Below are 143,877 nucleotides of genomic sequence, written 5' to 3'. Positions count from 1 at the left end.
ATTCCCTTCTTGGAACTTTTCTTCTCTTGGCTTCCTTGATATCTCTTTTTTTCCCCATCTCTGTGCTGCTCTTTCCCACTCTCCTTCTCAGGTTTCTTTCCCTCTGCCCTTCCCTTAAATGGTGGGCTCCTAGAGTCCTGTCCTAGCCTCCTCTTTTTCTCTCCCCACTCATCCCAAGAATCTTATCCATGCCTATTGTTTCAATTAATAACTAAGTGCAGAAAAGTTCCATGTATAGTTCTTAGTCCAACTCATTCTGAGCTCCTGACCCACATAATCAATTATGTAGAATGCATTTCTACTTAGATGCCTCACAAGTCCCTTATAACATATATACCTTGGTAACTTCCACTCAGCCTCCTTCTAGGTGAATGGCATCCTCTGCAAGCTGCCCAAGCCGGGAACACCTTCCTCCTTTTCTCTCTTGTTAACCCACACCCAGAATGCTTCAACAACCTCCTAACTGACCTTCTCCTCCTTGGCATCCTTCCAATCCAGGGTGATACCCTGGAAGAGAAGACCACAGTTATACTGGCCATTAGGTCCTAAATATTTGCCATAGGTTAGGTTTGAAATTAGGCTTCGAGCTTTCTGCAACTAAGGCAAAAATGAAGGAAAAGTAATCTTCATCTTTTTTTAATGCTTGTTCTAATGCTAACACATTTCTCTAAAAGACATTTTTCAGGAGGAGATTTATATAGGAGGCAAAAAGCAATGAAACGGACAATGTCCTCCACAACATTCCTGTGATATATCCTACAGTTTCATTCAGCAAGTATTTATGCAATACTTGCTATAAGCCAGGCACCGTGCTCACGACTGCAGATAAAGCAGCAAATGTGGTTGTTTCTTATCTAATCTCACGATTAAAACCAAGTTTTGGCATCATATTAAAAGCGACTCTCTGTACACAATTTGGTGGGAGGAGGCTGGTTTCCCAAGATATCCCTCCATGATGGCAAAACCAGGGACAAAAACAGTAGTTCAGTTCGTCCACCTCCTCTCTCCTCTCCTGGGATTTCTAGCCTTTCCTTTAAACTGCCGTTTATCCACACTCCCAGCACCACCACACACCACTTACTCAATATTTACAGGACTCCCCAGTGGTTGTCTCCTATGTGCCGACAAACAGTACTCTCAACTACCACATGGAATCTGTCATTTTCCAACTTACCTGCTCTGGCTTCCTGCAGAGATCTGCTGCTGAGACATCACCAGCACTGTTACCCCACTACACATACATGTCCTATCCAGACAAGCCGCTGCTGTTGCTCATACAGGTCAGAGGTGCTGCTCGTAATGCTTGACAAATTTATGCTGAGGCTGCCAGAGTGCAGGGTGCAGACCTGGGTTGCCTGTCAATTCCTGCCGAAGGTACTGGCACCCGGATGCCAGTGTTACATCACCTTGAAGCTGCTCTGGTGTGCTAAAACTCCCAGGGCTCAGGGCCCTTCTGCACAAAAGTTGTACCATGTTTCTGCCAAACTGTTGAAAACAGCTCTCTCTAACCACTGGGATTACATTTCATCACATGGGCTCTGAAGCACTGTTGTCTGAAACTCTTGACGCCTTATTTAGGCTACAGAAAAACAGTTTTCAGTTTGTAATCACATCAGTATGCACAGTAAGACTCTAAAGAGTGAGTCTGTCCATGGGCTAGGCTAGTGGGAAAGCTGTGACAATGTGCAGTGTTCCAAAATGATCCTTTCCCCACAGTAGGGCATTCATAACATTCTATCTCGGTGAACAAGTTTAGACCCCGGGCAAGAGTTGTACTCCATAATTATGTTTTATGTTGTCTTCAAGTTTGGTCCAGTTTGATCCAGGACTAGAATTTAGAAGGTTTTAAGAACTCATTAGAGGACATACATTCAGACTCTTTTCACAAATGTCCCTCCTCTCAACCTGACCTTTGCCTTCAGATAGGCATGGCTGGTTCCATTGTGCCCTGTTTGTTGCAAAGATCTGGAATGCAGGCTTCAAGCAAGCCTACACGCAAGAGAAACCAGACCAACAGGCACCTATGGGTTGTTTAGTCACTAGACACCCACAGGCAAGACCTGGATTATTCCACAAGAAATACTGTGGATATGAGTGAACACATCAATGAGCTTAAAGTTCTACATGTTTGCGACAGTTTAGGCCTCTTTAAACTTAGAAGGGGTGTAGTAAGTGAAGATTAAATATAAAATGCCTAGTGCTGCCCTTCGCAAATAATCATCACTCGGTAAACTGGTGTTGGGGCTCTTAGCTTCAGCGACCTTCCAGGACTTCAAGAAAATCTACACACCTTAAATTACTCCCCTTTGCCACCCAGTTCTACCCCAGTCTTCACTTGTCCTACCCTATGGGCCAGGGAAACTGGCGGATTCACTCCTACTACATTGGCCACCAGTCCTTGACTTGCCCTGCTGGTGCTAAGAAGCGAGGTCCACTGTCCCGGGCTACGAAACACCTCTAAAGGGAGCGGGGGCGGAGGGGGGGGGGCGGTGGAGGCGGTGTCCGCCGCGCGCAGCCTTGAGGGAGTTGTAGTTCTCAGAACTCAGACTCTCCAAACAGGCGTCACCGCGGCACTCGTTTTCCCATGCTCCCATGCGCGGATCCTCTTGGGACGAGTCCTTGGGTGGGGGAAGAGGTGTGTGGGAGCTTGCGGACAAAAAAGTGGAGCGTAGTCGTCTGTGTTCGTGGAGTCTGCGGCCGAGGAACTCAGGGCTGGTTCCCGTCCCTTCGGAGCCCTGAAGGCCAAACTTGGATTCCAAGTTTAAGGTTCCCCAGAAGGTGAAAGATTCGGAGCTGAGCTTCCCCCTGCCGGGTCTGCGGCGGGAGCGGCCAACCCCGACCCGCGTTAAAACTCCCAGGGAGTCCTCGCTTTTCCCACCGCCGCTTCTCCCACCACTCTCCCACTTGGGGGTCTCCCTTAGGGCCGGGAGTCGCTGCAGTCGCTGGATGTGCGCTCCGGCGGGTTCCCGGGAACTCGGGGGCGGCCGCTGAGCCCCGGCGCGAGAGCAAAGTTTGTATTCGCCTTCTGCAGCCTCACGCCCGGGGGCTTCCACCATGATCGGCGGTGTGTTCAGCGTGCGCATGTGGGCGCCGGTGGGCTTCCTGACCTCGCTGGCTTACTGCGTTCACCAGCGGCGGACGGCCCGCGCCGAGCCGCGCAGGGCGGAGAACCAGCATCCCGTCGACCGGAGTCAGCTGGAGTTGAAAATGGTGCAGGTCGTGTTCCGACACGGGGCTCGGAGCCCTCTCAAGCCGCTCCCGCAGGAGGAGCAGGTGAGAGGTTGGCCTGGGCAGGGGTTGGTGGGGGCAAGGACCTCGTGGTCGACCCGGGCAGACCAGACGACCTGAACACTCATCTTTGGAGATTTACCTTCACTGAGCTGGATTCTGGCAGGGTCCAGACCAAGGGAAAACTGCAGTAGCCAGTTCCGCCCTCAGCTCTTGAGCAGAAGCGTTGCTGGCCTGGTACTGCTAGCCCTCTTACCTCTTAGGACCCTCCATGTGTAAGGCAGCCCTGGAACTTCCATTTGTGGCTTTGATGGCTATGGTGTAGCACAGCTGGTGACACTTAGGTGCTTATTAAAGCGCCCAGGGATCTTGTTAAAATGAGGATTCCAGTTCAGCAGGTGTGAGGTAGGCCTGAGATTCTGTATTTTAACAGATACTGGGGTGAACTTGAGAACGAAGGTGTAGTGCGTTTCTGTGTGACTGTTTTGAAGGTTGTCAAGAATTGCAGGAGCCTTTATGGCAGGAACCAATGTAACTGGGAGCAGGGGTCACAGTGGGTAACAGAGCTCAGCACCTTTGGAAACAAATTTTTACAGCCGCTTTCTCTTAGGGTTTGCTGGAGACCATTTGAGATCCCTTGAAGGCTGCTTTTTTTTTTTTGTAGTAAGTGCTATATCTGGGAGCTCTCCTTTTCTATTTTGGGTTTCTAAAACTCTTATGGAAGGGATTTCAGGTAGGTAAGCATTTTTAATTGGCTAGTCTTGTGGCTATAATGTCTTAAAATCTACCTGATTTGGTCAGGATAATTATGATTAAAACACAAATAATTAGTTTTTTTCAAGTGATTAACCTTCCTGGCTTTGATTTTTGGGGAGAAGCAGTGAAGGTCTCTGACCTTTGATACCAGGCAGGCCTGTAATTGAAGAATTCTGGCTTCCCAGTGATGATAAAGAGGCAACCTAAAATCCTCAGGCCCCTTGACTGTAACACTTAACTGTGGAGTGCTTTTGCATTATTAGTCCTCCAGGTTAATGTTGGAGCAAGTTCAGCAGACGTCTAAACCTGTTATTTGGCATACTTTTCATGATCATAATTGGTTTCCAGAAACCCTTAGGATTGTGTTCTCACACTGTACAATGGAAAATCCAGCTTTTAAAGCTGGTCAGACATGAACTCAAACTTGTAAAGGTCTTACCACATAAATAAATAAATTTTGGCAGGCAGTTAATTCCATTATCAGATTTCTAAGTTAGTCTTTCTGAATGGCTCTACCACTTTCTAGTATTGGAGTATCTAGTATCCACTTTTTGGTATTGGAGTTTCTTTTTTCCTCTTCTTCCTTCCCCCACCCCTCTTCCTTCCTTTCTTTTTGATGCTTTTTCAATCCCTTACTCTGCCTTTTTGTATTGGGTCACTAAATTTTCCTGATGATTTTTGTACATAGCTTGTCTCATTTGCACTCTCTTCTCCATTTATTCTTGTTACAGAAACTGGAAAATAATATAGAGGTAAAAGACTCATGTTAAAAAACAAAGTTATCAGTGGTAGCAGGACAATAAAAGTCTGAATGTCTAGGCTTAGACCTAGTATATATATACTCCCTTAAGGGGCTGAGAAAGATTTAGATTCTTACAGGACTTTATCCTGAGCCGGTATATGTGTGATGGGTACCTTCTGCCATTATGTTGGAAGGGGCAGTTTGTAGCTAAGATAGAATGCCATCTTCATTCATCTTCTGTCTGTGTAGCCACAAAATAAGAAGCATCTGAGCCCATGGCCTTGCTTTGCAGTTAGGGAAGGCACATTACCTCTCCTGCCTGTTCACATTCTCAGACTTCAGGCAAATGCATTAGACATCTTTGATTATCTCCTAAAAGTTGTATGCATAAAAGCCGGGGGTGGAACCAAGCCTCTTTCAATTTGGGCTGTGAGCAGGTGTCATCAGCTTCCTGTAATTTGTTTCTGGATGTTTTCTCTCCGATTTTCTTTTCAAGATCCAGTTTGGTAGAGGTTGTTACTGGGATTTTCTAATCTGCTTCTGCTATTAACTGTAGTTAGAAGGACTACCTGGCAACAATTCTGAAACTACAACTGCCTTTGGTAGATGTCTCCAGACTTGTGACTGGTTTATAGATGAACAAAAGTGACAAGTCACTTCATTCAGTTATCTCGCAAATCTTCAGAAAGTAGCATTGTCTAAAATTAGGTTTTTTAAAAGTTTTTAAAATTTATTCATTTGAGAGAGAGAGAAAGAGCACAAAGAGAGGGGAGGATCAGAGGGAAAGAGAGAAGCAGACTCCCGCCTGAACAGAGCACCCGACACAGGACTCAATCCCAGGACCCTGGGATCATGACTTGAGCCGAAGACAGATGCTTCACTGGTGTCTGGTGTTAGCCAGACAGGTGTCCCTAAAATTAGATGTCTTATTGAGTTGTTTTCTTTGGCTTCAGTGGCAGTTGACTTGTCTTCCTCTAGCAGTGCTTGGGAAATAAAGCTCTGGAACTTGATTGGCTCTTTTTTCTGATTATTAGGTTAGATCCAAGTACACATTGACAAGATAAATGAGGCCCTACTTTCAGAGTTCCCTCAGCTCACCTCTAGGCAAGATGGCCTCCAACTTAGGCAGGTTCCTCAGTTTTTTATAAAACAAAGTTCAGGGCGCCTGGGTGGCTCAGTGGGTTAAGCCGCTGCCTTCGGCTCAGGTCATGATCTCAGGGTCCTGGGATCGAGTCCCGCATCGGGCTCTCTGCTCAGCAGGGAGTCTGCTTCCCTTCCTCTCTCTCTGCCTGCCTCTCCGTCTACTTGTGATTTCTCTCTGTCAAATAAATAAATAAAATCTTTAAAAAAAAAAAAAAAAAAAAAAAAAGAAACAAAGTTCAACTTAGCTCAACTCTACTATTGATAAAGGAACTTGGGTTCCTATTTACTTGATAATGTAGGCAAGGTGGAAAGTATATTGACAGTCTTACTGTTACTTAATACTTACCCGAAGCTCAGCTAAGAAGCAGTATTCAGGAAGCAGTGCGTGAAGGATATGCCAGTGGGTCCATTCATTATTCTAGAATAGTGTTCTTAACTTGTTCTTGGCAGGACATTGGATTCAACTGGGGAGCTTTAAAACGCTAAGGCCCAGGTCTCCCTCCTAGAGATTTAATTGGCCCAGAGCATGCAGACATGGCAACAGCCTCTCTGGTGAATCTTTAGAATTATCTGGACTAGGTAGCATTAAAAGAGCTGAGGCCCCACCCCAGGAGATCCAGATGTGATGAGCTCAGGATGGGGCTCAGGCATTAGTTTCTTTTTAAAATCTTTTTTCATGATGCCAGTGTGCAGCCAAGGTTTAAAACCATTGCTTTATTCTAAAATCTACACCCAGAAGGGTTTTGCTTAGTTTTATGTAGGTTTTTTTCTTTTACCTTTGGAATGTGGCATATCAATCCCAGTATAGTATTGTCTTCACAGAAATGTGCTTTGGTGAGATCCCATCATTCTGTGTTGAGGAAACTGAGAAACAATCCCACAGAACTCATTGCTGTGATACTTCATTATATTACTCTATCCTCCCAAGGACCCTTGGGAGGAATTTGTCTGTTAGCATTAGAAATGGTGTGCTTCTCCCGAATAGTTGTCTTGCTTTTATCTTTAGGCTTGTCTAGCTGATCGAATTTCTGCTTTACATAAAAGCCAGAAGGCTTAGTGCTGAATCTTTGGCCCACCTACAATTAAGCATAAGGATCTTTATAGTCTATGTTTTGGAGATACATTATTCTTATGTCCAATTTTTTTGTCCCTATACTTGTTTGCTTTTGTCTTTCTCGCTCACCCTGAATTGGTTGTTTTACTATATTTTAGGTCTTGCTATCATCTACTTTATGTTCTTTTAAAAATGGGGCATAAATAAGTAAGTAAAATTATAAAGTTAGCCTTTGCCACTAACTTGGAAGCTGAAGAGCCAGAACAAGAGTGAGAGTGTGTATATGGGGTAGACACCATGTATAGAACTGGTGTATCATCTGTTAAAATTTTGAAAACATGTACCGCAGATTTGACATGACCTAGATTTCCAGGAGTTATCTCCTGGGAAACAGCAAAGATCCTCTGTTGACTGATGTCCTTAACAAGAGGAGATTTTTCTCTCTCTCTTTTCTTTCTTTCTTTTTTTTTTTTTTTTTTTAAGATTTATTTATTTATTTGAGAGAGGGTATGAACAGGAAGAGGGGCAAAGGGAGAGGGAGAAAGAATCTCAAGCAGATTCCCTGCTGAGTGAGGAGCCAGATTCTGAGACCATGACCTGAGCCGAAGTCAAGATTCAGATGCTTAACCAGCTGAGCCACCCAGGCGCCCCAGGAGATTTCACAGTGAGGCTGACTAGGCCCTGTGGACTTGGTGTGAGGACCTGGACTAAACATTGGACTTACAAGATTGGATAATTCAGCATTGGCTGTAAAAGAGATATGCTGAAGGAGAGTAAAAAGAGATTCCAATTATGGGAATACGCTAGAAGCCCTGGGAACATAAAGGAGGTACCTCAAACTTAAAATGTCCAAAACTGGACTCAGCATGTCACCTGTCTTCTTTTTTTTTTTTTTTAATTAATTAATTTTTTATTTTTTATAAACATATATTTTTATCCCCAGGGGTACAGGTCTGTGAATCACCAGGTTTACACACTTCACAGCACTCACCAAGGCACATACCCTCCCCAATGTCCATAATCCCACCCCCTTCTCCCAAACCCCCTCCCCCTAGCAACCCTCAGTTTCTTTTGTGAGATTAAGAGTCACTTATGGTTTGTCTCCCTCCTATTCCCATCTTGTTTCATTTATTCTTCTCCTACCCACTTAAGCCCCCATGTTGCATCACCACTTCCTCATATCAGGGAGATCATATGATAGTTGTCTTTCTCTGCTTGACTTATTTTGCTAAGCATGATAGGCTCTAGTTCCATCCATGTTGTCGCAAATGGCAAGATTTCATTTCTTTTGATGGCTGCATAGTATTCCATTGTGTATATATACCACATCTTCTTGATCCATTCATCTGTTGATGGACATCTAGGTTCTTTCCATAGTTTGGCTATTGTGTCACCTGTCTTCTGAGTTGGTCTTAGTTTTTAGTCATGGAGGATGTCTTGTCACCTTAGACACCCAGGCTTAAAATCAAAGGAAGTTTTTTCTTTATTCTTTCTCATTCACCTACCAACATAGGCCCCAGATAAAATTTGATGGATTCACTTGCCAGGTTTGACTCACATGTCTTGCATCTACCCCTTCTATTCCTACTGCCCTAGATGAGGCCTTAGGCCCTCATCAGCTCCATTGCAGACATCTTGAAATTGGCTTCTGCATCAGTCTTCCCATTCCAGTAATGATCTAGGCTGTTGGTTTTCAAACTGTTCTTTGGAGCCTGTAATCTAGAGAGATGCCTAGTGGCTGGGGCTCTGTACTCCCACTCCTACTTCAACTGGAGGAACTCCATTTTTTGGCTTTTTATATGGAAAACTAAAGTCAAATTCTATTTGGTATTTGCTAATGAAAAAATCTGAAGGGGCACCTGGGTGGCTCAGTGGGTTAAGCCGCTGCCTTCGGCTCCGGTCATGGTCTCCGGGTCCTGGGATCGAGTCCCACATCGGGTTCTCTGCTCAGCAGGGTGCCTTCTTCCTCCTCTCTCTCTCTCTGCCTGCCTCTCTGCCTACTTGTGATCTCTCTCTGTCAAATAAATAAATAAAATCTTAAAAAAAAAAAAAATCTGAAAACTGCTCCCAGGTTGAGGCAAACCAAACCACTTCTTTCCTATATGCATTCTTCACCATCTCTGTTTTGCTCAAACTTCTACTGATTTTGGAATTCTGAATACCACCCTCTCCTTACCTACCTCTCATTCTCAAGTCCACATCTTTGCTTGTCTAAATCCTCTTTACTTCAAAGGCCATTCTTTCGTGAAACTTCTTGAATTCCCAGCCAGGAGAGAAGGTCTTTCTTGTCTTTGAGCTACTAGTGGTCTTCATCTGGTTTCTTGTAGGACATAGTTTATTTTAGTGCTATCATTTATATTCATAGCTCGCTGTCTCTACCGACCTAAAAACCCAGAAAAGGCAGGGTCCTGTTATCTCCGTCTTTGTGTCTTCCACAAGGTCGGGAGTTGTTAATTTTACCTACTGTGTGCCAAGCCCTTTGCTAGGCTTTCAAAATGCAGGAGTAATAGACAACCTCATCTCCGTTCTCAGAGCAGGACTACTGAACAGGACAGACTAGTAGTAAAGGAACTCTTCTAATCCAGTTTGGTAAAGGCTACCAAAAAGGGCCACTGAGGCTGCATTGAGAGCGTGGGACATGGTCACAGCTTCTGGCAGCATTGAAGCCATCTTGTGGAATGAGCAGAAATCTTTCCAGACGAAAGGAAAAGGAAAATTTCACGTAGAAGAAACATGCGGTTGAAAGGCCAGGAAGGGTGAGGATTGGTGAATTGGAGACAAAGTTATATGGTTAGAGACTAAGTCTGTAGGACTGGGAAGAAATGGTGAGGAGACAGAGGGAGGGGCAGAGGCCCTTGTGAGCCCTTAATGGGTTTATGCAGGGAAGTTATAGGATCAGAACTTTGAAAGGAGCCACGAGTAAAAGACAGTGGGAAGAAAGAAGGTCTGTGTTCTGAACACCCAATCTTCTGATATCAGTTGCTGTAACACCTGGCTGCAGGTGGGAGTGAGACAGTGCCTTTTGAAAGAATGGAGGGCTTCCTGAAAGGAACCTGGGATTCCCAGTGGTGTTCTTCTGGGCTGTTTCTGGGAGGGGCCAAGATAAATATGATGATCCATGACAGAGTTAAGTTTTCAGATGTTAGTTTTAAAACAAAACAAAGTGGTGGGGAATAGAGTTAAATATTATTCTTGTGATTTTAAGCGCTGTAGTAATTCAGATGAGAAGACAACATGCTAAAAGCTGGAGTAGTCCGTGATGGAAAGTAAGACTTGAGCTATCATTGGACCTTGAAGAGAAGCTGGATGGGCAGTAGGGACAGGAATCTGTCCAAGCAAGGGAAGCAAGCTAAAAGAAGATGCAGAGGAAGCAATGAGTATGGTCTGGTTTGGAGAGGAGAGAGGCATAGTGACAGTACAGCTGGGGACAGGGGCTGGGCCAAGGTATAGAAGTTGTGGAAGGCCAAGTGGCCAGGTGTTTATATCTCTTGAAACATTGGGAAAAAGCTATTGATATGATGGAAGTGGCTTAACAAGATTCATGGAGGGGGGTAGATAATCTGTGTAATTAGGTTTTACACTCTGACAAAAAAGAAGGACCTTTGGGAGTGACTTATTTCTAGCCAGTGATCAACAGAGTCTAGTGCATGGCTGGTAAAGCAGTAGGGGAGAGCTGGAAGTTTGAGTTTTGGGGCCTAGCAGAATTATGGCATCATTGTGAGTGACGTAGTATGTTGAGAAGAGGAGCTGGTATATGGGAAGAAGAAAAGACTTTTGTTTTTAAATTGAAGTCATCACATCTGACTCAATGAATGTAAGAGTTTCATGGAGCTCTGAGACCTGTGGCTACTGGTGATGTTTGGAAGCCATTATAGTACAGTGGAGCAGGAGCCGCATTGCAAGGAGAAAAGGAAGATGGTGAAGAAGTGAAGGTTTCTTGGGGGCAACTACTTGTTTGAGAAATTGGATGAAAGGAAGGGAAATAGGTGGTAGTTAGAAGGGACATTGAGTAGAGCCTTTAAGGGTGGGGAGCCGTAGAAGCCTGCATGGGGTTGATTCCTAAAAAATTCTTACAAGTATATGCTCACTGAGATTATATTATGCTCATTCATTTGTTTGTTCATTCATTCACCGAGTGTTTGCATACCAGGCATTCTGGCCATTTCTCCCCTTTACTGCAGTCTGGGCTTCGTGCCAGAACAACATCTTAACAGTGAGTACTAGTGGAGCAATAACAGGACTTGAGCGAGGTTCGGCTGGAATAATCAATTACAGTCTTTTCCTCCCTTAATTGGAGCTAAAGTTTCTTTCCTTCCCATGGGAAAGTTGTGGGTGATTCCAGCTATGTCTTCCAGGTGGTGCTGGGTATTACTGAGTTTCAAGAGCCTTTTAAACAATGTGTTGTTTTTTGTGGTCACAGCAGGCAGAGTGGAATCTCCAGCTACTAGAGGTCCCACCCCAAACTCAGTTTGATTACACCGTCACCAATCTCACTGGTGGCCCAAAACCACATTGTCCTTTCGACTCTCAATACCGTGAGACCAAACTGAAGGTGAGCAGTGCTTCCCTCCTCTGGGAAGCCCACTATAAAGTTTCCATGGTTCTCTCTGGGCTGAGTTTAGCAGGCTGTGAGGTATTTTCGTTCTTCTTTATGTCTCTGCCCCACATTAGGGGGGCATGTTTGCTGGACAGCTGACCAACGTGGGCATGCAGCAGATGTTTGCCCTAGGAGAGAGGCTGAGGAAGAACTATGTGGAGGACATCCCCTTTCTTTCGCCAACTTTCAATCCAATGGAGGTCTTGTGAGTTACTCAAAAAAGGGGTGTTGCACCCAGTTTAAGGTCTTAAGCATGAGGAAACCCATACTGACCCCCCAGATGGTTCCTGTTCTCACCCAACATAGTTTGGGGCAGTTACCTTGTATAATAGGATCCTGTGAACATGTGGTTGATGGAGGTGACATTCATTGGCTTTTGGGTCCCTTGGGGCAGCCATCCCACAGAGAGATAAAGGATTATTCCCAGCCCCATAGCTCCCCCTATGTGATCGTAAAGCCTCCTAGGTGCTCTGTAGGATAGGGTAGTATATATACTTGAATCTTCCTTTTATGAATGTCTCTGCCTTTTTTTTTTCTTCCAGCGTTCGTTCCACTAATATATATCGAAATCTGGAGTCTACCCGGTGTTTGCTGGCTGGACTTTTCCAGTGTCAGAAAGAAGGTTCGAGTTTGGAGTCTAGAAGTCAGCCCCTATCCCAGAGGACCTTTCTTCTTGCTTCCAAAGCCCTCCCCACCCTCTTCCTTGGTGCTGTTCCTTTGATTACTGTCCTGCACATGTGGCTTCCATGCTGTACCTACTGTAGTGGGCTGTCCCTTGTCTGGCCTTCCACTGCCCTTGCCATCTGTCCTCCACACCTACAGTGATGTGTCAGCCACTCTGATGTGCCCGTGGCTCCTGACTTCTCCTCTTAGGCTTCTCCACAGGCTGCATGAGGCAGCCCTAGCCAGGTCTTGTGAACAGTGTTGGGGCTTTTTGCTTAGGTAAGACGCTACTGAAAAGGAAGGCAGGCAGGAGGGATACTTAGCTGGGACCCAAGCCTGCTGCTATTGCTCTGGTCTTGGTTATAATCCACAGCCGGACCCAGATGGTATTAACAGTATTCTGTTCAGTCTCGCCTCACTGAGAAGGTCTAGTGAGTTGGAGTTTTGACGTGTTCAACCCGTGAATGATCACAGCTAATAGTACTCAACCTTTCACCACTGAGGACCACATTTATTATTTTCCCTCATGGATCTCATGTCTTGAGGCCCTTTGACTAGCAAATGGAACTGCATTTTGTCATTTGTACTTGATTCAGATTTACATTTAATTGCCGGTCTGAGTTTCGTATCAACATGACCTCACCGATATTAAAATACTAAAATGGTGCCATAAGGCAAAGGTTCTTGCTTCACTTCTTTAGCAGTATCTCAAATAGATATAAAATTTCCGTCGGCTTTTAGGAAAATAAACTATGTAAAATAATAGAAACCTCCAGGCCAGAAGAGGCTGGCCTTACCCAACTCTGGGTTGCGTACAGCTGCCAATTCCGGCAGCAGTTGGATGCCGAACATAGACAGCATGTGTCTGCCGAACATAGACAACAGAGAGCAGAGTGTGCTGCCCTTACTTCCTAGAGGCTGCTGGACTTCTGAAAACTCTTCGCTTGCCCATCTTCTAAAAGGCAAATGTCCTCTCCTCAGAAACAGCGGAAGTATGATTGGAGTAGCAAAGCTGTTTCTTAGAGGCAGCCTGATTTACCAGCAGGCCTCAGACTGAGACTGCCCCAAATTCCCAACAGGGAGGGAAGTGATAGCCTCACTAGCCACTGGACCCAAACATCCTGGGACTCTAATTTGACCGTGTATCAAACCTTTTTTTTAATTGCTTTGTGTATACTAACCTGTTTAATTCTTTTTAATAACCCTATGAGGTAGGTAATATTATTCCTAATTTACAGATAAGAGAATTAAGGCACAGAGAGGCTAAATGACTTTCCCAGGGCCACAAAGCTGGTAAATGGTGGAATAGGGATTCAAACTCTGGCAGTCTGGTTCCAGAATCCATACTCTTCACCTTTATGCTGTGCTGTTCAGAGGACACACATATTTGGAGAGGGCCTCTGGTCATTTGCTCAACAAAGTGTGTCTGAATTTTGATATTATGGTAAAGTTACCATATGCTACTGGAGTTTTAACTATCAACAGTTGAGAACAACAACTCTTTGGGGTTTAGATTCACCACCCCACATACTGACTTCAGTGAGTTCCAGAGAGCTGCTCATAGAAGTTCTTTCTTTTGCCATCAGAGATCAGGCTTGATTTGAGTGGAAAGGAAAGCTACCACAGGCCCTTGCCATATCTGGCACAGAGCAAAGCATGGGAAGGTGTTAGAGCACCTTGATGGGAGGGGATAAAGATACTTGTAAGCTCTGAGCAGCAGCAAGCTACTGGAAGGTATACAGTTGACCTTTGAACAACATGGATTCAAACTGCATGAGTCTACTTACACACAATTTTATTTTTTTATTTTTTGATAAATACAGTACAGAACTACAAATGTATTTTCTCTTCTTAGGTTTTTCTTAATCACACTTTCTTCTCTCTAGCTTACTTGATTGGAAGAACACAATGTATAATACATCTACAAACGATGGGTTAATCACCTATTTATGTTATCAGTAAGGCTTTCAGTCAACAGTAGGCTGTTAGTAGTTAAGTTTTTGGGGAATCAGAAGTTATATGTGGATTTTCAACTGTTGGAGGGGGAGATCAGTGACCCCAACCCTCAGTTGTTCAAGGGTCAACTGTATAAGAAACTTTGTTTGTAGCCTAATGTGTGTCTCTTGACAGTTCATCTAGAAACCTGGCTTTCCTTTTGGGCAAGGCTCTGAGGCTGACAGGTCTTGTGACCTTATGGTCACCTTTCTTACATTATCATGTGCTGAGTCATCGTATTGGTCTAGAGGATTGGACTTTGAAAAGCAGGAAAGTCACCTAGTTCTGATAGAGTTGGGGATAGCCTGTTCTTTGTTAGAATGCCTGAAGGCAGGAATCTTTGGGAACGGGTCAGGAAAGTGCCAGTCCGATCCAGGTCTGGGCCTGCTCTAGTCTATATGTGGCCCAGTAGGAGGGGCTAGAACAGGCTGCTTCTTGCTTTCTGTCTTTCTCAGACCACAGGAGAGCTCCTGTTGGCAAGGCCAGGGCATGTTGAAGTTAGTAACCTGGATGGTCTGCCTCCTCTAGCAGAGAGGAGAAGACAGGGGTGGGGATGCTGGGTGAACAAGCTAAAGCCTCTTCCTGCTTGCGCTCCCACCTTCCCTCCAGGACCCATCATCATCCATGCTGATGAGGCAAGCTCAGAAGTCTTGTACCCCAACTACCAAAACTGCTGGAGCCTGCGGGAAAGAACCAGGTAACTGCCCTGGCACCTTGCTCACCAGTTGGGGACAGACAGCCTTTTATTCTCGCTGGCAGCCTGTGCCTGAACTCAGGCCCTGCCGAGGCTTACCAGGTTGGTGGATAAGGGTGGGAAGGATTGCTTTACATTAAGGCTTGACCTTGCTGTCCGGGAAAGGAAGAAGCTCCTGTTCACAGTGACAAGCTCATAGTGAAGGTGCAGCAAGCTCTCTCCAGCCACATCCCGGGCCTGAGAGATGGTATGTACAGCCTGAGCCCGGTGTGCCTTAGAAACCATTGTCCTTGTGACCATCATGGGCTCAGAGAGGGCAGATGAAAACACCAACAGGTTAAGTAAAAGGTGATTAAGTCAGTGGTTGGACTACAAATCCATATTGGCAAGCAGAAGACACAGATTTCCCTTCTCTTACTAATTTGCTGCCTTGCAGAAGAGATTGGTTTGGACTGATGACACTTTTCAGTGTTAAGATATTTCTGGGCCACCCGAAGTATGTGTTCCACAGAAGAGAGAGAAGCTTGTTTGCAAGCGGACCTAGGCTGCTGTTGTATTGTTTTTGGTGGAATGGAAGAAGATGCTAGAGTGGAATCTGGAAATTCAGGCTTTTATTCTGGCCCTAGTCTCTGCTATCTTACTTTCTTTCTTTTTTTTAATTTCTTTTCAGCGTAACAGGATTCATTGTTTTTGCACCACAGCTGTCTTACTTTCATAGGTTATGTGAACTCCTAGAGCCCCAGTTGACTCGTATAAAATGGGAATACCAACTAACTCCAATGTTTTGTTATTGAGGAATGAATGAGATCCCAATTGATGAATGAGATACGCTTTGTAAACTGTGTATTACTCTACAATATACAGGATTACTTTTTATTTTTTTGCAGAGGACGGAGGCAGGCTGCTTCTTTGCAGCCAGGAATCTCAGAGGATTTGCAAAAGGTGAAGGAAGGAATGTGCATCACCAGTAATGATGGAGTAGACTTCCTCAGCCTCTTTGACAATATGGCTGCTGAGCAGGTTGGATAACTGTTCTCCTCCAGCCCCTGGGGGTGGGGGTGGGGGTCAGGGATAGGCACCTAGGCAGGCTGGCTTCTGAGTTAGAACTGGGTAGAGGGGAGTGGGTGGAGGCTGCTGTGGTAGGACTTATAAGTGGAATGGCTGTCGGAACTGAGGGCTAGGCCACAATCAGGGAGGAGTCCTCATTTGGTTAGGCGCATGGATATTTAACTCTAAATCAGAATTTCTTAAGGCATGTTCTCCAGAATACCGGTGATGTAAGTGTGAATATTTTGGGCAGGCAGGGGTGGGGTGGGTGACGGGTAGCGGGGGTTGCCTGAAAGTTTTGGAATCCGTATTATATCACTTTTTGGAGAGTCTATATGCACTGAAGCATATTAAAGAATCTAAGCAGTAAAGAAAGCTGGTCAGTCTTTAAATCTATTTCCCCCAAACTTACTTAGCCTAGAATCTTTTTTCATCTAATAAATATTGAAGACCACACGATGTGAAAGTCTTCTGCAGATTCAAAAGCCAGACTCCCAAAGGTGCAGTGTAGCCTGGATCCTCCTTCCCTCTCTTGTCAGGATGACAGTGTGCCCTGAAGGCAGAAGGGTCCTGTGCTTGTGGGTAAAATAGGAATACGGTTATAAGATGAGGGGGTTTATATAAAGTATTTACGTGGCATACTTTGTAGAAAACCATTTTGGGGAAAATGAAAGTCGTGTAGAAATTTATGAATTCCTTACTCTATATTTTATTATATTTTATGGTTTTAAAAAAAACAGATGTTTTAAATAGGTGGGGAGCCATCAGAAGGGGAGGAAAAACAGCTCTTTTTCTCCCCCTTGAGCCTTCAGATCTCTAGGAATTGCTTCAGAAGGGCCTTGGGACGTAGCTTTTGGAACTGTTAAGTCCCTCCCCAGGAGAAGATGGGCCCCCGAAGGTTGTGTGAAAGACAAGCAGCTGCCAAGCGCAGTGAGCGAGAAGTGTTTCTTTGTAAAACTGTCCCCGTGGTCCTTTCAGGTGCACAACCTCCTGAGCTGCCCCACGCTGCAGAGATTTGCACGGATGATTGAGCAGAGAGCAGTGGACACAGTCTTGTACGTTATGCAGAGGGAAGACAGGTGAGCAGCCTCGTCAGCCGCCCGCATCAAATCATGCTTGTCCAGGCCTCTCAGCCTGTGGGCATGGGGTGGGGGCGGGGGGCGTCCCCTGGCCTGCTCACACCTGCCAGCTGGGTCTCTACCTGTGCTGAGGTAGAAATCACTATGTTCTGCTGGCCTGCTGAATGGATACAGCACTAAGTCCTTAGCCTTTGGAGCAGGGACTGGTGCCATGGGGCTTCTGTTCGCTGTTATACAGAACCAGGAGCCACCACTCGGCTGAGTTTCTCTTAAATCACTGACTTCCTCCCCTTTAGCTTTACCTTTCAAAGGGCTTGGGTCGGGAGAGCTGATGGAAGACTACTGACTGCTCACTTTGTTCATCAGTCTACAGCTTACAAGGCATTTCCCTGATCTCGCTCCGAGGGAAATGTCATTATCCCTGACCACAGCTGAGTCTGCCTTTATAGACGAAGAGACGGCCTGGGTGATGCGGGCTTTCTCACCTAGGCTTGGCTAGCATGTGGCAGAGCTGGGACACAGACCAGATCTTCTGGCAGTCCTGTGTTTTTTATGTTGTTGGGACTTAGGGCTTTGTTTTCGGAAGATCCGTTTCTTGTCTCCCAGAGGGGAGTTCCTCTCTTATCAAATGAAACAAAAGAAAACACGTTCTTTGATTGGTTAAGAAACATTTGGCTTGCACTTAGAATAGGTAAGTTGATAGAGGAGGCTATGGGAAAAAGAGGATCAGTCCGGGGGAGAAAAAAAGGATCAGTCCTGGGGAGGAAAAAGCAGCTAACATGTCAAGAATTTTCAGGGCCTGGTACCATAAGAGTAAGATTAACCTCTGGCTGCTTCTCTCCTGCTCAGTGTCAGTGTGTCCAGAAGGCTCCTGCCATGCCACCCAGCTTGCGACTACTCACTGTGATTTTTGCTCCCTTCCTTCATCTGTTCTTGAAGTAGCCCCACCAGACAGACCTAAATTGTCACACACAGTCCTCCCCTACACACACACACACACAGAGCGTAGGTACTTTAAGCTTCTCAATCCACGCATTATCTGTTGCAACTATTCATCCCTGTCCATGTGGCACAGAAGCAGCCATAGACGACATACAAACAGCTGGGCACAGCTATATTCCAGTAACACTTTATTTATAAAACAGGCAAGTGGCTTGGATTTGGACAATGGCCATAGTTTTTCTCCCCCGTGTAAAGCATTTTAAATAAGATCTGATTCTTCTTTCCATTTCGGTTAGCCCTGATTTCGCAAAACTGATGTTTCTTTAGGGACGAATTAGAAGGCCTCACAGTGCCATCCCAACTTGGCCTGGCCTACGTACATTCTTCTGGAAAGTATATGTTGCATGTGCTTTGGTTGCCTACTCCTCATCCACTGCTTCAGCGTTCCTTGACTTAGAAAGGTTATCCTTTATTTCCAGTCATCATGAAAGAAGGATTGGTCTAAGCCGGTCATGGTGACCCCACTCCCTTTGGTCCATGACTGGGCTCTGGGAATTCTGGAAGAAGTGTTTTCCTCATCTTTGATCAAAGGGGAGAGGCACCAAAGCCAAGCCTTTTGGATGCTCGCCAGCACAGCTCCCTGCTTTAACACTGGGATGACAGGCGTGGAGTTGCGGTAACTGCCTTGTGATCCTAAGGTGGCAAAGAGGAGGGTGAAAGTGGCGAAGCCACAGCACCTGCCCTGCAAGTGAGCACTGCCACTGAGCTCTGTGTCACACCACATAGATAAGACGGGTCCCTGCCATCCAAACTCCAGAGAAGAGGGGCTGGTCCCTGGGAAGCAGAGTTCAGGATGCTCTTCCTTCTGATTGCTTGTCTAAGGGCTTTCTGTAATTCTTGGAATAATTAATTAATTAATTAATTAATTATTGAAATAGCCTGTCCTTCCCAGCTTTGTTCTTTTATTCCTGGAGGCCTAGTTCTTCATGACTAATCCCGGGTACCAGTCCATTACAGCCGTGTTTGTACCAGGTCTGTGCCCTGGTGCTTTTGTTGTTGGAAGTCTCTGTGTGCACAGAACCCTCAAACTGAAGGTGCCATTTCTCCCTGCCTGTTGCTGTCCCTCATGCACTTCTTGTCATCTTCTCAGCTCTTTCTGATTGGGCTTCTGAGGTCCTGTATGCCAGTGCCCACTGGCAGCTCCAATGTTGTTTACTTGCCATAGGGAAAGCCTTCAGATGGCCGTAGGCCCACTCCTTCATATTCTGGAGAGCAACCTGCTGAAAGTTGTGGACCCTGCCACTCCAGCAGACAAAACCAGGTACTACCACAGCAACTCCACTTTGTGCAGCTGAGGCCAGGAGGGGCCTCTGGCTGTGGGGAGGGAATTCTGGTTTTAGGGAGGGCAAGAACCAGGGTGACAGTGCAATTGTTAAAGAGGCCAGGAGTCCCAGAGATATTCACAACATTGTTACCTTTCTTTCTGTGGCACCCATCCTACCATGGTTTGAAATTTTTATGTTAACAGGAAAAAGCCTGTATTTGTTTTTTTTCTTTTCTTTTCTTTTTTTTTTAACTAACTGAACATATGTGAAAGAGTAGCTGATTATGATGTCACATGGACACACATAATAGATGGTTTTGTTCGAACACCTTCATTGAGTGTAGAGAAGGGTATGATGTCCACCTGGCATTTTAAATGTTGGAAGTAACTTCTGAACGTCCAGCGCCACTTTTGTAGTGCCTGGAACCCCAGTTAGGGGCACAGATTTGCAGTGTTATGTGTCCTGGGCCCTGACGGAGCAGAGCATGGTCCACGGATGAGAAAGAGAGATTGTATGATAGCTAGAAACTCACGAGCCTGAGAACAGGAGAGGCCGGTGAGGTGCAATAGGAACATTCAGGAACTTTGGGCCAGATTTATTTATTTTTTGGCCAGATTTATAATAGCAGATTGTACCCATGCCCTTCATTATCTCTCTCAGCACCTAACCGGTCCTTGTCGCCTTGCCCCCCTTGCCTTGTATCTGTAGAATACTAGTGCTACTCTTCTAGTTTAGGAGTGAACACATAAAATCCTTGATCTTTCCAAAGAGAGAGATACAGGGGATGGGCAGATAAGATTAAAATGGCTCCATTTTTACTGATGAAAGCCATTTGGAGACTATGTTGAAGGCCATACAGGCTTCTTAATATTCCTTTGAAATGAACTTAATTCCCCCAAACTACAAGCTTCCCAACAAGGAGGAGAGCGTGCTCTACTAAACTCATCACATGGCTGAGCATAGGAAGAACATTTGCCACAGGCAGGCAGATCCCGAGGAGGGAAGGGAGAGGTAGGGCCAAGCCATACCTGGGGAAGAACGAGTGGGTGGGTGGACAAGCAGATGGGCAGGAAGGGACCAGGAGAGCTACTCCAGTGGGGATCCCTCCTCATAAAAACATGGGAGTGAGAATAATGTCTCCCCCCCACCATCTCTTTCAAAGAAATTTTATACCAGGCTCACTGACTTCTAGATGTCACCTGATTTCCGGGTCAAGTGTTTCTTACTCAGGAGGCAGGCAGTGTCCTGGCCTCCAGAGTCCTGAGGTAAAGGACTGTGGACTGTCTTCTCCTTGCAGAAAGCTGTACCTCTACGCGGCTCATGATATGACCCTCATGCCTCTCTTAATCACCCTGGGGATTTTTGACCACAAGTGGCCCCCATTTGCTGTTGATCTGACCATGGAACTCTACCAGCATAGGCAATCTAAGGAGTGGTTTGTGCAGCTCTATTACCGCGGAGAGGTAAGTCCTGTGAGGTGCAACTGGGTGGTAGCTAGGCACCCTCCCTCCAACCTATCCATCTGCTTTAGCACCAAATCCCCCTCCTCGGGCTCAGGGGAATCTCCTTGGTACAGTCAGCTCTGTAGATCCAATGGAATGACTCACAACCATGACCAGGGATACGGCAGAACTGGAACTGTGGTGTCAGGTTGAGATTTGGGCCTTATGGCATGTCTGCTACAGACTGCTTCTAGAAAAGGGACTCCCCTCCTCTTCCCCTGAGTCTCTCTGTCAGGATGTAACACCCTGACTGGGAGGCCTGTTTTGAAAGTGAATGATGGTGTCTTTGAGAGGCAGTGTGCATTGTTGGTTGTGGGGGCTTTGGCTGCACTGCAGGCTGCTATCTAGGGCACATGCTAGAGCACCCCCCAGAGATTAGACCTTTCGCTCTCCCAGCTTACGGGTGTAATGTGACTGTGTCTCCCCAGTCAGCTCTGCAAGCAGTTCTTGAGTAACAATAAGCAGGGCATGGTGTTCCTACTCTGGAAGCTGACCAGGTGGTGGGGCCTTCTCAGCTGCTCTGTGTGTGCATACGCACTCCATTGGGTCAAACCTTTCAGACCTCTGGGCACAGGGGAAGATAGTGGGCTGGGGTCCTTAGGGGCCTGGCTGAGTTTTGTCTCTTCCACAGGAGCAGGTGCCAAAAGGTTGCCCTGACCGGCTCTGTCCTCTGGACAAGTTCTTAAACACCATTTCAGTTTATACCTTGAGCCCAGAAAAATACCACACACTCTGTTCTAAAGTCCAGGTGATGGAACTTGGAAATGGAAAGTGACTGATTTCTACAAACAGGATGTTAGTTTTTCAATAAATGCCTTTACACACTGCTTCTGGCTGTCATGTTTGGGGAAGACAGGAACAAGGGTTAATGTATTTTAACAAGGGTTGTATTTCCTTGCTGTGGTTATACCAAGGTCTCTTCTTGAGAGGAAGAGAGGTGCTGAGACCAAAGGGACATTTCCTATTTTGTGGCTTGATTTCCATGCCCGGAAGCCTCTGCTGTGCTGCAGGCTGGGGCCATCAGGACCTTGCAGAATTGTGTTGCTTCTGGGACTTAAGTTCTTTTTTTCCTGTCTTCATTTCACAAACATATGTTGAGCACCTACTAAGTAGTGGACATTATAAAAATGAAAAGGTTCTGCCAAGCTGTTTGAGCCTTGTGGGAGAGGCAGATAAGTCAGTGATGACAATGCAGTTGCAGTATGTTTTATTCTGTGATAAGGTGCATCAGGGGCTATTTGGGTACAGAGATTACCCCTCAGCCCCAGCCGGCAGGAGCCAGTGTGAGGTAGGGGGGAGCAGTTTAGAAAGGCTTCTAGGGGTGCGCCTGGGTGGCTCAGTTGGTTGGGCGACTGCCTTCGGCTCGGATTATGATCCTGGAGTCCTGGGATCGAGTCCCACATCAGACTCCCTGCTCGGCAGGGAGTCTGCTTCTCCTGCTGACCTCTCTCCTCTCATGCTCTCTCTCTCTCCCAAATAAATAAATAAAATCATTAAAAAAAAAAAGTCTTCTAGGGAAATTCCATCCTGATCTGAGTAGGAAAGGTGAGTAGGAGTTAACCAGGTAAGCAAGGATAGGGTGTTGTGTGTAGGTAGAAGGTGAGCTTGAAGGTTAGGGGGCATTGCTGGTCAGTGAGATGAGCTCTGCAGTGAGGACCCAGCTGGAAGATACGGCAGACATTTGGCTTCTCATGGCTGTCTGGAGTGAGGATGAGGCCTCCGCGGTGGTGGGCTGGAACCACTCTCAAAATAAGTACTCCACACATTTCACTGGGCCTCCTAAGGTTCCTGATGAGCCCCGCTATTTCCTGATCCTTATCAGTTTTGTCATTCTTCCCCAGAAGCTCTTTCAGACTTGCTCTGATCTCAGATCACCAGTCTCTTAGGGAAAAGAGCAATCAAAAAACCTTTCCACTTCCAACTATCTTCATGTTGATGACTCCCAGACCTTCTTCTCTAGCTGATGTTTTCTCATCTGAGCTTCATGACCTTATGACCACTTGAATGTCCCAGAGACACAAAATTTTCCACATCAGAATCAAACCCCTCTTTCCTCTCAGACCTGCTCCTTCAATCTGAATGAGAGACATCTCCACCATCTGCTCAGTTGCTAAACCAGAAACCCATCCTTGTATTTTTCTTCTCACATTTTCCTGTGTCTAATCAGTTAAGTTCTAGAAGTCTCTCCTGTTTACTGTTTCAGTCTCCGCATCTTTCCATCTTTGAGCACTGTTGTCCTCTCCCCCATCCTCACTCTAATTACTATTGTTTCTTATTTCACTAAGAAAGTGAAAGCAATCAGAAGATTCCGTATCTCCTCACTCCTGACTACCAAATCTCTTAACCCATAAGACCCTCCTTCCTGTTACTAAGAATGAACCATTCCTACTCCCACCTAAGACCAACCTTCAGCTTTGCACTGACTCCTACAATTATCTTTTTTCTGCAGTTACTTTAATCTTCCTACCCTAATTATTCCCATTAGCATACATATATACAGTAAAAATCTCTTATCTTAACACTTTTTCCCACATCTTTGAACTCTTTGCTACTTTCTTTCCCCTTCACAGCAAAACTTACCAGAAGAGTCGTTTATACTTGCCATCTTTGATTCCCTTCCCTTTCTCTTTAGAACCAGCTGTGATTAAGTATTCACCCTACCACTCCATGGAAACAGCTTTTGTCAACATCATCAGCGACCTCTGAGTGCTAAATCCAATAGCCAATTTCCAGTCTTACTCAGCTTCTCATCAGCAGTCATGGAGTATTTTCTTCATTTGGCTTCCATGACAAATACTTTCGTGGTTTTCTTCCAAATTCTCAACTTCTTAATTTTTGCTGAATCTGCCTTTTCCTTATCTCTGAATGTAGGAGTATCTCAGGGCTCAGTCCTTGGATCTTTTCTCTACCTTTTCTTCTGTACTGTTGTCTCAAGCAGTTCCATAGTTCATTTTTTTAAAGGGTCTGATTCTTTTTATTTGTTCATTTTTTTTTAATTTTTTTTATATGAGAATTTTGAGTTAGTGAGCATGCGGCGCACTATTGGTTTCTAGAGTAGAATTCAGGGATTTATCACTTACATACAATACTCGGTGCTCATCACGGTACCCTTTCTTAATGCCCATCACCCTTTTAGCCCATCCCCCACCCACCTCCCTTCATCAACCCTGTTCTCTATATTGTTAAGAGTATCTTATAGTTTCTTTCCCTTCTCTTTTTTTTCCTCTGTGTTCATGTTTTCTTTCTTGAATTTTATGTATGCGTGATCACATGTATTTGTCATTGTCTGAATGACTTACTTCACTTAGTATAATACTTTCTAGCGCTATCCATGTCATTGCAAATGACAAGATTTCATTTTTTTTTGATAGCGGGTAATATTCTATTGTATATACATACCACATCTTCTTTATCCTTTCAACAGTGAACAGTTGGGCTCTCTCTATAGTTTGGCTATTGTTAATAATGCTGCTATAAAGATTGGGGTTGCATGTACCCCTTCGAATCTGTATTTATGTCCTTTGGGTAAATTCCTAGTAGTGCAATTGCTGGGTGGTAGAGTAGTTCTATTTTTAACTCTTTGAGGAACCTCCATACTGTTCTCTAGGATGGCTGCACCAGTTTGCGTTCCCACCAACAGTGCATGAGGGTTCCCCTTTGTATCCTTGCCAACCCCTGTTGTTTTCTGTGTTGTTAATTTTAGCCATTGTGACAGGTTTGAGGTGGTATCTCGTGGTTTTGATTTGTATTTCCCTTATGATGAGTGATTTTGAGCATCTCTTTATGTGTCTGTTAGCTATCTGAATGTCTTTGGAAAGGTGTCTATTCATATTGTCTGACCATTTCTTAATGGGTTACTTGTTTTTTGGGTGTTGTTTGATAAGTTCTTTATAGATTTGGGATACTAACCCTTTATCAGATATGTCACTTGCAAGGCTGTAGGCAGCCTTTTAGTTTTGTTGATTGTTTCCTTCACTGTGTATAAGCTTTTTCTTTAAAAAAAAAAAAAAAATTATTTGTGTAGAAGTTTTTTATCTTGATGAAGTCCCAACAGTTCATTTTGCCTTGCCTCCGATGACGTGTCTAGTTAGAATTGCTATGGCTGAGGTCAGAGAGGTTTCTGTCTGTGTTTTCTTCTAAGATTTTAACAGTTTCCTGTCTCACATTTCGGTCTTTATTCATTTTTTATTCATTTTTATGTATGGTGTGTAAGAAGGTGGTCCAGTTTTATTTTGCTGCATGTTGCAGATACTGCCTTTTTTCCCCTCGGGTATTTTTTCAAGTTGTTCCATAGTTTAAAATATTTTTACACAATAGCTCCTAAATTTTTACCTTCCGTCTGGACTTTTCTCTTGAATTCTAGTCTTATTTCAACTGTCTACTCAACATCTCTACATGGGTAGTTAAGATAATTTCATTTTAAACTTGCCACTGTCCACAATAACCTCTTAATTCTCCTGCCTCTACAAACCTACTTTGTCCCACAGGCTTCCCCAGCTAGGTAAATGGGACTGTCTTTCATACAGTTGCTTGGGCTAAGAACTTGGGAATTACCCTTGCCTTGAGACTTCCATTGCTACTTAGTCTCAGTGTCATCTCTCTCCTTTTCAAAGTCTCACTATTTCTGCCCTTCCCTTCTTCCCCAACTTATTCTCAGCATAGGTACTTCTAAAGTGCTGTCAGATCATGTCACTCTCCTGCTCAGAAAGAGCCAGTTGTCAAGGCCTTATGATATCCTCTTCTAGGTCTTCTGTCCTCCAGCTGCACTAGCTGTTCTTGTATGCCACATAGCCATGCGTTCTGTCCTCACCTCAGCTCAGGACTTTTGCACAAGCTGTTCCTTCTCCTTGGAATGCTCTCCTAGACCTTAGCTTTCTCTCTTCATTCATAGCTCAGCTCAGTGCCATCTCAGAGAGGCCCTCCCATATTATCCTATCCTATCCTATCCCATACAATCCTTACATATTATCCTATGTAAAATATTCCAGACCCTTGTCTTCCCTCTACCTGCAGCCTTAGTTATACTCTGTCACCTTGTGTTGCAGGCTGAATTATGTCCTCTCAAAACTGATATGTTAAAGTCCTAACTCCCAGTACCTCAATGTGACTATGTGTGGAGATAGGGCTTTTAAAGAGGTAATTAAGGTAAGAAGAAATCATATGTGTGGGCCCCAATCCAATGACTTAGGAGAATCCTCATGAGGGAAAATTAGGACACCGACACAGAGGGAAGACCACGAGAAGACACAGGGAGAAGGTGGCTTTCCATAAGCAAAGGAGAGAGGCCTCAGAAGAGACCCACTCTGTTGACACCATAATCTCACATGTTTAGCCTTCAGAACTGTGAGGAAATACATTTCTGTGGTTTAAGCCACCTGATCTGTAGTATTTTGTTATGGCAGCCCTAATCAACCAATACGCCTTGTTCTGTTGGTTTTTTTCCTCTGATGGTATTTATCAGTACTTGATATTACACATCTATGTATTTATCTTCATGACTAGAATGCAAGCTCCTTAAAAGACAGACTTCACCTTGTAAAGATGTGCCTGCAGCATCAATAGTGCCTAGCACATGCTAGCACTCAAACATTTGTGGAATAAATGAATAATCCCCTCTTTCACGACTATCCTGGGGCCCATAATCATCCTCCTGGGTTACTTGGTGGCTTCCTAATAAGTCATATCCTTTCTTGCCTTTTGTTTCTCTGTTAGACCTGGCCCCTGCTTACCTCTCCAACCTCATCCCTCACACCCTGGCCAGACTGAACTGTTTTAGGAAAAGCCAGTCCCGCTCCTCTGTCTGGCCTCTGGTGCATATTGTTCCATTCCTCCAACCCCTGACACACTGCCTTTGCCTATCTAATCCCTGCTCATCTAGATGCTTCTCGTTTTTCTGCTGGTCTCTCAGTAGAGAGCTGTCTGTCTGGTTTATTCTTGTGTTCCTAGAGCCAAGTATAAGACATGGTACAAAGTGGGCTTCCGAAAAGATTTATTGAATGGTTTCTGAGCTCCCTTTGCCTGGCCCAAAGGTGGCTTGTGTGCACTCTTCCCCACTTACCACCAGGGGGAAGCATGGAGTAAAGGAAAACATGCAGGCTTCTGCTGGGTTCCAATTCTGGCACTACTTTGTGCAGAAACCCCGACAGGGTTTTCTGAGCCTGTTTTTCCTCTCATGTAAAATGGAGATGATTATACCTATTAATTAGGGGTGTTGTGAGAAATAATCGAGTAAATGTAAGGGACTTCAAAGAGTCTTTTGTGCCCTTTTGCTATCTCTGCCGAGTAGATGGAGCTGTGACAGGTTTCCTCACCTGGTGGGGAACTTACGGAAAGCACTTTCCAGCTTTCTTCTCTGCAGACTGCCTCCTCTCTTACCCCTCACCAGGGCGAGTGTGCCTGTGTGTACAGCGGAACCTTGGCTCCCTTGGGCTCACCAGTAATGTGGCTGTGGGCAAGCCACTTAACTTCTCTGAACTTCTGTTTTCCCAGCTTTTACACAGGGATGTTAATATTTGTCTACTTGACAATCTGTCCTGAGGATGGGTCTGAAAAGTGCTTCATTGGCTTTGGCCTTGACTCCTTTCTCGTAATGTTTTTAAAATGAGTACTGTGCTATTAAGATTAAAAGGATTTGTAGAGTGGGTCTCTCCTGGGATGGCCAAAGTTAGGGGCTCCCAAGATAGAGTAAAGTGGTCACTCTTCTCCCACATACCGGGGCTTGCTTGGGTAGATTTACTTCAGCGGGAATTTACCTGACAGATCCTCCCGAGGGCCACATGCATTCTCTTACTTACAAAGCTCTTGGCTCTGGCAGGCACTGGAATGAAATAACTGTCTTTAGACAAGGCCAGTCACTGTTATGTATGAGTCCCCTTTAATAGTTTCATGTAGATGGTTCAAACGACAGCTAGGTGTTCAAAACTCTGAAGGGCCCACCTACAGAGAAGAAGGAAGAGAAAGAGTCCTCGTACCGCCCTACCCCTAGTCCTCAGAGCACCAGGACCTAGCATGCTGACCTGTTTGTATTTATTATAAGCAGCTCAGGTCTTTGCAAGTGGTACCTGACACTCCTCCTCAGCTGGAATCCTCCAGGGCGCTGCCCATCTATCTGTAGAGGAGGCTGGGAGGAGTTAAGAGCAACTATTTTGTTCACTGTATGCCAGGGAAGTATCATTCTTCAACCCTGGCACTAAAGCTGTGGTTCCCTGGGTACCCTGGGGCTGCTAGAGAAAGTGGGAGTCCCTCTGCCTGGCTGGGGAGTACTTCAGGAAGAGGGCTGTGTGCTCTGTTCAGACCCTGCCCTCTAGTGGCCCAGGGGACTGGCCTCACAGTCCTGACCCTCCCAGTCCATCCTGCCAGCCTCTAGGAACCTGGTTCCTGTCTATGGGTTGGTGGAAAGAGAACTAAAATGCACTATTCTCAATAAACAGCGGGTCTTCCCAGGACTCCTTTTTTCTACCTGGCTTTTGAAATATGAGCTTCCAGCTTCCAACTTTGAATCTGCATCTTCATGTGTTTGGGCCTTAAAGAAACTAGAATTCATGGCTCACTATATGCCTGGAGGTTTATGTCACAATGTGTGGTGCTGAGATGTTTAGAGAAGGCAGGCATGTGCTTTGAAATCAAAGGGACGACCTAGGTGAGCCAGGAAAGGACAAATGCCCTGAGGCTGGGGCCAGTGCTGGTGGGGCTGTTTATACCGGCTGGGAAAGCAGGACATTTTTCTCTGAAGCAGGCTTTCCGCAGAGGAAAATCTGGATTTGAGAGAGATTAAAAGTCTCAAAGGTAAAGGAGAGATGTAAGGAAATGGCTTGCACTGAATCACGGCAAAGGACAGTATTCATCAGAGAATTAATTTGGAAGGAAATAGAGTGTGAAATAGCAGCAAGGCTTTCAAGTCTGGGCACTGTGGCCTTAGAAACCCAGTCGGTGCTTCAGAGGCTTGCCAAGGTCCAGTCTGGGAGCTAGCTCCAGAGAAACAGCCGGGGGATGTCCAGAGACCACAAATTGCTGAGCTTGGAAGGAACTGATTGAGTGTGTAATTAAGGGGAGGGTTGTATAACACTTGGGTAAGTAGAACTTGATGGGGTCAAACCAACAGGGCTTCTGGGAGATGAGAGAGCAGTCCCTGGGGCTGTTAGTAACTCAAGCCAGATGCATAAAGTTAGATATGGCTTATCTGGGCCTTGTGGAGATGAGGATGGAAGAGCTCAGGGAGGAGAAAGGTTGAGTGAGTGCTCCCTAAGCCAGAGTGTCCCCAGATGCTCTAAGACCTTAGTGGTTCTGTTCTGGGAGTGAGGTAACATTAGAGAGCAATGGGAAAAATCCCTGGAAACTGAAAGAGCCGAGAGGCTGTGACTCGGCCAAGGTCTTATAGCATGGAGGAGCTGTACGGGATTTTGAGTCCCGATTGTGCATCCAGAGTGTGTCTTGTGGTGCCACGGTGATGGTGACAGCTGGAAGGGACCTCCTCAGAGTATGAAGAGGGAGTCCTGTACCAGGCAGTAGGGAAAGGGTATCATTCACAGTACATTTGTGGTTACGATGGGTATGTGTAGGTTGGATACTGAAACAAGATGTATTCATAACTGGTTGAATTCCTAAAGCCCAGATCTTTAGTATTACCTAATCTACAAGGTCCTACATGACAGGACCCCTGTCCACCCCTCCCACCTCATCCCCTGCCTCTTGTTACCCCCTCAGATCTTGAGACATTGACTCCTGCTTGTCATTCAGACTTTACCTTAAATGTGAGTGTCTGTCATGTGGATATTTCCTTAGTGTTTATGTATATGTTTAATTTAGCGTTTACTTTTGTAGAGACACAACAGAAGCCTGATAGTTCACACACAGGCTCTGCAACCAGACTGCTTAGGTTGATGTTCCATCTTTTGGGATCTGTGTGATCTTGAGCAAGTGGCTTAACTCCTCTGTGTCTCAGTATACTTAATTTAGAAAATGGGAATAATAGTTTTACCTCACAAGAATTTGTGAAGAGCAAACATGTACATGTTTTGAACAAAGGCTGGCACATAGTTAATGTCAGCTATTACTATTTTTTGTTTTTGTTTTTCATATCCTGTGTTTCTCCCTCTGTAATCAGCAAGAACCTTGTCTGGTTTGTTCACTGCTGGACATTTCTCCAGCGTGTAGATCATGACTTGGCACATAGTAGAGTCTCAGTACCTATTTATTGAATGTATTTGCTGAATTAATAAAGTAACTAATTCAGTAGTCGTGTTTCAGGGAAGTGTTTTGTGTTGTATGGTAGACCTCTCCCCATTTGGATGTTTTTCAGTAGTTTGAGGAAAAATACAACAGAATAACCAGAGAGTACAGGCTGGATATACTTACTAAAGACATAAAACCAGGAGGCATAGCTTATTAAGTGACTAAATGAATGAGTGAATAAATGATACGTCTATTCAATATGTCCATGCTAGTATTTTTTTTTTTTTAATCCTGGTCAAATATGAGACAAAACTTACTGGGAATAAATACAAAGTTCTTGATCTCAAAATCAGTTGCCCACAACTGGATAAGGGTTGTTGTGAGCAATTCGTTCAGTGTGAATCAACAGTATGATGTGTTCCTCAATTCTAAATGTGCTGTGGTACCTGAAATGAAGGAGGTGATGGTCCTGTTCCATTCTGCAACAGCTCAGAGAACTCTGCTCAGATCTGGGAGCCAGACTTGTGATCAGAACTAAACGTGCCAGCTGGAGAAGGACCATCAAGGGGGAGGGATCAAAGGGGCTGAGACCATATCAGATATTTTATTTATGTGGGCTCTGAGGACTGCACTCAGACCAGTATGTAGGCTACGGGGACGTAGAGACTTTAGGTCAATATAAGGAAAATCTGTGAAAGAATCTGAGCTGGCCATGGATTTGGGCTTCCCTCAGAAGATTCCTGTCGTGGAAGGATTTTGAGCTTACACTGGCATTTAGCTAGAGTATTGTAAAGGTTCAGACACTATCCGGGGGTCTGGAATTAATGGCTTTTAAAATCTCTCCCCACCCTGAGAATCTACGGCTCTGTGATTCCATAGCATCTTTCATTCCCTGTGAACAGTCAGAGGCAGGCCTCATTTTTCTTTTCATGTGGTCAGGGATGAGGTTTGGTCCTCTAATTTAATGATTCCGAACTTTAAAGAAGGAAGAGGGAAGTGCCTGGGAATCTGGTGACCTCACTATAACCCTTTAAAGTCCACCATGTTGGGCCATAAAGTCCACCACGCTTGAAGGCGCCAGGGAGTAGTAGCAGCTCTTGAAAACAGCTTCTTGGGGCTGCTACCATCATCCCATTTTACAATTCCATTCTGGTGCAGTTTTCTCTAAGGTTTTCTTGTGCTACCTTTCAATGCTCAGGAGAGAAGTGAGAGGGCTCCCTGAGTCTCCCTTCTGAAAGAACGAACAGTTTCCAGCTGCAGCTAGAACCTTCTTACTGCCCAGTCAGCACATCTGTGAAGCTTTGGAATTTACTCTCTAGAACAGCCATTTCAGATCTCTGCATTGCAAGCCATCGGGTAAATCTCAAAAATGCTCTGATAACTCAGGTTGTACTGGGTGTATGCACATATGTTATCTGATATCGGTCTCACAGAAACTCTGTGACACTGAAATGTAAAGCAGCTGGCTTTACATCTCTTTACAGAGAGATCAAAGTCAATGATCCAGCAAGAGGCAGAGGCAGGACTCAATCCACCTTTGACCTTCGGGTCAGCTTTTCTTCCCAGGTCCTCACATCTGTCCTCTGGGATGTTGCTTTCCCTTTGCTTTGTCTCCTTCAGCGTATGTGGTACTTCCTTCCTTTTGGTATCTTCCTTTCTCCAAAGCTACCTCCACCTGTGCTCTGGTTCTTTACCTGCTTCTTATTATCTTGCTGCCAAGGATGGCATGAGTTCTCTTGTATCCTCAATCCCTCCCATTCAGTTGGTTTCTTTCTTCTGGTCCTAAAATAATACTATTTCCATTATTTCAAACTTTGTTTTCCTTTTAACTGTCATCCTTTCTCTTGCCGAGTACTGTCAGACCTACTGAGTGAGTTTAATTCAGTGTCTCCTTGTCTTTTTCATACCCGGATCCTTTCCCCTGGCAATCTGCCTTCTATTTCTTTACCAAAAATGGCCCCCAGGAGACCAAAGAGCCATTGATCAATTTTGAGAACCATTGTTAGTGTCCTCACCATCCTTGATTTCTCAGTAGCATTTGACCCTGTGGACCACCTCCTATTTCTTGAAAGCCATTCTCCCACCCCCTCAGGATTTGTGTAACTCTATACTTCTGTAACTACCCCAGTGACTGATTCTTTATCTGGACAACCAGTTACCCAACAGTTACATGAGAGAGGTGGGCTAGGGTCATTTCTAAGGTTTCTTCGCATGCTATGAATTTCAGTTTCTTTTGTTGGAACTTCTTCCACCCCTTCGGACTGTGCCAGTCCTTCATGACTTAGTTCCATCTCTCCACTTAGTTCTCTCTTCTCTCACTTCCATGGAGAGGTAATCCATACTTGTCTGCAGGTAGAGGAATTCACATTTCCATAGCTATTCCAAAACTCTCACTCCCCTGCCCTTATGTCCAGCTCTCTGCACATAGATGCTACATCATCCCTTCATAGTTAGCACTTCCTCAGCTCCGATGAGCACTGGCTTCCCAACTTCCCCAGTGTTTTCCCCATTATACCAGAGGCTTGGATGAGGTGCAGCAGAGGAAAAGGGCCTCTGAGCTACATTCTGAGAATATAAGAAGAAAGAAACAGGCCCAGTGTCTGGGGAAAAGGACTTAAGAGCAACAAAATGAAACCATTTAAGTCTAGATCCTTCTCTCTTCCCTAATAAGTCTTTCCTAAGAAGGGAACCAGTCTTCAAGTCAAAAAAGACCAAACACTGTTGAGATGGCTGAAAACCTTAGACAGATGAGCATATAGCTCCTGGTTGCTGTTCATGAGGTCAGATCTTCATGTACACATACATAACGCCTTGAGGTAGAGAAAGAAGCTCTACATGTTACTTCAGAGAATAGTGTAGAAGTTAAGATGTTTTGGGATTTTTAGTGTCAGAGAGCCAAAATACAAAGGCATATGTGGTCCTAGTGTTTTAAAAACCATAAAATGAGAGACTCCAAATTCTGAATACCAAGAGCTCTTTTTCCCAGTAGCATCTAGAGTGGACTCTTAAATAAGTAAAGTCTGTGAGCACTTAGGAAGGAAAGCTGTAGCCAGCATTAGGAATCAACAGTTAGTGAAACTATCTCTTTTCTGTTTAGGTTAATAGACCAATGGATCAAATATTCCCAAGAAATTTGATAAAAGTCATTCCAGTTAGTTTATGTTTCTCAGTCTTCATGTTGGCAAATTCTTTTCCTTTAGTCGTATCATGCCTTTCTTTGTAATCACTTGTTCAGTGTCTGACTTCTTTAGTAGACTATGAACTGGTGAGGACAGGATGCAACCATGCCTGACCAGTTTGCTGCTATACCCATAATTCCTGGCTTTGTACATTCTGACAAAAAATAAATAAAAGAATTAATTACTTAATACGTAGATGTAAAATGTGAACCGGGTGATAATAAACATATAAATGATTGCAAAAGTGCATTTCAAAATTGATAAATTATTGAATTGATGTCAATCTAAAGATTAGCTCTAACTATAAAACTCTTAGACAAAAACATGAAGAAAAGCTTAATGGAGAGGAGGGAAGATAGCATAAGAATAGGTGACTTGTATTTCATCTGGTCCCTTGAATTCAGCTAGTTATCTATCAAATAATTCTGAACACCTGTGAATTCAACCTGAGATCTAAGAAAAGAATTGCTTCGATTCTACAAATAGAAAAGCGACCCATTTTTTTGCTGGGTAGGAAGTATGGAGGCATGGATCTGAGGGGATATATAGGAAGATAAACCACAGGGGGAGGGAGCCTCCATAAGCCTGCTACTGGAAAGTGATAGAGGAGTGGAGCACAAAATCAGAACTTTTAAAAGTCTGCTCCAATGAGGGACCTCCCTGCTTGAAAGGTGCTCAGATGGTGAGGTGGACCAGAATCCTAGGTGGGACAGTGTGGGTTCAGGATCTCCAGGATCACAGAAAGAACAGGGGTGCCTAAGTGCAGCAGAGTCCCCAAATATTGGAGTGGGGAAACTGGCTATAATCCGTGAGCCTGGGAATGGGCTCTTGCCAGAAACTGAATCCCAGAATGATTGGGTGACGGGGGGGGGGGGGGGGGGTGGGCAGCAAGCAGCAGAGCTGCAATGACTCCCCTCCTTCCCTTCAGAGGATCCACACGGGTGCAAACTGCAGGAGTCTGCAGAGTTTGGCTCACACAAAAGTGATTGAGAGAAAAACAACTACTGGGTCATGAGGGGAGGCTTTGAGAGATCAGTGCTACCATAAAGCAAAACAATATTAAAATAATTGGGGTCCCAGAGGAAAAGGAAAGAGAGAGAGAGAGGGATGAAGGTATATTTGAGCAAATCATAGCTGAGAACTTCCCTAATCTGGGGAAGGGGACAAGCATTCAAGTCCAGGAGGCACAGAGAACCCTCCCTCAAAATCAATAAAAATATTGCACATGGAACATTTTCCATAATCGATCACATACTGTGTCACAAATCAGGTCTCAACTCATACCAAAAGATAGGGATTATTCCCTGCATATTTTGAGACCACAGTGCTTTGAAATTTGAATTCAGTCACAAGAGGAAATTTGGAAGGAACTCAAATACTTGGAGGTTAAAGAGCATCCTGCTAAAGAATGAATGGGTCGGGGTGCCTGGGTGGCTCAGTGCGTTAAGCCTCTGCCTTTGGCTCCGGTCATGATCTCAAGGTCCTGGGATTGAGCCCTGCATTGGGCTCTCTGCTCAGCACGGAGCCTGCTTCCCCCCTCTCTCTTCCTGCCTCTCTGCCTACTTGTGATCTCTCTCAAAAAAAAAAAAAAAAAACCTTAAAAAAAACTTAAAAAAAGAATGGATGGGTCAACCAGGAAATTAAGGAATTTTAAAAATTCATAGAAACAAATGAAAACAACTCTTCAAAACCTTTGGGATGCAGCAAAAGCAGCCCTGAGAGGGAAATATGTAACAAGCCTTTCAAGAAACAAGAAAGGTCTCAAATACACAACTGAACCTTACACCTATAGGAGCTGGAGAAACAACAGGAAATAAAGTGTAAAGTGTAAACCAAGCAGGAGTTGGGAAATAAAAGATCAGGGCAGAAATCAATTAAATAGAAACCAAAAGAACAGTAGAACAGATCAATGAAATTAAGAGCTAGTTCTTTGAAAGAATTAGATAACCCACTAGCTAGACTTATCAAAAAGAAAAGAGGATCCACATTAATAAAATTATGAATGAAAGAGGAGAGATCATGACCAACACCAAGGAAATACAATTATAACAGAATATTATCAGCAAGTATATGCCAACAAGTTAGGTAGAAATGGAAATGGGTGCATTCCTAGAAATATGAAGAACATATTCATATTTCTATATATATATTCTACTTCAGGAAGAAGTAGAAAACCTGAACAGACCCATAACCAGCAAGGAAATTGAAGCAGTCATCAAAAATCTCCCAACAAACAAGAGCCCAGGGCCAGATGGCTTCCCAGGGGAATTCTACCAAACATTTAAAGAACTAATATCTATACTTCTGAAGTTGTTTCAAAAAAATAGAAATGGAACGAAGACTTCCAAACTCATTCTGTGAAGCCAGCATTACCTTGGCCCAAAAGCAAAGACCCCACCAAAAAGGAGAATTACAGACCAACCAATATTTCTGATGAACATGGATGTGAAAATTCTCCCCAAGATACTAGCCAGTGGGATCCAACAGTACATTAAAAAGATTATTCACCATGACTAAGTGGGATTTATCCCTGGGCTGCAAGGGTGGTTCAATATTCACAAATCATTCAACATGATATGTCACATAAAAGGACAAGACCCATATGATCCTCTCAATTGATGCAGAAAATGCATTTGACAAAATATAGCATCCTTTCTTGATTAAAACTCTGCTCAGCATAGGGATAGAGGGAATATACCTCAATATCATAAAAGCCAAGTATGAAAAGCCCACAGCGACTATTATTCCCCTTTTAAAAAATATTTTATTTATCTGACGGAGCACAAGCAGGGGGAGCAGGAGAGGGAGAAGCAGGCTTCTGCTGAGGCTCCCAATGCAGGGCTCAATCCCAGGACTTTGGGATAATGACCAGAACCAAAGGCAGTACTTAACCAACTGAGACATCATTGACCCCCAGATATTTTCAGAAAACTGAGAGCTTTTTCCTTAAGGTCAGTAACATGACAGGCATGCTCACTCTCACCACTGTTGCTCAACGTAGTACTAGAAATCCCAGCATCAGCAATCAGACAACAAAAAGAAATAAAAAGCATCCAAATTGGCAAAGAAGTCAAACTCTCACTCTTTGCAGATGATATGATACTTCATGTGGAAAACCCAAGATACCACCCCAAAATTGCTAGAACTCCTACAGGAATTTAGCAACATGGCAGGATATAAAATCAACATGCATAAATCAGTTGCATTTCTGCACACTAACAATGAGACAGAAGAAAGAGGAAATTAAGGAATCGATCACATTTCCAACTGCACCCAAAACCATTAAGATGCCTAGGAATAAATCTATCCAAAGAGGCAAAGAATCTGTACTCAGAAAACTATAAAGTACTCATGAAAGAAATTGAGGAAAACACAAAGAAATGGAAAAGCATTCCATGCTCATGGATTGGAAGAACAAATACTGTGAAAATGTCTATGCTGCCTGAAGTAATCTATGCATTTAATGCTATCCCTATCAAAATACCATCAATTTTTTTTCAAAGAAATGAAACAAATAATCCTAAATTTTACATGGAACCAGAAAAGACCCTGAATAGAACAAAGTTGAAAAAGAAAACAAAAGTTGGTGGCATCACAGCACCAGACTTCAAGCTCTATTACAAAGCCGTAGTCATCAAGACAGTCTGGTGCTGGCACAAAAACAGACACATAGATCAATGGAACAGAATAGAGCGCCCAGAAATGGACTCTCAACTCTATGGTCAACTAATCTTTAACAAAGCAAGAAAGAATGTCCAATGGAGAAAAGACAATCTCTTCAACAAATGGTTTTGGGAAAATTGGACAGCCACATGCAGAAACTGGACCATTTCCTTATACCACACACAAAAAATAGACTCAATGGGACGCCTGGGTGGCTCAGTTGGTTAAGCAGCTGCCTTCAGCTCAGGTTATGATCCCAGCGTCCTGGGATCGAGTCCCACATCGAGCTCCTTGCTCGGCAGGGAGCCTGCTTCTCCCTCTGCCTCTACCTGCCATTCTGTCTGCCTGTGCTTGCTCTCTGCCCCCCTCTCTCTCTGATAAATAAATAAAATCTTTTAAAAAAAAATAGACTCAAAATAGTTGAAAGACCTCAATGTGAGACAGGAATCCATCAAAATCCTTGAGGAGAACACAGGCAGCAGCCTCTTTGACCTCAGCCACAGCAACTCCTTTCTAGAAACATCACCAAAGGCAAGGGAAGCAAGGGCAAAAATGAACTGTTAGGACTTCATCAAGATAAAAAGATTTGCACAGCAAAGGAAACAGTCAACAAGATTAAAAGGCAACCTATGGAATGGGAGGAGATATTTGCAAATGACATATCAGATAAAGGACTAGTATCCAAGATCTACAAAGAATTTATCAAACTCAACACCCCCAAAACCAAATAATCCAGTCAAGAAATGGGCAAAAGACATGAACAGACATTTCTGCAAATAAGACATCCAAATGGCTAACAAACACATGAAAAAATGCTCAACATTACTCAGCATCAGGGAAATAAAAATCAAAACCACAATGAGATACCTCCTCATACCAGTCAGAATGGCTAAAATTAAAAAGTCAGGAAACAAGTGTTGGTGAGGATGTAGAGAAAAGGGAACATTCTTACACTGTTGGTGAGAATACAAGGTAGTACAGCCACTCGAAAACAGTATAGAGGTTCCTCAAGAAGCTAAAAATAGAGCTATATTAAGACCCAGCAATTGAACTACTAGGTATTTACTCCAAAGATACAAATGTAGTGATCCAAAGGGGCACCTGCACCCTAATGTTTATAGCAGCAATGCCCATAGTAACCAAACAATAGAAAGAGCCAAAATGTCCAATGATGGATGAATGGATAAAGATGTGGTGTGCGCGCACGGTGTGTGTATACACATACATACATACATACATACATACATAAAATGGAATATTACCATCAGGATGAAATCTTACCATTTACTTCGACATGGATGGAACTGGAGGGTATTAGGCTGAGCAAAATAAGTCAATCAGAGAAAGACAATTATCATATGATTTCACTCAAATGAGGAATATAAGAAACAGCACAAAGGATCATTGGGGAAGGAAGGGAAAAATGGAATGGGAAGAAATCAGAGAGGGAGACAGCATGACACTCCACTATGGGAAAGAAGCTGCAGGAGAGGTAAGTGGGGGATGGGGTAACTGGGTGACAGACATTAAGGAGGGTATGTGATGTGATGAGCATTGGGTGTTATGCAACTGATGACCTACTGAACTCTACATTTGAAAGTAATGATGTATTATATGTTGGCCAACTGAATTTAAAGGAAAAAAAAAAGAAAAAAGCTTCATGACATTGGATTTGGCAATGATTTCTTGGATACAACACCAAAAGCAGAGGAAATAAAAGACAAAATATACTAGTTAAACTTCATGAAAATTTAAACTTTTGTGTATTGAAAGATACTATCGACAGTAAAAAGGCAGCCCATGGAATGGGCAAAAATGTTTACAAATCATATTTCTGGTAAGGGATTGCTATCCAGAATATATAAAGAGTGCCTACAATTCAATGCACAAACACATGTACACACACAAAATGGGCAATTCAAAATTTGGCAAAGGACTTAAACAGACATTTCTCTAAAGAAGATATAGAAATGGCCCATAAGCACATGAAAAGATGCTTACTGTCACTAGTCATCAGGGAAATGCAAATCAAAACCAAGATGAGATACCACTTCACAGCCATAAGGATGGCTATTTAAAAAACCCAGGGAGCACTTGGCTGGCTCAGTTAGTAGAGCATGTGACTCTTGATCTCGAGGTTGTAAGTTTGAGCCCCATGTTGGGTATAGAGATTACTTAAAAATAAAATCTTTTAAAAAATTAAAAACCCAGAAAATAACAAGTATTGACAAGGATGTGGACAATGTAGAACCCTTGTACATTGCTAGGGGAAGTATATAATGGTCCAGCCACTGTGGGAAAATTTAAACTTAGAATTGCCGAATGATCCAGCAATTCCACCTCTGTGAAATTCAAAAGAGAAAAGAAGTTAAACAGGTGATAAGAAATTTAAGGGAAAAAAGTTAGAAAAGAAGTGAAGGCAGGGATTCAAATAGATATTTGTACACCTGTGTTTATAGCAGCATGATTCACCATAGTAGAAAGTAGATGTAACCTGAGTATCCATAGACAGAATGGATAAACAGAGCATGCTATACAATACATGCAATGGACTATTATGAAGCCTGAAAAAGGAAGGGAATCTGACATGTGCTACCACAGGGATGAACCCTGAGGACATCATGTTAAGTGAAATAAGCCGCTAGTAAAAGGACAAATACCATATGTTACCATCTATATGAGGTACTTAGAGTAGTCAAATTCATGGAGACAAAGAATAGAATGGTGGTGGCCAGGGCTGGATGAAGGGGAAAGTGGGGAGTTACCGCTTATTGGTTATAGAGTTTCAGTTTTGCAAGATGAAGAGGGTCCTGGAGATGGATGGTGGTGATGGTTGCACGACAATGATGTACTTAATGCTGTAGAACTATACACTTGAAATCATTAAAATTATAAATTTTGTTGTGTATCTTTTTAACCATAATAAAACAAATAGGTTTAAAAAATGTAGCTCTAATTGTGAGCTTCAGGATTTTATTCCAGGCCCTTTTATCACTTGGATGAAAATCTTAACATCTTTTGCTTTTGGTACAAAAATCAGAGAAAACCAATGCAAAGGATGTTTCTAAAGAATTCTGGATTTCTAAGGGATTCTAAGGATTCTGGAATAATAGATCAAAAATGGGCATTGAAATTAAAGAGGAATAATTGTACAATTCTGAATTCAAGATAAGGAATAAGCAAAAAAATTATGGAATTAGGAGCAATGATTTGTTTTACATGTGAAAGATCTTGGGGTTTTCATTTCCTAAAATTCCAAATAACCCCATAGTAAGAGGAGGAGAGGTAAACTTTGGTCTATTAGAAGAATTGTGTTTTGATAAAAGGAGACAACAGTCTCCTTGTGCTCTGTGCTGATCAGATGATACGAGGGCACCAAATAATGTCTTTTGTTCTTAGCAGTATACTTTCAAGAAGGTTGTAAACTCTAATAAAGCAGGATAAAACTATGGGAGCTGTTAGGGTACTCAAAACTAGACCTCATGGGTCTTGATGGGCCAGGGGATTTAGCCTGGGAAGAAGAAAATTAAGAGAGATCTAATAACTGTTTTCAGATATCTGAGAGGCTGCCATGTGAAATAAGGACTGTCCTTATTCTGTATTTACACATAAGGGCAAAATTGGGATGGACAAAAAGCTAGAAGAAGCCTGAGTCATTGTGTGGAGAATTTTCTGAATATTAGATCTGATGACATTTAATAGTGTGGTCTCCTGTTACTGGATGGCCACCTGCCAGGATGAGTGCAGGGCAGGAGCTTGGTTCTTTCCAACACCATGATTCTTTCAGTTTCTTGGTCTCAAAATCTTGGCATCTTGACTCTTCCCTCTTCTTTCCCCCAGTATCTGATGAAATCTTGGGGGTTCTTCCCTCACTTGGACTCTCTTGGACTGACGCTTCACTCTCCATCACCAGCAGCCTTGCCTCCTCAACCCTGGAGGATTTGTGCACACTGCCAGTCAGATTTCCCAGCTTTGGGGCTGCCCCTTGCTTTAAGCCATTCTGCAGGCCCCTGCCAGACCCATTTTATACAGTACTTATCTTATCATGCATTTCCCCTAATCAAGACTGAAAAGTTGTTTCTACTGTTTCCCATATCAAAATGAGATTTCCTTTCTTGGCTTTTGGGACCATTCTTCTTTCCCTTTCTTTTCTATTTAATTCTATTACTCAAATGACTGTTGTAGTGAAGCTGTTCCCTTCAATGTCAGCTGGTCTGATCACCTTCCCCTGTTCATTCCCACTTCTGTTCCCTCATCTGTGTTGTCCCTCTGTGTGTCCTCCACCCCCAGCTTTGTTATAGGGACCACCTCATGTACTGCAACCACTATGACATTTTTCCTGACCACCAACAGTCACATGGATCCTTCATTTCTCTCATCCATTTGAAAAGTATTTACAGATTCCTCTTAGAATGTAAGCACTGTGCTAGATGCTGGTGAATCCATAAGAAAAATGCATCTCTTGACTTCATGGAGCAGGTGAGATAGACTAAACAATTGCTATAAGGAGCACAAGTGTGATGTTGTGATACAAAATGGTGTGTGTGTGTGTGTGTGTGTGTGTGTGTGTGTGTGTGTTTGGGATGGGTGGGTAATCAGAAAAGACCTTTCTAAGGAGGTAACAAATAGGCTGGGACCTAAGGAGGTAAAGGTATCAGCCAGTGGGAGGGGCTAGAGTCAAGTACATGCCAGTCCAAGGAACCAGTGTGTGAGCCAGAAGCAAGAAGCGGTTGGCACACTGGAGACACTGGACTTAGAATGGTTTGGTTGGAGCATAGTGAGTAAGGGTAGAAGGGCATGAAGTGAAACTGAAGAGGTGCCTGGGGCCAGATAAGCCATATGAAAGATCTTGGATTTTATATGAATTGCACTGGGAAGCCATTAAAGATTTTTAAGGAAGGGATTGATGTATATAAGCTAAACATTCTAAGATCTGTCTGGCTACTATGTGGAGAGTAATCTGAAGAGCAGCAAGAGTAGAAGTCAAAATTTAAAAAAAAGAAAAAGAAGAAGAAGAAATGAATGTAAAAAAAAAAAAGTAAAAAATATAAAAATAAAAACAAGAACAAAAACCAAATAAAAAAGAAGAAGAAGAAGAAGAAATGAATGTAGAGGCACCTGGCTGACTCAGTCAGAAGAGACTTCAACTCTTGATCTCAGGTTATGAGTTCAAGTCCCACGTTGGGTGTAGAGATGACTTAGATGAATAAATAAAAACTTAAAAAAAAAAAGAAATTAATAGAAACTAAGAACGACAGGAGTGAAGAGAATTCTAGGGATTCTCCAGCTTCATTGACAAGGAAAAAACAAACTAATCTTCATGGTAGTGTGTTGACATTTCAAAACTGGCATTTAATTATTTACATACCTTAGTATATTAAAGGTACATATACATGTGTATAAATAAATCTGTGTGTGTGTGTAAAAATTTTTAATAGCACAACTACCAACAGCTAGGATAAAGAACTTCAAAGCCTGGGAGAACTTTTGCAGTTGGGGAACAAAATAAATAACAGTAATCCATGATTCCCTGTAACCAAACTGGATTTTTTTCAACCTGTTCTTTGGAATCCCAGGGTCCTTCATAATTGCTGTGGGCTTTGAGGGGCTATTTTGCAAGGGAAGACTGAGTTCTTATGTGTTTGGTGAAATAGGTGCATTTTCCCATTCTTTAAATATTGTGAGAAAATCAGTTCTGAACCTTCTCTTAATCTCTGTCCGTGATCATAGACTCACCTTCTTCCTCTAGCAGTATTGTTTGCCAAGCACAACTAAGTACTGAGCTGTTTGGATTGAACGTAGTGGTGATGTTTCAGTCTCTAGCAAGGTTAGGGCCTGGCTCGGCTACATCTGACGCTGGGAACCAAGAGCCAAAAAGCCTGTGTATAGAGCTCCTGTAGCATCACTGAGAGCTGAACGTGAGTGCTTGGATCAGACTGATATGCAGGGATGGGCAGGAGTCCCCAGGTAAAGAAGCTCATAGAGGGTTTCTGTGTGGGAAGGGAGGAAAATGAAAGTTCCTGGAAGCTTGGTAAAGAGTAGAAATAAACACAGGCTCCTAGGAGTCTTTAACAGAAAGAACTTGGGCTGCAGGGGGAAAAAAAAAAAGAAAAGAATCTTGAAAACTACAGTCCATCCTGAACACTAATTGGACACCGACTAACACCGAGACTTACAAATTTCTTCTGCCCTGAACTCTAGCTGCAAACACTGGAGAAAAGAAGAGCGTGGCTAGCATAGAGCTGTGCACACGTTGTGTGGTATGAAGAACCACTCAGAGCTGAGAGTCATCCCAGTCCTGTCCCTGTCTCCCTGCCACAGTGGAGACCTGCACTTCGCTTGGGCCGGACTTTTTCAACCTGTTCTTTGGAATCCCAGGGTCCTTCATAATTGCTGTGGGCTTTGAGGGGCTATTTTGCAAGGGAAGACTGAGTTCTTGTGTGTTTGGTAAAACAGCTGCATTTTCTGCGCTTTAAATATTGTGAGGAAATCAGTTCTGAACTTCTCTTAGTCTTCTCTGTGATCATAGACTCACCTTCTTCTAGCAGTATGGGCTGCCAAACACAACTAAGCACTGAGCCAGAAAGTTAACAGTTGGAGTGTGGTCACCTGTAGGCAAAAAAGAAATCGCATCTATTATAGTAAACCAGATAAAGAGCCATGTTGAAGACAATTTTTGCTTCTACAACCCTCATAGCATACCTTCTTTTTAACCCCGTTTATTATTAACTCCCTCCAATATAAAATGTTTAGCCATAAACTATTTTGTGTGCTTTGCAAACTATTTGCTTTAGATGTGTCATTAGAATTTTATCACCAGATTAAGATGCCATGACTTTTCTTAAATACAAGGGCTTGTGAGTTTGAAAAACAATTACTGCTCTAGGTGAGAGAAAAGAAAGTGGCAATAAGGCTCAAGTTCTTTAAACAGCACAGAAAATACAATTTAATGTTTTTTAAAGCAAAAGAGATGAGTTTGTGAGCTGAAGGATTTTGCAGAATAAGCAAGTCTTTGCAAGTGACCTTCCTGTGTTCTTCCACACCATCCCCAGCTTGTTTCCCACAACACAGCACACTTCTCTTGAGGGGCCAAGATGATCACCTAGTCCCTTGCTTAAAACGTTAATGAAGTTGGAGGAGGAGTCAAGATGGCGGAGAAGTAGCAAGCTGAGACTGCTTCAGCTAGCCGGAGATCAGCTAGATAGCTTATCTAAAGATTGCAAACACCTGAAAATCCATCGGCAGATTGAAGAGAAGAACAGCAATTCTGGAAACAGAAAAACAACCACTTTCTGAAAGGTAGGACCGGCGGAGAAGTGAATCCAAAGCGACGGGAAGATAGACCCCGGGGGGAGGGGCCGGCTCCCGGCAAGCGGCGGAGCAACCGCGCACAAAATCAGGACTTTTAAAAGTCTGTTCCGCTGAGGGACATCGCTCCAGAGGCTAAACCGGGGCGAAGCCCACGCGGGGTCAGCGTGGCCTCAGGTCCCGCAGGGTCACAGAAGGATCGGGGGTGTCTGAGTGTCGCAGAGCTTGCGGGTATTGGAACGGGAAAGCCGGCTACAGAGACAGAGCCGACAGTAAGCTCGCAGCTCCGTGTTACCTTGAACCGGTCGCAGGCTCGGTGAGCTCGGAGCGCGGCCGGAGGTCAGGCAGACGGGAGTAACTGGGCGCTGTTCTCTGAGGGCGCACTGAGGAGTGGGGCCCTGGGCCCTCGGCTCCTCCGGGCCGGAGACCAGGAGGCCGCCATTTGTATTCCCGTCCTCTGGAACTCTACGGAAAGCGCTCAGGGAACAAAAGCTCCTGAAAGCAAACCCGAGCGGATTACTCACCCCGGCCCCGGGTAAGGGCGGTGTAATTCCGCCTGGGGCAAAGACACTTGAGAATCACTACAACAGGCCCCTCCCCCAGAAGATCAACAAGAAATCCAGCCGAGACCAAGTTCACCTACCAAGGAGTGCGGTTTCAATACCAAGGAGAGCAGCAGAATTCCAGAGGAGGAGAAAGCCAAGCACGGAACTCATGGCTTTTTTCCTGTGATTTTTTTTAGTCTTGCAGTTAATTTAATTTTTTCTTTTTCATTTTTTTTTTTTTCTCGCCTTCGGGTAAAATTTTTTTTTTAACTGTTACCTTTTTCTTTTTTAACGATTTTTTACTACTTTATCTAATATATATATATATATTTTTTTACATTTTTCTTAGGTGTTTTCTTTTTTTAAAAAATTCTTTTCTTTTCTTTTTTTCTTTTTTTTTTCTTTTTTCTTTCTTCCTTTTTGAACCTCTTTTTATCCCCTTTCTCCCCACTCACGATTTTGGATCTCTTCTAATTTGGCTAAAGCATATTTTCCTGGGGTTGTTGCCACCCTTTTAGTATTTTACTTGCCCCTTCATTTACTCTTATCTGGACAAAATGACAAGACGTAAAAATTCACCACAAAAAAAAGAACAAGAGGCAGTACCGAAGGCTAGGGACCTAATCAATACAGACATCAGTAATATGTCAGATCTAGAGTTCAGAATGACAATTCTCACGGTTCTAGCCGGGCTCGAAAAAGGCATGGAAGATATTAGAGAAACCCTCTCGAGAGATATAAAAGCCCTTTCTGGAGAAATAAAAGAAATAAAATCTAACCAAGTTGAAATCAAAAAAGCTATTAATGAGGTGCAATCAAAAATGGAACTCTACGGAAAGCGCTCTCACTGCTAGGATAAATGAGGCAGAAGAAAGAATTAGTGATATAGAAGACCAAATGACAGAGAATAAAGAAGCTGATCAAAAGAGGGACAAACAGCTACTGGACCATGAGGGGAGAATTCGAGAGATAAGTGACACCATAAGACGAAACAACATTAGAATAATTGGGATTCCAGAAGAAGAAGAAAGTGAGAGGGGAGCAGAAGGTATACTGGAGAGAATTATTGGGGAGAATTTCCCCAATATGGCAAAGGGAACTAGCATCAAAATTCAGGAGGTTCAGAGAATGCCCCTCAAAATCAATAAGAATAGGCCCACACCCCGTCACCTAATAGTAAAATTTACAAGTCTCAATGACAAAGAGAAAATCCTGAAAGCAGCCCGGGAAAAGAAGTCTGTAACATACAATGGTAAAAATATTAGATTGGCAGCTGACTTATCCACAGAGACCTGGCAGGCCAGAAAGAGCTGGCATGATATTTTCAGAGCACTAAACGAGAAAAACATGCAGCCAAGAATACTATATCCAGCTAGGCTATCATTGAAAATAGAAGGAGAGATTAAAAGCTTCCAGGACAAACAACAACTGAAAGAATTTGCAAATACCAAACCAGCTCTACAGGAAATATTGAAAGGGGTCCTCTAAGCAAAGAGAGAGCCTACAAGTGGTAGATCAGAAAGGAACGGAGACCATATACAGTAACAGTCACCTTACAGGCAATACAATGGCACTAAATTCATATCTCTCAATAGTTACCCTGAATGTGAATGGGCTAAATGCCCCTGTCAAAAGACACAGGGTATCAGAATGGATAAAAAAACAAAACCCATCTATATGTTGCCTCCAAGAAACACATTTTAAGCCCGAAGACACCTCCAGATTTAAAGTGAGGGGGTGGAAAAGAATTTACCATGCTAATGGACATCAGAAGAAAGCAGGAGTGGCAATCCTTATATCAGATCAATTAGATTTTAAGCCAAAGACTATAATAAGAGATGAGGAAGGACACTATATCATAATCAAAGGGTCTGTCCAACAAGAAGATTTAACAATTTTAAATATCTATGCCCCCAATGTGGGAGCAGCCAACTATATAAACCAATTAATAACAAAATCAAAGAAACACATCAACAATAATACAATAATAGTAGGGGACTTTAACACTCCCCTCACTGAAATGGACAGGTCATCCAAGCAAAAGATCAGCAAGGAAATAAAGGCCTTAAATGACACACTGGACCAGATGGACATCACAGATATATTCAGAATATTTCATCCCAAAGCAACAGAATACACATTCTTCTCTAGTGCACATGGAACATTCTCCAGAATAGATCACATCCTCGGTCCTAAATCAGGACTCAACAGGTATCAAAAGATTGGGATCATTCCCTGCATATTTTCAGACCACAATGCTCTAAAGCTAGAACTCAACCACAAAAGGAAGTTTGGAAAGAACCCAAATACATGGAGACTAAACAGTATCCTTCTAAAGAATGAATGGGTCAACTGGGAAATTAAAGAAGAATTGAAAAAAATCATGGAAACAAATGATAATGAAAATACAACGGTTCAAAATCTGTGGGACACAACAAAGGCAGTCCTGAGAGGAAAATATATAGCGGTACAAGCCTTTCTCAAGAAACAAGAAAGGTCTCAGGTACACAACCTAACCCTACACCTAAAGGAGCTGGAGAAAGAACAAGAAAGAAACCCTAAGCCCAGCAGGAGAAGAGAAATCATAAAGATCAGAGCAGAAATCAATGAAATAGAAACCAAAAAAACAATAGAACAAATCAACGAAACTAGGAGCTGGTTCTTTGAAAGAATTAATAAAATTGATAAACCCCTGGCCCGACTTATCAAAAAGAAAAGAGAAAAGACCCAAATAAATAAAATCATGAATGAAAGAGGAGAGATCACAACTAACACCAAAGAAATACAAACTATTATAAGAACATACTATGAGCAACTCTACGGCAATAAATTTGACAATCTGGAAGAAATGGATGCATTCCTAGAAACATATAAACTACCACAACTGAACCAGGAAGAAATAGAAAGCCTGAACAGACCCATAACCAGTAACGAGATTGAAACAGTCATTAAAAATCTCCAAACAAACAAAAGCCCAGGGCCAGACGGCTTCCCGGGGGAATTCTACCAAACATTTAAAGAAGAACTAATTCCTATTCTCCTAAAACTGTTCCAAAAAATAGAAATGGAAGGAAAACTTCCAAACTCATTTTATGAGGCCAGCATCACCTTGATCCCAAAACCAGACAAGGATCCCACCAAAAAAGAGAGCTATAGACCAATATCCTTGATGAACACAGATGCGAAAATACTCAACAAAATACTAGCCAATAGGATTCAACAGAACATTAAAAAGATTATTCACCACGACCAAATGGGATTTATTCCAGGGCTGCAAGGTTGGTTCAACATCCGCAAATCAGTCAATGTGATACAACACATCAATAAAAGTAAGAACAAGAACCATATGATACTCTCAATAGATGCTGAAAAAGCATTTGACAAAGTACAACATCCCTTCCTGATCAAAACTCTTCAAAGTGTAGGGATAGAGGGCACATACCTCAATATCATCAAAGCCATCTATGAAAAACCCACCGCAAATATCATTCTCAATGGAGAAAAACTGAAAGTTTTTCCGCTAAGGTCAGGAACACGGCAGGGATGTCCATTATCACCACTGCTATTCAACATCGTACTAGAGGTCCTAGCCTCAGCAATCAGACAACAAAAGGAAATTAAAGGCATCCAAATCGGCAAAGAAGAAGTCAAATTATCACTCTTCGCAGATGATATGATACTATATGTGGAAAACCCAAAAGACTCCACTCCAAAACTGCTAGAACTTATACAGGAATTCAGTAAAGTGTCAGGATATAAAATCAATGCACAGAAATCAGTTGCATTTCTCTACACCAACAGCAAGACAGAAGAAAGAGATATTAAGGAGTCAATCCCATTTACAATTGCATCCAAAACCATAAGATACCTAGGAATAAACCTAACCAAAGAGACACAGAATCTATACTCAGAAAACTATAAAGTACTCATGAAAGAAATTGAGGAAGACACAAAGAAATGGAAAAATGTTCCATGCTCCTGGATTGGAAGAATAAATATTGTGAAAATGTCTATGCTACCTAAAGCAATCTACACATTTAATGCAATTCCTATCAAAGTACCATCCATCTTTTTCAAAGAAATGGAACAAATAATTCTAAAATTTATATGGAACCAGAAAAGACCTCGAATAGCCAAAGGGATATTGAAAAAGAAAGCCAACGTTGGTGGCATCACAATTCCGGACTTCAAGCTCTATTACAAAGCTGTCATCATCAAGACAGCATGGTACTGGCACAAAAACAGACACATAGATCAATGGAACAGAATAGAGAGCCCAGAAATAGACCCTCAACTCTATGGTCAACTAATCTTCGACAAAGCAGGAAAGAATGTCCAATGGAAAAAAGACAGCCTTTTCAATAAATGGTGCTGGGAAAATTGGACAGCCACATGCAGAAAAATGAAATTGGACCATTTCCTTACACCACACACAAAAATAGACTCAAAATGGATGAAGGACCTCAATGTACAAAAGGAATCCATCAAAATCCTTGAGGAGAACACGGGCAGCAACCTCTTCGACCTCTGCCGCAGCAACATCTTCCTAGGAACAACGCAAAAGGCAAGGGAAGCAAGGGAAAAAATGAACTACTGGGATTTCATCAAGATCAAAAGCTTTTGCACAGCAAAGGAAACAGTTAACAAAATCAAAAGACAACTGACAGAATGGGAGAAGATATTTGCAAACGACATATCAGATAAAGGACTAGTGTCCAGAATCTATAAAGAACTTAGCAAACTCAACACCCAAAGAACAAATAATCCAATCAAGAAATGGGCAGAAGACATGAACAGACATTTCTGCAAAGAAGACATCCAGATGGCGAACAGACACATGTAAAAGTGCTCCATATCACTCGGCATCAGGGAAATACAAATCAAAACCACAATGAGATATCACCTCACACCAGTCAGAATGGCTAAAATCAACAAGTCAGGAAATGACAGATGCTGGCGAGGATGCGGAGAAAGGGGAACCCTCCTACACTGTTGGTGGGAATGCAAGCTGGTGCAGCCACTCTGGAAAACAGCATGGAGGTTCCTCAAAATGTTGAAAATAGAACTGCCCTATGACCCAGCAATTGCACTATTGGGTATTTACCCTAAAGATACAAATGTAGTGATCCAAAGGGACACATGCACCCGAATGTTTATAGCAGCAATGTCCACAATAGCCAAACTATGGAAAGAACCTAGATGTCCATCAACAGATGAATGGATCAAGAAGATGTGGTATATATACACAATGGAATACTATGCAGCCATCAAAAGAAATGAAATCTTGCCATTTGCAACAACGTGGATGGAACTAGAGCGTATCATGCTTAGCGAAATAAGTCAAGCAGAGAAAGACAGCTATCATATGATCTCCCTGATATGAGGAAGTGGTGATGCAACATGGAGGCTTAAGTGGGTAGAAGAATAAATGAAACAAGATGGGATTGGGAGGGAGACAAACCATAAGTGACTCTTAATCTCACAAAACAAACTGAGGGTTGCCGGGGGGAGGGGGTTGGGGAGAAGGGGGTGGGATTATGGACATTGGGGAGGGTATGTGATTTGGTGAGTGCTGTGAAGTGTGTAAACCTGGTGATTCACAGACCTGGGGATAAAAATATATGTTTATAAAAAATATATGTTTATAAAAAATAAAAAATTTAAAAAAAAAAAAAAAAAAAAAAACGTTAATGAAGTTCAGGCTCCTCAGTGGGCCACACCGGGCTCCCTGTGACCTCTCCCGCTCACCTCATTTCTTACCTGCACCTCCTTTATAATACCCATCCAGTTTCAAGAGGCAGGTTGTTGCTGCGCCCACTTCCTCTGTTTAAATGCCAACCAGCACCTTCCACCCAAGGAAAAATCAACTTCCCGTTGAGGCTTGATAGTACATTCCTCTCTGGCTTGCTGCACTCTGCGCAATCCCCACAGTAACCACCTTATTGTAGTCTAATGATCAATTTATGCACCTATTTCCTCGTCCGAGCCTCAGCACAATTTGGGACACACTGTAGGTGCGCTCTAGATGGTGGTTGCTGAGGAAATGAGTCCTTGTGTTAAATACAGCTTCCCTGTCCTCTCAGTACTTTGAAAGTTCTCAGAAAAGGAAAAGGAAATGACTAAAGTGTAGGCCGTTTAAACGGAACACAACCACCACCCTGCCAGGGATATGCCCCTGCCACTGGGTGAGAGGAAGAAGGACTGAGGCCAAGAGCCCAGTGCGTCTGGGGAAGTGCTGTGATTTTTCTACAGCAGTCAGGACCGGCTACATAATCTGAGGGGCCCAGTGCAACATGGAAATGTGGGGTCACCTATCCAAAGATTATTGAGAATTTCAGTAGACCCAGCCCCGGCCCAGGGCAGCTGCACAGGTCTCACAGAGTGAAAGCTGGCCCTGTTGACAGCAGGAAAGTAAGGGAGACTAGGAGAAATTTTGGATCAATTTTTTCAAAGAGTAGCTTTAAAATCTGTAAATTTGTTTTAGAATTTCTATTTTCTCATGTCTCACCCCTCATAAGACCCCTACAATTATTTTTCATTTGGAAATACAGATTCTTTCAAAATGTTTTACAAAAAATACTGCATACTCTGGTTAGTCCTTAAGAAGTAATGCTATGATCCATACCCCACCACGTAAGCCCTGAAATGAAGTAACACATCATAATTGTATTTCCTCCATTCCGTCCCCCAATTTGGGGGAGACCTGCTGGGCTTTCCCAGGATTATGTTAACATGAAATATCTTTATCAACCTTTTGCTAATTTGTAAAAATTAATTCTCCATGCAATAACATCCAGTCTCTCCAATGTGATTTTATTTCACAGCATTCTTAGTAAACTAGAAATTGTTCCGTTTAAACCCCAAATGAACTTAGTTTATCAGATATCATTGTGATGAAATGTTGTTGGTATCTGCTGACAGTGTAAATGAATGAAGATTTATGAAGGGGTCTTTTCAAAACTCAACTACTCAGAGGTAGGGGAGCTCATTTGCACTGCTGCAGTTCTCCAGCAGGGGGCCGAGTAAGCAGTGCCACATCCCCAGCTTCTGGGGCCACCCCACTCCTGTGCACCCTCTGCTTCCTCCCAGGGACAGTAGGAAGGGGACCATGCACTACCAGTGAGCACAACACTATTAGGTGGAGCAGGGAGTGAGCCACCCCACAAGCCAGTCCAGTGGGACAAATGCCTTCCTTGGTGAGGGCTCGCCTCTCATGCCGTTTCCCTGCTCTCTTCCATATACCTGAAAGCCAGAGAACTGAGGAATATGGTAAATTAATGAAACAGAACGCCCATTTTAGTCTCCTCACATAGAGTTGTCACCATGCAGGACCATGTGAATAGATCTGATTGTGCCAGAACTCTAGAGCTCCGCTTTCTCATCTGCAAAGGCAATGATTACCACCTACTTCTTAGACCCCTCAAAGATCCACACAGGGAGGTGACTGGTGGGGGAGGAGCTGCAACAGTCCTCTCACTTTTTTGCCTGGGGCTCTTGTGTTACTGAGCTGACAGGGCCACCAGCCGTGGAAGAAAAAGAGGCTCTCAAACACACTTCTAGAGAAAGTCACAAGAAGAACTCCTGTAGAACACCAGCAGAGCCCAATTTGTATGAGTCTGTCTGCAGATGATTGGGCACCTGCTGCTCCTACCTTCTGCTTTCACGTGTGAACAAACACGCACACAGACACCCAGACACCCACACACCCAGCTAAAAATGCCTACGACTCAAAGAAAATACCCACACCAGAACAAGCCCCAGTGCACAGAAACACAAACAGCTAGTCCCTCAGACAGGGACCACTGCAGCGCTGAAGGAGTTTGGTGGGAGGTAAGCCATGCCCAGAAGGAGCAGAGCCCCAGAGCGGATGCCGGGTGGAAAGGAGACAGGAAGTGCAGGAAACCACGATCTGCAGGTACAGTAGTAATGTTTTACCTTAGCAAGACCCAGGGACATTTCAGGGCTTGTGCAAATGACTGCAAATATACCTTTAGCCTTAATTACTTCACACCATTAAATTGGCTCTCACAGAAATTCCTGCGAACGACCACTAATTACCTCCAGAGGTAAATTTCCACACTGGGGGCCGGGGCTGCTCTTCCGCTTACAGCTAGGCCTTGGTGACGGAGCAAGGACAGGTGTGTGGGACAGATCTCCAAGTGGTTGTTCCTCATCCACAGGGAACATGCTTCACCTGGGTAGGCACTTCTGTCGACTTCCCCTAACCTTCATCAACCAACTCCGATGCCAAGCTGCTATGCTTCTTGGGGCATGTGGCAGCTACCGTGCCCAGCACTGAGCAAACAGGAATCCAAGTGAACAAAGAAAGGCAATTCCATTTTGTAAGAAACAATATATTTTATTTTTCTGACACCACAGCTCTGGTGAGTGGTTTGTACCAAATTTAATGGAGGTTACACAGAACGTTTCACGCATGGGAGGAGGGAAGGGAAGGAACCACAAAATTAAAAACAAAAATGAAAACAAAATCCTGGATAGCTTTTAGCATCTGTTCCACTCCCACATTGATAAATTTCACTTGGGAATTCCTAATAAAAGGAGAACAGAAAACAAGGTGGGCAGGGAAGGGCATGTTGGGGAAGAGAACGGGGAAAGAAGACCATCGAGCATCCCAAGCACAGGCCTTTCCCTCCCGGAGCCAGAGCCCCGACGACACTCGGCCTGGAAGGCGAGGCTTCTTCCTTAGATTTACTTCCCCCAAGTAACACCGTGTATTGCAGCTGCCAAAGGGAAAAAGGAGGAAAGAAGGGGTCATCCATGGCGGAGCATGCCACGGGGGAAGGAAACACACTTAACCAAGGAGATGGAGAGGGAGAAGGGAGGGAAACTGAGAGAAAAACGTGAAGGTGGGTTTGTAGACTGGGAGAGACAGACAAGTGCCGGAGAGCACTCGAACTGAAAAACAAACGTCCTAAGCTTCATTATTTTTAAAAAGAAAAATCTCCCCCCTCCCCCCACCCCTCGCTGAACTTAGTTCCTTTTTTTGTGCTTTTCATTAATACTCTGCTCTGAGGTCGTAGTTTGGTTTTTTTCTATACACTGGAGTTGAAAGAAAATAGTCCAAAGGTCTGAAGATGGATTCTCCACCTAAAGTAAACAGCCCAGCATTCCTGTTCTCCTCTTGTCCCAAAGACTAAAGTCTCTGCTAAAATCCCTTTTACAATATAGTACAGTACACAAAAAAATAAAGCCCAAAGCAAAAAACAAACCAGAAAAGAATCCTGGGAGAAGCCAGTCCAAAGGACGTAAACATACAGAGAACGGTGCAACACATGACCGATGGCAATTCTCAAAGCACAGCTACAGATTCCCAAAAGTAGGTGCCATCATGGGATACCCAAGTCCACAAAAATAATTTTTAAAAAATAAATCTTAAAAAAAACACACCTGTTGATTAAATGAATCATTTGTTTTCAGGTAAATCCATACATTCTCGAGTTCCCCCCTCCCCCAAAGCAGCCCTCAGGTCTCTGTTCTCCTATTGCATGACCAACAGTACTCCTGGAACTCCCTCAAAGCAGCTCTCAGGACCTGGAATCTCATCTTGACAAGGATCGGCACATCCAATCTTAGCAGCTTAAAACATCATGTTTCCTGGGTTGCCAGGTCCTTGGCTAAATCCACCCATGCCCACGTCGGCGGCCATGCCCCGAGGCCTCATCTGTGGAGGGATCATGATGTTCTGTTGGGGTCCCATCATGCCCTGCATGGACATCATCATGCCTGGAGAACCCACAGGCCCAGGGTGGGTGTAGAGCCCAGCAGGCCCCCGATCCTTGCCAGGAATCATGCCCACGGCAGCAGCTGGATTGCTCATCAGGGTAGGCTGGCCGGGCATGGTAGACTGTGCTGGTGACATCATCCGATGGTGAGGTCCCATCATGCCTTGCTGGAGAAAGGCTGGTGGTCTCATTGGGTTGTGGCCCGGCATGGATGGGGCTGTACCAAGAGGGATGTCCGGAGTTCCCACTGGCCCTGGGCCTCCCATGCCAGGTAATGCTAGTCCCATTCTGGGGGCTTGTTCACCCATCATCCCCTGCATGTGCGAAAACCCAGGTCCAGGACCTTGGGGCTGTTTACGGCCTGGGACTTCCCCTCGAGGGAAATATTGCAGTGTCTGGCTAGGCTTCTCGGATGGAATAATGCGAGACAGATCAAACTCCGGTATTCCGGTGGCTCCAGGTCGGATGACCTCCTGCAGATCTGGGTCTGTAAACACTGAAGGCATGCTGTTCCCCAGGACAGCGAAGGAGTCGGGACCCCCGGGGCCTCCAGGCTTGCAAAGTGCTGCATCTGCTGAACTCTGAGGCAGGGTGCTGGGGCGGCCGAGGGGGCCTTCTCCTGGGAAACCCATACCTCCTGGGAAGTTGCCCTGCCCCCCACTGGGGCCATTGTGAGGGAATGGAACCTGCTGTGGAGGAGACTGTACTGGAGGGAAGCCCTGGGGGAAACCCATCCGTCCTTGAGGTACCATCGGAGGCTCCTGGGACCCATGCCCCATAATAGGATTGTGTGACATCAAGCCAGGCCCCATTGGGACCCCATGAGGAGGTATGTTGGGTCCCATGGCATTCGGAGAGGGCATCTGATTGGAGTGAGAAAGTGGCTGGGTCATTCCCATTGGGCTGAGGGTTGGCATCGGAACCACGGGGTTTGGACCTGAAATTCGAGGATTCTGTGTATTAATGCCCATTCCTAGAAAAATAAAGATATCAAAAGAATCACCTTAACCGAGAGCAACTTAGAAAAACTAAGAAATTCAATTAACAACAACAATAATAAAATCCACACGTATCACATGTGCAAGGGACTCTGCTGGGAAAACATACAACACGAAATCCCTGCCCTTCAACGAGATTAAAATACATTTTGGAGCCTATAAGCCAAGAGCTCTACAAGAGGATATATTTTGAATGTTAAACTGTATGACATAAGGATATGTAGAAAACAACTAGGAAAAAAGTCACCGGTGTGAAAAGTTACAAATTAATATGTACACCAATTTAGCCTTCTTCATCAGAGACATTATTTAATATAGAAGTGAACTTGTCTGAACGACTTAGGTAAGGTCCTCTTGGAGAAAGAGGGTTAATCAGTCCTGCAAGTCCAAGAATCAGATATAGCAAGGAAACCAAACAGTCCTTTACCAATTGACATTTGGCACTTTTTTATACTGCCTTGCAAAGAGTGTGTTTCAAACTCTAGGTTATATGAAACGCTAAAGAAATGATAACTTGTAACAGAAAAGGAAAGCATGCTGGCTCTATTGTAGTCTCTGGGGCATTTAAGTATTTGGTGTCTCGGTAGAATTACCACTGAGTATATTGAGAATGGTGCTTGCTAGGAAACAGGGGCTTTCCCCTGTCTGAAATCCTGTGGCTGCTTGTGGTTGGAGGCTGCTCTTCCAGAAAAACACTTGAGAAATAAAGACATTCTGATCAGCATGTTAAAAAGAAACGGCTTTCAGTATTTGCTCCAGGAGGATTCCCCACCCCCCTCCCACCCCCTCAAAAGGGAAAAAAGAACCCATCCCGGTACACAGAAACATTAGAACTTCTGTTACGGAATTGTAAGCACTCTAAGCAAACCTGCTTTCTGACAAACACACTGAATCAAACGAATACAAACTTGCTTTTGTTTTCTTCCTCTGGCCAAGACACTAATTCTACTAATGGTACTCTTTCTCAACTCATTCTTTCCATCCGTTGAGGTCTGCCGCTGTCGAGAAAAGGCATGCGAGAAGTCTCTCTTCCGTCTAACACTGGCTCCATATTCCTAGCTTCCTGATTTCTTACCTGGCATATTATTCATCGATGGCAAGTTGGGAGAACGAGCTGGAGGGGAGTCGTCATCGGAGCTGGCCACAGTCTTGATGGCGTCGTGGTATAAAGGGGTAGAACTGGGCATTGCGAACTTGGACATTCGAGACATCATAATAGACAGCGGGTTCTGGGAAAGGGTCGGCTCTGGAGGCATGGTGTAAGGTGTACTAGAGGGAAGACTTCCAGGGATATTCACAGAGGCAGACTGGCTGGCTGTAGGAGGTGGCGGGCCACCTAGAAGAAAGCAAAATAAAACAACGGGCCAGGAATTAGACTCCTCTTAAAGGCAGTTGGGCCTATATAGTTATGAACTAGCAAGGCCACGAATGAGACAAATGAACAGGACAGTGTTATTAGACCCAGGACACGAACCATCAATCTTCTGGTCAAGCTCCGTGTGTGTGTGCAGAGGGGCGACCGCAGTGCAATATGGAGGTGACGGGTCCGCAGAGGTGAAGACAAACACACCAAGGATGCGTCAGAAAGAGAACTTCAAGCTTGGGAAAAGCATGGTTTAGGGACAACTATTTTCCCTGAAAAGAATGTGAAATAAACGGCTCTCTCCCTTGCCCATCACAATTCTGAATTCCACTCAGGTGTCTGGTCCGCCGTGGAGCTAGACCAGTGATGGGAAACCAGGTGCGAATTGTGTCACCCTGCACATGTGCTCCATTAATTTTCATGAGCAAGAGGGCTGAACAAAAAGGTTCTGAGGCAGCCGTTCCTTGGTACTGCTTTTGTGAACTGCTACCCAACGGAGAAGGGGACTCTTGAGCTGGGCAGGATCCCTCTCCTATCTTATTCTGAGTGTAGTTTTCCTCCAGCCGAGACAACACAGACCTAGTATTTACACCTCAGTGCTCATCTTCCACGGACCACCTCTGGTCCTAGTCACAAAACCACCATCATCAGCAAGAGCTTCTCCTAGGAAGAAAATACTGACAAATTGCCGCCGATCTGAGAACAGCAGTCTACCAAAGAAGGTTTTGGTAACCACCTCTGTGGTCAACACACACTTACGAGAACCACTCTGCTTCGGATTACACTCAGAGCCCGTGGACGTGAGGGCAGTCCCTTCGGGTGTCCAGTGGGCGGGTCTACTACTTACAGAAGCCACATTTACCCAATGACAAGGTGTTTTATTTCACCGTGTGTTCACTGTGAATTATTCCATGAAACGACACATGCTTCCACTTCTCCCTCCTCCTCGGAACGATACTATCTGACAACCGTATCCTGTGCTAATAAGAGCCCCATGTCTCTATCAGGACCCGACGCGTCTCTATCAGGACCCGACGCTTGTGCAGAACCCCGTGGGAGCACTGATCATGCACCTGGCTGCGAATGCATCCACCTGCCACGGGCCACCTCCTCCAACTGCAGAATCATGCTAGGACAGCAATTTTTCTTAAAGTACATCAATCAGGCTTTTGCAATCTCCGGCTACAGGGCACAACGGGGAACATGCGAGCATACTGACCTGACTCTACACTGCCCAGCATGGCTGGGGAGGCCATGGTGAGGGGTGCTTTATGGTTTGGAGGGATCCCGGGACTCTGGAGGGGAGGTTTTGGAGAGGAGGTCCATCCAGGTGACGGGGCAGGAAGTGATGGAGACTTGAGGTGAACAGGCGAAGCAGCAGCAGACCCCAAGACAGGGGGGGACTTAATGGAAGCAGCAGCAGCTGGGCCCGCCAGCATGCCTGCCAGCTGCGATGGAGTCTGGGGGGACTTCAGGTTCCCCGAGGGTGAGCCCAGCATTGGTGACTGGACTTGGCGCATCGTGGGAGATTTCAGAGGGTTAATGCCTGGGGAATGTACCTGGCTGCCTGCCACAGATATATCCAAGGGCTTCCGCCCCAGGCCACGCTGGACTGGAGGAGCTGTGTTGAGGCTAGCGGGGTTACTGGAAGGGTTGAGAGGTAGTGGTGGCATGTGACTGAGCCGGCTGTTAGTCCTTTGGTCGGGCCCAATGGGTTCTCTGAGATTCCGCAAGCCACTGTTGCCGCCTGGACCCTGAGACATGGGAAGGAATGGCCTGGGGCCCATGCCGTACTCCTGCTGGGGGTGCTCACCAAAGGGCAGGGGCACCATCTTCTGCTGAGCCGGCAGCATGTCTGCGCCCCCCGGGCGTAATTTCATCATCTCCTCAGGGCCCGCCCCAGCCTCTCTCATCTTCTGAGGTATCATCTGAGGGTTGGATCCCATGTTGACGTTTAGACTGACATCTCCCTTCATCCCACTAGGAACCATCCCAAACTCAAGTTCCCGACCTGGGCCCATCTGGGGGGGCATTCCTTTAGGAAAGTCGCCCCTGGAGGGACTCAGAGGGCCCTCGACGGGTATTCGAGGGAAAATGGGATTATTCCCAGGCTCCATGTGTCGCTGGGCACCTGGGATCATCCTGTTCATCTCCATGCTGGGCCTAATGGTCTCCATGCTCATCCCCGGGGGTAGAGCCAGCTGCTTCTCCGCCAGCTGCTGTTGGAACATCTCTTCGGACAACCCCTGGGGGTTTGGGAAGCGTTCCCCTCGGCCGGGGCCACTAAAGACACCTTGGCCAGGTGGGAAGTTCCGACCATCTGCGATTTTTGGCACATCGTCTGGCCAACTGACTCCAGAAAGACCTGGTCTAGAGGCCGGGTTGGGGACATTCGGCCCCTCCATTTCTGAGTTGATCATTCCTGCAAATCCGGGCAGGCGCATCTGGCTCCCCGGCATGTTGGGGTGGGGAGCCATGCCCCTCGGGGGCAGAGAGTGGGGCATGTTGAGCCCATCGGCGAAGGGCTCGGCCCCACCAGGCCCCCAGCCTTCGCTGGGCGCCATCTGGTACGGAGGGGGAGGCCCCCGGACCACACCCCGAGGCCCATGCTGATGGACTATCATGTCCTGGAGGGAGCACTGCTGCACCACCACCTGCTCCTGCTTCCTCCTCTTCTCCTCGTAGAACTCCTGCTGCAGTTTCAGCCATGCTATCTGCTCGGGGGTCATGTGGTCCAGATGCTCGGGTCCCATGGGCCCAGACTGGGAGTTCATGGAAGGTGGAACCATTTCATCTGGAGAGAAGGGCACATCTCTATGTCCTTGAGGGCCAAATGGAGCTCCCACATCCGTCCGGGGCCCGGGGCCCTTTCCTAGGCTTTGGGATTGAGCCATCATGGCCTGTATTGGCCCTTCTGGTTTCTTCTGAGGTCCATCTAGTACCCCAGGGTTCTGCTGGGGTCCCCCGCTTTGTCCTCCTGTGAATTCTTTCTCGTCGGGGAAAAGCATACGTTGGATGTCTCGGAGCGTTTGTAAGGAACGCTCCCGGTGCTCCAGCTGCTCCTGAGACAGTCCATCAGGGTTCTCTCCCAGTGTAGGGGGCTCTCCACTGGACACCGGTGGAGGTGGAGGGGCTTTGGGATCTGCTGAAGAGCTATTGCTCCCCTGGGAGACAGGGGTCACCGCTCGGTTATTGGGTGTCGAGTTTGGCCCGCTACCGTCTGGGGGCAGTGGAGTGGAACTGGCAGGACTGCCTACGGAAGGAATCAGTTTGTTGTCTACACCAGGACTATCCCGGTCCAGGGGACGTGGGGGTGCAGCAGGCTTGGGTGCTGGTGCCGGGATGGGTGGAGTCGGCTGCAGTCTGGTGTTCTGGGAAGAATTCTGGTCCTGGTTGGCTGGAGCTGGGGGCTGTTGTGGGAGGGGTTTCGGATCGTTCCGAATGGCAGATAACTGTGTGTTCTGAAGACAAACAAGATTTTAAAAATCATTGGTAAATTGTACAGAAAGGCAATTAAAAAAGCAAGACACATTACAAGGATCTGTCCCAGGCCCATAAATCTACTCTGACATTTGCCATAGAAAGTGCCCATGGCCAACCCCACTCTGGACATGGGGATCTTCTGATTTTTTTTCTTCCATTTTCCTGTCAAATGGCATCCTCTTTCCCTTGCTAAGGATTAGGTTTCAATAACTTTATAAGCATGCCAGAAGAGAGCCACTCTGCCAAAGTGAATACATCTGAGTATCTATTTCGAGGAACAGGTTTGAGATCACATGTCTACTGTGTGTTTCTGATTCAAAGAGAGATTAGTTTCTTGGTATGTGGGAGGCTGTACCTAACACCTTTTTCTTTTCCCCGAAAGTACAACTGGGTCTGTAGGCTTCTCATTGTCAATCAAGAGGTCTGCTGTTCTCAATGGAAAGAGAAAGTACTTGTCGCTCCCGGCTCTGTACGCCACCAGCCAGAGGAAGCAGGGAGGGCTGCTCTGTTTCAGCGTCCCCTCTGGCATGGCAACTGCCAAAGGACTCCTCTCCTGGAGTTTCCAGGGGGCCTGACAGCTCTGGTTTCTGTTTTCGGTTTGTGATCACTGATTCCATATTCGATAAGAATTCGTACATTAACTGTAGTAAGAGAATCCGCAGGCCGGAAGCGTCTGTGGCGAAATCTGAGGCTATCTAGCTCACGGTGTCTTTTGATCTGTTCTTTCCAATAGGCAGCCGACTGCCCTTCTCTAGGGTGGAGGAGAGCCTCGTTATTATTTATTAAGTACCGACACTACACTAGGTCCTGGGGTGAAAGCACCTCCCCTGCGGCCAGTGACACAGGTGCCGCTGGTGTCAGGAAGAGGGATGTACTTGTGCTGGGGCTAAACCTTGGCACCGCTGACAGTGCTGGAGGGAGGGTCCTGAGGAAGAACAGACCTTCATGGGAGGGCTCTTTCACCAGCCTGCGGCGAGCCTCACGGCCCCTTCTTTGATGCTCATTTGTTTCGACCTGTTCACTTAATCCAGTCTACTTTCAAACCCCTAAGGCTCCTCCTTACCTCCCCACTTGCTCTCTGGAATGTTTCCCTGTGTACAAACTTGTACACAAATCGTTATGTGTACCTCTGCATCGAACAATCTGTGTTGCTTAAACACAAAGCCTGTCTTCGAGTGGGCACACTCTGTGGGTACGTATATAAATGTTTCCCGTGCAGGTACCCACGCCCCGATGTCTGCATACAGAGACAGTGGCAGGGAGGGCTGGCTGAGCATGCATGACTCCACATGCTCTTGGGTCTCCTGCATCCCTGACGCCCTCGCTGTAGTATCGGTGTCAACTTAAATTTCCCTCCGGTGCCATTTTAAGTTTGCATTTGTTGGCCAGCTTTTGTTTGTTTGCTGGGGACAGGCCCGGACTTTGTGTCATGTGACCAGGAGAGAAGCTGCAGTCTAGTGCCATCCTTTTGATTCTAGACTGGGAGTGGTGGTGATTTGATTATTCCCAATTATATCCTTAATTCCTTTTCTGACTCAGTTCAGTACCGAAGAAGGTAAAGGTGAGAACTAGAGTTAAGGTCTGTTGCTAAGTCAATTAAATATTGGTTTGCGCTATGCTAGTCCCTGTACATTCCAGGATAATTTAAATTTTAAATTTTACATATACATATGTATAAAATGTTTAAGTATAAATTAAAATATACAAACATTTTAAATGTTTTGTTCATCCATCTTCTACCCTTCTTGAATAGCACAGATGTAGGAGGAATGTGAAATGGCTTTCTCTAAGTCTAGGAAAGCCAAGCTCTGCTGTGTCAATGAAGAGGGACTCCACTGATACACAACACGGACAGAAAGGTCACCTATTTTATCTTGAACTGTCATTTGACTCATTTATTGCCACTTGACTTTTCCCATGTTGAAGAATCTGCTGAGTACTAGATTTTATGTTTCCTGAAAGCAGGGACTGTGTCTTGAACCTCTTAATGTCCCCATAACATTGGGATGAGGGTGCCTTGACAATGCAAGTCACAGAAACAGCTTTTGGTTCCACGTGGAATGCTCTGTGTATTCAAACAACCATTGCGTGCCTTTTCTAACGTGGTTCATGGCAGGTAATTAAGTTCCAGAGAAGAGACAGACTAACATTTCTTATAATTTTGGAAATATCAAGCAATTAAAAGCACTCGATGGTCCTCTCACTTTGAAGTAAGTTAAGATTCATTCTGAAAGTCACTGAGACTCTAATTGGGGTGTTATCAGCATAGACCCCAGTACTGGGGGTTTACTTATTCCTTTTCTGTTCTGCAACCAACTCAAGAGCATTTGTTAGTTTTTAAAAACCTGCCCTGTGGGGGCGCCTGGGTGGCTCAGTGGATTAAGTCTCTGCCTTCGGCTTAGGTCATGATCTCAGGGTCTTGGGATGAAGCCCTACATCAGGCTCTCTGCTCAGCAGGAAGCCCGCTTCCCCCCCACCCCGCCCCTCCTGCCTCTTTGTCTACTTGTGATCCCTGTCAAATAAAATCTTAAAAAACAACAACAACAAAAAAAAAACCCTGCCCTGTGCACAGGGTCTGAGTTCAGATTTTCCCAGAGATGGCAGGAGAAAAGAAATTGAAGTGCTCCATATAGCTCCTTTTTGATTCTGGGTCTTTCTTTCCTAGTAACCCATCAGTATACCAGCCCGCAAAAGCAAAGGCCAGTACAGTGTCGTCTGCCTGAAACCATGCAATGTCTCGAGAAGGGGTGCAAGAGATGCCTGAAGCACAGCTCAGACCATCAACACTATCTCCCTGTCAACAGCATTCCCCAGCTCCCACCTTTAGAGCTACCGGAGTGCCTTTAAACCACACACCACTTTCAAAATGGCCTACCAGAGGGGCTGTGCTTCGCTCTGTCTTGCTGTTAGAGATGTTCTGGATGTGGAAAGAGACGATAGTTTCAACCTGGCCCTTCAACACAGCTTCTGCAGCTCTGCAAAGACGAAAGAGAGGCACACACTAGGACTTGCTTCTGTTCCACCACCTGTAATGCCAAAGCACTTTAACCCCTGATTGAACTTGTGAGAGAAGGAGGGCGGGTCTGTGTGGAGAGCCACCAGAAGTGTTGAGTAAGAATCAAGAAACACAGGTTTTCATTATTCGTGTCTATCATTTACCACCAGTTACTAGGAAAGAAATCTAATGAGAGCCATTAGCAAATCTCAAAAGAGACACTAGAAAAAAACACCAAGATTTTCTCCTTTAAACCAATACACTGTGGTAGGTGTTTTATAGAATCTTGGTTCCAAACCCCAACCATGAAAGGCAAACATGAAATCTCACAACACCTAATGATAATTTAAGGCTGTGGAAACTCACTCTGTATGTATGTAGGGTAATTCACGTTTTCTATAAATTAAGTAAGTGGCTAAAAAAATCTGCTGATCCACCCACCAGAAACATAGGTACCCAAACATTCACAGTACTTATCTCTATGAATTCCAGACATATTCTTCTCTTAAGTTATATTTTCTAATTATTCTGAGATAGAAACGTATTACTTGTGTTATTTAAAAAAGAATACTAAACTATAAGAAAGTGTATATTGTGTAATCAATCTCTTTTATGTTTAAAAAAGATCTCTATGTATATTATAAGCATAAAAACTTTCTGGCAGGAAAGCCAAAGAAGTATCATCAATGTTCGCCTCTGGGGAGGTTTCATATTTTCTTTTCTTTTACCCCTTTCCATACTATTAACTCTAAGTGAGAATATCACCGGTGAGGGAAACAAGGATCACTCTTCAGTGGGAATAAGAACTTCAGTGTCCAAACGCACAAGCCACGTCAACAGCGAGACATAGCTATTAACTTACTTATTGGCCATCTCAGTAGAAAACACATACACCACTTTGGCGGGAGTCTTCTGAGCAGGTGTGGGCTCCGGGGCAGTAGTCTGGCCATGGGAGGGGGTGGACGACCTGGGGGCTGCAGCATTGGATGGGGTCATCGAGTGTGGCGTGTGCTGGGAATCCTGGGACTTTATGTGGTCAGCAGAATTACATTCTAAAAATGAAAAGACTCGTGTCATAGAAAGAAGAAAACTTATGCCAGCATTCATAGCACCACAACACAAACCCACCTTGAGAATGTCAAAGAGGAAGTACCCTGCTAAGAGGAAACCTCTCCAGCTCATAAAAATTCCAGAACGCTTCTCCTGAAATGACCAATTACAAAGCACTGTCCCCCACCATCCCTAACCTCACCACCTCCTTCCTTCTCTATTACGCACCCTTCAGACATTAGCACAAAGGTCCCTCCTTCCTGGAAACCCTTTTGGAACTTCTTGGACTGGATGCCCCTGTGAGTTGAACCCACAGCCCCCAGATCCCCTGATTTCAGCATTTATCACATTTATTGTAATTGTTTAATGAGCCGCTATGTGGGTGCCCTCAGATTCTTACAGCCAGCAACCGAACGGTGCTGACCATGCCCCCCACGCCCAGCACGTGCAGGCACTCCCACAGGCCTCCCACTAATACTGGGGGGGGGGGGGGTGGAGGTGGAGAGGAAAGACAGGGAGCAATCGCTCAGATTTCCGTTTCTAATTTGGACTGGTGGGAAGGGTGTCCCACTTCCACTCCTGGAATGCAACTTCATGCTCTGGCCTATAGTTAAGATTTTTGGTTTTATAGTAGGAGAAAAAACAACAGAAGTCATAGCTGCTGGCCCCGCCTTCTTCCCCACTGGCCAGGTTTTGCTGCCTCCCTTGTTTCTAGCACATGTAGCCACCCAGTCCAGCCACACGGGAATCAGCTGTGACAAACCCCATGGGTGCCAGCGCTTCCTCTTGTCACTACAGCTCTGGCAGAGTGGTGGCTAAAGAGTACAGACCCCAAGTCTTAGAGGGCGAATCCAACAGAGAAGAGGAGGAGAGGCCCGGAGAACTGCTCCAGTGTGGGCCTCTGGCAGACACAAACTGGGGCTTGATAGTGAAGAAGAAATAACAGGGAGGCCAGAAATACCCTTAAGAATGTGGTGAGGACCGTGGAACGTCTGCCCATAATCCCCGACTCATGTGCGTCCTCAAGAGCAAGGACTCCTCGACAGGGTGGTTTCCAACTGCTCTTCAGTCAGTAGGAAAACGAGAAGGAACAGTCCCATCTTAATAAGCAGTGAGGTGAGCTCCTGAATCTGATACCTACTCTCCCCACTTGGCTGCTCTTAGGCTCTCCGGCACCCACCAACGTCAGGGGCCTTCCCTCGGGAACGCCTACTTCCCTCTGAGTCTCAAAGATCTTATAGACATACCTTTAATGTCAGAGTCATCGTTTGGAGTCCCAGGATCTCTCTGATCAAAGGAGTCGGCGGAAATACTTCGCTCCCTTTTCCCCTTGCCCTTGGCACCATTTCCAGCCCCATTCTTCAGCCCCATGCTCCCACCTGGGCCAGGGAGTGCTTTAGGTGTATGGCCCCCACTCTTGGAGTCACAGGGGGATGGCTGGGATTGGCTGGCTGAGCCCCCCTGTTTACCCTGATTGGAGAATTTGGAATCCAGCTGGGGGTTTCCAGATGGGGACATCACTGTAGGGGGACGGACCATCACCTCCTGCTTTGACTTAGGGCTACTAAAAGAGACAAATAATAAAGGGAGATCAGATGCCGGATGTAGCCGGTCAGCCCAAATCAGGGAGAAGCAATTTTTAGAGTAGGTCAAGGAGACACAGAGGACTGAGTACCCGCCCTACCTTTCACCTCAGTTCCTTCCCCGCTCCCTCCAACCCTGCTCTCTTCTCAGCGCGAGGTGCTAACTAACCCAGAGGAGGCTCAGGCAGAGTGGCCTACCAGGTCTCTGGAACCCTAGAGTCACATGGGGACCCATCTCTAGGGCTTCTGTCAATAAAGGACAATGGTTTCTATGTACATAGAGAAGTGACTCTCATACTAAGACTAGCTCAGAGTAAACAAACAGGCATCGTTAAGATCAAAATACTATCCACCCCCTGGCTGACAACAAGGAACAGCTGTAACGAGAGCCTAGCTTCCCTGCTGGAAAATACAGCAGGGCCCAGAGAGCAGGAGAGGAAACCTGCTGGTGAGTGGCAGGTTAGGGAAACCCTCCCAGATATGAATCCCTCCAACAAGCAGTACCACACACCAGGGCACATGTGCTCACGGGTGCCCCAAGGGAGGAGGAAAAAGTTCTTTGAAAAACATCAATTTCAGTACTGCGGAATGCAGGAGAAAGCTTCACGTTGGGGGGCTGGGGGCCAGTGGGGACATCCTAGGACCTTGGGCCTCCTCACCATCCTAGGCCTCGGTTTCCTCACATGCCAGGGTTAGTACACCCACTGTACCGGGTGGATTCTAAGGTGCCTTCCGTTGTGCTTTGGTGAGGGGGGAGGGATGGCAAAGGGGCACAGTCAGGGAATAACGGGCAAAGCGCTGCCAGAAAGTCTGACTGCACTGTAGCCTGTTGACTCGTCTGTTTTCTCTTCCTTTCCCCATTTCTTCCACTTCAGCACACTGTGCCCTCAATGAGTGTTCAAGGTCCACCTCCGACACTACCCCCCACCCCCGCCAGGGGCAGCTGGGCAGGCCGCAGCCCTTACCTCTGTGTGTTTCCTGACGGAGAATTCCTCACTTTAGGGTTACTGGAATGCATTGATTGAAATCCTGAGCTTGCAGTCACAGACAGGGATGGGCTCACCGAGTTCCTCTCGGGCAGCAGCAGAAAGAGCTGCTGAGGGCAGTGGCGGCAGCCCGCTGCTCGCTGGGGGCGTCCCTTATCGCTGGCCACCTGTATACCTTTTTCCTCTTTGTTTTTCTCTGCTGTGGAAGTGGGTCCTTTCCCCTTGCAGCTCCAGCATTCTCTGGGGGTGTGCCTCCTGCTGCCAAAGGGAAATCTCGCATCTCCAGGGCACACTATGGGAAAAGGCCACCCAAAAAGAGTTGGGATCAAAAACACAAAAGATATAAAACAGCCTTACAGGATCGAAGGTAAGGTGCTAGCCAGCTGGACAGTGCAGCCTCTGGGTTGCTCCTCGGCTTCAGCGGCGTTCAAGGAGCAGTGGTGTCCGTGCTCTGACACTAAGGCCCTGGGAGAGTGACAAGACTTTCTGCCAGGCACACAAGCCTCCTGCCTTGTAGCGTGGACCCGGTGTTTATAAGCAGGTGAGAGAAACATTTTGTCTTCAGCCACATATTCTCCCTTCCATCTCTCTACTTCCAAATACAAACCAGTCAAACACCTGGGTTTTTCTTGTCTCAAAACCATGCCTTGAAACTGCAGGGTACTCCAAATCCAAAGCTACTATCTGGTCCTTCACCTCAAATGGCCAACAAGGCACTGAAATGTAACAAACCCATCCTAATTCAAACCACGAAACAAATGAATCTATGTTTCTATTCTCAGGGCCTTGTGGTGGGACACTGGAGGAGTTACTTCTGAAATCAGCTGTTGAGCCAACACCAAGTACAATCAGTTCTGCCCCCTGACTTCCATGATCTTTCTATTAAATTATGCCAAGGATGTGTCTTGCATTCTCACTGTTTAATGAGGGGGACCCTAGGCATGGGGAAGCATGGGAATGATCCGTAATGCTGAAAGTAAAAGAACATCTCTGAAAGCTAAGATGTTTTCTGAGCCAATTTGCAAGGCTAATTTGAAGCATAAAGGTCAAGAAAATATTCCCAAACCTAGCCAGAGAACAAATGAGAAAACCCTTTACTTAAGGACGCCTAGACTAGATACACTTTCAGTCCCTTCTCCTTCCAGGGTAGGTCCAACATGGCTTTCTGGTAACCACTGTCCCCCCTCAGCTCCCTCCCCACCTTCTGCTATCTTGCTGCTGGGGTATGGGACCAAAGGAGGAGACAAGATGTAGGATTCTTGGCTGAAGGACCAAAGGGAGTTAGCAGGAACTCAGGTTCAGGTTCAGCTTACATATCCTTTGAGAGACTCCAGAACTGGACTAAGTTCTGGGAGCTCTACTCCAGGTTTTGGCACCGAGAAGGATCACTGTCAAGTGCTAAATGTCTCTTTCTTCATTTGGAAATTTGCAACAGGAATACGGAAGTTGTCAGTGCACCAGATTACATTTTTTTCTTTTTAAGTGAACAAGTCAGGAAAAAGAACTAGAATAAAATGTTATGGAATGTTCCTATGCCGACCTTAGGAGAAAACATCCTAAAACACAATTTTTGTCTCGATTATACTTAAGGTTGTATTTTTATTCCCCACCCCCCCTTCAGCTTTTTCCTTTTTCTTTTTCAGTTTAAACTATAAAATTGACCGTGGTTGTCAAGTTTGACATATGTGATTATAAACCATTTCATAACCTCTCACTAAACATCAGGAATCACTGGAAAAACAGAAGTAGCAAATGAATCTTGCATGGACAAAGCCATCAGAAAACATTTACCTCAGGAACAGAAAAGCAGTCACCACCTAGATAGTCCCCTTCTGTAACTTCTGGTACTTTCTGTCTGCATCACACATTCTAGCACTCAATCACATGTCATACTGAATAGTCCTATGTGTATGTTTCATCTCCCTACGTAGACTTTGTTCTTTGAAGACAGGAATCTTGTTTTAAAGTTCTTTGGCTTGTCTATAATCGTCAGCGTGATGTACTAAGATGTGGTTGGACCCTCCGTGATTTACCCAGCTTCTCCCAGAAAAGAAATACCTGGCATTTGTGTTGTACTCTTTTTCCAAAGGAACTCTGGACATATTACAACTATCGAATTGCCTCCATCTGCCAGGCATTTCTAATGAGCCAATAGCAACGATGATTTCTAATGATACTGTGAGCATACCACTCTTTAATTTCAAAGTACTCCTACAACCAGTCTCTTGTTCTCGCGAGTTGCTCAAGCTTGATCAACAGGCCTGCACAGATGAGTGGCCAGAGCGCACATGAGCGGAAGGCGGGGCCTCTCCCAGGTTTGCCCCGACCCTGCTCTTCCTCAAGGCCATCTCCTTACCATGACTTTATGGGTGGAGACTGTGCAGAAGGCTGAAACAAGCATGTGGACTCACTGAGAGATGGGCAACAAAATCTAGGGTTTCAACCCTTGATCTAGGGAGTTGTTGGAGGAAGTTACCCTAGCCTTGGCCTAAGCCGAGCAAAAAAAAAAAAAAATCCTCCTGGTGTCTTATGATATAGTTCCAAAGACCCTACATTTACAGGGTAGGCTCAACTGTTTTACTTTAAGAACTGGAAAAGCTCTTCCACCGAAGAGACCTTCATTAGAGAAACACACAGATTTTGTCCTCTGCTACAAAGAAACCTCCTAACTTTAAGATCTATTTATTCAACTCCCTTTCCTTCTGAGAAGCTATATAAAATTCTTCCTAACTAGGGGTCAGGCACTCTTTTAAGTCCCTTCATACTAAGCTCACTGACCACAGCACCAGGAGGCAGGTACCCCTATTCTCCCTATCTCAGAGATAAGGAAACTGAGCCTCTGAAATGTTCAGCTGTCTACCCGAGCAAGGTGGGTCATCTCTGAGTTAGCCAGACCCCAGTGCGTGAGAGAGCTGGCACAGGGCCGTGCACCCTGGCTGTGCTCTTTATCACTCCAGTGCATCAAGATAGGGACTCTGGGGACAAGGGGAGCCAGTGTGCAGAATCAAATGCTCAGCAGCACAGTACCAGCGTGTGGGTGAACTACTGCTGGGATGACTACCATTCTCTAGCTCACTTGTTTATCCTGCCCACTGTCATTTCATATCTTGTTATCTCCAACTGTCCCCTTCCTTCCCGCCCTCCCTTCTGTCAGTGCATGGCTTGCCCTGGCTTAACAAGAAAAGAAGTCACCCCGTCGGACATGACATGCTCAGCACCAAATCTGCAAACCCATTTTCCTAGTACCTAGCCCTCTCCTTCTTCACTATTATTGAAACAGACAAAACAGCCCCCTTTTCCCCAGATGTCAGTCCCACCATGGGTGGTAAAGGCCCCATCCCTTCTAGCTTTCTGAGAGCTCTCTCTCTCTCTCTTTTAGCCTTCCCTGCCATCTCCAGGATATTTCCAACCACTGCTTGGACATGGAATAGTCTCTTCCAGCATTGAGAAAAAAACAAAAAAATTACAGGAAAACAAAGCCCAGCTCTAGCATGTTATTGTTCCCTTCCAGAGCCAAGTCTCCCCAGGGTTGACAAGCGCACAGTCTTTACTTCCTTACTTGCCATTTACCCTTTCGCCAATTTTTTTTTTTTTTTTGACAGACAGAGAGAGAGAGAGAGAGAGATCACAAGTAGGCAGAGAGGCAGGCAGAGAGAGGGGGGAAGCAGGCTCCCCGCTGAGCAGAGAGCCCCATGTGGGGCTCCATCCCAGGACCCTGAGATCATGACCCGAGCCAAAAGCAGAGGCTTAAACCACTGAGCCACCCAGGTGCCCCACCCTTTCGCCATTTTTAAACCAACTTCCCCCCTCTACCCCTATCTGGATCACAGAAACCACTATTTTGGTTCAGGTCACCCCTGGCCACTGCTCTAACCTCATCTTACTCCATCTTGTAGACTGCCAGCTGATCGCTTCCCTCTTGAAACTCTCTTCTTTCGGTTTCCACGGTGCCCCACTTCCCTAGATCTCCTCCCGCCTCTCCAGTCACTCTCTGTGTGCCCCCTGTGCTGGCCCCTTCTCTATGCGATGTCTAGAACTCTGAGGTCCTTGGGACTCCACCCTGGGGTCTCTCCGCCTCTTGTTCGGTAAGCTTTCTCCATGCCAACCACTCCGTTTCCCGTCCCCAGCTCAGCTTCTGCCCTGTGGGCCTGAACCCACAAATGCCACCTGGGCATCTCCCTAGATGTCAGACTCAACAAGATGGGCAAGGAATTCATCTCCAGATAGCCTGCCTCCCCAAAGTGTTCGTCTTTCCTTCTTCCACACCGTGGTAAATGGTACCCAGCTGCTCATGCCACAAAAACGGGCATGATTCCCGACAAGCCTCTCCCTCACCTCAAGCCTCCATCTTGAGTCTGAATATTTTTGCCAAATGAATGAAATCATGGCTTCAGAATTTCATCTTCAGAAAGGGAAGGCAGAGACCAAGAGTGATTTGTCCGTACCTATATTCCCAGCACTTCCTATAGCACCTGGCATGTGGTACTCGCTCAAAAAATATCTCTTGAATAAAAGTTGGAAGCTTTTCCCCAAGCTCATCTTTCTAAGCCAGCAAAGCTCTCTAGTGCTACAATCCATCATCAGACTACTCACCAAAACCCCAAGGGTCACGATACTGCAGTGCTCATCCTGGAGGTGAGGAGGTAGAGGAATCCAGGAACCCCCTTCTCAAAGGTCCCCTCACCTGGATGAGGATAAAGAAGAAAAATCTCTAAATGGCTTTAAAAGAAAATCAACTATACATCTTGCTACTGAATATCTTAAGAGCAGATTTCCTATGTATTCTAGAATGTGCGATTAAGAGACAGTTGTTGTCTCCCATGTAAAGGGAATCAGCTTCCAATTTTTAAAGAGTTTATTAGCCAATCTGTAGACATCTCAAGGCCCCTGAGACTTTCCCTCCTCCCTAAATGCACATTTTATTTTCAGAGACTGGGAAATACTAAGGGCAAATAAAATCAATGTTTCTACTTTCCAGATTTCTGGGCATTGAGTAGGGATAAAAAAAAAAAAAAAAACACCTCACAATTTTTGCTTCTGCCGACTCCTTGTTAGTGCAGGGAACTGGAGCTAATGGGGAAGGAGAAAGAGACAAACCTGCAGACATGCTGTTGAATTCACGGAGTGAACTCAGTTGCAGCCCTCCCTCCTCTGAACCCTCACTCTGCACAACAAGCACTCAGCAAGGAAAGGTATTTTCACATGCTTTTGTGAGAATGTGGGGCTGAACAGCCTGGCCAGATGATTTCCTGTGACTGAGTGCCTACTGTGTCCAAAATGCTATACTGAATGGGGCTAGATGAGTAAGAAAACAACAAGCTACTGGTCAAGCAGGACAATTTTTAACATTAGTCCTCGTAAAACAGAATTATAACCGTGAGTCTCCTCCTCTGCCCAGATTTTATAGTTCTGAAATTCCAAGAAAGAACCAAGTTCCAGATTGTCCTAAGGCCAAATTATTTTGGAATCTTTCAAAGGAGACTCTATAAGGTTGCCACAAAGTGGTAAATAAATTCACAGATTAATCTGACCAAGCTCAGAATCACCTCTACAATTCCAATTTCATTCTTCCGATGATCCTTTCCCACTTTCCTGCTCTAAGAAGTCAAGTTTATTACAACTGTGTCGTGTTTAATGAAGTTCATTTTCTATGCTATGACCACTACTCCATAAAAGGCAGAGTATCAAACTTAGAATGCGGAACTAAAAGGCCGCAGGATTCCATTCTGAGCTCATTCTTAACTTCTGGCATGTCAACTTCTAACAGCTTCCTCTCAGCAAAAGTACACAATGGGAAGAACGATCATCCCCAACATGTGGAGGAAAAATCTATACAATGCATATATGCATGCACAGAAAACCCTGGTCCATACAAAATACTAATGCGTGTTTTCATCTTCGAGGAGTTGGAATGCCTCTATTGTCCTTCAAGCTAACAAACCTGAAGCAGGCATGTAACTTGTATCAAACTAAAGAGTCTTGACAAAAGTTAAGGGTTCAAAAATGAATTTCTATCATTTAGAATAATGGCCACCCAAAGTAAAATTTCAGCCCAAATGTCCCTTCTTTGTGAAATCCTCCTTGATTCCCAACTGTCCCTAGGAATGTCCTCTGGGGCCCTAACACTCGAAAAACTGTATCTCTGTTATGTGTAGACAGAGAGCTCCCTGAGGAAAGGGTCATTATCTTAGCACCCAACACCCAAAAGAAACTCAATAAATACTGGGTGATTCAGGGATTATAATGAATGTGGAGCTTAAGTTTTGCTACCCTTGCCTTGCATTTACACAAATCAATGAAGACATGCTAAAATACCTGTCTCACTTCCCACCACCTGCCTTTCCCATGAGATGAACTAGTGCAGAAGGTCACAGAAAAATGGAAGGTAACTATGCTTACACTTTTGACTTGCATTTAACTTCATGACCTTTGCCCTGGGAACTGCTAAAATAACGAATAAATGTAGTTTTAACTTACAAGAGACCCTACAGAAACAAGCAAAAATTCCAAAATACTCAGGTGAATCACAGAAGTCTTATGTTCACCATCAGGTTCCTTACCTTTCAAGATGTCCAATCTGCTCTCTCTTCTACATTGGGACACAGAAGAACTTTCCAAGAATGAGCTCTGCCTCCCAAACTGAAGGGAATTTTTAGGTCAAAGTGGAGTGACACCAGCTAGCCCCACATTCAGTCCTACGGGAGTGAGAAGAATAGAGAAGTTCATACCCCAATTCACCGACTGCAAAGAAAACCACCCATTCCCCAGTGCTCTGTGGCCAAAACAGTATTTGGAAGGAGCAGTGAGAAAATAATTAGGTCAAAAATGGGGAAGGAAGGCAAAACCACTAAAACTCAAAATGCAAGATGGAGCAGTACAGCCCAAATCCATCCCATTGAAGCCAGGGTTGTTTATTAGAAAAGCAAAACCACTAGACACAAAAGCCTCCTGCTAATCATTGCTTTGAACTTTCTCCACGACCAAGAACAGTCACCAACAGGTGGCAAAATGAACTTTTACTTCCTATCTTCTTTATGTCCTTGTGTTCAACATGATGGAGATGCTGAAAAAATATTGCAAAAGCCTAAAATTCAAGTGGCCAGAAGATACTTTAACTTTCAAAAATCTGTTGGGTCTAGAGCAGGAGTTCTTGATGTGGGACCCACTGGCTCTCATGGGGTCTATGGAGAGACTTTGTGGTAGCTGTGAACTTACTGGGGAAAACTTCCATCTTTACTCGCAGTCATTCACCTCTAGCAAAAGTCTGTACTGCCTTCAATTGTGAAGGGAGGGAACAATCAGTGGTAGGCAGTATTAGCAATCCTGTGACTGTCACCAAGACGCACCACAGGACACTTCCACGTGGCATTATACTTGTTGCTGATATCCCAACAAAATGTTTATACTCATCCCTACTTCAAAATTACAGTACAGCTACATTCTGTTATTTAATAGGTTAGAAAGAAGCATATAAATTACTGTATCATAATTGTTTAATATTTTGTTAACTGTTACCATTCACTTATAAGACTATTGTGTTCCATTTTATGCATTTAAAAAACCCAAGTCTTGAAAGAGGTCTTACACTTCATTAGGTTGCCAAAGGGGTATGTAGGACATAGGAGGCTAAGAACAAATAAAGTTGTTCTAAAACAAAGTTCCTACAGATTCTAATATCATAATCACCAGGGCAGACAGACAAGTAAGTTATTCCACCAACATTACTTCATAGCTGGAAAAAAATTAAGGCACCACGAAGCCAAGTAACATGTCCAAAGTCACTAAAATTTAGGATGGGCATCTGCCTAGGTGAGCATTCACAGTACGTATATTCCTACTCTTCCATGGGGACTTTTTCTTACATTCCACAATTGTCATCACTACAACTAACTTCCTACTAAATGGGGAAGAGGTATCATCTTTCAATATTAGTAGAAAATCAAAACCCAAACGATAGAACAAGATGGATGTATAAGGTACTCCTTTTCACTCTTTGATCAACTATACTGCCGTAATTGTTACAAAGGCTGAATCTGGTCTGTTCTTGAGACAGAGTAATCTTTTAGAAGGGAGAAAAAAGTTGGGCTACATCATGTCTCATTCTCAGACACGTTCAAAGCACTTTGCAGATAGGCATTCACTTGTTAAGTGCCGCAATGGGTTATGAGTGGTTAGGGCAGTGGTCTCACCACTTCATAAATGGGAAAACTGGACGATAAATACAAAAGATTGGTTCAAAGTCCTAAAAGTCAATGGGAGAGCCAGTTTCCTGATTCCAAGTTCAAGGCTCTACTCATTATACCAAATCATCATGAGCAAATATTTAGTTGATTATAATGCTTGGGACACCTCTTCCTCTTTTTTTTTTTTTTTTTTTTTTTTAACCCCTATAAGCCAGAAAGCATCTTCTTTTGATTCACAAAAGCAAATATCTCATAGAATAAATTCCAATGTACATAAGTACTTTTTCACCAATGCTCATCATCTAAAAATCCAAGTCAGGGATCCTGAGCTCAAAAGCTAAGTTACATACAAGTTGCCTTCTAAGAAGAGAACAGTGTGGAATTGTTCCTTCATCTTTTAGTCAATGAGCTCCTTATCTACCTACCATATCTTGTGGAACTATTATCACCTTCCTTTCAACACTGTTATTACAAAATAATATTATAATGGTTCAATACCATTAGATCCTCAGTCCTAAAGCTGTGAAATGTTACCCCTGCCCCAATTCTGCCTTAAATTTTCTCTTCTTATTTAAACAACTAATTAGTGGAATCCTCATCTTCAAAGCATCCTTACATCATCTAACTAACTTCTCCTTTTATTAACTCATCTCTGTCTTCAACAGTTTGAGTCTTTTTTCAATAGTTAATAAGGATGTCTTTCTTAAATTTGTACTTAGGACCAAAACATTATTCACAGTAACATTAATTCCTTGCTAAACTTCCCAAATCACTAGTATCAAGACAAAAAACAAAATCAATAGAGCGATCATGTTGCAGAATCTCCACGAACAATCAAAGGTTCTTAACCCACACATGACTGTTACCCACCCATATCTTTTTGCCCTCCCAACCCCCATCTCTCAACTATTTTACCATTCATCCTTCCGAACTGCTACTTCCAATTCATTATTTTGTGCTCTGTGCACAAGAGTCCAAATCTCTGATCTAAGAATGAACACTTACATCTTGTATATTTCAAATGCTAGTAACCCACTACGCATCACTGACCCAAATGAATCTCTTTACACAGCCACGAAATCACTTTCCCATTGCAGTCACTGCCAGTCTACCTCAAAGCCTAACTTCACACCAATTCCATCCCATCTTAGTCTCTCCGCCAAGTGATAGATACTTTATGTCCATTTCTTTGCCTTGTCTACTAACTTTTTCAGTCCCCAACTGGACTGCAATTTAAACTCTAAGTCCCTCCTCTCTAGCACAGACCAGGGTCCCTGGAGGACAGATTTGAGGCCTCCTCCTTCAGGCCTGGGAACCTTCAGGTAAGGTCCCCAGCGACAATATTACAGGCCTCTGCCCTTCCCTCTGAACATAATAACCAACCCTGATGTTATGTTCCTTAGGATATCTCCATTTCACCAGGCTCACCCAACACTAACCAGTGACATCTTAATAGCCTTTGCAACTTTCAAAGGTCAATGACCAGGGTTCCACTTTGGAAATCACTGGTGTGTCCACGACCCCCACAATGACTCAGTGACCTACACATCACCACCTCACCTACTAGAGCCCTTTACTACTCATACATGCTTTTTAGCTTTCACTTCCCTTCATCCTTCAACAAGTCACTGGCCTGCAAAGTCCCCTTTACCTCTCTATCCACCTCCGGGGTCTTACAGACCCCACCAAACTCAACCTGAATTCCCTTATTTAGCTCTCCATCTCGCCCCTCCAAAGCCCCTTCATCCCAGGACCCTGGGACCATCCCATCTCCTCACTTAGCCTCTCCCAGCGCTGCTTGGGACACAACCTCTAAAAAAATCGAGAGATGCCGAGGTCTCTTTCCCCCCGCTCACAGAGCGGTGGGCAAAAGCCCCCCCCTCCTCCCCCACAGGTTTCTAGACTCAACTCACTACATCCGCAACCTCGACCCCCGCCCCTTTTCTCCCTCCCCCCAATCCCACCGCTCTCCGCGGCGGTGGCTACCCCTGCCCCCAAACCCGCTCAAAACACGCGGACGCGAACCCGGCCCACCAACCCCCCGGCTCCGGTCCTCCCCTCCCCCCCCCCCCGAGGTGCCACTTACCCCCGAGGCGGGAGTGGAGGAGGGGAGAGAAGGAGCGGAGTAGGGGAGGGGGCTTCGGTCCGGGGCGGCTTTCAGCCCCGGGGGGCCGGGGCCGGGGCCGGGGCCAGCGGCAGCGGCGGCGCAGCGTCTCCCCCCGGCGGCGGCAGCGGCGGCGGCGGCGCCGTCCCACTCCCGCAGGCACACATAGGCTCCATTGTCCGCCGGCGCCTCCCCCTTTCCGGCTCCCCCCTCCCGGTCCCGCCCCTTCCCCCTCCCCTCGGCCCTCCCCCAGCCGCACCGCGCCACGAAAGGTACCGCCGGCCCCGCCTCGGACGCGAGCTGCGAAGTGCCCCCTCCCCCTGCCCCGGCGTCCCGCCCGGCGGGGGAATGGGGACTGCCCCTCCCCGCCTCGGCTCAAGGCCCGCCGCCGGGAAGGGCCCGCCCCCCTCCAAGGGAATGTCATTCGTCCCCCTCCCGGAACGCGCGCAATGGTACTAACCCGGCCGCTTCCTCCTCCCCTTCCCAGGCCTTCCCGGAGAGGCACCGCCTCCGGAGCCCCGCCCACCGAGTGGCCTCGCCTCCTTGACCCCGCCCCTCCTTCTAACATTTTACTATGGAACCGCCCACGGCCAGCACCACCTCCTGCTTTGCATGGACACGCCCACCGGTCCCCGCCCCAGTTCGTCACCCGGCCAGAGGTGACGCCTACTCCCCACCTTAAAGAGGCAGAGTCCTCTTTCTCAACTAAAAAAGCCTCCCAAAGGGCCGGTGGGGTGGGAGGTGCGGCCAAGGAGCGTTTCTTCTTTCCCGCACCGTCCTCCCGGCGCGCACACTCACCCGGACCTCCCCACCGCCTGCCGCAGCACTGGGGAGCAACCCGAGGGGACCAGCAGAAAGCGCGGAGGGGGGCAGGGCAGCGGGGAAATTTGGCCATCTTTGACAGAAACGAATAGGAAGCTGCCAAAGGAAGGGGTCTTTCCCTCACACTTTCCTGCTGCGCTGGTCCCAGCCTACTCCTCCTCCTTCAAGGCAACCCCCCTCACGCCTCCGGGATGCCACCACCCTACCCCATCCGCTCTCCGGTCCCCGGTCTTCAGCCGTCAATCAGTGCACGGTGCTGGCGGTTGCCGGCTTTCTCCCCTCCCAAGGGAGCAGGCCCCTCTCGGGTTGCACTCTTCTCCACCCTCTCCAAAGCCGATTCTTGCCAGGGTCCTGCGAACGCGGTGGCTGTTGCAGGGTCTCTCCTTCCACGTCGGGCCCAGCCCAGCCCCGCTCACGCATCGCTACCTAGCTAGTGCCCTAGAGGACCTTCTGCTCAGATCCTCGAACGGCTTCACGACCGCTTTTTTAAATCGGAGTATCGCTCCTCTGATTTTTCGGGAGGCCTGCGCTTTGCAGAGCTCGAAGCCCAGGCATCCCGGCACCGTCCCCTGTGAAGTGAGAGGATAACCCATTAGGCTGCACTTTTTCTCAGAAGGAAAATGACGACGCACGTTACTGAATAAAGCTCAGATTCCGGCTACTCCTGTTTTATCTTTGTGGCCCTTGTTGCTGCCGTGACCAACTATTATTATACAGACCTGTCTACTCACAGTCCTCCCCAGAACACACTGCTGTTCCATCTCTGTGTATGTGCTTTGTAGAGTCTTGATCTTATTTGTTTCTGCAACTACGAGCACTGGCCCCACTGCCTTTCTCAATCAGTTCAGTCAAGACTGCCTATGTTATAACGTACTGCGTATTCTCCCTAAAGACAGAGGCAACATGGCCAAGAGAAGTAAATAAATTTTCCTTGCTTTTGCTTCTACCACCCATAGTTTTAACCAGGATAATTAATTCTGTGTCAATTTCCCTGTTTATAAAATAGGAAAACTTCCTTGGGGGCAATCTTTTAACTAATGGTGCTGGTTGTGAAGGATGTTGCAGGAGAACCCTGAATGATAAAGCTTTCCAAACCACTTAAAATTCTTGGGTGACCATGTAAGTTTCTATACCATGTCTCTCCAGCCTAGATGCTACGGAAAACTGTTTTTTTCTCAGCCAGATGTTTCCCCTTTGTCTCCCATTATGACTGAGGATATAAAGAAAAAACACGATTGTACATATAAACAATATAAATCTAAGATCAATTGAAGGATTCCAAATGGGAAATAATTAAAATCCTTCTTTGTCGGGGGCGCCTGGGTGGCTTAGATGGTTAAGCATCTGCCTTCAGCTCAGGTCATGATTCCAGGCTCCTGGGATGAGCCCCAAGGTGGGCTCCCTGCTCAATGGGAAGCCCGTTTTTCTCTCTCTCCCTCTGCCCCTACTGCTCCCCCTGTTTATATTCTCTCTCTCTGTCAAATAAATAAATAAAATCTTTTTTTAAAAAGATTAAAAAAACTTTAAATACTTTTTTGTCAAGTTTTGGCAATAGGTGAGAACCTCTGTAAAAGAAGACAGGAGGAAAAGTTAAGGTACACATGTAGGGAAAGACAGCTAAACCCAGGAATATGCAAGAATCATTTGGGATTGCAGAAGTAGATGGAAAAAAGGGATTTACAGAGTGGACCTATAAGCGAAAACCACTGCTAAAATAAGCTCCTGAGTGGAGTGTTCCAGCCCAGGTCACTTCTACTTACAAAGCTCAAAGACAAGCTCATTCTAACAATACACGTACAAAAAAGTCTTAACCATTTTACTAGGCATTACACCCTCCACTCTATGTGTCAAAAGTCAAAATAATTTACTGAACCAGAAGAAAAATGTAAATGAATACTAAATGTGCAACTCCAGGGTGAAGGAGGAATAATATTAAGAAGAACGTGTGTTACAAGTCATGAAATCTACAGGTCAGAGTCTCCATAGCAATGTTAACTTAGCTACATTTGCACGTGGGATAGAACTGCGTTTTAAAATAGTATTTATTCTATCATAGTTTATTTTACTAGAATTTTTGTCTTCTGAATTTTCTAATTTCCATTCATTGCCATCTCACTTGAGAATGAATTCTATTTGGCTATATAAAGATCTTGCAGGCTGTCTATACATAAATACTAATGGATAATGATGAAATCATTTTTAAAAGCATCCTATAAATAAACACTTCAAACTGTTTCTGCTACTCTAGAAATTCTAAGAGAAATCATTTTTAATCCAAATGGTAACATTGGTAAAAATAACGGCTTTTGACGTGAAAGAGACCTGGGTTTGATTTTTTTTTTTTTTTCCGTTTTGAAATTTGCTTCTCATACTGACAAGAAGCACTCACTGTGATGCAAACATGGATAGCATAAATTTGGCTTCTTAGTTCTCCAACTAATCACTGTATCTTTTATTTCAGTTTTCCTCCAACCTTCTCTACCGCAAATTCTGCTTTCAAAATGCTTCTGTTCCCTCAGCTCTTGATAAACTTACCCCAAAATTTTGGGGTTGGAAGGAACCCCCTCCTATTTTATGGAGGAGAATTCTAAGACGCAGTCGTTTAATGACTTGCCAAGATTATGCCCATTTTTAGGGAGTAGAATTTAAGTCCAACACTCTTCAGCACTGTTCTAACTCCCGCGGGTTGTTCATTCCCACTAATATTTATCATTGTAGAAGAGAACATGACGTTCTACCCTCGGGATGATGAAAGTAAGACTCAGAAAGGTTGAGCCCACTCAGCCAGCTGGTGCTAAGGCTGTAAGAGGCCCTACCAAATTCTTGCCTTGGTCAAAGCCCTTGGTTTGTCCACAATTTCCTACTTCTTATACTGTTTTTTACCAATTCATCTACCTCATTGTCCAGACCAAAACGGGCAACCCAAAGGAATACCACTAAGAGAGTCATTTGTGACTGCAAATGAAGGGTTAGGAGGGAATGGTGTCTTGACTTTCACAGTGCTCCTCCCCTATGCTGTAAGAAAAGAGCCCGCAAACAATGTCTTTGTTAGGTTGCCCATGAAAAAGAAACAAATCTCCCTATCCCAGCTTTCATGAGTTCATTTAAATCAATGGGGAGTCTTAGAGATTCATCTGTACTGGGAAAATTTAGGGCTAAGTCTCTCTTTTGTGAGGAAGAAATCAATATTCCCACCCCCTTCCTTCCCAGGAGCTCCTCCTAGGACCATTGGCACTTTGATGTGAGTGTGGGTCTCCTATGTCACCACAAATCTGCTGTCCACAGTCTGGGTATTAGAGGCACCCTCTCTATGAACGCTCAGACAGATCTGTGATAGGACACTCAGATTTCTTAAAAAGGTGCCATCACCTCAAACCTGTATGGTTTTGTCTCCTGCCCTCACTGTCTGCGTTTATTAAAGTCAAACTTTGTGACTTCCAGCCTGCTATTTTCTGAGCCCTAAATGATTGATACATCAATGCTGATCCTCTTCCTCGGGTTTCCAGTTTCACACAGCCCATGATGGCTGAACCAGAAACAACCGGGGTACTCCATGTGCTCCAACAACTTCTCCCCAAATCTCTTCATCTTCATGCCAGTTCTTCACATCTGTCATTATTGTCCCACATCCCTTTCGTTCTTTAAATTCCACTAATTTACTATTTCATTTTCTTCTTCACCTCTTTCCCAACAATAATTCTGGGTAAATATTTCTACTATTTCATTTCATTTTCTTCTCCCAGGCATTTCTCTCAGAATGTTGACCTTCAGATACACCTATTTGACTTTTCCTGGGTTCTACCTTCCATCCTGGAAGCCTCCCACTTCCCACAGTCATCCTCTCCCCAGCTTCTCGGGAGCTGCTGCCCAACCACTGCTGCTTGACTCTACCACCATGGTTTGCATCCAGGTTGCTCTCATTTGCCGCAGTGCCTTTTTGGAATCCTTGGCCACCCATCATTCCAGTAGTGGAAAGTCTTAATGCTGAGGTGTACCCACATTTTTGTTTCCAGACATTACTAGAAAACAAGAAAACCCACAAGACCAAAGAAAGTGGGTCCCAACCAAATTTGGGGCAATGAAACTTCAACTGAACTTTCTATTTACTTGACAACTCCTTCATGTATCTTTATAACCTCCTATATCGTTTCCCACAACAATTATTCCAAATTTTATCTGCTACCTCTCCTACATTGTAAGACCTACCTTGTCATCTCACCCCACCACTAAAGAGGCTTCTTGCTCGGTTTTCTGTCTTCCATTTACTTACCCCCTTGCTTTAGTATCTCAGTAAGATCTTTCGTACTCCAATACTCTTTTTCCCTCTTCCTTTTCATTCTCAATTTATCCAAAGGGTAATCTATATTCTCATAATTCCTTTTCCTCCTGGGTATTAACCCAACCAACCATTCTACCAGAATTCTCTCTTCAACATGGTCAAACTTAATCACCCAAAACATCCAATGAATAACCTCTCCCTTCTTATAGTTTGAACTCCAAGATAAAATAAATTCTGGTTTTGTGTCCCCCCCACACCCAGTTTTATTGAGATATTTTTGACATATAACATTGTATAAGTTACGGTATACAATATAATGATTTGATGTATGTATATATTGTGAAATGATCACCCTGTTAAGTTCAGTTAACTTCCCTCCATGCACACAGTTACAATTTTTTGTGTGTGTAATGAGAACCTTAAAGATCTCCTCTCTTGGCAACTTTAAATATGTAATACAGTATTGTTGACTATAGTCACCATGTTGTACATTACATCCCTGAACCTGTTTATCTTATAACTGAAGACTGCTACCTTTTGAACACCTTCACCATTTTGCCCCACCCTCTACTCCCTGTCTCTGGTAACCACCGATCTCTTCTGTTCTTGTAAGTTTGGGGTTTTTTACATTCTGCTTATAAATGAGATCATACTGTATTTGTCTTTCTCTGACTTATTTCAGTGAGCATAATATCCTCAAGTTTCATATGTGTTATTGTAAATGGCAGGATTTCCTTCTCTTTTACAGCCGAAGAATATGCCACTGTGCATATACACCACATTTTTTTTCAATCCATTCATCTGTGATGGTCAGACCTAGATCGTTTCCATGTCTTGGCTATTGTAAATAAAGCTGCAATGAACATGGGCATGCAGATGTCTCTTGAGATAGTGATTTCATTTCCTTCAGATATATACCTAGATGTCTGTTTCTTCATTTATTTAAATTCCTCTTTTTGTCTTCTAATTGTGAATGTTCCTTAAAGCCTTTTGTTCTTTCATCTTTCCTCTCTTCAAATCTCCCTACAACATCTTTCTCATTCTTCTAACTTCAGCCGTTGCCCCTTTGGAGATGACCAACACATCCTAGGTCTCTTGAACTTCAATCCTGTATTTCTACCTAATCAGTTTGGTCTTCTAGAGTCAACTTTACAGGTCAAAAAAACAAATTCACCGTCTTTCAAAATTAAGTCTCACCTCTGTATTCATCACCTTTAACTTAGCTTCGAAACCTTGGCATTCATTCTGACTCAAAATCTCCATCTATTTATTTCTTCTTAGTCACCGGTATCCACAAATCTCCCCTTAAATCAATTTCTTGTTTTCTGCTCCCAACTTGGGTCTGTTGTAATAGCCTCCAAGTAGTCATTCCTGCCCTCCTCAGCCAATTCTCCATGCTTCTTCCCGATAGATCTTCCTAAAAGACCCATTTATTATATACTATAGGGCCCCTCTGCCCTAAGATCAACAGTGTGGTATAACAGGAATAATATCAGCTTGAGAATCACCTGGACCTGGGTTTGATTGAATATTGGATGGCAATTTACTAGCCAAGTAACTTCTGAAAGAAGAAAAAATGTTCTTTTCTTTCTTATTCTTTATAGAAGTAAAGCGTTTAGATCACCCATTTTAGAACATAACCTGGGTACACAAACATTTAATATCCTCTACCTTTTAAGATAGTTCCTAGTCTTGACCTGCATCTTGAGAACAAAATCGTACACTTCTTTGTGTTTTGCAATCATTTAGTAGTTGCCATATTAAGTGAGCATCTACTAAGTGTAGGGCATCTTGGGGGAGGTACAAAAAATGAATCGGGTATTCAGTGTATCAAATTTTGTCCTTAAAGTCTAATCAGACTTATACAGGGGAGTCATTCATTTAAAAAAGGGGGAGGGTTGTAGGGGGGTAGTTCAGTAAGTGCCAGGCATCATGCAAGGTACCAAAGATTCAAGTAAATGTAAGATAAGTCCTCTCATGCTGGGACCTGGGATCAATCTAGTTAAAAATACTGACAAGTGAACATTTATAATCAATTATAATAAATGCTATGAAATGGATAAATACCAGGTGTTTGGGGGCACACAGAAGAGAGGCATCTAATTCAGACACGAGAGTCAGGGAATGCAACAAGATCTGAGGGGAATCTCAAAGAATGCGTAGGAGTCAGGCAAAGGACTCAGCAATGTGCAAAGACTAAGCTGTGTGACAAGTATATATAAATAACCACAATACAAGATAGAAAGTAATAAATAAGTGGCAGAGCAGAGACAAAAGTAAAATGGCAATCAGAGGAGATACATTATATATGGGGGCTGGGGGACATGAGCAGAAACTGCTTCATGGAAGTGGAGGCATTTGAAGCAACATGAAGGGGTCAGGGGTCAGGTTGATCAGGCCCATAGTGGGGCCAGATGACTTCTTGTCTTCTCAGTGTTCTACACAGCACCCTGTGCACAACGGCACAACACCTTGTCTGTTGCCATGATGATGATGACAATGATGACGACATCTTGGCTTTTCTCATGAAGTTGGTTCTTCTGATTTCCTAGAATGCTTATACAGGGAGACTCAAGATTCAACAGAACCACTTCCGGGTGGAGGGGCCCTCGATCAGGCTCGCCTGGCTTTGAATCCCAGCTCCACCATCAGATGGCTTTGTGATCTTAGAAAGATTACTGAAACTCTCTAGGGTTTAGTCTTCTCTTTCATAAAGTGGAGCAATGATAGTATTTTCCTCAAAGGATAGTGTGAGGAATAAATGAGCGACTACATGCAGACATGTAGGATAGGCCTTGCACAGTAAGTGCCCAATAAATGTTGGTTATTCATTTTCTCATAACAGAATTGGCCTTAGGGGAAGATTTTAGGAGCCCTGAGGTTATCTCCTCAACACTTCACTTATTCCCATGCTTACATCTCACTCACTCGTATGTCTTCCATTCTCCTAACACATTCCTTTAAATTCTGCCATTAGAAATTCATACCTTTGGATTCAAGATGTCACTTCCCCAAAAGACTTTGGGAAGGGTAACACAACAAAGGGGTAAGCCTTTTTTATTTTAATAATCTGTCTGGCCAGATCTCTATTCTCCTTAACTATTAACTGTACTGAGGGAATATTGTGGGGAAGAAAGGAAGGGCTAATTCTAAAGCATGGAGAACCTTCCCCAGAAACTGAAGCCAGGAGATGCTCAAAGGGTTTTCTGAGGGCAATAGGTCCTCTGGGATTGAAAGAAGGGAAGGACTAGAGAGAGATGCCAAGAAGTAATGAGAAATACAAAAACAAGGTCATTTATGTCAGTAAAGACATGCTTTACTAACTTAACAAACAGTGCTGACCTTGATTTAGGGGACTCTCCATCCACTGCCCCTTTCTCTACTCTGTTCTGTGTTTCAGGATAAATAATTTCACTTGGGATAAATGCTGAATCATTTCAATGAAGGAGACTATGCAGGTGATCAAGAAACCCCTGGTTTTGGGGCACCTGGGTGGCTCAGTGGTTTGGGCTGCTGCCTTCGGCTCGGGTCATGATCTCAGGGTCCTGGTATCTAGCCCCGCATTGGGCTCTCTGCTCTGCAGGAAGCCTGCTTCCCTCTCTCTCTCTCTCTCTGCCTGCCTCTCTGCCTACTTGTGATCTCTGTCTGTCAAATAAATAAATAAAATCTTTAAAAAAAAAAAAAAAAAAAGAAACCCCTGGTTTTAAGATTTCATAATGACTTTTACATGTTTTATTTCTTAGTTATTTGTTTTTGTTTTTGTTTTTTTTAAAGATTTTATTTATTTATTTGACAGAGAGAGAGAGCAAGCACAGGCAGACAGAGTGGCAGGGAGAGTCAGAGGGAGAAGCAGGCTCCCTGCTGAGCAAGGAGCCCGATGCGGGACTCGATCCCAAGACGCTGGGATCATGACCTGAGCCGAAGGCAGCTGCTTAACCAACTGAGCCACCCAGGCGTCCCTCTTAGTTATTATTTGTAATAAAAAATTAATAAGCACTTAATATGTGTCTTAGTGGCAAGTTCAGTTGAGTGAAAATTTCATTAGAAGGTGAAAAAACAGGGGAGCCTGAGTGGCTCAGTTGGTTAAGCTTAACCGTCCAACTCTTGATTCAGACTCAGGTCATGATCTCAGGGTCCTAAGGTGAGCATTGCATCTGGGGCTCTAGGCTCTGTGCACAGTGGGGAGTCTGCTTGAGACTTTCTCCCTCTGACTCTCCCCCAACTTGTGCTTGCAAGTGTCTCTTTCTCTCAAGTAAATAAATAAATCCTTTTTTAAAAGGTGAACAAAAATAGTCTTTGTCATGAATCTTACAGTCTAGTCCAATAGAGAAAACACAAAAAGTTTAATCACAATTAATTCCTCAATTGTATTGCAAGTATAACAGACATGAAACAAACTCTGGACTTCTGGGGGTTAAAAAAAAAAAAAAAAGCAATGAGTAGAATCTTGAGCAATCATTTGCAGCATTGGAAGTTGAACTGGGCCTTAAAGGATAGGATTTGAACAGTTCCCGGATGAGACAGTGACCCAGGAGGGAAAGGCAAGGAGGCAAGCAAGAGACCGAAAGAAGAACAGCATGTGTGGGCAGAAAACGATAATAGTAATGATGAAAACAAGCCATCATAACAGCTGCCCTTAACTGAGTATTTGGTATATGCATGTGCCAAGCAATATTCTGACTATGTTCATATCGTCTCATTTAGGACCCACAATGGCCCCACAAAGTATGAACTATAGTTCCCATTTTACAGTTGAGGGGCCAGATACTTTGAGAGATAAGTCACTGCCCTAAAATCATGTAGCTAAATGATTTAAATGATTAAAGGCCAAGTCATTCTGGGGTGAAAGCTCTTAGCTCTCCAGAGTACAGTCTCTCTTAGTGCAGGTGGTAGGATGCAGCAGCAAATACAATTGAATAAATAGGGTAGGAATTCATTTCATAGAATATAATTTAAATAAAACATGCAAGAATGATATACCATAAGGTTAAAAAACAAAACCAGAAACAAAACCCGCAGTTTACCAAAAGCTGCTTACGGAACAGGCATACCTTCTTCACAGGGTAATCCAGAGTGTGATTTAGAGTTATACCCATTTTACAGATGAGAAAATCAAGATGGAGAGGTTGAATGACTTGGCCAAGCCCCACAGCTGTTAAATAGCCCAGCCCAGATTTGAACACTGGGCTGACAGCAAAGCCTGTGTTCCTGCTGCTATTCCACGCTGCCTCTCTCCTTAATCAAGGGAAAAACTGGGTAAAAATAACACCGGTGCAATCTGCGGTGTTCTTCAAAGCACTTTCAGATTCACAGCCGCATCAGATCCTTACGATAACCCTGGGATAAGTTTGGAAGAGATCTCCCTCATCCATCATGATGAATAATAATAACAGTCAGAATAATCATTAAAATAATAATCTTAGGCAGCACTGAGTGTTCCCCCTATACCTGGCTCTGTGCTGAGGGCTTTACATGGATTGTATGTTTGACTTACAGCAATCCTGTAAGATAGACTCTGTTATCATTCCTTTTTTTTTTTTTTTTTTTCCTGTTATCATTCTTAACTTGCACATGAAGACACTGGGGCTCACAGAGGCAAAATGACTTAATGAAGGAGGCTGGGCTCAGATAAGTTGCAAGCACTCACTCAAGGTCCTATGACAATGAGTGTGATCCCTGGACGAGAACACAGGTCCCGCACTTCCGCAGAACTAGAGCAGGCAGGGAGAGGAGCTGGAAGGCTACAGAAGTTTAGGGGTGAGGTGAGGCAGCCCCAGATGGACTAATATGAGGGAGACTGAAGACACTGCACAACCAGGCGCCATCTGAGGAAGGCTATAGTGGCTCACTTCTGAAGCACATGACCAGAAAAGGAAGGAAGAAAAGCTTCAGTTTGGTTTCTAGCCTAAAATGGGTAAAAGTAGTGATGGGGCATTGTGATCAGAACCAAGAGTGGTTCAAAAATGATGCTGGTCCACAGTGAGACATACCACATGCCAACTCAGGACAGCCGTGATAGAGAAAACAGATGACCTCGAGGGCTGCGGGTGGAAATGTAAAATGGTACAGCTGCCTTTGAGAACAGCTGAGTAGTTTCCTAAAAAGTTAAGCATAAGTTTACCATATGACCCAGCAATTCCATTCCTGGGTGTCTATCGGAGAGAAATAAAAACGGACCCACACAGACTTGTATGCAAATGTTCTACCACAGCATTATTCCTCGAGGACAACGAGTGAGAATAATCCAAATGTCTATCATCTGCTGAATGGATAAATGAAATGTGGGGTGTTCCTCAGCAATAGGAAAGAAGGACTGATACCCACTGTAGCATGTACACACCTCAAAATCAATACGTGAAGTGAAAGAAGCCAGATGCACAAGACCGCGTATGCCATCATTTCATGTACACACAATGTCCGGAAAAGGCAAATCCATAGAGACAGAAAGCAGTTTGGGGGGTTGGGAGGAGGGAACAACAGCAAATGGGTATCTTTGTGGGGTGAAGCAAATGTTGGAAAACTGGACTTGGGTGGTGAGTGCACAACACTGAATTTACAAAAAAAAAAAAATCATTGAATCTTGCACTTAAAATGGGTATGTAAATATGGTATGTAAATTATATCTCAATAAAGCTTCTTTTTTTTTTTTTAAAGATTTTTATTAATTTATTTGACAGAGAGAGATCACAAGTAGGCAGAGAGGCAGGCAGAGAGAGAGAGAGAAAGGAGGAAGCAGGCTCCCTGCTGAGCAGAGAGCCGGATGTGGGGCTCGATCCCATGACCTGAGCCGAAGGCAGAGGCTTTAACCCACTGAGCCACCCAGGTGCCCCTAAAGCTTCTTTTTTTAAGAAAAGTGAAGCTGGGGCTCTGGGGTGGCTCAGTTAGTTAAGTGACTGGCTTCGGCCCAGGTCACGATCCTGGGATTCCAGGATCGAGTACCACATCGGGGGGCTCCCTGCTCAGCAGCGAGTCTGCTTCTTCCTCTGGCCCTCCCTGCTCTCATGCTCTCTCTATCTCTCAAATAAATAAATAAAGTCTTTTAAAAAAGAAAAGAAAAGAAAAGTGAAGCTGGCTTGTGAAGCAACAAAGAACAGTTTTAGAATCATAGGCGACCACTGGACCCTGAAGAGGAGAGGTCCTGCCAGGGGAGAGGTCAGGCTGAAGATGCGGAGGTAAGAGCTGAAGCAATACAAATGAATGGGTTCACCAAAGAAAAAGGCAAACAAGAGAAAAGGAAGACATCAAGGACAAAACCTTTGGTGTCACTACCATCGGGGCAGGGACGCTGGTCTGCCTTGGCCTATGCGGTGTTCACCTGGTAGCGACAAGTCCTATTAATATTAAAATGTCCTTATATTCTCCAAGCCTGCACCCACTGAGCACAGAGGTACTTGCCCCATGGCTTGGCAACCAACAGGGTCAGTCTACGTGGGGGAAAATTGCCTCTAAGTGACAAAAATACACAAGGATAAGTAGGAATGGACTGAATATATTCTGCGTTTTGATGCTAAAAAGAGAACTGCATAAACACGTTCACCCAAATTAGAAAGAACATCAGCATTAGGGAGTACGGTGTTTCCAGAGCTGTGATATTTCACTTAGTTGCTGACCAACAACCAACCTTCTTGGGAAGGGTGGGCCTGCACCAGCGCTGGAATCGGGCTCTTTGGCATCCACATCGACTTCTGAATTTAGAAGGAGCCAGCACACATTCTCCTATAAACTCTGCACCTGCTTTCCCACTTCACAGCGACCCCTCTTCCTCCAGTCTCCATCCCAGGCTTAGAACTCTGGGGAGAGGGATCCTCCCAGGCTAGGGACTGAAGATCCCCTCCTTCCCCCAAGGCCTGATAATCCTTTTTTTGTTTTTCCTTTCTCATCTCCAGTGAAAATGAAGCAAATTTAGCCTACTGTCCTTGGTTGTGAAATAAAGGTGGGGGGGGGTGCGGGGGAAGAATCTGGGAGGTCAGGATGGAAGTGGCAGGGTATAGAAGAAGCCACCCAAGGTGGGAAACACTGACCCTGGCTTCAGGACTACCCATCGCCCACATCACACGGTGAGGGGCAGCTAAGCAGGGTCTCTTAATCCCAGGTTCATCTGGAGACCAAGGCTGGATTTCAGATTGAGGAAAAATATACATTTACTTTCACTAACTTCTAACTCCAATTTACCATTGCCTTCGAATATAAACATGGGTGGTATGAGCCATCCATGACTTTTTCACTGACAGAATCACAGATATTTTTATATCACCTTAAGGTTGTGGCAGATATTCCAAATATCGCTTATACTCATTGCTGATGACGCAATTACTGTAGCTATTAAATCTGCCACTAGACCTTTTTATTAATGTTCTAATAAAGAAGCGCATATATTAGTATACCACATATCTTTTTTTTAAAAGATTTTATTTATTTATTTGACAGAGAGAGAGAGGTCACAAGTACGCAGAGAGGCAGGCAGAGAGAGAGGGGGAAGCAGACTCCCCGCTGAGCAGAGAGCCCAATTCGGGCCTTGATCCCAGAACCCCAAGACCATGACCTGAGTGGAGGCTTAAACCACTGAGCCACCGAGGCGCCCTAAAGCTTTTGATATTTTGATCATATTTCAATATAACTCTTTTTGTAACGCTCAATATATTATCCTAGGTGTTTAAAGTCATAATTCCATCCATGGGCTTCACCAGGAGAACCAAGGTGCATCCCTGTCACAAAAAAGTTGAAGAATGCCAGGACTGGAAAAACTTACCCCAGTCCCCATTCAGCACCATAAAAAATGAGCCTCCCTACAAAGCAGGCAATCCCACCGTCAGAGAACATTTCCTTCGGGTTTTAAAGATTCCCATTAAAATGCAAATACCCCCAAAGGAGAGGAACTTCTCCCAGTGTTATTTGTTAACCCCTTAAATAGGGCTGTTCCGCAGCTAGTTGAGCACAACACCCTACAATTCAATTAAACAAACATTTATTGAGCTCCTGCCACGGCTAAGGAACAAGGCTGGGGGATAGAGAGGGAAATCCTGCAAGGTTTCTCCTCTCAAGGGTGCCTGTGGTCCAACAGACGGAATAAAGCAAGTGCAGAAAAGACAGATGAGAAATGGTAGGGAGAATTGGAAGGAGCAAGGCGCGTCCTGGGGATGGGATGGCTCCGAGGAAAGAGACTCCTTCAAGCCCACATTCCAGGATGGACTGAGTATGGACCTCGGAATACAACGTTGGCCAAGTTCACTGCCCAGGGTTGTTCAACAGGTAAAGCACGAAGTCAGCTACGGTGGCGGAGCGCTGTGAGGTCAAAAGGGGCTTCGAAGCACAGAGGAGGGAGTGACTTAGTGTGGGTGGGGGCAGGGGAGAACCTAGAAAGACTGTTGAGCGTGATGAATGTGGCACGGAGGAAGTGATACTTGAGCTGAGCCTAGTAGGATAAGTTTAAAAAGAGAGAGGGGATGGGGAAGGGTGGGGGGAGGGGCACCGCATTCCTCGACGAGTTCTGCGCAGAGGGCCTTTTCTGGGGATGCATTTAAAGTGAGAGTTTAGGGACAGTGGAGGATCCAGGCAAGAGGTGGGCCTGGAATTGTAAAACAGAGCTGTACTGAGAAAGGATCTCAAATTTTAACACGGAGGAATTTATACCCCATCTCTTTGGAACAATCAGGAGGGTCTTCATGAAGTAAGGCCTTCATATTTGAGCTGGGCCATTAAAGCATTAGAAAAATTTCAACAGGTGGAGATGGGGCAGGCGGGGAGTGTTTCTGGCCACGGAAGCTGGAGAGCCAGGAGGGTCTGAAAGCGCACGGCTTGGTGAGAATGGCGCGGCCAGGCCCCAGCGTCCTGGGTGGGGGCGAGCGGTGCACCCGGGGGAGAGGGCCGGACCGCACACCTGGCTGCAGGGGGTTGGGAGCTGGGGGGAGCAGGGCGGCTGGGTTACCGCTCAGGTTTCTCGCCCCAGGTCAGAACCTCTAGGGCTGGAGCCTGTTTACCAAAGGCCCGAGGTGATCTTGAGGCCCAAGAAAATCGTTTAGGGGCTGAGTATGAAGAAAAGGCCCAGAAGGAAGGCGGGCTTTGAGTGCTGGCGAAGGATCTGCACTTCAGCTGGAAGGTGGTGGGGAGCTGCTGAGAATGGACCCAGAGGGGGAATGGTATTGGTCGAGCCCAGAGTGCTTAGGAAAGATGTAAGGGGCAGAAGAGTTTAGGAAGGAAAGTGTGGGGACCCCATAAAGGGCTATTACAGGGGTCCAGGTAGGGAGTCAGGAGGGCCTGAATCATGCAATGGCAGTGGCAGAGGGAAGAGGGACAGATGCAAAGACGTTTGGCTACAGAACTTACATGGCTCACTGGGCAACTGAAGTGGGTGGAGGGGCTGAGTCACACTTGACTCCAGGGATCCGAGCTAGGCAAGGAGAAAACCAGCAGGACCATCACAAGAAAAGCAGGGGAGTAAGGCGCCTTTGTGAGGAAGGCTGTGTGGTTAGATGTAAAGCATTGGCGCAGTCAGAATACTGTTGATTTTTACATTGAGGGAGGACACACCGTGGGTAGTGGGATCCAGCAGGAGGCATGGGTGGCTATGGGGATTGGGAGGAGGCAAAAGAGGGCTGCAGGGCCTGCCTTTATCACCATTTTGTTGAGGGACAGGAGCTGTGAGCTGTAAACCTAGGCCAGTCCCTTCCCTTCTCAGGAGCTCCGGTTTCCTCTTTGGAAAAGCAGGTGATAATAAAACTTATCACCCACTCATCTCATGGGAGTGCTGGAGAGCAACCAATATACATACATAAATAAGTTTAAGGCACTCAGCAAGAACAAAGTGTGCTAGAAATGCTAAACAATAATAAATTCAGCCACCTCCTCCTCCGCCATGATAGTAAACAAGGTGTCTTTTTTCAGAAACAGATGTGGCCAACAAGATACTAATTCTGGGGACGCCTGGGTGGCTCAGTTGGTTAAACAGCTGCCTTCAGCTCAGGTCATGATCCCAGCGTCATGGGATCGAGTCCCACATCGGGCTCCTTGTTCTGCAGGGAGCCTGCTTCTCCCTCTGACTCTGCCTGCCACTCTGTCTGCCTGTGCTTGATCTCACTCGCTCTCTCTCTGACAAATAAATAAATAAAATCTTTAAAAAAAAAAAAGATACTAATTCTGAGGCTGTCTACAGCTTCTAACAAGAGGTAAGTAAATCTAAACTCTCAATTTTCAAGAATTCCCTCATGAGAGAGTCTAAGTGTCCCTAATACCTCCATCAAATGGAGGGCCTGGGCCAGACTGCAGTTAGTCAACACAAAAATTATTTTATCATCCCACCTTCCATTCTAAGTATCCATGTGTGACTAATATCAGCATCCAAACTGCAGGCAGTCCCCACCATCCCCCCTAAGCCACACTCTTTGTCACACCCCTGAGGTCCCTGTCTTGGCAGAATGGTGCCGTATAAAATATTCAGATCCTAGGTAAGATGTGCACCATCTACAAGGGAAAGAAGGCTGTCAGACAGAAAAAGGAAAAGAAAAAAAAAAAAACCAACAACAGCGCTCCTCAAATGACAAAGATTGCAAATCCACGTTAAAGGAACACATCTCTAATGGTATGTTCCATGCAGAGCCCATCTCTTAATAAATCCCATACCAGTCTCTACTCCCCTAAAGAGCAGACCCGATAGGTAATAACTCCCCTCCTCTGTGGTAAAATCCAATTTTCACACCTGGTAAATGAAATAACTCCACTGCGAGCCAAGGTCGGGTTGGGGTGAGCTGTTAACAGAAGGTTAGGGGCTGTGCCTCATGTAACAGCTCTTCTGGGAACCCCTTCTAGAGATTTGCTCTTTTTATGCCAGTTGATACTATTCAGCCAGAAAACCTCCAACCTCCTAGGTCACAAAAGCTAAAGCCCTTGTCACCTGGAGTGGTTATGAATGAGTGCTATGGTTCACGGGTCACATATGTGTGAGGCCTGGCCTTGGCCTTTACCTCTTGCTTGGTAGGAAGGTTCCTTACCATTTGTGTACTTTTAGGAGATAAGCTCATACTGCATTGCTGACAAATTGACCATGAGACAGGGTGATGCTACTGAAATTTACCATTGTAAAGGAGTAATACACCAGAGGAAGAAAAAAATATAATGCCCAAATCCAACTAGGAGCTGTGTACTGTGCAGACCTAATCAAGAACAACAAAGTGGAGGTCAGTTACAAATCAACAACGACCACACACACACACAGAACTGGAATGTGGGCCAGGAACACATCCCAGGATACATAAGAATTTAGTAAAGGTGACATCACAGATAAGTAGGTATAGGGAGGATTACTCAAGAAATGCCACTGACATAATTATTCTACTGTTTGGAAAAAAAATTTAAGATCCTCATCTCACATCGCATAATAAATTCCAGAGGAATTAAAGAGATAGATATAAAAATAAATCAATTTAAAAGAAAATGACGAGAAAATATAGATGAATATTTATCTGACTTTGGGGACAGGGAAAGATGTTCTTAGAATAAAATCAAAGGAAAAATAAATAAATAAATAAATAAATTGATAGATTTTATGAAATAAAAATGTAAAGTTCTGTATGTAAAAAGAAAAATCATAAAACTAGAAAGCCAGCAACCTAATGGAAGCAAAGTATTTCCAACAAATAGGATTTTAACAACTATGACTGAAAATAATTGTATTAATATAGAAAGAGCTCATACAAAGCAGTATGAAAAAAATACCCAAGTTGAAATTTGACATTACAATTTTTAACATTTCAAAATTTACCATTTAACACAAATGTAGAAAATTAATAGGAAAAAAAATCACTTGAATTCATGAAAACATTCATTCTAACTAGAAATGGAAGAAACAGTAAATCAATTGTATTTTCTGTGTTGGCCTATCTCAGGGTGTAAATATTTGTTGACTTGTTCAGATTAACAAAGAGTAAGAAAATCCCATCAGCAATTTGTACGATTACATAGGAAGGGCTCGGCAAACTGTTTCCGCCAACTATTTCTGTAAAGGGCAGACAGTAAATATTTTCAGGTTTGTGAGCCATGAAATCTCTGTTGCAACTATTTAGCTCTGCAACTATAGAGTGAAATCAGCCACTGACACTCTGTAACTGCAAGAACATGACTGGGTCCCAAAAACATATTCTTCATGCAAACTTATATGTGAATTCTATATAATTTTAACATGTCATAAGATATTGTTCTTTTGATTTTTTTCCCAGCCCCTTAAATGTTTAAATATCATTGCTAGCTCATGGTCTGCACAAAAACAGTTCATGGGATGGGTTTGCCCTGTCCTAGAGCAACATTTACGAAATCAATTTGATATCAAGAGGCTTTGAAAAGGCCTTACACAGATTCATCAGTATTACAATAATCAGGTACACATACTTTTTTAAAATAAAAAATTAAAAGCATATACTCCTTTCCCTGATTGTCCTAATAATTCCCTTTCTAGGAATATTTATTTGGAAAAAGGAAATGTAGAAACTCGGAAATTCAGACAAAGAAGCATTTCAACATCGAGCAGAATGGGGATGGTTAAGTACTTCTGGGACTTTCATACAATGAAATATTAGGCAGCCATAAATCTTTTGAAAAAACAAGTATGACATTCGAAAAATCTCACATAAAAGGTACGTGAAAAAAACAGAATATAAAATGTATATATCCTATTTTTGCAAAAACATTTGTGATACAATTTATATAGAAACATGTATACATATAGAGGAAAGAATGAAGGAAATGAATTAAAATGTGAATAGAGTCATGGATGCTGGATTTGTGGGTGATTAGATTTTTCTTTATTCTTTTGTTCTAATTCTATAGTGAATAGTTATGACTTTTATAATTAAGAGAATACACTGGGGTGCCTGCCTGGCTTGGTCTGTGGAGCACGCGACTCTTGATCTCCAGGTTGTGAGTTCAAGCCCCGTGTTGGGTGCGGAGATTATTTAAAAATAAAGTCTTCAGAAAAAGAAAGCACCCTAATATTATATTTAAAATAAAATAAACTGGAGGAAAAGTCTGGAAGCTTAAGTTCACACAAAATAGTGAGAGAAGAAAAAAGAAAACTCTTTCAAATACAATCTAAATGTAAAATCTTGACAAAATCTGCAATGAAAACCAGACCCAGGCAACCCAAAGTCGCCAGGTTCTAAAATTCATGTTCTGATCAAAAGCAGCTGAGACCTGGAATCCACAACTGCCCCTACACTAAACACAGCCAGAAAAAGAAGCAGGAGATGAAAAGGCTGCCTTGGGTCCTTGTGCACCAGTGGGGCTGGAGATGGGGACGCAGATGGCTTCTTATTCCTACCCCTCATCACCTCCACCTTCCCCCAAATAATAAACCAGAAAAAAGCTCTTGTCTCAAGCTTTAGAAGGATGGAATAAGAATTCTACAACCAAGGCTTGCTTCTTTTGTTTTAGTATGGAAGAGGTATGGTTTCTCTCTTCCAAGTGTTACTTAGCCATTTCCACCTGGATGCATCTTTTGCTAGAGAGAGAGGGGAGTTAGAGCAGCTTAAGGAGATGGAAGTTTCCCTCAAGCACACTTTAACCGTTTCACAGTTTGGTCTAGAACCTGACCCGTGGACAATTAGTGCATGGCTATCCTCTGGGGAGTTTACTGTATGCTAGTTGACATGCTACACCTTTATATTGGTTGCATCAGTTACTTCTAAAAAGAAGCCAATAAGGAGGACTTTTCCCAACATTGAGCAATTGTCATACCAGTCAAGACATACCCATAAGCCCTGGAGGGGTCAAATAATTTGCCCAGGGTCATTAGGTAATAAGGACCAAAGGCAGGTTTCAAATCTTACTTCCACGTTTTCAGTATCAGTGGCTGAAATACTGAAACCGGATTTGAAGAAGAGCACAGGTGTTACCATCAAACATACCAGAGTTCTGGGTTCAAGATCATAGCATGCATTGATTTTTCTTGACCTCAGCTTTCTCACCTATAAAAGGAGGTAATAAAACCTATCTCTCAGAACTTTTGGAAGTTCAGGGATAATATAAGGAAAATACCTAGCACATAGTAAGTCCTCAATAAATGGTTGCTAGGAAGAGAACATAACTATGTATATATTTTTTCTTCCCTTCATTTCCCAGAGATCTTTAATTCTTTGCTTTTCTATTTAAGATAAGGGAAGCATGCCTGGGACAACAGGTTTGGCAATGGGGCATGTTTATGCTTTAAAAATCGTGTCTAAACTCTCTAAGACCACAAACCACTGCACACAGTGCTTTCCTAGAAGAGCAAAGAGCAATAAACATATTCCTGTAGGAAGACTCAGTCTCACAGAGCCCCTGAGATGAGCCAAAGGAGAATTTTCTACCCACAAAGAGGAAGGTGGTAAGGTCCTTCACTTCCTTTGTGGTTTTAACCTAAACCACAACTCCTCCCTTTTCGCTATAAGTCGTTTCTTTACATCCATTCAGATGCGTGTTAGCTTTCTCCCACCTAATATGTCACTCCCCTCTCTGCCATATGGATAACTATCATATGCTTCCTCCGAGGAAAGCGTCTCCAGCACACAAAACTGGTTCTGAGCTGCTAACACAACCCATCCATTCAATTGCTGCCTGCACGGGAGTCTGTTTCCCGAGACCTTGGGAAGGCTCTGGAGTTCTTCCAATGCCCAGTCTTGTGTTGGAGGCAGAGAAGATGAGTAAGTATACCGTACATCATTTAGGCAAAAGGGGAAAATCTTCCTGCTCCAAAATGAAGGAGAACATCAGGGTTTCCAGTTGGAGACAAATGGAGGAAATGCAATGTTCTGGTTTTGATTTAGCCTTTATATTTTTTCCCTTTTTTTTCTTTTTTTTTTTTCTTTTTTTTTTTTTTGTTTGAGAGGAGAAAGAATGAATGAAAGGGGAAATAAATGCAATGCTCAAGCCCAAGAAAGGAGAATCAGAAAATCCCCCCAATGTGGTAGGTTCAGGAAGGTGGGCAGACAGCTGTCTCCTCACTGCTGCTGTGGTTCCTGAGTTAATATTTGCCAGACTTAGCATTCCTGTGAGTGCCGTTGGGATAATGGGCCCCACTCAGCATCACGTGAGTTCTCCATCTCAGCCGAGGGACAGGATTTCAACCATATCACACACAGCTCTCATTACTTATAAGGAAATGATCTTACTGAGGAAAGCAGCACAAACCATAAACACATTTACTTAAAAAGGCAAAGCTGTTAGGTATACCCCTCAACTTCCGGACTAACAAGGTGTGCTGGTCTTAGCTGCTGATGTCCGAGTCCAGAATAGCATTTCCTAGAGTGGCTCCAAGAGCCACTTCGGGTCACGGGCTGTGATGCAAAAGGGGCACTCTCAGGTTTAACTCTCTTGACCAAAGGGGTAGAATAACAGTTATTTTCTAAGGAAGAATTTACTAAGTACCATCTATTTCAAGCAGTGTAAGCTATCCCAAATTGTAGAAAAAGGAAATTCTTTGACCTTGAGAAGTTTATCACCTTCTTAGGGAACCAGGATGCCAAAAATCAGGATTCTAAGATGAGAATCATTAGATCCATCCTCACTTTTTCCCTCCCTCCCTCTTTTAGATTAAACAACAACAACAGCAACACAGAAACCTGGGGAGGCTGAGTGACTGTCCTTGGTCACACACCTAGTAAATTCGCAGAGACAGAACCCAACTTTTCCAGCTCCAACACTGAGGGCCTTTCTCTCAGACTTCACTTACAGCTCAAAAGGAAGAGCTAGAACAAATAGCTGTACAAAAGTTAATATGACACAAGCCACATGTCCAGAAAAGTGTTATGGCATGCAAATAAAGGGAATGCAAAGTCTGAATTGAGTTAGTCCAGAAAGGTTTCTTTGGAGGAAGTTCTTAATGAAGTGACTGGGTAGGAATTGTCAGAAATTCAGTTATACCAACAACCATTTCTGAATAACTAATATGTACAAAGCACTTGACACAGAGAGGAGGAAGCCTAATAAGATGACTATCACATGGTCTGTGCCCTGAAAGGTAGCAGTACTATCAACTTTATTAATGGCAGAAGGGAAACAACTAAAGGAAGTCACACAGTGACTAGCTAGCAGGAGGAGAGAGGCAGACTCTTGAAAATATTGTGAAGGCAGAGAAAAACTGGCCAGGAACGAAGAGGGGATATACTCTGAGAGGGAGAATTCAAAATAGTTTGAAGCGTCACAGAGAAGGAAGGTTTTCTAGATTTAATCTGGGTAAAAGGGAAACAATCCATTAACTTCTACCCCCCAAAGTATTTGGAGTTTGTCCTTACACTGTATTAATCTGTCATATTGTTTATAGCCAGATTCACTAAGAGCTTGATATCATGAAAACATTAAACACATACACACCCACATGCGCGCGCACACACACACACACGGTGCGTGCACAAAAAAACTTTGGAAGCACTGTTCCAAAGCTCATAATGGTCAAATCCCAAAGACAAAAAGTGCCTTGGAGACTGGTCCAACATCTCATCACAAATGAAAAGATCAAGATCCAGAAAAACAAAGCAAAAACTTACCTTTCCACTAAGGAAGGCAAAAAGGGTCAGGCTCAAACTAGAGCCACTTTGTTCCAGCTCTAGTGGTTATAATTTCTAAGCCAAAAATTGGGACACAGAATACAAGTGCATTCATAGGCATAATAAAGCAGAATATTTAAAATAAATAAAGAGGTTAGTGTGGTCCTAGATGATGCTTCCAGAACATTTCACCACACTGGTCCTTTTGTTTGCCGAAGGCATGTTTTTAGAAAAGAACATAGTCTACTCAGAGTCAAGAGAACCTTCCACAGCCATAAAAGAAGCATCAGAGTCCATCTCCATTTGAGCCCTTGGTGAAAAGAAAAGCCATGGGGACTCTAGGCAAGATTTTGATAAACAAAATGAGATGATAAATAACCTAAGACCATCAGTTCCCAGGAAACCAGGTTTCCTCAAAGCCTAGCATGTATAAGGCTCAATAGATTCTAAATACAAACTATAGTAAGCTGATGATGACCTTGGCTAGTGTACTCTTTGGGTATCATAAGATACTCAAATTGAGATAATTTTAACTTGGTTTATCTGTTACTTCTATAAATGCAAATCCAATTATTTTAATATCATGGTTAGATCATTTCTGGCAATTCCAGAGCCAAAAACAAACAAACAAAAAAACTCAAATATTAGTGCAATACTTCAGGAAGCTTTGTGGATTATTCTGGTACTAAAATAGTCATCCAAGATATACATACACCAAGCCCTGTCCACACAAAATAATATAATTATGTCCTTTATATAAAGAGACTTTTCTCTTTTGGTGGTACTAGATTTGCAGGAATTCATTCTTACTTTGTCATCTAACTCCTTTAGTGACAGGGAGCAGCAGTAAGTTAAGTTCCTCACAGTGACTGGAACCCATCACCTCTGCCTCATTATGCTGCTACTAAATAGCCCTGTGGAAACATCATCCTAAGAGTTGGTCAGAACAGAAAAAGCCAGAAAAATTCAGGACTCACACTTGATGATGTCATTGTTGTCATTAAGTCAAACAGCATTTCTCATCCATTAGTACCAGTACCTTTAGTACCATTCAAATTTCCATAAATCTCCACCATGTTTAGTAATAGCTTTGTTAAAAAATAGACTCACAGAGCTTTGCACTTTGGGTTTCTATGTATTGAATGTCTCATTCTCACTTCCTGTCTTTGCCTAGACTGGGAAGTGAGCTGATTCACTGATATGATTCAGTGTGGGCTATGGTACTTGGTCAAGAAATAATGTCTTTCAAAATATATTTATTTGCATATGCATAGAATATCTCCAGAAATGTATATGCAAAACTGGTTGCCTCTGAAATGGCTGAGGGATGGGATTTACACACTTTGTGAATTTTATACTTTGTGTATCATCTACTTATTTGCAAAAAAATATGTTTAAAAATTTTTTAATGAATGGACAAATATTTTGGGGGTGCCAGTGTTAAGCCACTGACTCTTGATTTCAGCACACATCATGATGTCAGGGTTCTGGGATTGAGCCTGGCAGTGGGCTGCACACTCAGCAGGAAGCCTGCATGAGATTCCCTCCCTCTCCCTCTGCCCCTATCCCCACCCCCTCACCCTGCTCCTACTCTCTCTTTCAAAAAAGAAGAAACCAGAAGTTTAAAAAATAAATAAATATTCTTGTTGAGCTTCTTAATCCCTAAATATGCTTCAGCAGTGACAAAAGATAAATAGCAGTTGATTTCCAACTTGTTGGCTCCATTCTGATCCAACCTGCTTCTTATTCCTCCACAATGCATCATGTGTCACATTTTCTTTAAAATATCTGGCAGAGTTCATTTTTTCAAAAGTTGTACATTAGGATCTATTTCATTTATTTATTTATTTATTTATAGTAAACTCTGTGCCCACAACATGGGGCTTGAACTCATGATCCTGAGAGATCAATAATTGCATGCTCTCACAACTAAGCCAGCCAGACACCCCAGCGGCAAAATTAATTTTTTTTAAAATTCCTGAGAATTTTGAGAAATGCAAATCAAATGAGATATCAACTCACACCTGTCAGAATGGCTAAAATAACAACACACACACACACAAACACACAAGAAACAACAAGTGTTGATGAGGAGGTGGAGAAAAAGGAACACTCATGTACTGTTGGTGGGAATAGAGACTGAAGTCACAGTAGAAAATGGTATGGAGATTCCTCAGAAATTAAAAAAAATAGAATTACCATATGATCCAGTAATTCCACTACTGGGTATTCACCCAAAGAATATGAGAACACTAATTCAAAAAGATATATGTCTATTATATTTATTATTATTTATAATAGTAAGGATATGGAAGTATTATTTATAATAGTCAGGATATGGAAGCAACAACCCAAGTGTCCATCGATAGATGAATGGATAAAGAAGATGTGGTAAACAATGGAATATTACCCAGTCATAAAAAAGAATAAACTCTTGCCATTTGCAATGACATGGAGGGATCTAGATGATATGAGGCTAAGTGAGAAAAGTCAGTCAGAAAAAACCAAATACCATATGATTTACTCATACGTGGAATTTAAGAACCAAAACAAATGAATAAAGAAAAGAGACCAATAAAAAAGCAGACTTAACTACGGAGAACAAACTCATGGTTAACAGAGGGGTTATAGGTAGGCCATGGGTGAAATAGATGATGGGGAGTAAGAAGTACGTTTGTAACAAAGAGCACGGAGTAATGTACAGAATTGTTGAATCACTATACTGAAACTAACGTAACACTGTATGTTAATTATAATGCAATTAAATAATTTCTGAGAATTTTGTGTCACTGTTTGAAAGAACCGGACATTCTTGGAGTGTGCCAAAACCGTGGTTGGGAATCACTGAAATACAGATTCTAAGAATGCTAGTCACATTTTTAAAAAATTGGCAGGATCCAATGATATATAAGTGCACATTCTATCTGGTTTACTCAAATTCTCTTGTACTTACTAGATCAAATCATAGATTGTTTGAGTATGGACAAAAATCTCTACATTGTAACATAAGTTGAAGCATTAAACAGATAAATATGGTGAATGGTTAAGGAATCTATCACAAAATTATAATATAGCATTTTGAAATGAGAGTCAGGAAAATCTATTCTTAGGGCACCTGGATGGCTCAGGTCATAATCTTGGGGTCCTGAGATCAAGCCCCACCACCAGTTCCTAGCTCAGCAGGGAGCCTGCTTCTCCCTCTCCCTCTGCCGCTCCCCCCACCCAAATAAATAAGTAAAATCTGAAAGAAAGAAAGAAAGAAAGAAAGAAAGAAAGAAAGAAAGAAAGAGAAAATCTATTCTCTGATCCCTCACCAAAACACATGAGACCTGAGGGGGTGGCCTTGGAGTTATCTGGCTGAAGCAACTCTCTCCCCTTCAAGTTTTATTTTTTATGTAAAACATGGGCAACCGTAGTTATCTCAGAGGTTTTCTCGGAAGATTTAATGTTTTGATATTTAAAGCATTTAGCGCCATATCTAGCCCATAGTAAATGCTCAATAAATGATAGCTATTATTGTTTTTTTCGGAGAGTCTCCTCTGGGTTACAGATCAGGCAGCCCTCAAAAGTATAAAACTTACACAACGGCCCTTCCGCTAAATGCTCACGTTCTCCCACACACACTGCCTGGAAGAGGCGGGGGTGACTAGACCCCACGCACAGCGTCTGGGCAGAAAGGCTCATGGCTTATAATCACAGGACCGTGAGGGCAGCACCCCCACCCTCCATACTTTTTGTCACGGGGTTAACATGTTCTATGAGTCAGATCTAAAGTCCCAGCCCCCTCAAAGGCTGCTGGGTCTCCCTGTTTAATCAGACATGAAACAAATCGCGTGCTGCGGCAGAGGCGTACAAACACGCTTTAATTACAATATTGTAACACCAATTAGAGATCTATCTAATCGAGGACTCGGCACTTCCTGCTTGGATATTACTCCCATGTTGGGATAATTACTGCTAATTAAGCTTGGAACTAATTAGGCTAAATGATCTCATTTATACCAACAAAGATGACTTCTAGGAGTTCATAAGAAAAACGAGGGTGATTTTATCATTCCTGGACTATTTGGCATTTCACACTGGAAATAAAACGCCATCCCCTGCCATCAAGGTGCACAACTAGCTAGTTCTCCTGGAATTCCGGTCCCAAATGGCAGTAGGATCTTCGTTTGTTCCTCACAGGTTCTCCTACAGTCAAACGAATAATATAAAAGCAGCGTCCACTCAAATCCACTGTCCTTCCACAAATGAGGAGCACAGTCTCATGAAGGGCAGCCCCAAGAAGCAGGGACAGTGGTAGAGGGGGGTTTGGTGAGCAGCCTTGCAGAGCTCGCTTGCCTTGACTTTATGTTTCGTGCCTCCCAGTATTCTTACCACAGTATTCACAGCTCCGAGTAAGGTATGGGTTTCGAGGTCAGTCAGACAGATCTGGGTTTGGGTAGATTATCTAGTTCACCTAAGCTTCAGTGCCCCATCTCTAGCATAGGGATAATAATGCCATGTAGTTCACTTGCCCTGCTTCTCTTTTGTGCTTCCTTGTTGGTAGTGGGGAAAAAGCACATGACGAAAAGTTAAGGGATCTCAGTTATTTTCCAATTTGTCTCTAATTAGCTGTGTGACTTGAGCGAGTCCCTTCTTCTTCCTGGAAAATGACATTCACTGTATGTAGTGAGCCAGGTTGCATGAATTTTCGGACTTAGCCCTTAAGTGGTACTCCCCCATTTTAGAGATGAGGAAACTGAGACCTAAATAAATAATATTCGAAAACAGAAACAAACAACAAAACTCTCACTGCTATTAAAGGACAAGGTCAGAAATTGAACCCAGGACTCATTCCATAGCCTACCTTGTTCTTAGCTAGCAACCCTCAACTAAGGAGTCTTTTTTATTTTTTTAAGTAATCTCCACACCCAATGTGGGGCTTGAACTTACAACCCTGGGGGATCAAGAGTCGCATGCTCTACCGATTGAGCCAGCCAGGTGCCCCTACAAAGAGTCATCTTCTTCTTCTTCTTTTTTTTTTTTTTTAAGTAGGCCCCACACCCAAGGCAGGTCTTGAACTCATGACCCTGAAACCAAGAGTTGCATGTTTTGCCAAATGAGCCAGTCAGGCACCCCCTATTTCATGTCTAATCCATGCTCCATCCTAGGGGAAATAAGATGCCTCTGTAACACAAACACCCTGACAAATTTATATTCATTAGACTACCTGTCTTAGAATTCCTCAACATTTGTCCCTATCAGAATTACATATTGTAACTCTTTCCACAACAACAGAACTAACTTCCACCTATTTGTGGAAAATCCTTACACTAACTTCTCTGGGCTCTAGCACCTGGGTTTTACTATTTTTCTTTCATCTGAGAAAAAAATTCTAGGGATTCTCCTGTTCTCTCATCTTCAGAGTCTAATAAAAGACTCCACAAATATGTGGGCACACATACACACAGTTATTCTTTGCTGGAATGCTGTATCAGGGGAAAACAAAAACCAAAAAACAAAGCTCAAACCTCTGTTCTGAAGTATTACAGAGGATAGAAACCTTGAACCTGTGGGCCTTTCCTTCTAGAGAGGTGTTAATAGGATCAGAATGCAATACGGGCTAGTCATCGGTGGTCAGCTCAAGTCAAGAATTTCCTGAGCCACCTGAGCGGCAGCTTATCCAGGAAGTGATTTCTATGGAAACACATCAGTCCCCTGACCCTTAGGAGCCTTTGCAACAAAAGTCTGATCTCAACCTGGCCTCTGACCCATGTCCCATTGGAGTGTAAACTCTAGGAGGACAAAATTGTCTTGTATCTCTAGTCCTCAGAGCTGGGCCTAACATAGAGTAGATGTTCAGTAAATGTATGGGGAGCCAACGAATAGAGCCTGGGTTCCAGTGCAGGTGCTTGGGGGCAAAACTAAGGAAGCTTATACGCCTCTTTAGACATGTCAAGGTCTCTTGCCTTTAGAGCGTTCCCTCTGTGGCATGTCCTCAGAAGATAACCTACAGCAGTTTGGGCTGTTCTTCCACTCCTCTTTCTAGAAGGTTCTCACACGTTAACCTGTGGGTAAGGCAGTCCCTGGGTCTGATTCCCATCACTCCGGGGTCTTTCTGTGGAGGAAAATGGGAGTAGGATGCACGGAAAAGGGTGCTTTTTGCCCACTAAGGAGGAACAAGGGACCTCAATGTCCCCTAGGGCAGGGGGGCCGGTGGTAAACCCTACCCCTGTGCCCAGATCACTGAGCTCCAACCTGGAGGCCTGCCTTTGATGGAAAAGAGGGTCTCTGTCTGCAGCTAACTCTTAGGAGACTCTGAGCCAACCCTTGCCTGCTGGAAATACTCCGCCTGGGGATGGTGTCAAGTTGGCCCCTTGCTTGCAGGGTGGAAACGTCACGTCAGTGACGGCTGATCAGAAAGCACAAGGACAAAGAAGGAATAATGGATCTCTGGTCTCAGATCTCACTTTATTCCTATGTAAACTGGGGATAATAAGAACAATCCTGTTCCCCCCAGGGTGGTACGGACCAGAAGAAATAACGAGCGCCGCAACTGATTACACCCTGCAAATGTCATACAACAGTGAGTTATTACTCTCCCCACTAATTGTCTCTACTGGTGGTGGGATAGGCTTCAGAATGTCTGTGACCCAGGGGCCCCTGGGTGGGCCCCGTGCCTACAGCATGGTGGATGGGAGATGCGCAGGCAGCTTCCCTGAGACTGAGTACCAGTCTCTCTCTGCCAGGGATTGGTTCTGGCTGCTCACTGGGCAGGATGGCTCGAGAGCTTTGGACCTAAGCAGCAAATAACACACATGTGGCATTCCCGGCCTCCATCTCTTACTTTGCTGGAGATGGATTTACACAGATGAAGAACTACAGGAGGTAAGGATTCCTTCCTCATTTGCTATGGATCACAAGGATTGGTTCCTTGTGATCCAATTGGCTAAGAGCATGGGGAGACCTGACAAGTGAGGGACTCAGGGAAAGGCCCTTGGTCCCAGAGAACCCCAGTGTGACAAAGGACAAGAGCACACTTCTGAGGAATCCTGAAACAGAACAGGAACCTGCCTCTTAGCACAGGCCTTGAAAACTAACAGGTGAATGGGGCACCTGGCAGGCTGAGTCGATGGAGCGTGTGACTGTTGATCTCAGGGTCATGAGTTTGAGCCTCACTTTGGGTGTGGCGCTTACATTAAAAAATGAATAAATAAATAAAAATAAAAATAAAATGCTTAAGTGATTAAGAGGATGAAAAATGAATGCATATATTAATGAATAAATAAATTTTCACAAAATGAAGAAAGATCTTATAAGAAGGATCATCGTGTCATTCTCCTGATTCTCATTTTGTCTTTTATGTTAATACAGAGTTTCAATATATCACTTTTGTTTCCTTAATAGAACTGAGATAACTCAGCTTCCTGGGCTACCAGGACATGCAAGCCAGCCAGAGAGGTGAGGGTGGTGAGGGAAATATTCTAAACCCCAAATCACAGCATAGCAGTTCTAAGGGACAATGTGGGTATGTCAAACCATCCCTTCATGTGACAGATGAGAAAATGGTGGCACAGGAAGGTTATATGATATGCCCAAGTCCACACAACTGTGCCCCTCTGGAGACAGCATGCTGGGATATTTGCCTGAGAAAATATACCAGCTTTCCTTCTCTGAGGTGGGAAAAAAAAAACCCAAAAACATTTTACATTGGTTGCTTTAGGAGGAAAAAGTCAATGAAGTTGCCAGAAAACAAGGCCTCCCATTTATGGCCATCAGAAGTAGCCCAGTGAAGATGAGACTGAGAAATCCAAGACTGACTCCTGCAAAGGACAGGGGTACCAGGAAGTCACCTGAGGCAGAGTTGTCAGGGAGGCCATGTCCTGTCTGTCCCTGTACTTCATCTGACCAGGATAAGCTCCAGATGGGGCCAATTTCTTTAGGACTGTGTATGTCCACCCAGTTCACTTTAAGGAATATGCCTGTCCTGAAACTATTATCCACCATCATGTCAAGTATCTGTTAAAAAAAATATGATGGGGGCACCTGGGTGGCAGTGTCAGATAAGAGACTGCATTTGGCTCAGGTCATGATCTCAGGGTCCTGGGATCAAGTTTCACTCCGACTCTTGCTCGGAAGGAAGCCTGCTTCTCCTCTTCCCTCTGTCTGCTGCTCCCCCTGCTAGTGTATTCTTTCTCTCTGACAAATAAAGTCATAAAATACAATAAAATAAAATAAAATAAAGGAACATGATGGCACATTTAGGGAGCTAAAGGGCTAGAATGTCCCTAGCAAGAATCTCACTATAATGCTCAAATTTAAAACGGGTCTTCCTTAAAGCTTATTTTTCCTGGAGACATGAAAGGTGTTCTTTAAAGTTGGAAGTGTGGGGCTTAGGCAGTTAAGCAACTGACTCTTGATTTCAGCTTAGGTCATGATTGCAGGATTATGAGATCGAGTCTCATGTTGGACTCCCTGCTCTGTGGGGAGTCTGCTTGAGACTCTCCCTCTTCCTCTGCCCCTCCCCACCATTCTCTCTCTCTCTCTAAAAATCAATCAATCAATCTTCAAAAAAAATGTAGAGGTCTGATTCAACTTCTCCTCTGCATTCAAGCTTTTGACTTATTCATTTGTTCAGCTGGCACTTACTGGTTCCTATTCTGAACCAGACAATGGCTCATGAAAGAGTAATTACTGTGATGACTGCCCACATCTCTGCCCCTGAAGCCTGGATTATCTATTATTTTTCTTATCTGAGAAATGGTTTCCTCTGTTGGAGGAGTAGAGAGGGGCAAATTTATAACTGGTTGGTTTAATGCATCTGATCATCCTCAAACAAAAGTCACATGTCACCCAACCAGAGCTAAAGTGAAGGAGGTAGGTTGGCAGGCAGACCAGAGAGCAGAGAGGTCAGAACTGCAGGCACAGAAACAGTTCCATAAGCTTCTAGACAGGAAGGCAAATGTCACATATGGAAAGATCATGTTCGTTCATTCATTTGGTGATGCTCATATGTGCTGAGCATCTCCCAGGTGCCAGGCACTGTGGTACGGATGGGGTCACATCAACCTTGCTCTGAAGGATCTCAGGATTTAAAGGAGGGAACATGAACGTCCACAAAATCATTATGAAATGAAGTAAGTCCTAAAAGAAGTACATACACGATGCCAGGTGGAGAAAGAAAATGCTGAAATTGGAGACTTTTTTTGAGGTGGAGTCAATAGATCCTCATGTAGAAGGTGAGGGAGGGAAAGAACTCAATGAGTCCAAGGCTTCTAGCTGAAGGCACTGGATGAAAGGTATTATTTAACTAGGAAAAGGGATATGGGAGGAGACTCCGGCTTTTTAGATGAAAGTGACAGTCTTCTGTTTTACTCAAGGTGGAAAATCAAGGTTGAGGTGTCTATGGGTAGTTGAAAATGAATTCAGGACAGAAATTGGCCAGTAATGTTGCAGGAAGGAGGAAGGGGGGGCAAAGGGATAGGATGATGAAGAGGAACAAAATGTGGAGAGTATAGATATGTAAGAATTTGTATACAACCTGTGCCCAAATAAGATGATGATGCCAATCTCCTGAAACCTGTCCCACTATGGAGAAACTGCTCCCACCTAGGTCATAAAGGGCTTCAGATTGTCAAAAGAAGAAAGCATCTGCCAGCCTGCACCTGGCCTGACTTCGGGATTTGCACTGCGGACTCTTTGGTGTCCTTCTGGTTCCTTCCCTCACTGTGGCATCTGTGACACCACCTCTCTACTTCTCTCACTCCCTCCTTTTCCCCAGCTTTTCCTCTTCCTTTTCCTTAAGAATTGGGGATTCCCCAGAGCTTCATCCCAAGACCTATTTTTTTATTCAATGTGCTCTTCCTGGGTGATTGTCTGTAACTTCGATTGCCACTTACGAACAGATGGCCCTCAGACCAACATCTCTAGCCCAGGCATCCTGAGGAACACACCACAGTGGGCATGCAGAAAGCACACGATAAACGTTTGCTGAAATGAGCTGAGCTCTAGCCAGTCTTTTTCCACCACAAGCTCCATTAGGTATTGCCATCAGGATGTCCCATAGTCTTCAGATTCAGGAGAAACAGAGCTCATTTCCTGTGGCTGATCCTCCTTTTTTAAATTCTATTTTTTCTTTTTGTTCATAAAGTGGCACCTTTAATACCCAAGCTCCTAAATGGACACCAGTGTCATAGTGTCATCCTAGACTCTTTCCACTCCTTACTCCCAAAATAGCCTGTAGACTCCATCTCCAAAGTCTTAAATATGTCCCTTTCTTTTCATTCTCCCTGCCAGGAGCCCTCACCACCTCTTTCCTGCTTCCCTGCAACAGTCTACTGCCCCCAGTCTTGCCCTATTCCGAAGTACCATCAGAATGATCCTACAGGGTGAAGTTCAAATTCCTTGTCATGGGACAGACCTTTCTTCCACTACACCCTTGCTCATGCCCTTCTACTTTCTCCAAAAACAATCCTTTTCAAGAAAATAATTATTCACTAAGAAGACTTGGTTCTCAAAGGGCTTCATGATTTTGCACTTTCTGTTCCCTCCTACCAGGTGCCCTTCCTCAGCTTGCCTCTCTTCCCTGATTGCTCACCCAGAAGACTCTCTTAGACCTTTAACACTCCATCTGAGAATTTTCTCCTTCCCTTGCCCCCAGCTTCCCAGTGGTCACCTTCCCTCCTCTAGGCTCCTGTTAATGATTTTGTCACTTTCTACCAGACTGTAATGAAGGCATTTATTTTATGATTTCTAGGAGGGGGATCCTTAGCACCTGACACAGTGGTAGGTACTCAGGAAACAACTGGATAAGTAAATGAATGATGAAAATGGTGAGGAAGGACAGTTGAAGAAGAAAGCCACGGGGTAGGTGCGGCACCTGGCTGGCCAAATCAGTAGAGCATGACACTCTTCATCTTGGGTTTGTGAGTTCAAGCCCCACGAGGGGTGTAGAGATTACTTAAAAGTAAATAAAGAGGGGTGTCTGCGTGGCTCCCAAGCCACCCAGCTCAAGCGTCTACCTTCGGCTCAGGTCATGATCCTGGGGTCCTGGGATGGAGCTCCCTATCGGGCTTCCAATTTAGTGGGGAGTCTGCCTCTCCCTCTGCCTCCCGCTCCCCCTGCTTGTGCTCTCTGTCAAATGGATAAATAAAATCTTTTTGGAAGGAAGAAAGGAAGGAAAAAAAAATTAAAAATAAAAAAAGCAAGCCATGGGGAAAATGTAAATACACACTCCACAATACAAATAAAGAGATGCCTCTTCTCTTGGACTGCCCTCTGCTCTGGGCTTAGACAGAAGGAGGCCTTTCTCCAAAGATGAGCTCAAGTCTAATTATTTCATTTATCATGTCTTTTAGGAAGATCTGTGGGAAAGAGGGGAGAAGGTAAGAGATGATTGCTAACAACTTGCCTGACTTTGCCCTCCTTTTTCATCTGATCGCTTTCTATATTTGAAAAAGAAGTACAATCCTCCCCCTCAGATAGCTAGGGGTTTAAGAAATAGCAAACTATTAGTATTTGTTCTGTTTGGATCCATGTGAAATGACTAAGAAACTTGTTTGGTTTTGTTTGTTTGTTTTTTCCCCAACAATCTTTCTGGTTCAGCAATGCCCAAGTATGAAATTTCATGAGAGAAGGGATTTAAGCATTGTTAGAAGATATCTTGTGGCTCCTCATGAGTCCAAAACTTTGCAATGCCCCAACACCCAGCATTCTGTGTGGTGTAGGTCAATGGGCATTTAGTACAAAGAATTTTCTCTGTCAGGTTTTAAAGCCTCTCAAAGCTGTGGAGTTACATCTCTTACGAGATCGTTCTACCACGGTTTGGCCCTAAAACCCTTCAATCCTGTGACAGAGCCTAAATGGGGAAAAGCAACATGACTAGAACTTTCTTGGGATGAGAGGGCAGCTTGGACATCTAAAAGGACAAGGCATTGGGAGTGTTGGCACATCTGATGCTTCACATGCAGGGGCTCCCATTCTTAAGGGGATGCCGCTTGCTTTGTCACAGAGCATGTAAGGGGTTGGCTAGCATTTGTGTGTGCAAGTGAGGTGCTGAGCAGTTTGCTTGCAATTTGCAAGTGCAATTATTAGAGCTGAAACGTAACACAATTTGAAATAGACTGCCAGTAGCAGAGTGGAAAGGCAGTCAGACCTGCTGGGTCACTAGCAATGCCACCTTCAACGTAGATAAAGAAATGTCTGCATTAGGAGGAAGGAGAGATTGGCTCCTGAGATCGGGTTGGGGGTGGGGGTCCGAGGACAGATTTAGGCTCCATTATGCAGGAACACTACTTGCTTTCACTTCTTATGGTCTCATTATTTCCACCCATATTTTCCTCAGAGTTAGGCTTTATTCCCCACCAAGGGTCGGTTACACTCCAAGTTTGATGCTTTAAGAAAATATTGATTTTTGTACCATTAATTGTTGAGCGTATCTGGTTTTTTAAAATGAAGTATTTTCCCTTTGCTTTTGCTTGACTGGAAAGTAAATGAATGGGTTCCATTTTGTTTTTTCCCTTCTAGATTTCCCTCAGGCATATACCAAGTATGTGTGAAATGTCAACTCAGTTAGAATATTTTGAAAATAAGCTATCTATGACTGTGAAAAGCAGGCTAGAGTAGACTTCTCTTCCTAAACTTACTGATGATAATGCTTAATTCACATACATATATGGAAGGACAAAGCAACCACATAGTGCAAAATTGCAAAATTTCTGGCACACTTCCTACTTCAAATGTACCCTGTTGTCTCTAGAAATGCTTGAAACCAACCATTTGGTCTGCAAACAAATCTTGAAACCAAGATCCTTTGTCTTGATGATAAATTTTAAAAATATGTGCTTCCTTCCCCAGACCTTTACAAACTGTTGATACACTGGGCCTTTGATTGTAGGCTCTCACTGAAGATTAATTAAAGGGATAAGATTGAAAAAAAAAAAAAAAACCACAAAAACTGTTGTTTGGGGTTCCAGCAACTTGGGAATTCCAAGTGTTGTTTTGGTTGTCCAGGAAAGGGCTGGCAGTGGGTGAGGGGGTGGGGACGGAAATGGGCAGAGCTGGAGGGACAGAATTAAACATCTGTTGGTCACCTACTATGCACCAAGGGCTATTTGGCATTTAACATCCATACTGCACAAAACCCTGGGGTATAACAATCTCCATTCTAAATTCCCTAGCAGTTTACTTAAAGATCAATATTTCATGATTTAAATAAGTGCAAAGATGAAGTGAAGCCAACTCACGGAAAGTGAGCTGGCCTGGGGAATTTATTCAAATTATGAATCATGGAATGCTCTGGTTCTCAAAGCAGCCATTTTCTAGGACACTTGGAACTTAGAGGCAGCATGGAAGGGCATGTTCTCCAGCTTTCAGCACACCCTCCCTAAGATGGGGGGCTCACCAAGCAGTCCTTGGCCAGGCAGGAGAAAGATGCCAAATGACAACAGCAAGCTACTTGTAAATTCTCTCTCAGTCGTATTTTCTTCTGAGATGAATGGTATTAGCAGACTTGCAAAAGGGGTATCAGCCTACTCTATTACTCATGTGTCCACAGTTTCCCTGCGAAAAGAGCAGTGGAAATCCACTGAAGAGTTGTATGGGCTCAAGCAAGTGATCTCAGCTCTTTGGGCTTAAATGTTCTCATGTGTAAAATTAGGAAGTTGGAACTGATGATGGCAAACATTCTTACGATTCTTGATATTCTAGCATATAGGCATTGGCAAGTGCATTAGGTTTTAATTTTCTCATCTGAAGAATGACTAGCTTGGTGTTATCATGGCTACAGAGCAAGAGGAAGCATGGAAAAGTGGAACTCGGGAAAATCAGGAATGGTGCCATGGAACAGAACTTCCAGCAAAGATGGAAACATTCTCTATTTGCACTGTCCAATATGGTGGCCATTAGCTACATGTAACTACTGAGTATTTGAAATGAGGCCAGTGTGATTGAAAAACAGAATTTTATTTTATTCTATTTTTATTTATTTAGTTTAAAGACTTTATTTACTTATTTAGAGAGAGTCAGAGAGCTCAAGAGAACACAAGCAGGGAGAGGGGCAGGGGCAAAAAGAGAAGCAGACCTGGGATCATGACCCAGGTGCCCTTGAAGAACTGAATTTTAAATTTTAAATTTTAATTTCATTTAATTTTAATTAATTTGAACGTGAATGACTGCACGAAGATATTAACTACCATATTGGATAGGACAGATATTGACTTCATTTTAAGCTAAAACTTTAAGTATAAAGATAAAAGATTAAGGGAGTACTTTGGGAATTGTTTCAATTGAAGAACTATAAACAGAGCACTATTATTGTTTTAGACCCTCTCAAAAAAAGGGTGAACTCAGGGGTGCCTGGGTGGCTCAGTTGGTTAGGCGTCTGCCTTCGGCTCAGGTCATAATCCCAGGGTCCTGGGATTGAGCCCCGAATCAGGATCCCTGCTCAGCGGGAAGCCTGCTTCTCCCTCTCCTACTCCTGGTAGGAGTACTCCTGGTGTACTCCTGTACTCCTGTACCAGGAGTAGGAGTACTCCTAGTGTACTCCTGTACTCCTGTACCAGGAGTAGGAGTACTCCTACTCCTGGTGTTCCTCTCTTGCTGTGTTTCTGTGTCAAATAAATAAATAAAATCTTTAAAAAAAAAAAAGAAGAAGAAGAAGAAGAAGGATAGACTCTCATTTTGTAATGATGGCAATGATAACAGTATCTTACAACTGTATACAACTTTATGTTCTCCAAAGTTCTTTCAGGCTATAATTTCATCCTCACAACAACTCTGTGATGTAAAAGACAAGTAGTATTATCTCGTTTTACAGATGAGGAAATTGAGACCCGGATGCTTGCCCAAGATCACAGGCTTAAAACAAAAATGAAGTAGAAATCTGAAACAATCACTTCAGACTACATTTCCTCCAGTTCCTTTCTCAGACAGTTCAACCTCCAATCCTTCCTCTTGCCTAACTTCACCACAGAAGTGGAAACAAATGATATAAACAGGATAAGAATAAGAATGTTGAGGAAAAGCAAGGGACTCGATCTTCTACCAACTAGATAATCCATCCCTGAAAGAATCAAGAGTTAGTTGTGTCTCTTATAAACAAAAGAAAGGAGTGCAAAATGAACTCCTCCTATGTGCCAGGCATTTTATAGATGATAGTTGACAGAACAATTCTAGGAGGAGCCTTCTCAGCAGCATTTTATTACTGAGAAAGTTCCCCACAAGATCACACACCTATTGAATAGTATAACCAGGATCCTGTTCTGCAGCTTCCGGCTGTTTCCAAAAGCCACATTCATGTTCAAGAAAGAGAAAGATTCGCACCCCCTTCCCATGCTTCCAGAACACTGTCTCCGCACATACCTCACCACAGAAGACACCGATCAGCTGTTAGGCATGCAGACTCTGGAGTCACTCAGACTCCATCTGAACCTCAGATCGGACATTGCTCATGGAATTTAATATTTCCGGGTCTCAGTTTCCTCAACACAAACTGGGAAATCTTTTTACTTGCTGTACAAGGTTTTGAGGTAGATTTAGTGAGACAGTTTCTGAAAATACTTAGTATAGTGCTTAGCACAAGTGCTTCATGAATAGTAGTTATTAATATTTTACAATATTATTAAGGGGCTGCAGCTTCTGTGAGCAATTCTGAGACAGGAATTTCAAAAACTATTTCAGATGAGGTGGCATTCTGGCTAAAGTCTACCGAGTAGACCATCTCTGGAGGACAAAACACACTCACTGGGACACTGTGGGTTAAGCTGAAGACTTTAAATTTGGGGTCGGTGACTGAGGCAGAAGCAGTGAAGAGATGCCTTTGCTCAAAATGGTCCAGGAGCTGACCTGTCCTGACTTTTCATCTCCTGTAAGACAAATGTCACACATGGCCCTCTCTTGCCTTCTAACCCCACATACCCAAGTCCTTGCTGCCCATGTCTATCTGAGTGTGACAGCTGCATAAAAAGCCAACATTCCCCCCACCCAAAATGGATTCACATTCATCCATTCATTCCCTTGACAATGACTCATGAAGCCCCTCGTATGTGCCAGACATGGTTCTAACAGACCACAGCTCTGAACAAGTCATACTCTTAGAGCTTGCTTTTGGTAGGGGGGAAGAGACACACACAAAAGAAACAAATAAATAAGATCATTTCAGATTATGGTAAGTGCTGTGAAGAATAAAAAGCAGGATGATGTGATAAAGAGTGGCTGTAGGCAAAGGGCATGGTAATTGATTGGGAAGGAAAGACCTCTCTGAGGAGATGACATTTAAGCTGAAACCTGACTGACAAGAGAGGGCCAGTCAGGTGAGGATCTGAGGGCAGTGTTGTGGGCAGAGGGTACAGTAAACGCAAAGGCCCTGAGGCAGAAACGAACGAGGTGCCTCTGAGGGACTGCAAGGTGGCCAACAGGATTAACGTTGACGCCGAGGAGATTGCTAAGAGAGAAGGTTGGAGTCCATCAGGAGCCAGCTTATGTGGCGTTTACACTGGGCCATGGTAAGGAGGTTGGATTTTATTCTAAATGCAGTGGAAGGCCATTTGGATATTATTCAGCAGGGGAGCAATGAGATCTGATTTGCCTTTTAAAAAGATTACTCCTAATCCCACCATCCCTTTGCCCACACACGTCAGCGCAAACGCACACACCCAGATTCTCTTAGGAGCCTCGCCATTTGCCAGCTATCTGTCGTGTGTGAGTCTCTCCTTGCCCCACTTCAATCTGTTGCCAAACTGTCCCTAATGTTTCTGAAGCTCAGCCTCTCTCTGCATTTCCACTGCCATCACCCCAGTTCCAGTCCTCAGCCCTTGGCACCAAAAATACCTCAGTAGGGCTCTCACTGGTCTTCCAGACTCTTCATCTCTCCCTTCTGCCACCCACCCCACATACCACAGCAAATAAATCTTCCCCAACTAAAGACCTGCTTACATCACTTCTCTGACTGGGAACTTTCAATGGCTCCCCACTGCCCAGGAAACTAAATGGTAATTCTTGAAGTGTTCGAGATCTTCCAACATAGATTCTGAACTGTGCATATGCTTTGGCCAAACTGGTCTCCTTGCTTTTCTCGGAACATGCCTTACTTTTATTTACGTGGTTTCTTGGGTCTGAACGGATGTTTCCTCCAGTTGCATCTGTTGAGATCCTATACTGCTCTATCCCTGGAGTCGAATGATAGCATCTCCATGACGCTTTCCCTGTTCCTTCTGACTAGATGGGAACCTCCCACAGGATTTTGTCTGAACCTTTTTAAAGTATGTATTATATGGTTCTTATATACAGCTCTCTACATACGTGTCTTACTCCTCTACTGAATGATTAGTTCCTCGAGCGTGATGACTGAAGCTTTCTCATTTTTTATGCTTGTTAATCCCGAGCAGAGAGCATGGCATGTAGGAGGTGGTTAATAAATATTTGTTGAATGAATGAATGAACAAACAAGTCAATAGAAAAATAGACCTGAAATTCCTCTTTAGGCAGCATTGCTCTATGAAATGATTTTAGAAAATTATGAATAATCATAAGAGAGAATAAGAAAAAGGGTCTAGCCCTTTCATCTTCACTATGGCATCTAAGGGCTCCTGGGAAACACAAATAAGCATGGAAATAGGTTTCCATTGTTTTACATGGAATGGATGTCAGAAAAAGCCACTTGGGAGTTGCTGAAAATTATGCACTGTGTTAACAGTGCCCTAGGACATAGATTCCATGTCTGGGGCTCCCCACTTCCCACAGTCCTTCAGTCCCTAAGGTAGGCTTATGGGAAATAATGTAGAACTATTTCCCTTAGCAATTAATTTTGAGTTGAGCCGTTCCTTTGCAGAAAAAAAGATAAAAGTTTCATCTAATTCCCTAATTCTTCACTGTAGTATTAGCATTCTAGAAAGACTGAATTAGTGTGTTGGGGTTTACCTCAATCAATTGTGTTGTGAGTTCATTTATCTTAAGTGACTCTACTTTGGAGGAAAGGTACTGAAGGAACTTCCTTACAGAGAAAAGGCCTCTATTTAAGTAGAAAATGGGTATATTTGCTGGTGAAGCAAGAAGGTAATATTTCTTCACTACTATCTTTTGTTTCATGCACTGAACTTGATTCTCTTTACAAAAGGAGATAACTGGATGTCCCTGATTTTTTTTTTTAAGATTTTATTTGAGAGAGAGAGAGTGCGCGCACACAAGCAGGGGGAGAGGCAGAGGGAAAGAAGAGGGGAGAAGCAGACTCTCCGCTGAGCAGGGAGCCAGATGCTGAACTCGATCTCAGGCCCCTGGGATCACGACCTGAGCGGAACACAGACGCTTAACCAACTGAGTCACCCACAAGCCCATCCTTGTTGTTTTTTAAGTTATACATATTGTTAGTACATTGTTTCATTGCGAACCATCTGTTACTAATTATGGCTGAGAATCATGGAACTCTCATGAAGCAATGGTACCTGTATTCCTTATTTCTTACTAGTTAACAAGACTCCTCCTGGAAGATTAAGGGATACACCAAAAATCTGAGAGAGAGACAAAAATGTGGCAGCTGATCCTTCCTCAGGTGGCTTACCTTACCCTGGGCTGCTGCCACTAGTGGATCCGGTCCATGCCAGCACACCTTCTGGCCTACCAACAAGCTGGATACCAGGTGTGGTTTCAGAAGCAAAAGTAGTTCCTTGTATCGTTTATGTTGCTTTTCTTTCCTTTTTAAACCTCATAGTAGTAATTTATTCTGAAATATGAAGCCCTTGTAGCATGTCCTAAGGAAGGGAGTGAAAAGCAAGGCTTTCTAACTCCTGGGTGTGTGTGACTTTATTACCAAGAGTTTAGGTAAACAGCTTTCTACCAGCATCTTAAAATCTGTTTTCTTTTTTTTTTTTTTTTTTTTTTTTTTTTTAAAGATTTTATTTATTTGTCAGAGAGAGAGGGAGAGAGCACGAGCACAGGCAGACAGAATGGCAGGCAGAGGCAGAGGGAGAAGCAGGCTCCCTGCTGAGCAAGGAGCCCGATGTGGGACTCGATCCCAGGAGGCTGGGATCATGACCCGAGCTGAAGGCAGCTGCTTAACCAACTGAGCCACCCAGGCGTCCCTTAAAATCTGTTTTCTTTGCTCCTAGTTCCTCACCTTCAGGACTCAATTACTCAAATTGCCCGAAGGTCCAGGAAATTTTTTTCAAACATTGTTTTTACATCTATTCTAAGAGAGGTCCACAGGAAGATGAGGGTGTAAATCTTATTTCTAGAGAGGAGTGAGGTATCCATGTTCGTGGCTGTGGTACTCCAGGAGGAGGAGGAAGAAAATGCATTTCTGTTATATTTGGCTCTTTGAGATCAGAAGTGCTCTCCCATAACTCAGGAAAATGAGGTAATATTTGCATCTCTGGATCCGAGCAAAGTAATTCACAATGGATACAGCCACGCAGAGCAGATAGGATGGGAAAACCTGTGTGCAAATCACAGTTCCACCCTTAGCAAACATGCAATCCCAGGCAAGCTACCTCCCCAGTGAGGGTCAGTTTACCCAGCTGTAAAAGAGGAGCCGTATTATCCATCCATGTTATGTGGGATGGCGTATGTGAAGCATCTGATATTCTTCTAGACAAGGTAGAGACATATGGGGGGGGCAAGATGGAAAAATGTGGTGGATTGGTAACTCAACAACTAAAACATTACCCAAGACTTCCCAAAGAGCTCTGTCCCTGTCCCTGTCCCTGTCCTACTCAATCTGTACATAGAAAACATTTTTTAATGGTTTTGTTTAGGGGCACCTGGGTGGCTCAGTGGGTTAAAGCCTCTGCCTTTGGCTCAGGTCATGATCCCAAGGTCCTGGGATCGAGCCCCGCATCAGTCTCTCTGCTCAGTAGGGAGCCTGCTTCCCTCTCTGCCTACTTGTGATCTCTGTCTGTCAAATAAATAAATAAAATCTTTTTAAAAAATGGCTTCATTTATGGATGTTACAAAATCAGGAGTCATGACCATTAAATGCAAACCAACAGAAAGCCAAAGTAAAAAAATCCTCAAAATGTCTATTCTAACAAAACTAACTTTCAAAGTGATCAAAGCAGAACAACTTAAGTCCAACATATAAATCACTGAAGTCCAGGTTGCCTACACAGCAGCATGTGTTTAAAAAAAAAAAAAAAAAAAAAAGGCAGAGGAGAGGAGAGCAAGGAAGGAGAAATCATGGAGCAAGGAGAGCTTACATTTCTCTGATGAGGTGCTGGAAAAATCAGATGTACTTGCAGGTTGTACCAAGAGAAGTATGGTACCTAAAGCAAGGGACGTAATCATTCTCTGTTCCTGTGAAGCAAAATGATCAGTTCTAATGCCTCTCTGTCAAAGGAACACAGAGAAACTGTAGAGTGACCAAAGAGAAAAATTTCCAGGCTGTGTCCTAGAAAGAACTTGGAATGTTCAACTTGGAGAAAAGGAGACTTAGAGGGAACCTCATAGCTCTTTCAAATATGGGAAGGGCCACAAGGGGTTAAGACAGTGAGGTCAACTCTATATTTCCACAGACAGAACCAGGACTAGGGAATAGATGAAAGCAGCACTCACAACAGGTGCCCTGAAAGAAGCTGCCTGAGTGATGGAGTGACCAAGTGATTTTCCTGCTGCTGATTCTCAGACCCCGTGTGGCTCCTTGGGGGAGTGTTATCATCAGAGGTTCAAGCACCCAATGTGAGACTGGCCAGAGGAACTCAAATTTTCCTTCTATCCTTAGAAATCCACGGCCATCATTGACCCCAGTGTCCCTCACAGTTTTCCCCCTGAAGAAACATCTTCAGGAGCTAGGTGAAAAGGTAAATGCTTTTAAAATACAGCATTTCTATTTTTATTAAAAAAAAGAAAAATCACAGGGTACCTGGGTAGCTCAGCTCAGCTCAGATGGTTGGGTGTCTGCCTTCTGCTCAGATTGGGATCTCCAGGTCCTGGAATTGAGCCTGAAGTTGCGGGGGAGGGGTGTCCCAGCTCAGCAGGGAGTCTGCTTCTCCCTCTCCCTCTTGCCTCTCCCCTGCTTGTGCTCTCTCTCTCTCTCAAAAAAATCTTTTTTAAAAAAGATTTATTATTTATTTGAGAGAGAGAGAGAGAGCGTGCATGAGCAGGAGAAGGGGCAAAGGGAGAAGCAGGCTTCCTGCCTAACAGGGAGCCCGATGTGGGACTCAATCCCAGGACCCTGCGATCATGACCTGAGTTGAATGAAGGTAGATGCTTAGCTGACTGAGCCACCCAGGCGCCCCCAAATAAATAAAATCTTTAAAAACTATTTTAAAAATCTGAGTTATAGGCAAGCACTGATTTCAATCCGCAGCACAAGACTATGAGAAGGGAACTGGATTTGGAGATGCTAATTTGGGCCAAATTCCAGCTCTGACACTTACTAGCTATTTTCCTTCAGGCAAATTACTTGACTTCTCTGAGTCTCACTTTCTTCATCTGGCAGTATTAATAATACTTACTTCAAGGGTTGTTAGGAGGATTAAATGAGATACCATATCACATTGATAAGATGGGTATTTTTTTACCCACATTTTAATAGCTCAGAAATCAAGATGCATTTTACCATTGGTAGTGAGCTATAGTTCAATTGGGAGTGTTATTTTTTCTTTCTTTCATAGCAGCACATGAAGTAATATGGGTCTTAACAAAAATCAAGGGCAACTTATATTCAAAGGAATATGATAACATATACTAAAAACTTAGAATAATGACTGGCACACAAGGAATGCTCAAGGCCTTGTTAATTCCCTTCTTCTTTTGCTAGACAACGGCTTCACAGCCTCTTGAGAAACAGGGAGGTCCTCAAGAATTAATAATTGGAACTGATCTACAGATTCTCACAATGGAAAATTAATGAGAAGGTTCACATGGCATCCTACGGAGCATTATTTCTTTTTCTTTTCTTTTTTTTTTTTTTAATTTCTTTTCAGCATAACAGTATTCATTGTTTTTGCACCACACCCAGTGCTCCATGCAATCCATGCCCTCTCCAATACCCACCACCTGGTTCCCCCAACCTCCCACCCCCTGCCACTTCAAACCCTCAGGTTGTTTTTCAGAGTCCATAGTCTGGACTCTGGTTCACCTCCCCTTCCGATTTCCCTCAACTCCCTTCTCCTCTCCATCTCCCCTTGTCCTCCATGCTATTTGTTATGCTCCACAAATAAGTGAAACCATATGATAATTGACTCTTTCTGCTTGACTTATTTCATTCAGCATAATCTCTTCCAGTCCCGTCCATGTTGCTACAAAAGTTGGGTATTCAACCTTTCTGATGGAGGCATAATACTCCATATAGTGTATATGGACCACATCTTCCTTATCCATTCCTCTATTGAAGGGCATCTTGGTTCTTTCCAGTTTGGTGACCGTGGCCATTGCTGCTATAAACATTGGGGTACAGATGGCCCTTCTTTTCACGACATCTGTATCTTTGGGGTAAATACCCAGTAGTGCAACTGCAGGGTCATAGGGAAGCTCTATTTTTAATTTCTTGAGGAATCTCCACACTGTTTTCCAAAGTGGCTGCACCAACTTGCATTCCCACCAACAGTGTAAGAGGGTCTATGGAGCATTATTTCTATTTTACACACATACACATTCTCTCTATATAATTTATACAAATAGTTTATATATATATATATATGTATGTATGTACACACACATATATATACACACATATCTTCTAAGATATATACAAATATGTTATATTATATATTAGAAATATATATTATATATGTTGTATATTATATCATATATATAATATATACATTCTTTATCATCCCATTTCCTGTGGTCATGGAAACTTTCCATAATTTTCCAACGTTGCTTACTGAGTCTATTTTGGTCCCAACATTTATTGAGCACAAGACTAAATGTTTTGCCTACTTTCTCTCAGGAAAAAGTACATCTTTGTCATCACCAGCAGTCTACCACCATCTTCCAAACCAATCACCTACCGCAGAATGTCTTTGTCAACTTTAATAGCCTTCAGATCTGCCTTCTTTCCTCTTGTGGTGCTCAATTCAAGATGCTTTACATTGTCACAAGAAACATATTAAAAAAAAAAAAAAAAAAAACATGCTCCAATATGTCAGTAAGGGAAATTTTTTCATGACCTGGTTGGCCCTGCACCTGACCACCAGAGAGACTTTTTGTAGTCAGATACTGTGGTGATTTTAAGTGTGGATTTTTCTCCACTAAAGACCTATCTTGCCTTTTTTAAAATGTTATCAAGCATCCCTGTCTCAATGTTATTTTGTGTTATTGAGTTACCCAGGTTAATTATCTATTACACAAAATCCAATTCTTTAGAGCTGCCTTATGTTTAACTATTTAATGGTACACATAATCTTACCTTATATTAATATTAGAAATTCACTTGCTAGCTCTTCTCTCTCTCTCCCTAAACTAACTTCTGGACGGTTGATTGCTGCTTAGTACTCCCAGCAGCAGGTGTTCAGGGGCAAAGTTAAGTTTTATTTTTATGGGTATGGCTAGTTGGCCAATTAGTTGACATTTATTGAGGGCTCACTATATACCCATCACTGTGCTAGTTTCTGGGACTACCTGGAAAGATAAATGCTAGACCTTCAAGGCATTCGTCTTCTAGGCCAAACATGAAACAGAAGCCACACTGAGCAGAAGCTCTCTTAAGTGACTGACACAATGGATTATTCTATGGCCTCCATTCTCTCTGTAAATGTAAAGACATAAGGCCCATGATGCAGGGTGACCATAGTTAGTGGGAGGCTCCTCGAGGACGCCTGCAATCTGCTATTCCCACAGCCAAGTTGTCTGCTCACTGGAAGTCAGCATGTTTGTTCCCAGAACTCATTGATTGTTCCCCAAAACAATAATCATTGTTATTACACAATTTAATTAAGCTTACTTGAAGTAAGGAATGTGAATAAAGAAGAGAGAAGTTGTGTCGACAAGATCTAAGGAGAACGTTTGGGGAAGGCACATCAAGGTGTGTTACTAAGAACACCTGCTGTCTATACATGTGTGGGAGAGCCGCCTGTAAAACACCACTAAAAATCTGGAAAAATCCGATTGCCTCACAGAATGTCTTTAAGATCTTGCTCCGCTTTAAAGAAACCAAGACAAAATGATTGCGAAAGCCTTGGAGGTGTGGCTTATATGAGAAATAAGACGCAGAACTCTAATGGGAAGCTTGAAACTCAAATGGCAAGTGAGGCCTTGGGCTTACCTCAAAAACTTGAGATATGTTTTAAGTTGAAATAAAAGTTTAAGGAACGATTCCATCATTTTGTATGATCCCTGCCTTAACTAACTTGTTCAACTGAATCATGAACTATTAATTGCATAGGGTATAAGGATTTCTACTTTAACATAAAGAATGTTAAAAGCTGTAATACAGGGTACTAAGGCAGGCAAGATGACTTCTTCTAGGGGAAGAGAGGGCTTATGATGGGCTCCATGGCGGAGATGAGTCCTGAATTGTGTGCCAAAGGGTAGAGTAGGAGTCTCTAGGAAATCAAGGAAAGACCAGTCGCTCCTCAGGGAAGGGATCAGTATAGTCATAGATGTCAGTTTTCTAGACTTTATCAGTCCATCCAGAGGCATGAAAATGCAGGTCTGACTCTATTTAACCACGTGTTCTTAAGCAAATTGTCTGTGCCTCAGTGTTCTCTTCTAGAAGATGAAGACAACTGCAGTCTATACCTCAAAGGGCTGTTGTGAAAATTATGGAAGGTGGCCTTTAAATGATCATGCATTAATAAAAACACGGCAAAACTATCTTTAGGCTTTCTAGGAGCAAGGGAGTAGGATGGTCTGTGGATGGTCTTGGAGATGAAGAAAATGTGGCTTGCCTCTTTTAAAATCTCCTGCCATGGACAAAAGCCATAGAAAGTTCAAGAAAAGGGAAGGTGTGATGTAAGCTCCCAGGTGCCAGGAGCCATGCCCGCCCTTGAGACCAGCAAGCCAAATGGGAAAGCAGTTACTCTTAACAACCAGCACTCAATATCAAACATCATAGCTCACCTACCAAACCCAATGAGCCCATTTGGTTTTGTCAACAAACCCATAAAATAAATATTACTACTATCTCCATCTTACACATGAGGGGACTGGGTCTCATAGACATCAAACATATCACTCAAGGTTGGACAGAGAATAGGGACTAGAACCTGGTCACCTAATTCCAAATTCTCTGAGCTTCCCAACACCCCTGGCTGCCTTTCTCATGGGTCATTTGGTTCACAAATCCTGAGCTTCAATGTCTTGTATTTGTTCATTTGTTAAAACTTTTCATAGGACAGGATGCTGCCACTAATAGCTAAAATGAGGGCTGGAGATTATCAGGGATTTCAATTATCCTGCCTATCTCTGACCTCCATTACCAAGGATAATCTGAAGCTAGCTTTAGCAATTTTCAGAAACTTTCATTAATTTTAAATAAATTTATACAATGTCATTTTCCCCCTTTATCCAAATTAAAATGTCCTTGTCTTTTCAGTTTCTCATTATAGGCAAATCCCTTGCATGTCTTGGAGACAGTCTGTTGTTTTTCTCTAGATCCTTTGTATTTCTGCTTTGTTTTCTTTGAAATGAAAGGACCCACTGCCGAATTCTGATTCTAAGGTGAAGTCATAACATCAATGTATATCATTAAAATGTTTTATTGTAATTACAGAAATAGTCAATGCCAAATTATGTGCACTATATTATTTTCTGCATCATTCTTTATCCCATTCTCAAAGTTAATACAGCCTATTATATCTCATTCATTCTTCTGGCTGCCTCTGCACAGCAAGCAGATGTCTCCATTGAGCAATCCACAATGAATCCGAGATCTTTTTCCTGAGCACTTACAAGTAGAGTAATTCAGAGCCCATCAGTGAGTATGAGCTGTTTCAATTGTTCCTTCCAGTGTACATTAGCTTGCACTTGTCTACATAAAATTTCAAAGAATCATAGATATTACAGATGGAAAAGACCAGTTAGTTTATCAGGCCTACCCACTCTGCCAGCAAAAGCAAGCATGAGGGTAATTCTATCAGTTCATGCTCTTTTAATGATGCTTATTAATAATAATTACAATTACTGTTTATACTACATGGTTTCTTTCATCCTAAAATCAACTAAAAGTGTGTTTTTTTTAAAGCAACCTTTCTTTTCTTAAATAGAATGAGTTCTCAGACATCAATGTTACCATAAGCAAAGCCAGTCCAACGAAACCCAGAATTCAATTCAGTTCAGTTCAGTGAACATCTCTGAGTACCAACCACTTGTAGGGCAGAGGCCACGCTGGGGGTTTAGAGGGATCCACAGGTGAATGAAACCAAAAGCTCTGCCCTCTTGTTTACCACCTATGAAGGGATTTGTGATAGTGAACATTCATGCTATTACAATCATGCCAAGAAAAGAACCAGATAATACAGCCGCTATGGGGATGGAGAGAGTCATCAGGCTCTAGGAATTAAGAAAGGCTTTGTGAGGAAAGTGACACTTGAGCCAGACCTTGAAGGGAGGTTGAGCATAAGGTCCATCAAAACAGTTTGGAAAAAAAGGGGACATAAGCAAAGAACAAAACCAAAACAAGGGATCTTGGCTAGGTTTCTACCACACGCCGCAAAGATGAGTATGTGCGTTCTCATTCAAGTGGACAAAATCTGCAGATGTCTACAGGCCTCTTGAAACAGGATGAGGCTGTGGAAACTCAATTTAATTAACAACTTAAATAACAATCAGAACACACAGATTACCAATCATGAATATACTTAGGAAGACAAGGCAGAATGTTTTAAATTAGGGACGGTCTCAAAACAAACAATTCTTTTTTTCAGAAGACCTGGTATTGTCTGTAAGAAAAACTGGGAACTCCCAACCATGGACTAAAATCTCCAATCCAGATCTTAAATGGATAAATGACCCACTTGCCAGTACTTTAGTTCTACTTACTTAACACCACACCATACGGCCAAAAGCTGATGCTTGTGTACCATTGGGCCACTTGAGGGACTTGTAGGTTCTTGTTGGGTTGCTAGGCAATTATAGATCCTAGAACCTAGGATCTAGAATGCATAGAAAACGGGATTCCATTTTCTGGCTCCTTCAATAAAGACACACGTAAGTGCAGACCGGGAAATGCGAATATATACTTACAATTAATAAGAGTAGGTATTTCTCTACTTTTGGTCAAAGAACCTAATCTTTGGAAACACTCTTAACTGTCTATCTATTACCACAATAATTAGCTACTTCATACCCCTCTTAATAAAACCACTGGTCTGAAGAAGAAGGAAACTACAGAAGGATTCTTGTTCTTCTGTATTTGTCCCCTCGAAGACCATTGCAAATGTTATCTCCTGTATGCTTTCCCCAGGTCCTTTTTTTTTTTTTTTTTTTTTTTTTTTTTTTTTTTTTTTTTTTTTTTTTTAAAGATTTTTATTTATTTATTTGACAGAGAGAAATCACAAGTAGATGGAGAGGCAGACAGAGAGAGAGAGGGAAGCAGGCTCTCCGCTGAGCAGAGAGCCCGATGCGGGACTCGATCCCAGGACTCTGAGATCATGACCTGAGCCGAAGGCAGCGGCTTAACCCACTGAGCCACCCAGGCGCCCTCCCCAGGTCCTTTTACCGCCAGTCCCTTCACCAGCAAATTGACTGTTCTCTTTCTTGACTACCCCACTTCTTTGCTTCATTGCTATACGCTTTATTAGTTGTGTGAGAATCTCTTTCCACCAGAATGAAAGCACCTTAAAGATAGGAATTCAACCTTGCATTCCCACAATGCCAAGTTCCTTTTTCACTGCCTGACAAAAGTAGACATTCAACACATGCACGTTAAATCATTTCATCAGGTCTGAGAGACCCATTTTGACATATTTCAATTACTAAAATATTTTGTTTTGTACCTTTTCCAAAATTTGCCCTTGTCTGTCTGATCATAAGCCTGTGTGTGCCAACCACTACCTGTCATTCAGTTAGTGCCTGCCTCTGATAGGTGAACTGCAAAAACACTGTCCTACACAAGGTCTGAATCTTGATTCAGTCATATGCACATTCATCCACCACATGACTGGAAAACTTTGGAGTCAACTGGACCTAAGTTCACACAGACACACAAGTTCTGATTGTTCCTTACTAGTTGTATGGCTCTGGGCAAGTTAAACTCTCTGGACCTCAGTTTCCTCAACTATGAGATGAAAACATAAATAGCACCTAGCTTCGCTTGAATAAGACAACACTCAGTGTTTAGGACATAGCAAATACTCAATTAAGTACTAACACTGTAGCCTTGTTCGTAAAGTAGACATAGTAATACAAGTCCTTGTGGGATTTTTACATGAAATAAATGATATAAGAAACAAAGTCTTACCCCACACATTGTTCAATCAATGTTTCCTTCCTCACTGTGTGCTAGGATAATTGCTACAATTAACTGAGCACCTATTACATCCTAGGTGATGTGTACCAGTCACTTTAAATATATTGTGCCATCTAATTTAATTCTTATAATAAGCCATTGAAATAATAATCATTATCCCTATTTTAAAAGTGAGTAAACTGAGTTTCAGAGAGAATAAATAACCAGCCCAAGGGCATATCACTAGTTCATGACAGATTGCTCCAACTGCTAAAGTAAGAGGGGTCAAGAACAGAATAGGAAGCAGAAAAAGAAAATACAGGCAGGAAGACTAGGCAGAGACTCCCTAAGAAGTTTAGTATTCCTATTTATACCCATTCTGGTCTTCAGTTTTGGGATTATGCTTGCTTTTTAAACCAGCCTCTGGGACCTGAGAAAATATATTGTCACGTTCACTATTCACACACTCCTGCTTTTTCATAAATGCATGAAATGATGTCACTCATCTAAGAACTAAATCTAACACTTTTCCCTCTCCTAATTTTTTTCCTGGTTATAAATTTGCTATTTGTTCCCACAGTCTTCTTATCTCTGTTGTACTAACTGTCAACCCTAAAACATTGTACTTTTTAATAACGTGGTTATCCTGAATTTCTTATATTTCCATAATGGACTTACATTAGATATGTCAAATACATTTGTCACCAAATACATGAAAGGGAAGACGGCTCTTCCATAGTTCCTACTAAAAGGCACCCCAGTTTTATACCAAGTAGCAACTTCCTGCCCCACAGCCTCCAGGCTAGAGATGCACATCTGCCCCTTGGGCAAGACTAGTTAGGGACCTAGAAGAAGGGCAATGAAAAGATGAGTGGGGTTACTGGATTCTTTCTTGGATATCTGAATTAGAAAAATCTGAGAGAATGAAGGAATTATCAGGGAAAATTACAAATGAAAGAAGACATGAAGAAGAAGCAAAGGGAGGAGGGTGGAGAGGGTAGGTTCTGGACTCGGTAGGCTTGGCAAGTCAAAGGAGCGACACCAGGTATGAGCAAAAGCTACGAGATGGATAGAGGTTACCCAGAGTAGAGCTAGAAGACCAAACCAGCATGCAGCAATAGGAACTCAATAGGAACTCAAGGTGAGAGAACACACAGTGAGAGAATGAGTTTCAGATAGGCAAAGAGGTTGCTCCTAGAGCTACCTCAGGACCTGAAAGACTTACAGCTCTAATTTCAGGTTCCATCTGTGAGCATCCTCACAGTGAATGCTGCTTTCCTCGAGGAAACCACAACAAGTCAGTTCTTTGCAACCAGAAGGCCTTTTCTGGAGGGTTCAGCATTTAAAACCTTTTTTATGAAATGAAGATTAAATTGCATTGTCCCCTTTGTATCAGATGGGTCGCAGCTGCAGATTCCTGGAAGACAGGCATCACCTTCCTACCTTGCGATTGTCCTGACTTCCTCAAAGGTCTCTCTATTTTCCCTGTTTCTGAGATGGAAGAAACTTCTCCTATTCAGCCACTACCTAAATAACAACTCAAACTTCACCACTCATTTATCACCCATGATCCTCAAACATAAAGAATAAACTCTCAGAAATGGGAACCACAAGGCCCAAGAAGGAGAAACATGGCTTACAAGTTTTAGGGGAGAAAAGTCAAGCATAAGTAAAGGAGAGACTCAGAGATATTCAAAATACTTTGTTATGAATGTAGAATTTACTCTTTGCAAAGGAGGAGAAGGGTGAATATCTTAATATGAAAAATTTCCTTTTTTACCGTGGAACATGTGGCTGTATAATTTAAGATTTTTACCTGTCTTTCTCTTTTTGTATTTAGTTAAATTTCTTAATAAGCTACATTTCAATGTGAACTGTTTACTCTCTGGACAGCAGTTATTGACCAGCTGCTGTGCCTCACCCTGTGCTGGGCAGTGGGGGTACAAAAACTAAAGACAGCCCCAAACCTTGAAGAAGCTACAATCCAGAGCAGGAGGCGGCCTATAGGCAGCACCGTGTGGTAAGGGACACATAAGCAACAGAGATAGGGTCTAAGAAGATTCCCAGAAGAAATGTCCAGCTTAATTTAAGTCTTGAAGGAACAGTAGGAGCTGGCTTGGAAAAGATGTCCAGGCAAAGGTAGAAACCTGGCCATTAGCACAGATTCTAAAACCCTGCATTCTTTTGACTATGGTTGACTTAGAGGCACCTGGGTGGCTCAGTTGGTTAAGTGTCTGCCTTTGGCTCAGGTCCTGAGATCGAGCCCTGCATCGGGCTCTCTGCTCAGCCGGGAGCCTGCTTCTCCCTCTCCTTCTGCCTGCTGCTCTGCCCCCTTGTGATCTCTCTCTTTCTCTGTGTGTCAAATAAAGAAATAAAAATAAAATCTTTATTAAAAAAAAAAAAAAAGACTGTGGGGGCACCTGGATGGCTCAGTGGGTTAAAGCCTCTGCCTTTGGCTCAGGTCATGATCCTGGGCTTCTGGGATCAAACCCCAAATCGGCTCCCTGCTCAGAGGGGAGCCTTCTTCCTCCTCTCTCTCTGCCTGCCTCTGCCTACTTGTGATCTCTGTCAAATAAATTTTTTAAAAATTAAAAAAAAAAAAAGACTATTGTTGACTTAAACACCCTGGTATATCCTGGACTTCTATACAATAAACTATCAGTCCAAGCATCTTTAGAAAAGAGAAGTATGCCTTTGACCCACATTCAAAAATTTCCTTACTCACACACCTTGAGTAAAATTTTTTTCCTCAACCAGACACTAACTACACAAGGCACAGGGATAACAGAAAATCCAATGTATCTAGTATTAGACAAAATGAAGGACCGCAAATTTCCCAAGTTTCTCTTTGAGCAAAAATGATGGCTTGGCTTCTTTCAACTGCCATTACTGTTAATTTTTAGTTTGTGTCTTTATTTTTCAAGGAAAAGAATGATTATGATTTTCATGGAAATTACTAAAGCTCTCCAAAGCTTTTAATTAGAGTCATTTTGAATCTTTAAGTGAATAACATAAAAATACTTTTTTAAAAGTTTTCTCACTTTAATTTTAATTCTAGTATAGTTAGCACACAACATAAAAATATTTTTGATAACTACTTAGACCATTAAAAGTTAGATTAGCAACAATGATATATAAAATATGCTTTTCTTTTCCTGTACGTTTGGTACTCATCAATAACCACATTTCACATATTTCTGTAGAGTATGTTCTTATGTTCAAAAAAAGCTTGCTGGTATATCATTTCACAAACCCGTTCATGTTTTCCCAACTATAAAGTCAATAACATATTGCTCTTAAGTAGTTACTTCTTGGGATTTTATGAAGTTAAGCAAGCTACCCAATGATAGGAATTTTAAGGAACTGAGAATAAAGGAATAGTATAAATTAAAAAAAAATTGTTATATATGGTCTTCCAAATTCCTTCCTCCAGTTATAAAGTAATCATATCTTACATACTTTTTTTTTTTCCAGACAGAAATAAGACCAATTCAAAGAGAGTCAGTGGTTTACTAATCCTCAAAGTAGCCTTGAACTAGTCTCCCTTGCTACAAGCAAGAGGATATTTGTAAAACATGGTAGAAGATCTTATTCTGGATTCTGAAAATTACATTAAGAGCTAGCACGTGAAATTTTTAAATTATATCTTTCCAAAGATTTAACCAATTTCAAGTGAATAGTGCTTGGAATTACTCATATGAAACATGATTAATAAAAACATCCTTCACTGCCCAACCTGTCTCACTCTTGGCCATGTCTCAGAAGCCGTTTATCACTCACATCCTGAAGGTATATAACATTTATATATAGCACACATCATATCAGCAAGTCTTCAGCAATATCCTTCAGGAGTTGCATATCATAAAGATCGTCAGTAGCCCTATCATCCCCCAAAGCATGGTGTTTAACACATAGCATGTATTATCCACACTACGGTCACTTCATCTGGTCCCTTGCACCCTCAAAACAATATGTAAGCACAGCACAAAAAGGAAGAGCACAATTTCTATGAGAAAGCAGTAAGAGCAGTGAAGCTAAGAGATGTACGCAGGGCCCATCCATTTTCAATTCATACTTATTATACAGGAAGATATGCATTCAAAACAGCCTATTCTTTTGAAAATCGTTCTTTAGTGTCCTCGCACATGTGCCTACATGCTGACTGGCCAATTCTCTTCAAATCCATAAATTAAAACCCCACTTTTGCCTATTGTGCTTTTCACTTCAAAATGTCAACATAGTTGGGATATATAGGAATGAATCCCATTATACCCACAAAACTCACAACATTTGCCCCTTGGGAGCCACGGGTCTAGAACTGGGCTTTGTAAAATGTGACCAAGAGACCAGATCCACAGAATTTTCTATTTGCAGAATTAGAGAAATACGGAATAACAGGAAGGAAACAGAAGTGATGTAGCCCAGCCCCATTCTTAAAAGGAGTCTGGAGGAGCAGAGTGGGGAGTCTTAGGTCATAGAATGGCAAAACCAAATCCAGAAACTGGTCCAATGCACTTGTAAAAAACATGTAATGATTCAGTTAGAATGGGGGACTCTTCTTTTTTGAGCAACAATCTAAATCTTAAGTCTTTAAAGGAGTACATTTGGCTGGGATATCAATGGTGACTGCCTCACCTCTTTGCTTTTCTTCTCTTGTAGAGATTTGGCCTAACCAGGAGATTTAATCAGCAAGCCATCCTGTCCCTTATTTTCCTGTGAGTCCTTGGGTGAGTCACATAACCTTACTTAAATATAACAGAAGGATAACGGTATTACTTAATTCACAGGGCTATTATAAGAGAGGACTGAGCAGATATTTTAAAGTGCATTAAAATGTCAAGGTTTAAAAGAAATGGAGAAAATTTCCATTTTACATCTTATATTTGTGTCTCTTGGGAAACACACACACACACACACACACACACACACACACACACAATTCCCTTCACCTGAGCTACAGGCAAAAGCAATATTTGTAACCAAGAAGTGTGGGGGAATGTCCCGGATGTTGTGTTGGTTTTAAACCTCCGGCAGGACTAGGGGCTCTCACACTTTTATTTACACGCAGAACCCACACATGCACCTTTTAAAATGTGATCAATCTCCATTTTTACTCCCCTAGAGTTAAGAATGGCCTGATCACTGCTGTCTAGCTCCCCAGTTCTGTTAAATTTCTTCCTCAACCAGATCCTTGTTTTCACCACATCTCAGCTCCCCACTTGGCTCACTCCTCTCTTCAGATTACTCAGATTGCCTCCCCCAGAGGCAGCGCCCCAGTGAGTAACACATTGGGGGGCGGGCAGAAGTGATCAAATACTTGCAAATGAAGTCATACAGCTCACAGGAGAAGGCAGGGGCCACAGGTGCCAAATGCAGATGATAGCTGCAAGCTCTGGGTAGGGCTGTGGCTACAATGTAGCTACCATGTAGGCCTGTACTTCACTGTGAAACAACGGCGGGGGCACAGAAATGACTCTCATTTTGCTCATCACACTACCTCTGTAGGTTCCCAAAGTACAGGCACCAAACCTATGATTTCTGTGTGGGTGGGCATGCCTGCCTTCCTTTTAAACTACTAAATTAGTCTAGGGGGAAAAAAAATAGATTGACACCACTGAAGACAACATTCCTCTAAGTACTAGAGAAACACACAATGTAGAAAATGGTGATACAAGCGAGACCCCAAGTCGGCCTGCACGGAAACGACTGGCATTGTCACCATTCCTTCTCTCCACCCAAGACCAAAATGGAATTGGGCATGCTCCTACTCTGGGAGATTCAACCAGTGAGATTTTAACAACCCAACCGAAATGGGACTATGGTAAGATGAAGAGGCTGTAAATTTTTTTCACCTTTAAAGATATATGCCCTTGTTAGGAGGAATGGGAAAAGCCATTTCATTACGCTATTGTCTTTGGAATTTCTTTTTTTTTTTTTTTAATATTTTATTTATTTATTTGACAGAGATCACAAGTAGGCAGAGAGGCAGGCAGAGAGAGAGGGATGGGGAAGCAGGCTCCCTGCTGAGCAGAGAGCCAGACGTGGGGCTCGATCCCAGGACCCTGGGATGATGACCTGATCTGAAGGCAGAGGCTTTAACCCACTGAACCACCCAGGTGCCCCTGTCTTTGGAATTTCAAGATGACAGTGATAACAGTGGAGTTTCCTGCAGGTAAGTGTTTCATATGAACTGGGGAAACTAAGGAGTAAGTGAAATGAGACAAGAGCCTCACTAACCACAGGTCTTTTGCAATGCCCATCAGAGTTTCAAGGTGTGCAGAGACTAGAGCTAACGTGAATCGCCGAGATGACTCTCACGAGGAGTGTGGCATTATTTACTAATACAAGTGTAAAGAGTTAATAGATACTACTTAGGTCTCTGTTGCATTGTGTGAAGAAGTTGGGGGGGGGTGCTTTTTACTGTCTTTGGAAACAACAGGCCCACTATATGCTGTACTAGTAGGAATGCCTCCAGTGGAATGAGAATTGGCTGGGGCAAGACCTCAGGCAAGAAAAAAGGACAGCTAGCTTATGTCTAGTTACAAATTTAGGACAGTTACTTATATAACTCTATGTTCTGCCCTATTAGAGTATCTGCATGCTGTTCAGTATAAGTTATCATTATCATAATTACTAATTTAACCCTGTGGTTAATGTTGATTACACCACAAAGATTACATGCTCCCTGAGAGCAAGGGTGCATCTACTTTATTCTTTCCTATGTCCTCAGCACCCAGCAAGGTGCCCGGTACATAGTTAATGCCCCTAGAGTATTACTTGAATCAACAAGTGAGCACATGAATGAATTCACGCGAACTCACACCGTGACACGCAGTCGCCATGTTTGCTCCATGTGCCCTGAGCAGGACTAAATGCATTGCAATCGTCCAGCACAGCAAACAGATTCCAAAAGCCGCCTGTCTTTCTGGCAGACCCAAGTGCTGGGCTGTATAAGATCGAGTATGGAGGCCAGGTGAGGGTGCTGACTTGACAGCCTTCTGGGCATTCTGAACCCCAGGGTAGGGTCCAGATGCTACCTGGCTGCACTGAGCCCCCCTGAGGTCACTGCTGATCTTCCCAGGGCTTCGGTGTCCTCATTTAAAACTTGATGAATAACCTTTTTTGTCCCTTGTAGTTCTGAAATTCTAACATTTTAGGAAGATATCCAGAACCTGAAATATTGCCAAAGAGAAACCATGGTAAGATCTTCTGCCTACAAAGTGGGGGATAAATTAAGTTTTAAAATACAAAGTTCAGTTCTATTCCAACAAAACATTTTATTTGTGTGTGGAGGGTGCTTCTTGCCAGATCCAGGCCAGTTAATATCTTTCCTCCATCCTTTCTCACACCCCAAAGTCGGGTTCTCCAGGCTTCCAAGGGAAGAAAATATTCTCAACCAGGGCCGGCCCTTTGCTTCAATCTCTATCACAGGGAGTCAGTCTGATAAACACTTGCAGTTAGAATGGAAGGAGGCATAGCCTCCTAGACTTTTGCAGATTTTTGGGGAAAACTAGAAAGAGTCACAGAAAACCTCAAATTAGGTAAGAGAGTGAAATTCCCCCAGAGAATTCAGAGAGAGCCACAACTGAGATCCTTGAAGCAATTGCTGTGTAAGAAGAGAAGAAAGGAAATCCATGGCTCAAGAAAATAAGCAGACATTTTTTTTTTCCTTAAAAAAAAATTTAAAGATGAGTATTAGGCACTGATTTCTGCCTTCTATTCCCATCTCTCAAGATGACACTTAAAAAAGCAAAAGGTTTTATCCACAAAACCACCAGTGAGTAAACAACCTTCACATTCTTACCCTCACACACACACAGTAAGATATTTACTCTCTGATAAACAGCAATTGTAAATAAATCTCATTTAATCTCTAAAAGCCACAATAAAAATCTTTAACCTCCAAGGTAGAGTTTACAGATGTGTCTGGAAGGCCTGCCAGCACCAGGAAACACAAGGTCTTGAATAAACTACTATAACAGGAGGCACATTTTCTCTCTCGAGCATCTTACACTGACCTTCTTTTAAACAAAATATGTACAAGGGAGGAGGAAAGGGGAAACCCAACCCCTCCCACCCCATTCTCTGTACAAATCAGCCAATAAATCTAACGAAAAGACACAAGAGAAAAGGACAGAAGCCAACAGGTGGAAAAAGGCTTTTTGTTTCCTTAGAAATGCTCAGACACTTGATCTGTGTTCCCCGGTTTTGTCTTGTTTTGTTTTGTTTTGTTTTTTTGTCTCAGGGTGTCTTTAATGATGGTTTGATGATGATGATGATGATGACCAAGAATAATGATAACACTTCTACTTGGTGATTCCACGGTAAATCTAGCTTGAAGATTTCTCCATGCCTTTCAGACATAAAGCTCTGTTCTGTTTTGCCAAATCCCAGGCAGATATGCAGCATCCCCAGGATTCAGCTATCTGGATTGTATAGATGGGGGAAACTGAGGCACCCCCCCCTCCCGCCCCCTCCCAATCCCCCTCACACAACTCCTTTACAGTAACTACCACCAGAGAAATCCCTGAGACTGGAAAAGTTTCTGGATTGTCTTGCCGCAGAGTTCTCTTGCTCTCCCATCTCGCCTGCCTTGCCGCTGTGCCTCGGGAGTCTGGGCTCCAGTGATAAGGTTTGGGGTACCTCCCCTTCAGAGGCGCGCCAGGGCAGTGTGGGGGAAGTCCACACACACACACACACACACACACACACTCACACACACAAAGCTCGATGCAATCTCTGCGGGCACTCGGCAGAGCCCCAGCCAGCCCTCACTCAGCTTGAGAACCACAGCTCCAAGCTTGCAAGGCCTCCCTGGGCTTCAGTCTGGGGCCGCTCTGAACGAGGGCTCTGCCCTCCTCTCTCCCCCTCTTTCAGGCTTCTCTCTCTTCCTCTCTTCCTCTCTCTCATTTTTTCCCCCCTCGCACCTCCACCCTCACACCCTCCTCGCACCCCTCTCCAGCCACCCCTTCTCCCCCACCAACCCAGAGGCACAGATCGTGTTACTGGGGTTCCCTAGAAAGAGGGGCCATCGCCAGCCCTGCGCGCCTTGCAAGACTTCCAGGGGCAAGGCGAGAGCTCCAATGGCAGGACCCCAGCGCTCCTCCTGAGCAGCGCAGGAATGAGACCCCCACTTCCAGGCACGGGCGAACGAGCCTGCCACAGAAGAAGGAATTGTTAGGGCTCTTACCTTTTTTATGAGGAGAAATTCTGGAGAATCATTTCAGAAACTGAGGGGGGAAAGTGAATGAAGACAAAAAAGACCCTTTTCCTGCAATCCCTGGCCTCCTGGTATCAAGACACTAGGACAACATCAAAGCAACTTAGGGGGAACACTTTAGGGGCCTATTGTCTGCTCTGGTCTGATCTGTTTTTCTTCTGACTCCCCCTCTTGCTGCGGTGACACTTGGTACGGCCCAGGCATTCATGCCAAGTAGCTTTCACACATGGAAGCTTGTCTCAAGCAATTGCTGACAAGCCACAAACAAGACATTCTCCCTCCCTTCTCGGTGCCCCCCCCACTCCTCCCCCTCCACCTTTTCCTCCTCCCCCCTTGTCTCCCCTCCTCCTTTCTTCTGAATGCAAACTAAAACTCTCCAGTGACAGGCAGGCTCGCAGGCTTGGCCTAGCTGCGCACGCAGACACACACACACACACACACACACACACACACACTCTGTCTCTCTCTCTCTCTCTCTCTCTCTCTCTCTCACTCTCCTCTTTCTCTCTCTCCCTCTCACGCAAGCAGCTCAGCCAGTTGCTGCACTGGTGGAGTTAAGAGACAGGAAAAAGCCTAGGCTGAGTTGGGGGCAGGGAGAGAAAGAGAGAGGGAGCCGGAGAGCGGGAGAGCCTCCTGTGCCCTGGTAAAAATGGCAGAAGAGAGGTGAGCCCTTTGGAAAAACAGCAGTGGCCACACACGTGTGCACACAGACACACACTGGGAGGCAGCCTGAGCTCCAGCAAGAGTGAAATAAACCACCACAAACCAAACAGCAAGGTCCCATCAGCTTGAGGTTGGGGGAGTGGGGAGATAAGAGAGTAGGTAGACCCAGCTCCGGGGCTTCTGTTGAATGTTGAGGTGCCTTTCTTTTCTATAGTAGAGAAAAACTGGTTCCCGAAGGATCCGGTCTTTCTTCCCTGCATAATTGAGCAAAGACCTGAGCTACTAGTTAAAATAAAACCATGAAATGTGTAAATGTGCGAGTAAACTTGAACTGTGGGTTCAACTTGTACCCAGGATATTTTTAAAGTGGATTTTTTTTTTTCCAGAAACCCTAGAGAGCAGTAGCAAGGAGAGTAGTAACAAGTAGTGTAAACTCTGAGAGCTGTGAAGTGTGATGCTGAAGTTACTGATTGCCAGGCGGCTGGAATTTATGGAGGGTGGGCACTGCGAGTCGCGGGGGAAGGGTGGGGGAGTCTCTCAGAGCTGTTTTCTAGGAATGAGGGGGAATGAGGTAGGATAATGAATATGGCATGAAGCGAGGCAGGAATTTGATTGGTGAGGAGGGAGAAGGGAGGTGGGGGTGTAAGGGGGGGGGCACTGCATTTAAAAAGGAAGAAGAAAGATGGAAGCCCAGAGATTGAAACATGCGAGGGGGAAAATGAGATGGCAAAGGAAGGCAGAAAATGTGAGTGAAAAGGAGCACAAAGGATGCGCAAATTTGCAGATGGCATGAAATCAGGAAGGCCAATTGAGATCCAAAAGAACGACAGGATGATGATGTGACGTTCATATTTTTAGCATGTTGTGGAGTCACAGACCTGACAAGGTCTCCCCAGCCTAGGCCAGGAAGTTGCCCCTCTACTTGCAGTTGCTGCAGAGAAGCTGAGCTCCTAACGGGAGCTAAACCAGATCTGTATTCTTGCAGGCAGGTGGCTTATAGTCTGTTTCTCAGAGTCTTCTACAAAATGCAAATTACGTGAACACGCATCACTCACTCCTTCGTAGGGGTGCAATAAGGAATAAATTATGACTTTTTACACTTAATACTAGCTAAATGGCTTGTCACTAACCAAAAGTAACTGTATCGAAGACATAGCCTTGTTCCTGCTGACTTTACACCTTAGTTTCCTTCTCCATTACGGCTGATCCCTACAACTGTCTACCCTGACTCTCATTCATGCTGATTGTGAGAATATTAACTACTTTTGATTGAGTATTTACTTAATTTTTAGCACATTCCTAAACATTTACACTATGAAGTCATTGCTCTTAAGACCATCTCCATGTCCAGATGCTAAAAAATGAAGCACAGAGAGGTTCAATAACTTCCCTCAGGTTACACAGCAACGTAGCAGTGGAGCTCAGATCAGACTCAGACCTGTGTGATTCCAAAGCCCCAGCATTTACCCACCATCTCATGTCCTCTGACCGCCTAGCTCAGGTTCTCCATAGCACCCCACTCAGCCATACAAACGCATTGTTTCTTTCTGTACCCAAGGTTGGGTTTGGGTTTCTCGCTTTGAGCCAGGGGACCTTCTGACCTCCCCTTAATAGACTACTGACTCACCGTCCACTTCTAAGCGATGATGACTCACTATTCACAATGAGGCCTTTAGGGAAGAATTGCACGAAGGGTCAACTTAACCTTTAATGACCACGCGATTTGGAGATTTGCTGGGCAATGGGGAAAGGCAGCTGAGGCCAGAAAGTCTTCCCTTCCTAAAAAAAAAAAATAATAATAATAAAATCAAACTAAAAACACCCGCAAGGTGTGGCTGCTGCTGCTGCTGATGACAGCAGGTGACATTTATGAAGCTTTTTCCTCTCTTAAACAACCCCATAAGGTATAAGCAGTTATTGCTCCCATTTTCTGGATGGAGAAGCTGAGACACAGAAGAGGTGTGGTGAAGTGCCAAGCTCACTGAGGCAGAAAGTGTGACTGAGCTGTGGCCCCAGGCAGCCTGCCTCTCCAGAGCCCGTGCCCTCCAGCCCATGCTATGCAGTAGCCGAAGGAAGTGAGGAGCCCTTCTGACCCTTTCACTCTAAGTGAAAACCTAAATGCTTGGTGAGAGAGAGCAGAGAGGGGCAACAACGCTAGTGTTTTCATGTGGCATCTCCATGAGGAACTAATGGAGAAGAAAGCCTGTGCCAGGCCCACAAACAGACCCAGTTCTCTGATTCCCCCACAGCCCCACCTGGGCAAGGACAGCGCATCCTCAGACTCTGGGTCAGAACATGTTGGTAGGAACACCAGATCGGACTCTCTTGCCTCCAGCACTGATGGTTTCCGCCTGCCAACTCCAAAGAGCGAAGAAAAGGAAATCCAAGTAGTTAAGTGAACAAGATTACTGCTCTAGTGCTTCTCAGCTTATTTTACAAGACTTCTGAATGCTAACTGCAGGGTATGGAAGAAAATGCCCTGAATTCTTGGGCAGACCTGGTTCGAGTGCTATTTTACCACTCATAGGGATAGGAACCAGGCTCTTCCGGCCAAGCTTTGTTTCTCCCATTTATAAAATGAGCTGATGCCATGAGATCTAGCACCTTATCCAGCCCTAAAACACTGTCATCCTGGTAAATGTCCAGTTGATGAGGAAAAGACAAAAAGCCAAGGGAGCTGATGAGATGTATGTTTGGGTATGCACATGCGTATGTGTGCCGGAAAGGGTCATGAAACGAAGGGATGGAGCAAGAAAGACCCTTGTTGGACTGGTCTACCCAAATTATGGCAGGCCTATTCCAAAATACATTCTACATAATAGCTATTTTTCACTTTATTTTGTTTCACTGCTGGAATTCCCAACAACAACAATGTCATTTGCTATATTAACAATCTTTTTAAAAAGAAAACGCCTCTAGAGAGGATAAAGAAAATTAGCCACTCACACGTTAGTGTGAATTATTTCGTTAGACTGCTTTCCTCCTAATATCTAATTCATATCGAACGGCCATTTAGGTTAGAGAGTGAAGTGGAAAGGGGGAAGTGAGTAGATAGTTTTAGAATTGAGAAGAGTCTTGGTGTCAGGCAGGTCTGATGTGGGGGTTGCTTAGAGCAAGAGAAGATAAGCAGGCACCAGGAGATGGCATAAACTATTGGAAGATGGGGACATAATAAAGGCACCTGGCTGGCTGCCTTGGGGGAGCACACAACTCTTGATCTCAAGGATGTAAGTTTGAGCCCCATGTTGGGTATAGAGATAACTTAAAAATAAAATCTTAAAAAAATAATAAAAATTTAAAAATAAAGGAAGAAGGACCCTGGCTTCATCTTTCTCCACATTCCCCTTTCCCTGCATCTGGCAAGTGCTCACAGTAACTTCCTATGGGGTCAATATGGGGCTTAGTTCCATTTACAACATGGTTTTCATGAGGGAAAGATGTTCAGCCAACCAAACACCCAACTTACAAATAAACACTAAAAAACCCAGCCCATTCATAATTTGATAGCTATCTACCTGTACATATTTAATTGTGAGGGAAAATGTGGGAGTCAGACAAAAGAGGTTTCTCTCTCCTCCACATTTCTGGAAGGTGAATTATCTGACATGAAGGAGAGAATCAAGCAGAAAATCAGGAACCAAGTTTCAAGATTTAGCAAGATAAAGCAACAATTTAGAAGCAGGCAAGCTTAGAACTTACCTGATCTGAAAATAGCCACTTCTCCTAATAATAAATTAAATATATCACATTACATAAAAATATAGCTACCTCCCTCCGCCCCCATGATAAAAAGACAGGGTGAAGTTACTGGGTTCTGGAATGAAAAGACATGAGTCCCAGTGTGAAGTACTTACAAGCTGAATGACCTTGGTCAAGACTTTTAATCTTTCCGAGCCACGGTTTTATGATACTTCCCACGGTATCATGAAGTGATGAGTTCCCATGTGAATGGGCTTTATAAAGAGGAGAGGGCTATACAAATTTTAGCCAGTGGTAGGTAAAAATCTGTGACGATAAGAGCAGTACTCTGTGTCAGGCATTCTCTTTATGTCCAGTATCTCATTTAATTGTCACAAGTCCCCGCTACAGCAACACAATACAGTGTGCTTATGTATTTGGTCTCTAGAGCCAGAGAGGCCTGGTCTTGAGTTACCGTGAGTTACAATCACTCTGTGATTTTGGACAAATTGCTCTACCTTTCTGAGTCTCAGTTTCTTCCTTTGCAAAATGAGGATATTAATAGTGCCTTCCTCATGGGATTATTTCGAGGATGAAATGAGATGATGAATGCACATGACATAATTAGCGCAGTGCCCACACAGAAAGTAATCATCAAACATTAGATGTGATATTTGTTTTCATTTCACAGGCTTGGTGAGATTAAGAGCTTTGCCCAAGGTCACGCAGCTCATAAATACAAGACGTCCGAATGTGGTTCTGTTTGACCCAAAACCCCTGCTCTTTACTGCTCTATATTGTCTATCTTGCCATTGATTTTTCTGAACCACGGGTAATTGAAAGGACGTACTAATTGCATCATCATTTGCTTTACCTTTATTAGCTTCCCACGTGAACTGTGGTCTGTAAACATAAACACTCAATGAATATATTTTCCATACAGAACATCTTGGAGAGATGAGGTTATTATTTAAAAATACTCCTTGAAAAGATCCCTCAAAGTAATCCGGAGTACAAGTATCTCAGAAAAGCATTACGGCAGACTCGTGTTCTGGAACTTAAAAATTATTAGTCTAAATTTCATCGTCTCTTCTCAGCTGAGCTTTAGGTCAAAGAAGAGCATTAAGTGCCCAAAAGGTTCAGTATGGGAGAAAAAACAAAGCACGCAGGTAATCCGCAGGCAGTCTCCCCAGACTTTAAGAGACATGCAGAAAATTGAGAACTTCCATTTTACAGGCCAAAAATATTCCAGGGAGCCCAACTTAAGTTTGAATATATATATTAACAAGAGATTCACATTACTGAGCTCCAGTGAGAGGTGGCAGGTGGAAACAGATCATCACATAGCAAGGAACAGAAATCCCCTCTCCCATGGAATGAGTGACTACAGCTTTTTCCTTCAATCTAAGCGATAATAAATCAGAAGAATGGGCTCCATGTGGGGAGGTTGAAAGGATAACCATTCTGGAAGCGGCCACCAGAGTCAATGCCCCAAGGTCCTAACACACCACTTTTTTTTTTTAACACACTATCACACTATTTTCAAAGCACATTTATTTCATCTTATTTTTTTTCCCAGGCAAATTTCTGGAAAAACTCTAAATGTTACAAAGGACCTCTGAATGCTTTCAGCAGACCCTAATTAAATGATGAAGGAAAGTCAGTTCCTGTGTGTTTGATTCATGTTTATGATTGTCATTTAAGTGGATGAACTGATGATAACTTGAAGTCCTGTGCTCGTCGAGGGGAGACCAGGCACCTATGCGAGTGCCCTCATGCACAGTCCTCTGGGGGAAAGATGGGCCCAGACTGGCATTAGTAAGCATTCCAACTCTGCAGGTTGTAGAACGTCCATTAGGAACAAAGTGTGTGTGTAATAATACAATTGACATGTCAGTGGGACAGAAAAGCCAGTTTGTCCCTTCTCCCTGTCATCTAAGTAGGATGTGGAAGGGAGCTTAGACGGCCCTGGGAAAGGTCTGAGGAATTGAGCTTAGCCCAGGCAAGGAAGGCACAAACTGGAACAGCAGGCTTTGGCCAAGGGCTTTATCTGTAATGCCCCATCCCTGAGATCTGCTTCTATACGAAGCTTGCAGCTCATCAGAACAGAAAGAGGCAGCAGAACTAACTACCAGTGGGAGCAACGGTTTTGGTAAACAATGAGCCAACTTCTTCCCCAAGGGAGCAGATCAGAGGAGCTGTAATCACACTGGAGGGAAACTCTCCAGCAGTTACACAGACAGCCAGGAAAGGACTGTCTCCCCTGACTGCCTCCCCTGACTGCCCT

At 43.8% G+C, this 143,877-nt stretch overlaps 3 protein-coding genes across 13 annotated transcripts; 1 reads left to right on the top strand and 2 right to left on the bottom strand.

The window, feature by feature from the left end:
* Positions 1-2,586: 2,586 nt before the first annotated feature.
* On the top strand, positions 2,587-21,594 carry ACP6 (acid phosphatase 6, lysophosphatidic). 4 transcript variants are annotated; one of them, XM_059136724.1, is made up of 11 exons: positions 2,587-2,778; positions 3,032-3,273; positions 11,347-11,475; positions 11,595-11,725; positions 12,063-12,142; positions 14,788-14,875; positions 15,760-15,892; positions 16,898-16,998; positions 19,166-19,261; positions 20,563-20,728; positions 21,399-21,594. In XM_059136724.1, the coding sequence occupies exons 2-11, from the start codon at positions 3,055-3,057 to the stop codon at positions 21,540-21,542; spliced, it is 1,287 nt and encodes a 428-aa protein (XP_058992707.1). In that variant the 5' UTR covers positions 2,587-2,778; positions 3,032-3,054; the 3' UTR covers positions 21,543-21,594. The 4 variants fall into 4 exon arrangements, with proteins under 4 accessions (XP_058992707.1, XP_058992705.1, XP_058992706.1 ...); XM_059136722.1 differs by having other exon boundaries at positions 2,588-2,778; positions 11,344-11,475; XM_059136723.1 differs by having other exon boundaries at positions 2,588-3,273; positions 11,344-11,475.
* Positions 21,595-52,971: 31,377 nt separating this feature from the next.
* Positions 52,972-66,948, bottom strand: BCL9 (BCL9 transcription coactivator). 4 transcript variants are annotated; one of them, XM_059135211.1, is made up of 7 exons: positions 66,814-66,948; positions 65,513-65,829; positions 64,078-64,267; positions 63,096-63,195; positions 57,957-60,198; positions 56,450-56,710; positions 52,972-55,349 (listed from the first exon to the last, which is right to left on the bottom strand). In XM_059135211.1, exons 1-7 carry the CDS (start codon positions 66,864-66,866, stop codon positions 54,232-54,234), a joined length of 4,281 nt encoding a protein of 1,426 aa, XP_058991194.1. In that variant the 5' UTR covers positions 66,867-66,948; the 3' UTR covers positions 52,972-54,231. The 4 variants fall into 4 exon arrangements, with proteins under 4 accessions (XP_058991194.1, XP_058991196.1, XP_058991197.1 ...); XM_059135213.1 differs by having other exon boundaries at positions 52,972-55,313; XM_059135214.1 differs by having other exon boundaries at positions 65,735-65,829.
* Positions 66,908-137,425, bottom strand: LOC131808919 (uncharacterized). 5 transcript variants are annotated; one of them, XM_059135217.1, is made up of 4 exons: positions 137,220-137,425; positions 73,395-73,529; positions 71,428-71,518; positions 66,908-67,126 (listed from the first exon to the last, which is right to left on the bottom strand). In XM_059135217.1, exon 4 carries the CDS (start codon positions 67,112-67,114, stop codon positions 66,908-66,910), a length of 207 nt encoding a protein of 68 aa, XP_058991200.1. In that variant the 5' UTR covers positions 67,115-67,126; positions 71,428-71,518; positions 73,395-73,529; positions 137,220-137,425. The 5 variants fall into 5 exon arrangements, with proteins under 5 accessions (XP_058991200.1, XP_058991202.1, XP_058991203.1 ...); XM_059135219.1 differs by lacking the exon at positions 137,220-137,425 and adding an exon at positions 126,622-126,714; XM_059135220.1 differs by lacking the exon at positions 137,220-137,425 and adding an exon at positions 77,582-77,657.
* Positions 137,426-143,877: the final 6,452 nt, after the last annotated feature.

This window comes from Mustela lutreola, chromosome 10, assembly GCF_030435805.1.
Source record: "Mustela lutreola isolate mMusLut2 chromosome 10, mMusLut2.pri, whole genome shotgun sequence".
In the NCBI taxonomy this organism is placed as follows: domain Eukaryota; kingdom Metazoa; phylum Chordata; class Mammalia; order Carnivora; family Mustelidae; genus Mustela; species Mustela lutreola.
The sequence above is the reverse complement of the archived record's forward strand: the minus strand, read 5'-3'. Positions and strand labels throughout refer to the sequence as shown.

What these genes read in the sequence shown, in the direction of transcription:
- ACP6 (XM_059136722.1), top strand. Translation starts at nt 3,055, where the DNA reads ATGATCGGCGGTGTGTTCAGCGTGCGCATGTGGGCGCCGGTGGGCTTC. An exon ending in TTCAATCCAATGGAGGTCTT is followed by an intron (nt 11,726 to 12,062) that starts GTGAGTTACTCA and finishes TTTTTCTTCCAG; the next exon opens with CGTTCGTTCCACTAATATAT. An exon ending in AGCCTGCGGGAAAGAACCAG is followed by an intron (nt 14,876 to 15,759) that starts GTAACTGCCCTG and finishes ATTTTTTTGCAG; the next exon opens with AGGACGGAGGCAGGCTGCTT.
- BCL9 (XM_059135211.1), bottom strand. Translation starts at nt 66,866, where the DNA reads ATGCATTCCAGTAACCCTAAAGTGAGGAATTCTCCGTCAGGAAACACA. An exon ending in CGATGACTCTGACATTAAAG is followed by an intron (nt 64,268 to 65,512) that starts GTATGTCTATAA and finishes TTTCATTTTTAG; the next exon opens with AATGTAATTCTGCTGACCAC. An exon ending in AGCGAAGCACAGCCCCTCTG is followed by an intron (nt 60,199 to 63,095) that starts GTAGGCCATTTT and finishes GTTTGTCTTCAG; the next exon opens with AACACACAGTTATCTGCCAT.
- LOC131808919 (XM_059135217.1), bottom strand. Translation starts at nt 67,114, where the DNA reads ATGCGAGATTTCCCTTTGGCAGCAGGAGGCACACCCCCAGAGAATGCT.